This window comes from Gopherus flavomarginatus, chromosome 11, assembly GCF_025201925.1.
Source record: "Gopherus flavomarginatus isolate rGopFla2 chromosome 11, rGopFla2.mat.asm, whole genome shotgun sequence".
NCBI lineage: Eukaryota > Metazoa > Chordata > Testudines > Testudinidae > Gopherus > Gopherus flavomarginatus.
Window position 1 is genome coordinate 37,500,790 of NC_066627.1, and position 144,179 is coordinate 37,644,968.

General features: G+C 42.0%; 1 protein-coding gene across 7 annotated transcripts; it reads right to left on the reverse strand.

Moving 5' to 3' along the window:
* Nucleotides 1–2,143: 2,143 nt before the first annotated feature.
* On the reverse strand, nt 2,144–119,804 carry NFATC2 (nuclear factor of activated T cells 2). 7 transcript variants are annotated; one of them, XM_050918110.1, is made up of 11 exons: nt 119,306–119,716; nt 108,228–109,260; nt 105,475–105,643; nt 87,059–87,261; nt 85,064–85,236; nt 71,018–71,158; nt 50,956–51,011; nt 50,113–50,239; nt 47,350–48,045; nt 17,309–17,396; nt 2,144–8,817 (listed from the first exon to the last, which is right to left on the reverse strand). In XM_050918110.1, exons 1-10 carry the CDS (start codon nt 119,442–119,444, stop codon nt 17,353–17,355), a joined length of 2,781 nt encoding a protein of 926 aa, XP_050774067.1. In that variant the 5' UTR covers nt 119,445–119,716; the 3' UTR covers nt 2,144–8,817; nt 17,309–17,352. The 7 variants fall into 7 exon arrangements, with proteins under 7 accessions (XP_050774067.1, XP_050774069.1, XP_050774066.1 ...); XM_050918112.1 differs by lacking the exon at nt 17,309–17,396 and having other exon boundaries at nt 119,636–119,804; XM_050918109.1 differs by lacking the exon at nt 17,309–17,396 and having other exon boundaries at nt 108,228–109,257.
* Nucleotides 119,805–144,179: the final 24,375 nt, after the last annotated feature.

Below are 144,179 nucleotides of genomic sequence, written 5' to 3' on the forward strand. Positions count from 1 at the left end.
GGCAGTGGTAGAGAAAGGGCCTTAACATAAGAAAAAGTTAACAAGTTTAGTAGGAGAAGGGATAGGAGATTACAGAAGTGATTTCGCTTCTTTCTTTTGTACCCAAGATACTTTTGTGGTGTTAAGACAGGAAAGTATCAGTGATGAATAATCAGTGCCATTAGGTGGACTTGGAGTTCCAGTCTGAGAAAGAGCCAGCCTAATCTCTCCCTCCAGTTTGCCAGGCACAGTGATAGCAGATAATCCACTTTGTTCCTCAGCAGGTCAACAAGGACTAGTCTGTTTGGGATTCCTAGTACCCTAATCAATAGTTGTCCTGAGCTACTGAATAATAGTTGAATAATAGTTTTTATTTTATGCCATCTGCCTTCACTCCTTTGCCTGACAATTTTATTTTTGTGATCTTCAGCTCCTTTTCAGCTGTAATTTCTGTCCTACCCTTTGCTGGATAAGGAGTTGCTTTTTGTAGTGCTGTCACCCTTACAGATGTGTCTGTGCAATTTGAGTGTAGTTCAGCACCTGCTCGCTTTTCCTAGGGCTTCCAAGCTGCCCCCCTGCCCAATGTCCCATTGGCCCCTCCACCCAAAAAACCAAAACAAACCCTCAGCAGTTTTCTGTGCCAGTAGTCTTAACAGTTATGGTGGAGGCCATAGGCTTTCCCTTCTTTAAAAAGTTCCTTGGTTGCTAATAAAAGTATCGCCATTCTCTTCTCATCCATGCATTGGGGCCTAGAAGATAGCCTCTCTTGCTAATTGGATTTAAGGTGTAGTTTGGGGCACATTTACCAGGGGCCTTAATGGCAAACAGTTTAAACTTAGTACAGGGAATGCAATGGTGCTGAAAGGGCATTTATCACAGAACAAGGCATTCATCATGATGTATTTATAAAAACAGCCTGGTATGAGACTGAAAAAGGGCTTCTTAAATGCAGTAAATTATATTTGTTGTCAAAATCTTGTAGATCACTTATTTATACAGTGAAGCCTGAGAGCTTGCAAGTTACCATACTATGCTAGACCCAGATGTTCATTAGAAACATGAATCTGTCTTCCTTACTACCTTGCTACTTCCTCATTTGCTACCAAAAGAAATGTAGTTAAAAATATAATGTTGCAGGGCCATAAATGATCTGATTTAAACCTACAAAATTCAGGACATTCACAGTTAAGAATGAAAATTTGGGGCATTGTTGTAGGTTTCTGTTTTGGGTCCAAGAAATGAATTAAAGCCAGAGCATCAGCTCAGGTGCTCAAGTTTTCAGCCTTAACTGTGGAATTTCGAGGTTAAGTTACTTGCATTGTCCTGTTGCTGAATACAGCTAAAATTCTCTGTTCCATGTATTTGCTCGTCATAAAATGTTCTCCCTAGCCAGTTACAGCTTCTTTGTTGGCTAAGCTTGTCTGGTTTATGGGCTTCCCAGCCTTTGTGCAGTGTAGTGGGAGTTAAGAACTTCCACATGGTTCTTGCTCCGAGGCTTTTGTGAATAAGCAAAGCATTTGCTTCTATGTCCAACAAATGCATCAAATATGGTATGAATTTTCTGTTTTAAAATGCAAAGGATAATATTGATTTTGTTAAGGTAAATGTCTTTAATCGTATGCTACATAAACGTAACTGTTACCAAGAAATAATGGGCTTTCTGGGCACTTTTTCAGCACAGCAGTCTGAAAATGTACCTTTTAGTGTGTCCAGAAAAGAATTGCAGATTTGGGATTTAGATGAACACATATTAAACGGATCACATCTCCGATAACTGTAAACTGTGTATATGAATACTTTGCTCAAATGGAAATTAAATGTGTACCATTTGGTAACTCTCTACAGAGCATCTGTTAATTTGGCCTGTTTGGTTCTCTTACTAGGAAAACAGAAAACGACTGTTAAGAGCTAAGGATGGACTTTATTGTTTCTTTTCACTATGTAATTCAATCTGACCTACAGAAACCGGAGAAGACCTTGATTCAGAGGGATACTGAGTATCTAGTTTGCGAACAGTGGTGCCGGTTCGGAAATCTTTACTCATACTAGCATCACTGAAGAGTCCCACTAAAGCAGTCTCATTGGGATTACTCAGGAGAGTGATCAAGACTAATTACTGTAAATAAGGTGATACAGGTATTTAAGAACACACAAACACACATGCTGCAGATGTTGTTCTTTGATTTATTGCTAAACTATCATAGTACAAGCTATATAAAAATATTTTACAGATAGGAAAAATCATTGAATTGGAGGTTAACAATGTTTTGCATAGGAATGTGTGCGATATAAACTCCTCTTCACTTTTTAAACATAGACTTTTGCGTAAGCAAGTTAGTAGTAAAACGTCTGTTTGAAAGTCATTTGCTCACTTGAGTATCTGCATTTGATGCAGAGTGTTATCTGAACAGGGAGACTCTGACTTGAGCAGCAAGCCTGGGAATACAGGGATCATCAGAAATACTTATTTTTTAATTGATTTACTTACTTATTGCCCAATTATGCCACCCTTACTGACACTGAATAGCACCTGACTACACCCATAGTCTACAACCTGCCGACACCCATGGGACTACTCATGTAGTAAGGTACTGCTCAGCATGAGTATGAGCATTGCAGTCTAGTCCTTTGTACTATTTGAAAATAACCCATCTACTCTACAACAGATACATAGATTGTTTGGAAACTCAGTACATCCATGTAGCATCTGCATAGGTCATTATTGCTGGAATCTTCCAGCTTTTTTGTAGCAGTTTCAGGGGAGTTAGCGAAGGAAACTCAAAATATAAACTTTTCCCCTGATTGCCTCTCATTGGCAGCCTATATGATCATATACAGCTACCAGCACCTGCATTTGAAACTTTATTGCAACATTAGTCAGGTACCAGTTTATTTCTTTGGATTACACACAAGGAACAATTTTAAAAATAGATAAATCTTACATAGACTATAATAAGGTGATTGATGCTGGTTAAGCAAATTGTTAGTGACTGTCATTCACTGGGGTTACACAGTAGCACAGATGTAAGAGAAAGCTATGCTAACTTCATGTGAAATGTTCAAAGGGGTGGATAGTTCATATTGTATTAAGAGCTAATTGGTACATTGGTGTCTATCCCTTTTCATATCAAGCTAAATGCTTTAGAATTACATGTGTGAAATCATGGACAGTACAAAAAAATCACAAATTCCATAGAAAACGGTAAGTTTTGGGGAATCTGTGGTTCACTTTGTCTAAATCCAATGTAGGCACCTCTCCCAATTCCATAAGCACAAACAGTATAAATAACAAACATTCAATGTAGATACTAAATTGGGCCATCAGATAATTTAAACTGGGTCAAACACCACCAGGTTTGACCCAGTTTTATATCTTAAATTTAGACAGACATTTTCTTGAATCCATGTAAGAAACAATTCTTCTGTGATAAGCAGCAATTTGGAAACTGATTCATTGGAAAACAAGTCACATTGAAGTATTTTGAAAAATAGTGTGTTCAAAAACATGTTTGGAGTCTTTGGAACACTTATCAAATACCAGCTAGAAATCATTTATCTTATGGGGGAAACATTCAATAATAAATGCATAGAGAAATTAATCCACTTGGAAAAAATACAAAACAATCCTTTATAAATACCATTTCTAATGCAAAAGATGTTGCATATTTGGGGCAGATAAAAAGCATAGACACTTTTATTTTTTAAGATATGGATTACAAAATATATTAAAAAACATGCTAGCTAATTTTGAGAACTGTTTTAGATATATTATCAAGCAGCAGCATTTTTATACAATAGAGAATAACATAGTGCTGTCTTCGGAAATATACTACATTCAGAAAATGGTGTATTCCTACAAGAAGAATGAAGTAATACATATTTACATGGATACAAATAAAGCAAGTGCAAAAAATGTGGCTCTTCTACATTCTTTCTACCAATAAAAACACATACAATAGACACTTTCAATCCACTGCTGCTGTTCAGATCTTACATTTTGCTTATTCTCATGGAGAAAAACAAAACTGGGCTGCATACTTCATTGCAAATCTCTTCACAAGCAATTACTCTCCTGGCAAACTTTACTTACAACATTTGTAACTGACATAAAATCTTCCTTATAGCTGTCAACTCCCATTATGCTCTCAGACTGTTTATGTATCAAGAATGATTATTTTATTTTATGTATTTATATAATTGATGCAACAGTTTATAGAAGCGCATCCTGTAATCTGCAGCCAAAGCTATGACGGAAAAGTGTGGGGGGAAAAAGAGACAGCTAGACGTACTTTGAGTTACAATGAGCCCCATGTACTGAGCATGGTATAACATCGATGGAAAATGCATTAGAGTTGTTCACCCTGTGGACAGTATATTTGGAGGCCTTTGGTACAATAGCAGGAAGGCACTGTGGTGAAACATTCAGATAACTGAGGAAAGACAGAATTTCCTCATGTGCAAATATGGCTATTTTCCAGATAAAGTGAGAACAAATTACTCACAAATGCTATTAACTCTTCCAAGGTGAACTTAATGTTTCTACAGAGAGAGCAAGAGAGCAATTTTTATTTATGTAACAATATTAATACTGGAAAAACACTGCTTAGCAAAAAAAACCAAAGGAAATAATTTAGTACTATATATTTTGAAGCTATTCAGCATAGCTATAACATTTTTAAGAGACAAAACTGCATAACGCCGTGTCTTAGGATCCTCCTCCCTCTCTCCAGAAATAAATATGAAGTTAGTTAAGACTATATTATTTATCGAATGTTTGGCATGTAAAATGATGAAAAGCAGATACAGTAGTATAGGCAGACTTCATGTAGCTGTAAATAAAACCACTAAAATGTAGTCTATATTATATACATGTATGAAGAGCCTCGATCCTTTAGCTGACATCATGCGGGTGCAGCAATCTGTCCCTTTGGTGCCAGTTGCAGGATTGCAACCCAAGTATATAACGTGTGTGTATATGCTCATACACAAATACATCTAATTAGCTATGTGTTAAACTTTAGGAAGAAAAGCATCCAGCTGAATGCAAGAAGCACTAGAACCCTTGAAGCACATAAAAATTACTATCCCACCCTACGCAGCCTAGCTCTTGAAGGAAAAATGTAAGATCAATGGATTTAAAAACAAAAACAAGTCTTCCACCAAAATAGGAGAGAGAGCATGTTTAACAGGCAGATCCTGCAATATGACTTCAGTGGAACTCCACGTGGGTGTCACATTGTAAGGATCAAAGCCTTAGTTCCTGTGTGGTTTATACATTTATGTATCATGGTAAGAAAAGCCTAATATGTAAAATGGGGAAGTGATGCAGGATGCTCAACTGATAATTTAGTGGCAGTGCCAGAACAGGTAGGCACACTTAATGGGAACACGTGTACCATGATGTCACATTTCATTTGGGTAATTGCATGTTGAGATGACCAAGGTTTCTAGTGGATTTGTGTGTGCAGTTACCCCATATACTTGTCCAAGTCAGGCATGCATTTGTGTGTATAATGCTGTTGAAAACCTGTCCCTTCTTGGGGTTTTATTTTTAAACTATCATCTAATGAGTTGCGGTTTTTTTAGATCATGCCATCTAGCCAATTTATTGTGTAAACAAAATAATTAGTTCACATATTTCTTTGTGCTGCTTATTAAAATTCAACAAGAAGAGAGTCCATACTGGAAAACCAATCTGCCAAGTAATTTTTATAGTAGCTTTTAATTCCTTTATGCCAAAATTGTGTAAAACTGGAAAACTCCTTTGGACTACACATTTGCTCAAGTAAAGTCAGCTGAAATAAACAACTTGTGCAAGATGACTTTGCTCCTTGAGAACCAAGACAATTCAAAACAATAGGATGTTTTGCCTGGAACTTTATCTGCCTTAAAAAGAACCAGAGATCTTGAATATCTCATGGTACACTGCATTTTTAAAGCAAGGCTCTGAGGAAATTAAACATATTAAAACATAGCACCTAGAGTTGTTGAATAATATACAATAATTCCACTACATCTAGGTCATTTTTAATTCATCAGATTCAAAGCCCCAGGCTTGCTCCCATGGAAGCCAATGACAAAAAGTCTATTGACTTCAATAGGTATAGGACCAGGACTTGAAACTTTTGTTGTATTATTTACAGATGGAGCATGTGTAGCTGGCTATATGAGTGGCAGACTGAAACATCCACTGCTGGCAGTATTGTGTGATAGTCACATTTCATATTGCTGAAATGGCATAAGATTCTAATCGTACAAAGCAGAATACCTTCCAACTGGAAGAAATGCTCCTGCTTGGTCTGTGTATTACACTAGCGTGTGATATTTAAGATCCCGAAGAAAAGAAAACACTGAATTAACAGCTGCATCAGCATTTCAACTCAAAAAAACAATGTTCAATGTTCTCATTTTTGAAAATATATTAATTCTGATGGGGGCTTAGGAAAAGGGCTCCCAGAGAGTATTTTAATATCAAATATATACCACATGATATCACTATCACTAGCACTGACTACATGTATGAGCAGTATATGTTTGACCTACCTGAAAAAAAAAAAGCAAACCGTGCGCAGGCCACATATCTAATCAACTTTTTGATTAAGAATAGAAAGGGGCTCCAGTAAGCCAGAAAATTCTGTTCAGGATATAAACTCAGACTTTAAATGACCTAAGAAGGTTTGAATCCAGGCTTTTGGTTTTTCCCATTTGCAAAACTTTGATTTCAGATACTCCAAAGATCCTGGGCTGTTTAAGATCCAAGATTTTGGTTGAGGTCAATTTCTCAATCAGGCATTCTGAAGCTATGCAAAGGCTTATATCCTGGAGAGAGTTCGTGAAATGCTATCCACTAACTCTCTCCAGGATATAAGCCTTTCCATAGCTTAAGGGGTAGAATTTAGTGGCAGAAAATATATATTTTCACAAAACTCATAAAGAATGGCTATGCCAAACCCAGTACTTATTCCATGGGGTCTATGCACTTATCTTTCTTGCAGAGTTGGGCAAACATTCTACAGAAGTTCTGCTAATCTAATATTTTCATACAACCTAATTCATGCTGTCACCATGTAAACACATGGGTACTGGCAATCTTTGCTTTGAAACCCTTGAGTCTTTAGTTAGTGTGCCTTCTGGAGCAATCTTTAGCACTGCAAATTTCCTACAAGCACTTTTAAGGATATTGATTTCATTAATTTAACAAAAGATTATTACATTTTTACATTATTACATTTGCTGCAATATTATGGTTAGCCCTTACTGTATTTCTTTATCCAAGTATATCTTTTTATCATGGCAGGGAAGCAGTAACACACTAAAAATGGAAAGCGTGAAACTTGACAAGCTTACTAGCTCTGCAACTACAAATGGCAAATATTATCCATATTCTGTTTCTTATTCTGATTAACTTTCATGAGCACAGTATATTCAAACTATGTGTTAGCAGTAGAAGTTGTACATAGCTAACTTATTAGACTAACAAGGAAGTTCAGCCTTTCTGTAAATTGCTACTGGCTTTTCAAAGCAAAAGGAAAAAAGACAAATAAATGTGTGGCTTCTTTTAGATGTAATTACTTTCCCCTGCAGCTTGTATGGTTAAATGTTGTGGCTTCTAAATGAGAGCAGTTACGAATTGAAGGCAGGTTCTACATGAAAATAAACAGCAGCACTTTATTAGAATAAAAAAATTAAAAGCTGCCAATGTATTGGCTAACCACTAATTTGTGTCAATCACAGTCTTTTGACAGGCATAATTCTGCTTGAATTTTGTAACTCTGATAGGTGCATCCGCTTCATTTTATCAGGGGTTATTTTAACTTGTGCTGTACATTAGAAACATTTAATTGCTCTTTTAACTTAATTCTCTTTAAAGATCCCTCTCCTTCAAAGGTACATCAGCTCTGATTTAAAAACAACAAAGAAAGTCCTGGATTCACATGGCAACTACAGTTTGGTGTACCAAGCACAGGAGTAGGAGTCAGGAAACCTGGGTTCTGTTCCCAGATCAGACTGAGACCTGGTCTACTCTTAAATATTAGTGCAACATGGCTACTCCCCATGTACTGTAGCTTTGCTGACCTAACCCCCAGGATAGATACAGCTAGGTTGATGGAAGAATTCATCCATTGACCTAGTGGCTGCGCCTGAGAGAGGTGGATTACCTACAGGGATGGAAAAATACCTTCCATCAATGTAGAACCCATAGTATAGATGTGGCCTGACTCATGCAAGTCATTTAACTGATGGGTGCCTCAGTTACCCCCATTGATAACATTGGGAATAATAATGTATGACCTATGTTTGTAAAGGGCTTTGAGATCTGGATGGAAAGGTGTTGCTATTTAAATGCAAAGTGTTGTTAATCTTATATAACACTCCCTCTACCCTTATTTCTCATCTCCATCTAATTAAGTGCTAATATAGAACCACATTTGCTGTAGAACAGAGCTCTGGAGTGATGCCTTTCTTCTCCCTTATTATGATATATATATATATATATATATATATATATTTTTTTTTTGCAGCTGGCAAGACACATACCGTGTTATATGAGAACAATACAATCTTTGGACTAAAGGAAGGGTGTCCTTTTGATGTTTACAGAGAGAGGTGGCGAGTTGCTTAGTCAAGGCTGTCAGCTTGATGCCAATACATTGTTCCTTGCATTGAATCGGTGCCTTGAGATGAACGATTAAGGAAGCAGGAGGTTGAAGGGGCAGTGGAAGGATCTAAACAGGTCAGTTATGGAAGGATTCAGTAGAAGTTGTCTCACAAATCTCTTCTTCTATGTCTGATTTCTGGCAGGGAGTCCAGAAAACTCCTTCCTGATAATTTCATTAACTGTGAAATGAAAAAGAGGAAAGAGATTTAGCATGTTCTGAAAGTGTTGGGAATCCAAAGCAATCTAAGCAGGTTTTGCTATTAAGTCTCAAATATCCCCTTGACATTTTATAATGATAACATATCTATTATTAACAAAAAACCCAAACACTCAGATAACTCAGTTCCCAACTGGATCACCAAAATGTGCACCTGCCTAAACTGAGTAACCACAAGCTCTTATTTGCTCTAAACTCTGTCGCCCAATACTGGCCATACTGCTTAAAGTGTCATGTGTTTTTGTGTCATGTTTAAAGTAGGGCTTGATCCTGTAAACACTTACTAATGGGTGTAGTTCTAGATATTGACATACTGTTTTGCTCTTCCAGACTATGCTTAGTTGAAAGTGGTCACAGGATTGGGCCTTTGGATGGTAAACATTTTGGGACAACACCCATCTATTGCTGTTTTTCTATATAGTGTTCAGCACATTTCAAGCACTATACAATCAGAATGACATTTTGTGTCCTGTGATCATGCATCTGATATCCCTTGCATAAAATAATTCTTTTCTTTCTTCATAGACAAAAAGTCCCAAAGAGTCAGTGGATATTGACATTCTTACCAAGACAAAGTAAGAACAATTAGAAAAGTGAAGCACCAGATTTTGAGAAGTGCATTTTTACACATGCCAAACTTGTGTGCTTGCATTGAAAATTCTGAGCATGTAAGTCATGTGCAAAACTATTTTTCTGAAAATCTGGCCCTAAATATATTTGTCGCATGGTGTGTTTTTCTTTGCAGCACAGAAATAAAACTTCCATGTTCCATGCCTCTTTATGCAATTATTATTCTAACCTCCTGACATTGTGTGCTGGTGATTAATAATAAAGACCAACAGAATGCATTAGTGTACTCCCTTCCTTGCTTTTCTATGCAAAACCCCAAAACAATATCATTATGTGTTACAATATACAGTAAAACCTCAGAGTAATGAACATCTTGGGAATGGAGGTTGTTCATAACTCTGAAACATTTGTAACTGTGAACAAAATGTTATGGTGGTTCTTTCAAAAGTTTACAACTGAACATTGACTTAGGACAGCTTTGAAACTTTACTACGCAGAAGAAAAATTAACCCCCATCCTTTTTTTAGTAGTTTACATTTAACACAGAACTGTGTTTGCCTTTTATTTTTTTGTCGCTGCTGTTTTTTTTCCGGTTCCAAATGAGTGCGTGGTTGACCAGTCAGTTCATAACTACAGTGTTCATAAACCTGAGGTTCTACTGTAGTATGCAGTGTTGTAGCTGTGTCAGTCCCAGGATATTAGGTAATATCTTTTATTGGACCAACTTCTGCTGGTGAGAGAGAGAGACATGCTTTCGAGCTTACACAGAGCTTTTCTTCAGGTCTGGGAAGTGTACTCCCACATATTTGTTGTTGGGGCATTTAGTGCACTGGATGAGGTACACCACATGTAGTGATAGGCATGTGTAGGATCCACGGATCTGAAAGGTGAGTTGTGGGGTGGGGGAAGGATTTTCTGATCCCCTCTTCTGGCCTTCAGATAGCCCCCCGCCCCCTCCAAGCTCAGCAGAAGAAGAAAATTCCCCACACACCAGGACATACCAACTCAAAGCAGCATTAGACCCTGCCGGAACAACTGATGCAAAACCTACAGCCATATCTCCACTGCTAAATGGAGATAATGGGTAGCTATCTCCTTTGGAGGTGACATTACCTGATTTGTATCTGGCACAGCAATTATGTGTGCATATTTTTGCCAGAATTTGCTATTTGTGGGTTCAGTTTAACCTCTCAGAATCATGGCAATTGCATTTGCAAATAAGGTGCATAATTATGAATATATGGGCCTCTCAATCGATCTTGGTAAATTCTTGTTAAAATCATAATAACCAAATATTCAAAATTTTAGAAGCCCAGATCTATGATCAAAATTACTTCAACTGCTTGTGCAAATTGATTATATGCTCACAATAGTAAGTACCTTACTAATTTTTGCATGCAATTACTAGGGGTGCATTACAGATGGATTAGTTCAGAACACCAGATCCAAACTCTCTTCTTGCCCCAAATCTTTGGTGAAAATTCAGATTTGGATCCATTTCCAGATCTGAATGGGCCCATCTCTAATTGCTCTTGCAATCACAGGCACACTTTCTTGCATGGGAACTTAGAACTGCCATTTGAATTTTTGTTGGAACTAGTTCTCTTAAAACAGTATATATACTCTGCCCAAGCCACTGTACAGAGAGAGAGAAACGCCAGTTTAGGAAAGAACTTATGCGCATGCTTCAGTACCCTATCTGAATAAGGAGATGCTTTTCAGAAGTGGGGTTAGAAAGAGATAGGAATACATTGAACCGTTTTTAATTAATCAGAGAATGAACCTAACAACAGAATAAAAATGCAGTGCCAGATGTTAAGAGGCCATAGAAAATGAACCTGTTAAGGGCAAGGACTGCTTAAAAGATGCAGTGCCAGTGTAACAAACCAGCTGGTGTTTCATACTATAATAGTGTCCCTTTTGAAAAAAACTGTAGGGTGCAGTGATCTGTGCTTTATTCTGCAGATGGGATTTGGACTCCTCACACCGATGCAACAGAGCAGTATTAAGTTCAATGCATTCAAGGCTTTTACACACCTATTGAGAGGGAAAGTAGGCTCTACCTCTCCATGCACAGAAATCCCACTAGCAGTATACCTCAGAATTTAGCATGTCTTCCTAATTCCAGTCAGGATATGCTTTCATGTGCCTGACCTCGATTTGATTGTTGGAGGTGCCTACTGAAAAGCAGAGATATGCTAGAAAAAATTATTATACAGCGAAGGGGATTTTTACTATCTTCTCGTGCCTAAACTTCCACCTGCCATATCTTACATCAGCCTCTGCCCATAACCGCTTGTGCAAGTTCACTGAAACAACTGTATAGCTGAAGGTTATTAGCTCTGTTGTGGTTCTGAGGCTTTGCAGTGTAATCAAACTGCCAGTGGGAGGTGAGATTGCTCTAGTTTCATGCAAAACCGACTTAGGCTCAGCTTAAAGGACTTCCTGTTTTCTCTACCCAGGAAATGAGAGGAGCAGCTCTTCAATGGAAATTTTCATAGCCTCTGACTGCTAAAAATAGCAGTGAGGTGAAAGAAGTGGGCACCAACTCTACGGGGTCATTTCCTTTATAAAAAGGAGTGGGCTGAAACGGCAGGCTGATTTATTTATCAACACGTTTGTTCATTCACTCAGTGTATCAAAAACATATTGTATGTGCATTTCCTGCCAATTTAATACAGCCACCTCATATGGAAACACGACATTCTTCCTGATGAAAAGAGGTCATTTTAGTGTAGCGAGGGCTAATATTTTAACTGGAAACAAGAAAGTGAAAAAGACTTACCCTATTTGGAAAATAGACCTAAACTAATCTTCCTAACTTACTGCGGGAAATTTGTCTGGGATGCTGAATTTTGTTTCTTTTGTTTCTACTGCTAAAAATAAAACTTGAGTAAAGCAAAATCTGCAGGGCAGGGCTGCCAGGCTAACAGCACAGCCACAAGAGAACAGCTACTATCTGGTCTCCAGTGCAAATATGGATGACTCTGTAGCTGGTCGGTGCAAAACGGTGTGGACAATGTAGTGAAGCAGTTGAAATCTAGTGGTTATAGGGTTTATTTGACAATCAGCTTCACTTTCTCCCCTGCATGTTGCATTCATTTGCATTGCAGGGTTTTATTGGCAGAGGTGACAAGGTGGACAGCAGTGACTGTACAACAACAGAAACAGCAGAGCAACACAGTGAACCAGACAGCTTTGTAACCTGACTGAATACTGTTTCTTGGACTGCGGTGGGGCTTCATGGGTGTACGCAAGGGCAGAGGTTTGTCTGTGCTATGGCGGGTGAGGCTTTTGGTTCCTGAGGGCTGCAGAGCAAACTCTCATTCTTGTATACATTTACTACTAATGAAAGTCAGAATGAGTCGATAAGGCTGTAAATTAAGCTAGCCAGAGGCTACTGTCGTCTTGCTATAAATGGGCGTGAGCCACGACACTGCAGCTTTAAGAGAAGGATCAGCAATCCTGTTTGTACTGTACCTAACACAACTGGGTCCTGGCCCAAAATGGGGACTCCTCAGCACTACTGCGCTACAACTAACTAAAATAACAGCAACTGGAGCCAATCTTCCCAGCTCAGGGTTATCTCAACACTGGGCTGAATGAAACCATTCATGTTGAACCTGTCTTCCCCAGTATTTTGAGAGAATCTGAATCCCTATCCAGATCCGATTTTAGTGACCTGAGTTTCTATAGTGGGCTGACTGGAAGCTACAAATCCAGATACACCCAAACTTTGGAGGAAGTTTGCATTCTGATCTGACTTTCATCTCTAAATGTCTCTCTTTTTGTGGTAGGATAGGCCTGGTCTTCCCCTCACAGTTAGGTCGACCTAATTATGTCAGTGTACACTCTACAGCTTTGTCCCAGCGATGTAAGTGCCCTGCTACATCCTGACATCATAACTCCACCCCCATAAGAGGCGTAGTGCTTACGTCAGTGTAGCTAGGGTGAAGCAGTGTCTGTGTAGACGCTGTGTTACTTATATCAGCTATTGGCTGTCTTGTCAAGAAAGCTGGGCATTTAGAGCCTGGCAGCCCCCAGCTCCCCACTCCCAGCTGGGCTGCTGCCCAGAGGCTCCCTGCTCAGGGAGCCAAGACATTCAGGTGGCTGCCCTCTGCTCCCGCCTGAGAGCTGGGAGACAAGAGCTGAGGGCATAGCGGACTCCCAGTGGAGAGCTGTGCAGAGCTGAGAGCCCTGGCTCTCAGCTCCCCCTCCCACTGCCCCTCTTCAGTCACTGGAAGTACTGAGGGTGAGGATACACACCACCGACAAAAGGAGAGTAGTTATTGCACTGGCTGTAAGTCAACCTATCTTAGGTCGACTTACACCTGTAGTGTAGAAATGCCCATAATTAAAATATCCAGTATACGGTGGACACTTCCGCATCCTCAGAATACTGGACATTCCAATATTTCCAGGAATGGTGTGACCCTATCCCTGCTGACATGACTTCACATGCACTGTGCAAAGGAAATCACGCCGCATGGAGGAAGCCATTTTGAAGACCACCTCCCCCCTACTCCCGCTGACATGATCTCATATGCATGGTGCATGCTGGGAAGGCGGAGGCAGCGTGCCATTCAAAATGGTTTTCTCCGTCTATAATACCAGACACAATCACATCCAATTTTGTCTAAGTACCGGGCAGGGGAAAACCTTAGCAAAAAAGGACTGTCCAACACTAGAGCAGACAAATGGCCTAGTCCAGCATCGCTACTCATTAGTTGGGAGTAAACAGAAATGATCTGACTAATAAATAAAATGTTATCATCTTAAGGTGCCTGTTGTGTGCCTGCCTTGTACTGTGCTGTCACCTATGTTGAAACCAGAAGAGCTGATAAAACAGGACAAGCCACATTAGGAGGACATAAAAAACATTATGGAAAGTAAATAATAAAGAATGCACATTTAAATAATATCTGATGTCAGCTGAACAGAACAGGGAAATTCTCAGGCCAGAATTCCTACTGCAGCTTATCCCTGTGTGTGACCCCATTTAATATGGAATGCGTAAGCCCTAATACTTGGAGCTACAAGCAACAGTATGGCTCAAACACCATGCATTACTGCAGTCTGCCTTTCTTTGGATTATTTAGTACTTTACTGTCCAGTTTTCTAAGGGCCTTCAAAACTATGACTGCAACAATGCCCTCCCCCCCATATTTGCACATGCAAATAAGCACCTGAGCAACGTGAGACAGTCGCTTTTTTATTAGATACCTGTTTGGCATATGCAAATGTTGGCTGTGTCATGCACAATATTGAGCCACATTTTCAGTAGGATGGCTGCCATATTGTGAGTGCAATTTGAACTGGTAATTTTGTACTTGACTTGGATTATGGGCATGAATTGAAGTACTGGCCTCTTCAGTGACCTGCTTGAGCATGTAACTTGGATTGTTACAGGCACAAGAACTCTGATTTGCATGTGTATGAGTCACTATAGACAGAAACTGCACATGCAAAAAAAAAAGCCATTACAGAATTTGGCCTTTGATTTTTTTTTAATCATATTTTTTATTTTTAACTTCCTATGTTTAAGGTAATATACACAGAAATCACAATAAACCATTGAAAAGACTGTAACTCTGAATGTACTGCAGCCTTGATATACAACCCTTGGACTCTGTGAAGACGCAGCAAAGTTTGGTATGTTATGCATAATCTGCCTGAACAATGGGAGGTATTAGTGTACAATGGGTGAAATGCATTTACTACCCCAGTGAAACAGGTAGTCCTGTTGTGTGGGGGGTGAGCGGATTGGCACACACAGGGATGTCAAATCATCTGCCCCACCCACGTACATCAGCATGGAGAGGTGTTGGCGACTATAGTGGCAACTGCACCTATTCAGTGGTCACAAACACCTACATTAAGGGACTGTGCTATGGCCACAGTGGTGGCTGGTGCCTTTCTTGAGGAACAGATTCTGCCCCTTCATGTGCTACATAGTTTCCCTGCACAAGCTTATTCGGTCTCTGTGCAAGGGGGTGGATTCCATCTGCTATGATTTTGACATTATGGAGCCATAGGAAGGGTTTGTAGCTGGAGGTTCTAGACTGGGTCTCACAAGACCTGGGTGCAGTTTGCAGCTCACCACAGACTTTCTGCCTGACCTTGGGCAAGTCACTTAAACTCTCAGTGCCTCAGCTCCCAGTCTGCTCAATAAGGATAATAACGTTCACCTGCCTCATGGGAGTCTGCGTGAGGATAAATGCATTAATGTTTGTGACGAGCTATTTTACTGTGGCCTTTATGAGCCTAGAGAGATAAAACCCTAAGAGTCAAAATCCATATGAAAGATCTGAATTCTTTCAACCCTCAGCTCAGGTGTGTATGTTGCTTTACAAAGGGCCGTGTCCACATTACACAAGGAGGTAGGTCCTCAGCTGGTGCAATCTGGCATAGCTCCACTGGAGTCACCATGGAGGGGTTTAAATTACAGATGGCTATGCTACTAGAAAAAGGGTCCAGAATTGAATGTCCCCTTGACTTTTCAGTTTAAATCTGCATTATTGCAAAAACCCTGCATGTAAATTTGTAGTAAAGCAGCACTCTGCAAGACAAAGAAAACAGGGTCAAAACTCTGATTTGCAAAACTCTTTTGTGCCAGGCTTCTGCTCAGAGCAACTTTTTACAGATGAATAATAAATCCCTAAAAAAAAAAAAGGGGGGGGAGAATTTTAGAAAACAACCCACCAAACCCATTGCAACAGGGAAGTTAGTGGGAACTGTAGTACCCATATATACATTCAAGTCCAGCCACTTAAAAAGAGTAGAAGCCTTAAAGGATTCTTGCTAGCACTTTTACTCTGAGGATGTTATCCAGCAGCAGCACAAGGACTGCTTTTGTATTTTTGCTGGTTAACATCCTCACAGTAAAAGGACTGTTATTACTAACGTCATGGGCTGACGATACAAGATCTCAAGTTTACATGCACATGATAAAGTCACAGTTTTTAAAAATAAATGCATTTAAAAAAATCAAACCCCATCTTGATAAATAAATTTAAAAGCTTGAGCCAAATGAAATATCCAAGAAAAGATTAAAAATTTAAAAAAAAAGGGGGAGATCATGGAGTTCTCAGTCAAGCAATGCTCCGTTCTAATCAGTGGGCCACAGTGGATGTCATGCCACTTAAAGTGAGTTTGATTCTCTTCTCACATAGGACCCTACCCAATGATCATTGAAATCAAAGAAAATACTCTCACTGGCCGTGGTGGGCATTGAGTCATGTAGCTGCATAAATCAGAAGTAATTCTTAGTCACATCATTGCAGCCGTGCCACCATAAAACCAGGGCAAGTGACAGTGAGAGGACTCTTTTGCCCAGGTGGAGTCCTGTGACAGTGAGATCTGCAGGATATGGCCCAAAATTCTCACTAAAGGAGATGAATTCCCCTCTCTTCTCTGTGCTGCAGTTAAGAAATCCTGCTTATTCATGGACATTGTCAGGAGTTCTGCATGTGAAACAAGTGCAGACTATGCATTAAGGAACTGACTGCATATAAGAGACCCACAGTGAGGAGTGGGGAGGACAATCTTTCCTCACAGTTGTAGAGTGACGTGTTTGTTAGGAACACAGTTTGATACACCCAGGCGAACTGCGTGTTCTAATGACATAGAGTAGGTACCACATGTAAATGTCAATATTCTTATACACAGAGCATGCACAATCCAATGCCTTTTCCCTGCCCACCAAGCCCCAGATATTTCAGGAAATCTACAAGGTATATAAAATGGAAGCAAGAGGAATTAAAAAAAAGATTTAAAAGCTTTTAAGCCAAATTAAAAGTGGCAGGATTTTTAATTTTGTTTTCAAATAAGTATAAGGTTAAGAAAACACACAGCTGGAGAAAAGGTGGAAAAATATTAATTACCTTTTACTTTGATTGCTTGGATCAAAGATCACAGTCATTCTGTTTCATATAATGTTTTGTATCCAGCTAAGGTGTGTATCTATCAGCTCTGAAAAAGATTTGCAAAATCATTTTTGAGAAAAAAATTGTAACCTTCAGCCTATTTCATAAGGCCAAATGTTACAGTTATCGGCTACTCTTTCATTGTGTGTCTTAGTTTATGAAACGGACATTTCGGCATACACAATACACAAGGCAGAACTTAACCGCTGACCTTTTATTGGCTCAGATCCAGCACTCTATTTTACTGGGGGGGGTTGCATTTCCTAATTGATATTATTATCTAAAAATGAATATTAGAAATTATACTGATAAATTACCTTGATTCAAACTGTACGAGACGTGCCAATAATTTGATCTGAGATTTCTGAGGCACAGGAGGTTCATGTGTCTTATAAGCCAGGTCAAAGACTAGTCACTGCCTTTTACAGTAATTCCATATAATTATCATCTTAGTGGCCCAAATGAAACATGACACAAATATGCCAGATCTAATCTCAGCCTTTTTTAGATTACCTGATGGCCACGTAAATACATTAGATTTTTGCATTTTCTGTGAAGAACAGGAAAGTTATCTGCAAAGAAATTCTGAAAGTTACAGCTTTGCTTCAACCACAAAGGAGATGAAACTTTTTTCTCATAAAATGGCCATACTTTATAGTCAGTTCCTTTTTATCTGTCAGATATCTTTAGATTTCCTTTAAAGTCATTGTGAAAGCCTTGGCTCCTATTTAAACACAGTGCAGAGATTTTAAAAAATCATCATAGTATTAAAGGAATAAAAATGCTCTTTCAAGAAATCTAATTTTGAGATTCAGAAATGTCTTTGCAGTTAGATTTAGTTGGCTGTATACAGAACAGAAATGTATTACTTGGCTCCCTAAGATGGTGCAGCCTGGTATTATGTGCTTGATCCTGCCATTCAGTACCTGAAATACGTTATACCCTCTATCTTGGAAAACTATCCTTTGAACATGTGAGGACATCTACTTCCTATGGTACAGACTCAGATATATCAGGAGGAAGAAGCCAAGCTGCAGCAAGCTACACTGGTAAAAAATACAGAGGGACTTCTTAGTTATATAAACAACAGAATGAAAGATACATTCTGGGATCTAGAAAGAGGTACTCAGCTCCTACTGATTGAATTACTCCTAATGTATTCATCTGTTACAAAATTCCACTCCCTGATTTAAAGAATAGACTTAAACCCCTCCTGGACCCATTCCTACTTCTCCTCTCCATTAGCTGTGTGTTTCCTCTCTCTCTCTCTCACCATCCTTCACATAACCGGCTAGGTTGTTAATGTCATTTAATTGAGCAAACTCTTGAAACACATTAGATATTTAAAAGTAAAGGATAATTCTGCCCCCAAACCCAATCTTGATCCCAGTTTAAATGGACTCAAAACCCATCCAACCTACAAGATCTTTCCAGGAATCTCACATATCATCTAGAAAGCTGATGCAAAACAGAATCTAAATACATTGCGCTGCAATGAAGTAATATTTGCACTTGTGGCTATCGCCTGGCTCCACCTAGATTAATATCAAAACTCCCATTGAGTTCAGGGGGCCTGGATTTGGTCCAGGATGTTCTGAATACCCTGTAGCTGTCATACTTCAATTGAGCTGCTTGCAAAGTAAGGAACAAAGAAGAGAAAATGGCTATTGTGCTAATGTACCCAGAATTCTTAATGGGAAGCTGGGCAGGTCTGTGAGAGTAGAGTGAAAAAAATACAATATGTGTCTGTTCCTTTCAATCCCCAAATCTCCTGTGTGCAGAATGCATCACAACTATTGAGGGAAAATTCTAGACAGCTCAGTAATTTGCTCACATCACTGATTATTATGACCCTAGAAATCCAGAGTGGATTTTGCATATTTCTATTATTGTCAGTGTCCCTCCTGACAGGGAAGTTGGGCCTCAACTCTTTTACAATAATTCACCTTTAAATGTGTCGCTAAAAAGTGTTACCTCGTGGTTAGAGCACAAGACTAGCTGCTAGCATGCCTACGCGTGGTTCTCAGCTTTGCCACTAACTTGTCATGTAGCTTTGGCCCAGTCACAGAGGCCAACATGCTCCAAAGTGTCCACTAAGGGTCTGATTTTCTAAGGTACTGAAGTGCCTAAAGATGCAGACCAGTACCTAATTGGGTTTTCAGAATTGCCTAAGCAGGTTAGATGCCTAACTCCTGGAGCCACCTCTCTGCATTTTTAAGCACCTAAATACATTTGAGAATTTGGCCCTAAGTGTCTAAGTCTTTAGATGTCCACCTTGAAGTACTCAGGGCAGTTTGCATAAACTTCAATCAAGTTACACCTCTACCCCGATATAACGCGACCCGATATAACACGAATTCGGATATAACGCGGTAAAGCCGTGCTCCGGGGGGTGGGGCTGCACACTCTGGCGGATCAAAGCATGTTCGATATAACATGGTTTCACCTATAACGCAGTAAGATTTTTTTGGCTCCCGAGGACAGCGTTATATCGGGGTAGAAGTGTATTAGTGCTCGGTACCTCTGAGAATCAGGCCTTAGATGTTTCAGTCTGGACATCCAAAAATTGAGGCAACTCAGATTAGATAACATGTCTGAAAACTTGACCCTTAACAGCGCTGTCTCTGCATTTACTCATCTTTGAGATCCTCAAACAAAAGTTACTACCCAGAAATGCAGAATACTACCATAAACAGCGAACAGTCTGGGCCAGGAAAGTGGTCCTTAAAGGCATTTTCTTCCCAATGAAGTAAGGAAAAAATAAATGTATAAAGAGAGAAAAAATGGAGCTGTTTGCCAGAGCGTAGCTAATTTGAAACTTGCATTGGTCCCAGCCTCCATTCCTAAAACTGTGTGCATAGTTGTTGGGTTCCTTTACTGTTTTGCCATACTTCAGGTCAGGCAAATAGTTACAGCCTTGTAAATCAGTAATAAGTCACACCTGAGTTTGTAAGTGACCGGTTAAGTCATTATACCTTTGTGGCCAGAGGGCTTTCACACAGTTAAACTGGTTATTTAATTTTGTGGAAACCAGTTTATTAAGATCCCACAATAAGAGGACTGAAATCTCAAGTACAAATGGGGGAGAGGTGTTATTTATAAAGCCCAAAGATAGCTAATATGATAGCACATTATAGATAGCACACAAAGATAGCACATTATGGAGAGTGAGGTGTCAAGAGTTTTAAATGATAATAAAGGGTTATCTGTGGTGGTTTCAGTTATTGAAATGTTTTCCCTTTTTAAGACCACTGGATGTCAGTGAATTAAGAATTCTAGATTGCTTCTCCATGAACTGGGAATAACTGGTGCTGCAGTGTTTGTAGGACGCACACACTAACTTGTCACTTAACTTTTCTCAGCAAGGGAAGGTTTGTTGATTTGCAATTGCAAAGCAATTTTTGCTTCAGAAGTGTGATTTCCTGTTTGCTTGATGGATTACAGTATTTTATCATTGGTTTCTCATCAGAAGATTCTAAGATAGGCGCAAACTCTGCCTACACATTGAGCTGGAGGAAGAATTTGCGTCAGCTGGAAATCAAGAAAATGCACTTTCATGCAAAACTTTCATGTACTTTCCCTCCTTTCCTACAAGCCAGATCAGGTATCTTGAGCTGATCTGGAGGCTCTACCCCTCTAATGTCCAGAAAACTATCATATGGGGGCTGAATTTATGACTCCCAATCATCAGGGGATGGGGTGGATCAGCATGCCATGCCAGTCACAGGGAATATGCAACTCAACAGGTCTTTCCTAACACCCTTCTTCTGAGTGGTCTACAGCACAGCATGTACTCAAGCCTGTACACAGAAGTTCAGTATGGTACCAAATACCATCACTGGTGTTCCAATCCATGAGTCAGTGGAGTGAGATACTAATCAGTGTGAGTAAGACTCTATACCACAATCAGGCCCTATATAATTAAGGAGCAAGACTCCTTAATCACAACAAACCTCTAGACGTCATGCAAAGAATGAGGAGCATAAATATTCCATTTACAGTGCTTGATTGTTTGTCTGTTCAATCGTTATATAAGTTAGGAAGACCTACATGATGGACCGAAAAGGGATTTGAAATCTTCATGTGGGAGTTCTGGAAGTGTAAATTGTCACTTCAAAAAATATATATTGCCAGTGGAAACCTGAATTGGATTTGGTGTGATGTGGAAGTCCAGCACCTCCTTACGGATTTGATTTGTATTAGCTAATAGCAAAGTTTAAAAAAAACTTTATTTCTATTTGCATATATTTAGATATGACTTTCATTGTGCAATTGTTTGATGCCAGGGTGTTTTAGCTGAAATTGTAAGAGAAGGACATGTGTTTGAGTCATGCAAATGGAGTTTAGTTTTAGTTAACATGTGATGAGATCAAGTGAAATATTCCAAGTAGTACACTTGCTCGCTTAATAAATATGTACAAACGTATACAAGAAGTGGGGGAAGGAGCTGATTTCCTTAAACCAGAATGGATGGTTAAAGCAATACAGAAGTGTTTCAGCAAATGGACTGAAGCCAAAGAAAGACCATAAAACACAGGCCAGCAATCTCCATTTGGTCACTCCTATTTTAGGCTGATGTAACCCCATTGCACTGGTGTAAACTGGAGTAATGCAGTGGTGAATCATGCTTACACTTGTGGATACTCTGAGCCCTATCAGCTTGTTAAATAAATGTTGAGATAAGCTGTGCTGTTCACTATTAACAAATCTTACTTTTAAATTCAAAACAGCAAAACCAAAATGGATTCAGTGATAAATTTTTGCTACTGTAATGTACACCTCTTGTCTAAAGTGCTAAGGCAAGTCCAGTAGTTACCACAATGCCTCTAAAATAGCAAGAACTGGAAGGAAAAGCACACATACTAAACCACTATAGTTTACTTGTCATTCTGCAGATTCATACAGTCCTAGACTTAACCTATCTGGTAGGAGGTAATAGTAGCCATTTAATTAAGCATTTTAAAAACGAGAAGGAAAAATGGACTGGGAAAAGAGCACTTTTGACTGAAAATAATTATGGCATAGGAATAAAAAAAAAGTAGCAACTGCATGTTCATGACTAACAGTAAGAAATTAGAATCCACTGCTTATTTCTTCTAAGTGCTGTTACTTATTAACTTTTCTGCTACAAACAAATTATTAGAACATATATTTTATTGGCTGGGAAACAAAACAATTATTTTTAGACAGTTTTTTTTAAATAGATGTACAGGCAATAACCTAATCTGTCCTGGCCCCTGCGGTCCCAAAGCATTTCTGGTGATTTCCACTTAGTCACATAACTACTTACTGGGCCACATTCTGCCACCCTTACTCGTTCTGAGTTATGCTTTATTCTGTAAGAAGCCCTACTGAAATCAGTGGTCCTGTGATGACAAACCAACATTCTCCAAAAGCATATCTGCAGTAAAGCTTGATGTCGATTCTTTGGTGTCACAGTTCAATGAACTGCCCCGTTGCACATAAGGAGCATGTAAACATTATGGGCTAAATTTTCATACAAACTAGGCATACAATTAGCTTTCTGCATGTCGTTTTTCAGTTTTCACAAGCAATCTTAGTGATAGCTTGTGCAAATGAGGTATGCATTTTGCTTGTACAATTGCACACCATGAGCTAGGGTTTTCAAAGGGTTTAAGGGAATTAGGCATTCGGCTGTCCGTGAAAATCAGTGGAAGTTAGGCACTTAACTTCCTTAGCCATCCCTTGAAAATCTCAGCCTTAAATTGTATGAAATCTGTTCTTGTGTATATATCCCACTCCCATTACAACCCTACCCCCTCCAAAAGATGAACATTTTGAGCTTTAGGCTACTAATATTAGGAAGAGAGTTGTGATCCATAATAGAACCTTGTTGTGAAGATACCATGTATAGTGCACATGCAAGTATTATAATATATGACATATCCAGAGGATCTATTTATTGTAGAAGCTTGCTAAAACCCACCCAACTACACTGTAATTACAAGAAAAAAACCTAAAGACTACAGGAAACCAGCACTACATCTGTATTTGCATCTCATCTAAATAAGGTCTGAAACCTTTTACCAGCAAATAGTCTGAGATGATAAGAAAAATTTACATCCATCATCCAAAGAGTCAAAACTTTCAGTATGAGTAAATTGTGCTAGTGAGAAAACTTTTGTTTTAAGTAAGAAAAAAAGGTGCCAATTACCAGAAACTACATTGAACTCTTCATTGTACAGTAGCAGACAAATCATTTTGTTTTTGGTAAGGGGAAGGCGGGCTCATGAGTATAAGGATGGGTAATTCCCAACCTCTTAATAGTAGTAATAATTTAAACCAATGGGGCCCTGAGACTATTTTTAAAATCTGGACTCAATGCTTTGGGGACATCCCATCCAGATTCTAGGTCAAAACTTTGGAACAACTAAAGAAGAGACTGCTCCAGAGAATCTGTCTCAGGTTTTAATGGGCCATTCCAAATTATACAACTATACAAGACTTTGTGCTATGTGTATATGCATGTAGTACAGGCAAGACCAATAAAGCTGTATTCATCATAGAATCTCAGAGGCATGACTTAAGAAACGTCCAGTAATTGTCAACTGTATGACAATCTACAGCTCTATGCACTTGCATACATGGCCAGCCTATGACCCTGCATTTGTAACTTGTATTGAATATATTCAAATTTATGTTTGTTTTTACAAGAAGCATATTGCCCATCCACAGCTATGATTCTGGGTGAGTTCCAACCCAATCAGTACAGGTTTTGGAACTCTATAGTAATTAAACACGCTCCTCTCTAAAACCAAAGCACTTGGTAATGTCTGACATGACCTCATTGGAGAATGGAGTACAAAGACAATTGTCTATATATGTATAGTCATAGAATCAGAAAGGTGTAGGACTGGAGGGGACGCAAAACATCATCTAGTCCATCCTCCCATGCTGATGCAGGACCAAGTATGCCTAGACTGATGTTTGTCCAACATGTTCTTAAAAACCTCCAATGATGGGGAATTCACGGTCTATCGGGTTCCCCCCTCATGCTTCTTTTCTCAAGACTAAACATATTCAGTTTTTTAACCTGTCCTCATAGGCTGGATTTTCTAAACCTCTTATCCTTTTTTTCCCTGTCCTCTGGACTCTCAACAATTTGTCCACATCTTTCTTAAAGTAAAGGTGCCCAAAACAGGATACAGTACTCCAGCTCAGGCTTCAGCAGTGCTGAGTAGAATGGAACAATTACCTGCCATGCCGTACATAGAACACTACTGTTAATACACGCTAGAAAAATATTATCTTTTTTTTCCCAACTGCACACATTGTTGGCTCATATTCAATTTGTGATCCACTATAACCCCAGATCCTTTTATGCAGTACTCCGACCTAGCAGTTATTCCCCTTTTTGTATTGGTGCAGTTAATTTTTCCTTTCTAAGGTCTGGTCTACACTATGCATTTAATCTGATTTTTAGCAGCGTTAAACCGATTTAACGGCGCACCTGTCCACACTACGAGGCCCTTTATATCGATATAAAGGGCTCTTTAAATTGGTTTCTGTACTCCTCCCCAACGAGAGGAGTAGTGCTAAAATTGGTATTACCATATCGGATTAGGGTTAGTGTGGCCGCAAATCGACGGTATTGGCCTCCAGGCGGTATCCCACAGTGCACCACTGTGACCACTCTGGACAGCAATCTGAACACGGATGCAATGGCCAGGTAGACAGGAAAAGCCCAGCGAACTTTTGAATTACATTTCCTGTTTGCCCAGCGTGGAGCTCTGATCAGCACAGGTGGCGATGCAGTCCCAAATCCAAAAAGAGCTCCAGCATGGCCCGTATGTCATTCCCAGTTTTGCCTTTACACCCCTGGCCGACCTCAGCCAGGGGCACCCATGATAGCAGCAGACAGTACAGAACAACAGATAACCATCATCTTATTACCAATTTACAATGGCAGCAGACGGTACAGAACAACTGATAACCATCTCTGCTATCATGCAAAAGCAAACGAATGTGGCTGTGTAGCGCTGCAGTAACGCCTCTGTTAGTGACATCCAGTACACATATGGTGACAATAAAAAAAAAGCTGAACGGGCTCCATGGTTGCCGTGCTAAGGCGTCTGCCAGGGCAATCCAGGGAAAAAGGGTGCGAAATGATTGTCTGCCGTTTTTTTCCCGGAGAAAGGAATGACTGACGACATTTACCCAGAACCATCCACGACAATGATTTTTGCCCCATCAGCCACTGGAATCTCAACCCAGAATTCCAAGGGGCGGAGGAGACTGCGGGAACTATGGGATAGCTACAGAATAGCTACCCACAGTGCAACGCTCCAGAAATCGATGCTAGCCTCGGACCATGGACGCACACCGCCGAATTAATGTGCTTAGTGTGGCCGCGTGCACTCAACTTTATACAATCTGTTTTACAAAACCATTTTATGTAAAATAGGAATAATCCTGTAGTGTAGACGTACCCATAGTGAAGCACTGTGCACATGTCTTTAATGAATGTCATCTTGCTGATTTCAGACCAATTCTCTAATTTGTCTAGGTCATTTTTTAATTCTAATCCTGTCCTTCAAAGCACTTGCAACCTCTCCCATCTTGCTGTCATCCTGTGATGTTATAAGCAGGATCATCATTTACTATTGGCAAGGAGGTGGAGGGCAGTTCCTCCCAACCTTGGTTTGTCCCGTCCCCACTTTTCATAGGTCTATAGGCTCCACTTTTTGTCCTCTTCTCCCATGTCCAGAATTTGCAAGATAAAATATAATCACATGTAATATTCTAAATGCTCACAACTTGGCCTTCCCTCAGAATTTTTCTAAAATGATGTCCCTATTTATAAGCATTTTCTCCATTCCATTATTCAAGGCACTGAGGAAAGTACTGAATTGTACCAAACCCAGGACAAACTCCTATGGTACTCAACCAGATGTGATCTCTCTCTTTGATGGGGAACCTTTTATAACTATTCTTTGAGTATGGTTTTTCAACCAGTTGTGCACCCACTTTATAGTAATTCCATATAGACATCATTTCCCTAGTTTGCTTATGAGAATGTCATGTGGGCCAGTGACAAAAGCTTTACTAAAATCAAGATAAGTCACGTCTACTGCTTCCCCTCTATCCACTAGGCCAGTAACCCTGTCAAAGAAGGAAATTAGGTTGGTTTGGCATGATTTGTTCTTGACAAATCCATGCTGGGTATTACTTATCACCCTATTATCCTGTAGGTGCTTACAAATTGATTGTTTAATAATTTGTTCCAGTCGACTGTGCTTCTGCAGGGAAGGCAAGGTTAGATGGGAATAATGTTTGTTTTGTAGAGTGGGGAATTAACTGAAGACAGAACTATAAAAAATATTCATAGTGAATCCTGAGACCGTACCAAAGTTACCATTGCCCTTTCAAAGTGCCCTTATGGGGACAGCAAGATTCCTTTCCAAACCAACAAGTCTAAAGTTCTTCCTGGTGTAAATACCCAAAAGACAAATACATCCACTTCAACAACACATTAGTAACATTTTGGATCTTCATCTTTTTCGCAATGACTAAATAAATAAATGAACCAATTTAACAAATGTTTTGTGTTTGTAAAGGAATCTTGTTTCTGTTCATATAAATTGATACTCCGAGGCTCAGAAGCATGTGGCTTTCCCCCCACTGACCATAACCAATATTAGTCACCAATTAGGATTTCCCAACTTCTGAGTTCTTTTGTAAACAAATATCTACTGGGCACATTGGGACAGATTTTGCAAAAATTATAGCTATGCAATTTCATGCTTATTATGTGCACCCAGTCCACAGCTGTATGAGAAACTCAAGCGACTGCATATGCAAATATAGTTATTTCCAATCACCTAGTTTGCACATGCTGTTGTAGTAATTGTGAACACAAATGAGAAGCACAAATTAGCACCTATGGGGTATGATACTGCAAGTTGCTGAGTGCCGTCTGCCAGGTACTAAGGACTAGATCCTCAAAAGTATTTAGGCACCTAACTCCATTTGATTTCTGGGCATGTCATTGATTTCAATGGGAGTTAGGTGCCTAAGTCATTTCAACTCCTAATGTGTGATGGGCACTTATCTGGATCAGGCCCTCAAAGTTTTTCAGAGTCTGGCTCATACCATATCTCTTGCTCTGTATAATCAGACAAACACATCACTCAATACACAACAACAATGAAAGTGCTACTCTAACAGTTTGTAAGAGTCATTACAAACAGTGGATAAACAGAGGTGTGAAGGGTTGGCAATAATGAGTGCAGGTACACAGACCTGGCTAATTAATCATGAGATAATGTTGCCTCCTCATGGTTTCAATGCAACAGCATCTTGATGAAGGCTATTGATGTAACTTGCTGCGTTGTGTCATGATAATGCAGTCCTCACAACGAGGCAGTGCTGCTTTGTGATGTGGCAAGGCATGGCCTGAACATGTCAGTTTGTTCTTGAGGATTTGGACCTGTGCTATGAAAACTGATCTGATAGGTGACTACTACCGGTATGCATAGCTCAGGGCTAGTGCAGAGGGGAAGGATGCCAAAATCAATCAGAAGACCAGCTGTAAATTCTAATTACCAAGCTCCCATAATTTTTGTGATTGCAGCTGACTTGGCTGTGTAATGCACCACAAACGTAGGCATTTGTCAGCAGCTGGATGCAGGCTCAAATGGTATTCTACAGGATAGCATGCTTCCCTGGCATCTATTTGCAGCCAGTAGTAACAATCCTCTGGGATGGAATTACCTGCCTGGTCATGTGATCGCTTATTTGGGCCAGCAGCAAGAAAACAGGAAGGTGTCCAGTCATGGAGAGAAAAGATTCAGGAAGGACAAAAATGCTAATTTACAAGGAATAAAAATGAAGGGGATTCTTTGCTGGGGAAAGGTGCCAGACTGATGCCACTAGAGACTGTCTCCACTGAGGCCCTGATTCAGCACTTTATCCCTATTCAGTAAAGCCCTTAAGTGTGTGCTTAAGTCCTGCTGTCGTCAAGATAAGCACATGCTTAAGTGTTTTGATGAAAGAGAACAGCTTTCAGTATGTGCATAAATGCTGTGCTGAACTGGAGCTTTAGCGTGCAAAGAGTGGGCACCAGCAATGAAGGCTTTCCCCCATTGCATTGCAAGTCTCCTGGCTTCAGGAGTGAGAGAGTAGGTCAGTCAGAGTAGGTCAGTCTCCATGGCCAATTCAGTGATCAGCCGCTCTGCAAGGGAGCTGATGGCTGCCAGTTAGCTTTAGTTAGATTCCTTGGGACAAGGGCTGTCTCCTATTCTGTGTTTGTACAGCACAACGAGGGCCCATTCTTGGTTGGTCCATAGGCACTACTGTAATAATAATAGTACAGTATTTATTTTGGATGTACATCACCACTTTTTAAAGGATATAAGGTCATCAGCTGGTAATGACTGCTGGTCACTGCTGCCCCTGGTCTGCCTCTGAATTGCTGACCTGCCTATGAAAGACTCCACATGCTGTCAGCAGCAGGTTTTGGAGACATCAACTCCCATCCCTTCCTGCCTTCGAATATCTATTTTCATGTCAACAGTTACAGTGCAAACTTTTTTAGGTGGATACATTTCCACACCCATAAATGTTAGCTACAACAATCTCCAGGTTGTTTATCTAGTACACCCAGTGCACAAAGCGATCTGGGGGTGTCACTGTGTGGGGGCAGCATCAGCAGCAGGTCAAGGAGAAACATGAGAGAGTGTTTTTTTTTTGAAATGTCATTTGCATCCAGCTGTTGATATTTTGGAAAACTGCTGGGCTTTGTTTTCCTCTTCCAGCTGCAAAATCCTAGGCAGCCAATGGCCCTACTTAAAGCAATAGCCTGTGAAATCTTGTGTCCTGCCTTGCTACATTCTTCTGTTAAGACTCTCTTAGTCTGCATTGCTTCTTTCCCTTCGAAAACTGACTTCAAAACAAGACTGGACAAAACACTAGACAATGTATTGAAGGAAAAAAATAATACATTAGAGTCTAGAGGATGAACTGGATGATACAGAAAAGGGGTAGGCAACCTATGGCACGTGTGCCGGAAGTGGCACATGAGCTGATTTTCAGTGGCACTCACACTGCCTGGGTCCTGGCCACTGGTCCAGGGGGCTCTGCATTTTAATTTAATTTTAAATGAAGCTTCTTAAACATTTTAAAAACTTTATTTACTTCACATACAGCAATAGTTTAGTTATGTATTATAGACTTATAGAAAGAGACCTTCTAAAAACGTTAAAATGTATTACTGGGACACAAAACCTTAAATTAGAGTGAATAAATGAAGACTCGGCACACCACTCCTGAAAGGTTGCCAACCCCTGATGTCTTTTCTGTCTCCAGATTCTATGAGAAAGGGGACCCTGACCAGCACAGGAGATGCCACCTTGTTTATAATCATCATTTTCAGAGTGAAATAAAAACATTGATAGGTGAAGCAGTTCTAGGTAGGATGTGCTCACTGCCAAGTTTGTAAAATCTTGTGGAGGACACACTTCCAACCACAACCACCATCAACTCCAGCCCAAACTTTTGTTAAAGGGCAAGGACTGTTATAAAGGGCAGCATAATATGGGTACTGTCATAATACAACTATGAAGAATTAATGAAATTGCAAAGTACCATGGCATAGCTTTATGCTTTCAGAGGTAAAGGAGTAATGATGTCACAGGCCATAGAAAATATGGTGAGATTTTCCACATTGTCCAGTAAGTAGGTATAGGAACCTAAAACTAGACAAAGACTTCATTTCTTGATTCTCCCATCAAGTAGCTGGACTCATATACCCTGATTTTTACACATACAACTGTAAGTGCATTTGCACACCTGCTTTGTACACTTAAGTACCACGATTGTACACATGATCTTTTATATGGAATTGCAGTGTTAATACAAAGAATGACTTTGTAAGAGATTTGATTGCCTCATTGGCACTTAGAGATTTCTACATACACTCAATGCTGAGCAGCAGTGGAACAGCCCTTGGAGATATACATATATTGAGAAAGTTATGTTAATTGATCAGAATATTGGCTGTGGCAGGGCAGAGGATGATTTATGTGGGGTGTCAGGGAAGTATTCACAGAAGGGCTTTGGCAATTGGAAGCGGGGAATTCATTCGGTGGTGGGCTCACTAGCTTTGCGGGGAAGACAGGATGAGAACATATGACAAGTCTGGTTGGAGATCTTTAAGGTGCATAGCTGTTTAGCCAGTCTGTTGTCAGTTGCACTGGGTCAGATCGCTAGTTTACAAACACCAGCACCTATTTTGTAAAACCAACACCAAGTACCTGGAAACAGGGATATTTCATTTTGGGGGACTCGTTTTCACCCTGTGCTCTTGGGTTGCCGCAATGTATAACCATGTGTTGGTAGTGAGTAAAAGAGACAATAGAGATCTAGCTACCCCACATATAGAAAAATACAAGGTAAAGTGGGTACAGAAAACCCTCTTGAGGTGATATCTAGCTATTTCTATATGTTATACAAAGCAGAAAAGAAGAATATCCTGGCTGAACATAAATCCTGTTAGCCCTGATTTTAGCTTATGATGCTTTACAGGAGATTTGTGAGGGAAAAAAGGTAATTGTAGATGTATATGGTGCAGGATGCTTATAAGGTCCCTAAACCAGTGATAAAAGGAGGTATTTTATTTCCCTTTTACCTGGAATAAAAAATAACTAAAAAGCCCCATCCTCTATTTACCAGAGTGAAAAACTCCAACCCTTTGAGAACAGGGATGGTTAAAAATGCCTAATTGATTTCATGTTTTCCATCCCCCAGAATTAGAACCTTGCAGTGTGCCTTTTACCACAGCTGAACTCTGGGCAGGCATATAGGGGGAGGAGGAAGAAGGGGATGTGAAGTTTGCTGTGCAGTCCAGAAGATGAAAACACTACTGTTGTTTATAGAGGGAAACCCAGGTTGTCAGCCCAAATGAATTCCTTTGCTAATCCGTGCAGGCTTCATGTTTTCCACCAGCCCCGGCCACTGTAAAGACTATCTTTAGGAGGCACAGTGTGTTTGGAAAGGAGCAGCTGGAAAGAGGAGGACATTAATGCCAGCTTGGCAGGCTTTTTGGTATGGAAAAAAAGGAATGCTCTCTTGGGTCCCCCGACAAAATTAAAGCATATTCGTCCAGAGCAAAGTGATGCCAAGCACAACAAACAAAAACGGCTTTCCCCAAGCCTCCTGGGCAGCGTCCCTCCAAGGTTTCACAATGGTTTCCATAGAACTTGTTTTGCTATCATAACAAATTCAATCTATCCAGGCACTATGGCGCGCACTGTGTTCTGAAGACAAGAAAAGTAATTTCCAGGCTGGTTGGCCTGCCAAGGCATTTTTGTCTAGGTGCCACAGACAGGGACTCCCCAGATAACTGGTGCATCTGCCTTTCAGCAAACTGTAGAATTCAGCTTTTTAAAATCCTCTCGCAATCTTTTAGTCTAAATACAGAGGAAAGACGAGTTAACTCTGCTGCAAGGGCTGAGGGGAGATGCTTTCCTTGGTTGAGAACTCCAACTCCTTGGCCTCAGATCATCCCAATTAAATCAAGCCAGCCTGTGAGCAGTGTGTCTGTGTGCAGCAACATACGCTTCCTGCAATAAACCAGCCTTCTACTGCATGTATCTCTCATTGCGTACATAAAGGAAATGAATGTCTCGCTCTACTCACCACAATATTGTTGAAATGCTAGTAAATATTATGGCCTAGTTGCGATTAAAGACTTGATTATTTGCACTGCTGAGCTGGGGTACTTTCTCTGAGTGCACGTGAGTATAAGCAGTTTAGTGGAATGTAACACGCAGGGAAACCCTCTTTGAGCATTTTAGCTGAAAGAGTCACGGTACTCAAAGGTTTTAAATAGCCAAGACATTTTCCTAAGTGTCAGACAAAATGCGGAAGCTGAAAGAACTGATTCAAACCAAGCCATTTGATTGGAACCACCAGGCCCAGACCCTCAAAGTTATTTAGGCTCCTAACTTCTGCTGAAATCCATGTAAGTTAGGAGGCTAAATAACATGGAGGGTTTGCGCCCCAGAGTTTTGGGAAACTCTAGGTCTTGATCTCAACTATATGGGTAGCACCTAACTCTAGTTCAGAAATTCAGTTCAGAGAAGTCTGAATACGTATTTGAACTATCCAGACCTTATTGAAAAGTGCTGTAGAATTTAATAGGGATAAAAGAAATAGAGCATAGCTTACTCTAAAAATAACAGAATTTAATGGAGAATGAGAGCCTTTGATAGGTTCTTATTTTAACACCACCCTCTCTAACTGTATGGCCAGAGTATAAATATTAAATCTGATAGGAAGATTAAAAAAAAACCAGACAAACAAAATAACACCCCAAACACTATAGGAAGTTTCCTTTAACAAAATAAGTAATTAAGCTTTTGAGTTTTCCCATGGGGGTAGACCTCTAGCATATCCAGCACCGAGCTGGGCATTTCATAAGACCAGGCAGTCCTGTGTGACAGCTGGTCAGGATGGTAATATCATGAGACAGGTTCTCCGGTGATAACATGGCACATCTACCCTCAGAAAGTGTAGATGCGCTGGGGTGTGTGTGTGTTTGTGGAACTGAACAAACAAACAAACAAAAACATGTTCTTTTCTGATTTGGCCTGCATCTGAGTGAGGAATCAGGTCACTTCTTATTTTAGCCACACAAATTTTCTCACCCCCTACATTGCAGTCTCACCTATACTTGGAATGGATAGGGCTAATGCAAAACATTATTTCTATAACTATTTCATTGCAAAAGACCCGCCTGGAGATATTTTCCAATGTCACAAGGGAACATGTTCTAGTCTGATAATTATTTACTTGCACAAATACTGGACCAAATTTTCAACTATGGGTGCCTTGTAGTATCACTTGCTTTTTTGTGTGGCAGCCCTTATTGTTATAAATGACAGCTGTGTGCCTCTGAAGGCTATCTGGAAATGAAGGTGTTCATACAACATCTATGGGCAGATTGGGTGCAAAGGCAAATGTTGAGCATGTTACTTATGTCATCCACATTTGAAAATTTGGCTCCTTTTGGAGCTCTTTAATGTATCCAAATAAAGAGACTTGTCAATCTCGTGTCTTCCTATAGGACTTCCCTTTCAATTAGCGCCAAACAGAGGGATCCAAATGGCTACAAATGCTCAGAACTAGCCCTAGGCATTATTTGGTGCTATTTAAAATGAGACATTTGGGGCACCAGACAGCTTCCTTTCCAGTGGGCCTGTACTGCTGTGGCTAGTGAGTCTGGTAAAGGCTGCCCAGGAAAGTGGAGTTCTTGTGAAATAACCAGTGCTATTATTGCTCATAATGACCAGATATTTAACCCAGGGAAGTTTTGAATGCCATAACTCTTCTACCACTGGCTCCTGGCTCCTCCTTCTGGAGTGTCTCCCCTTCAGTTAGTCATGCTCACGCTTTCAAAAGAAGCTTAGAAACCACCTAAATAAACCAGCACAGATCGAGACATTGAAAATGTCATAAGAGTTATTCATATGTCTCACTATTTGTCCTACATTCGATTCAATTCATTCATGGATGATGAAGTCATTTTATCATTTAAAAAAACAAAAACAACCCAAACCTAACCACGCTTTGGGAATCTTTGATAGATTACTCTGGTAGCAATGATCAAAGGGTGTGATTACAAGATTATACTCCTCCCCTCTCCCCATTTCATTGCTTTTCTTTCTCTGGTCCAAATTAATTTGTGCATATTAAATGCAATGTTCATGGGTCTTCATGCTAATTCAGGACTAGTCCAAGATAAACATTATAAATAGGTTTAGTTTGTCACAGATATACAATTAACTTTCAAGTAATTTGGACTTTTCAGTAGGGCTTCAACCCAGTGCTTCCCTGGTGCACGCACGATTTTCCATTCATGCAAACTGTGTGCACTTTGATCTGCTAATAGCTACTAATGTGCTCTAGTAGAATTGGCATGTGAAAATCACGTGTGTATACAGTTGTCTGTGCTTCAAAGTGCATATGCAAGTGTGCACAAAGGCAAATGTGCACATGGGTTGGTGGAGACTGCAAACTACAAATCTTTGCATTTTGCTTTGAGGCAGTCTGCTAGTATATTACATATAAGGGCAAATTCTACCCTCAACAGCAAACATAAAGCACCCTTTAACATGCATGGGTGAAATCCTGGATCTGTTGAAGTCAATGACAAAATGTTCATCAACTTCAATTTGGCCAGGATTTTGCCCCATAGGAATTGTGTGTATGTAGCTGAAGACAGAATTTGGCCCATGCTTTCAAACTGGCATAGAGTTTCAAAATTAAAAGTCTGTACTGGGCCATAGCTTAGGGGACTGGTTGGTTTAGAGGACTTTTCCTGTGAGATGGAGACTATTTGGTCAGATACTTGGTGTACATTAGCATAGCACTGTATTGCTAGTGGAATTCCTAGGACAGACTTCAGTGGAGCTATGCTGATCTATACCAGCTGAGGATATGTCCCTTGTATGACTAAAGTAAACCACTGGTTAAAACCCAGCCCAAGACCGGGATAACAAAGTTATTTCTATCTGACCTCTGGAAGACACAGCACAGAGACCACAGACTTAATATGGCTAAGACTATAACAGGGATCAGAAATGAACCATTAGCTAGAATGGGCAGGGATGGTGACCCTAGTCTCTGTTTGCCAGATGGTGGGAATAGGTGACAGGGAATGGATCACTTGATGATTATCTGCTCTGTTCATTCCCTCTGGGGCACCTGGCATTGGCCACTGTCAGAAGACAGGATACTGGGCTAGATGGACCTTTGGTCTGACCCAGTATAGTCATTCTTATGTACCAGAGAGACTGTAGTATGTGTATTAGAGGCGGGCACACATACTAGAATTTGTTTTTGATTTTGAATGCCCCCAAAGATGTATTGGGGAAGGGGATTGGTTGCGAACCCTTCTAGAGATGGGATCCATCTGTGAAATTTGCATCAACACTTGCAAAATTGGGGTTTGGACTGTTGATTCTGACACATCACCATGATTTATATATTTTAGGTTACCTGTTACCTTCCCCTTATTTCTTTTTTGTTAACCTTCAAAATAATATATTATAAAATGAGAAAAAAGGAGTATGAAAGTCAGCAGCCTGCTACATATTATTGCGATGTAAATCAGCAGGGTAAGGATGTTCAGTCATTTTCAGTCATTTTCTCCCCAATCTCTGACTGCTGCTGGGTTGGCTGAAGATGTGCTGCTTGCTTTTTCAAATCACTGAAGCCAGGGATGTAAAAGACCTTTCAGGTCATCAATGCAAAATTTTCCCTACAGTGTTTCTTCTAGTATACTTGTCCAGTCTGGTTTTAAAGTTTCTCTAGTAAACTTACAGCATCAAAATTAGAGCATAAAAATGTCTCGGAACTGGTGAGTAAGCGGTCCTATAAAACAATCTGTGAGAGTAAGCTCATAGCAGCTTCTGCTATGGGCAGAAAAAGGGCTCTCACCCTGGAGAGCTTGCTTAAGAAAACCGACTTACAAATGGATGGAAAATTCAGATGATTCATCACCAGTTTTTTTTTGTTTTTTTTTTCAAGCAGAGTGGTCAGTAAAAAAAAAGTTTTTATGTGAAACAAATTATGATGATCAGGTGGAAGAAAACTATATTTTAAATGTCTCATCCATAAGGCTTCATTTGTATTAGAGAAAAGGCCCATCTTGCCAACGCTTTAAGAATTAACAATCATGCCCCAAATAATCATGAGATTGGCTACAAATCAGGCAATTTAAAAAGTAATAGTCAGGGTTGTTTTTATTTGCCTCTTGGTTTCTGAACCTTTGCAGTTTATGTTTCCAAGTATGAAACTTACTTAAAACAAACAAACAAACAAAAAAACCAAATAAAAGCTGATCATCTGACTCTAGGCACTGGGGCCTGGAAAAACATGAAATATTGCAAAACTCATGATAAAATGGCAAGAGCTGGCAATACAGTTGAGCTATGAATAAGGCCTTGGATACTAACTGATTATTTGGTTAAATTAACACTAAAATGCAAGGTACTGATTTCAAGAGAGTGAGAGCTGGATGTACTAGCAGAACAATTACATATATGAAAGCCTCGTGTGCTGGGGGTCATAAGGAAGAGGACAAATTTTCCACACAATTACAGCCAGTGGCTTGCATTAGCCATGTCAGAAGTATATGGCCATTAGGATCAATTTTTTCAAAAGGCAGAGATTTTGGTCCATAGGTAAGAAACATGCACAAAGCTCGTGATTATTGCCAACATGACAATCAGAGGGGCTGTATGCCCAAATAGCTAGTGAGGCATCTAGGGAAAAATTACCCTTGTGCATCACTTAGGCTTCATTTACACTTAAAGGTGTTGGCAGTTTAGCTATGGTATAGTTAAATCAGCAGAGACTTCCTAGTGTAGATGCAGTGATATCGGTATAAAAGTGCTTATACTAACATAGCTTATCTGGGTTCCCAGAACGGACACAAGCTATGCAGATACAAGCACTTTTATACCAATATAACTGCATCTAGGGTTTAATAGCAATGTTAGGGAGGAAAAAAAAATCACCCTCCTCCCATTAACTATGTGGAAAACCTTTAAAAGTGTAGACCAAGCCTCACACCCCTTGTTAAGGGCTTACATGGTGAAAGGGGCACTATGTAGGCCAAGTGCAGAGGGCACTTTCTGGGTGCAGTGCAAAGTGATTATTTCACCCAAGCAGCAATTTGTTCATACAGTTACCTGCTTTGAATATGCACTTATAGTAACTGCAGGCATGGTCATGCATGCAGTATTTTTATCATGCATTTAATACATTTGGCCTTTGGGGAAATATTTCAGTTAAAAATAGTAACAATTTTGATTTAATTAAAAGAATCTTTGCACAACCAACCTAGCAGCTCCTCTGCATATAATGAGCTATTAGGGAGGAGGAAAACGTAAGATTTATTTTAACATTATGTTTACACGCTTTACATGCTGACATGTGGTACAGTCTAGTGGATAGCACAGAGAACTGGGAATTAGCACTCTTTTTGTATTTTCACTTTTGCCAGTGACTTCCTGTATGAGCTCGGGCAAGTCACTTAACTGCGGTGTGTCTCAATTTACCAATCTGTGTCACGCAGACAATAACACTCTCCTGCCTCCCTAGCTAGTCCTGTTAGGTATAATTCATTAGTGTCTCTCTCCCTAGAGTGAAAGGTGTCCCAGAAGTGAAAAGTACTGTGGTTATTGTTGTTATCCCTTTAATTTGAAAGTGGAGGTTCTATGGGAATTGAGCAAGCAAAAGTCAATATATGGCCTTTTTTGGCAAGTGTCTTCCAGCAGATGGACATCTAATGACGTTCCTATGGTCTTCTTTATAGGAGTTGGCCGCTGCCTGTGATTCAGACTGTCTATGGAATGCAATGAGTGTGAAGTAAGTGGACAACAAGTCTGGGAATGGACTTTATTGTGGTTTAGAAGCTTTCAGTTCCCAACTGCATGAACACATTCCTTTTTCAAATTATTGTTTCCCAGGATTTCAAAATTACAATCGAAAGTTGTTTGATGCCATCTGGAAACTGACTCCTTAGTGCTGATAGTCCTCATCTGGTTTAGTCTCCAAACAAACTTGTCCTCCACCAGCAAGTAGATGGGAATTTTTCTTGTCTTGGTGCACCAGTTGTCTGAGAGGCCCCACCCACAAACACAGGGAGTGTATATATACTTGTACGTGACTATCAGTTCTCCGCAGTCCGCTTGCTCTCTTAATGGACTTTGCATGTTCTTCTGAACAGGAAATGCTTTGTCAGAAACTTGCCTGTGGGCATTGTGCTGCACCAATTAAAGATTCCTGAACTCAAGAACAAAGAGATGCCAGTGGAATTATGCTTTTAATCACTCGGTTCATTTTTTTCCTTCCTCCACAGCTGATTTTGGATGTATGGCGTGTTTTTTGTTGGTTGTTTTGGTTTGGTTTGGTTTGGTTTTTTGAATAGATACCCGAGAATGCTGCTAGGGAAACATCTTCATTTTTACATATGCAGAGAGAATGTTAAGCTGCTTATGCAAAGATTCTTTGAATTCAATCAAAATATTTACTATTTTTAATTGAAATACTGCCTTAAGGGCCAAAAAATTTTAGAACTGGGGTTCATACACATGTGAAAAAATGCTTGGGCTTTTTTGGTCTTGTTTTGTTTCAAGCGGCCTGTGAAAAATCAGATGTGAGCCAACCACGACAATAGTAATACCTGGCACTTAGCCAAGGATTCTTGTGCATTTTATTAACATGCATCAACTTAGCCTCACAACACCTCCTGTGAGGTAGGATAACTATTAGGATATGTTTTTACATAAGGGTACACCAGAGCCCAGAGTGGTTAGGTGACTTGTTCATGTCCCTGGCAGAGCTGAGAATAGAATGCAGGAGTCCTGCCTCCCGTGGTTATGTTCTTTCCACTTCTTCATAATACACATTAAGCTCTTGGAGGCAGGGACCATCTTTCTGCTCTGCATTTGTACAGCCACTAGCACAATGAGGCCCAGGTCTGTAGCTGAGGCTCTTAGGCACCGCCACAATACAAATAAGTAATAATAATAATTAATAATAATTAATAATTAATAAAATATATGGATGCACTGGAACCAAAACATAGACTAGTGACCTCAACTGAGACCAAGTGGATAATGCTGAGTAATAAGAGCGATAGGGCCAGCGTCAGATTGGCTAAGGCATAGATTTGCTTTAATCCAGGCGAAATTGCTTGGAGAAGGTACAGGCTCTACTCGGAGTCTACTGAATCTCTGAACACACCATCTATGGAAAGTAGTTCTAATTATAAACAGAAAGTGGCTTTTTTGATGCAAATGTTTTCTCTAATCAAACCGCAGCCCTGCAACACACAAATTCACTACCTTCTATAATGCATGAAAATAGAAAGAGAAAAAGCCATTTTTCTCCCTCATCTATAGGCTCCTTCATGATTTTCTCCAACACTCATAGGTGGGAAAAGAGAGAGCTAAAACCAAACTGTAACTTAAGCATAGGAGACCATGTTCTGTGCAGCCTGAAGTTGAAAGAAACAGCATGAACTCAGAGAGACAGCTACACTGAATCCAGTCAAAGGGCTAGATCCTTGGCCCTGGGTAAGTTTTCTGTGCTACTCTGGTAGCGTGAAGGGGACTTTAAGCTGCCTTAATCATGCAGCTAAGGCTCCCCTTGTGTGGGGGAATCCCCAGCTATCATAAAGCTGACATCGTTGGCTTAGGCCACCTGCTCCTTTACCTGAAGCAGATGGGGCTGGAGAGGGCAGAACTGGAGCTCAATGTGCTGTGATAATCCTGGCCCACAAAAAAGGTCCAATGAAGACTGCTTCAGATGGAATAAATTAGAGCAGCCCTACGCCCTGCAAATAACTGCACGTCCTTCCTCTTCTTTCCTCCCATATATATGTATAATCCTCTCCCTCCCTAAATACGCAGATGGCCTGCTTCTTCCCCTGAAACACACCCAGGGCCTTGCACAGGAGTACAGCAGGCCCAAGTACAAGAAGCCTCCCCATTTGCCCCTCCGTACAGGCGCCGGCCACCAGTGATTCCCTGTGCTCTGAATGTACAAAATGTCTGGGGTCGAATGCAGCCACAGTATGGGCTGGCACCACGGTTGCAGTCTCATCCAGTGGGTGGCACAGCACCTGCATCCCACCTAATGGATAATACAGCAGCTGCACTATTTGGGTGCTCCAGGAAGCACTGTGTTTTTGTGAGATACACTCCCTCCCATAGCATCTCCGTAGGCAGAGCTGCTTTGCATTGGGCACCCAGTGGAGGTCTGTGGCTAATGGTACAACCTGGTTCATTATTAGTAAGAGAGAAAACAAGAGATGAACACTTCAACTCCTGGGCTAGTCCTGGGGACCCTGTAAGGCCTGGTAACTTTCTCAGAGTGGCCGGAAGCATGCAACAAAATCATTTGCTAAGTATCTGGTGACACTTTTGAGTCATGCTGTACAAAGATAAGTAAAATCATCCTGAAGTGTCAATAATCAGAATAAAAATCTCATTTGGGCAACAGTTACTGTGGTGTGTGTGGCAGAACCCACAGAGAGTAATATCCTGGTCTTAGTGAAGGTGAGTGAAAGTCCTGGGTCATTTATATGCATCTCAAAGTGCAGGTTGGAATTTCAGTTCTACTGAAACATCCGCTTCAAGTGCTGTTTTTCTGTGAAATAATTTTGCTATAAAAGGGCTCCACTGAACTGCAAGCCTGATGAACTGCGGCAGTTGTGCCTACCGCCTTCCTTCCCTCTGCTCTTCTGATTACTGACACTCTGAAAATAATTCAGATATATTGCAGCAGAGAGGCTATTTTGGGGTTTTGAGATGTGGTTAGATAGTTGCCATCTGAATGACAAACACATTTTCTTTGTGAAGTAAAAAAACATGTAACTTACATATTCTCAGGCTGGAAAATCAATACCACTTTGGAGAGCAGCTATGTATTTATTTACTTATTTAGGGCCAGATTCTACCGCCTTTATTTACTCCCGCTGAGTCTGGCTAAGGGAGTTTTGTGGCCGCTATTTCTGTAGTGTCTCACAATCACTAATGTATTGATGTCAGTACCCCCTCACCAGGGTATTGTAATTATTACATTTTACAAATGGGGAATTGAAGCACACAGAGGCTAAATCAGTGATGCATTAACAAATTTGGCACCCCTAGGCCCTCAAAAAATGCTTTCCTCCCCCAGCTCACCTCCGCTCCCCCACAGTAAGCCTGGGAGGGAGGCGGGGAGAAGGGGAGTTGTGGCCCGCTCAGGATGGCAGCGGTGGAGCGGAGGTGAGCTGGGGCAGGGAACGGTTCCCTACCCCACCCCCTCCAAGAGTCAGACCCCGTGCCCGCTGGCCCCAGCTCACCTTTGCTCCTCCTCCTCCGATCGCGCAGCTACTCGCTTCTCCCTCCCAGCGCTTTTGCGCAGCGAGCCTGGGAGGGAGTGAGGAGAAGGGGAGTTGCGGCACACTCGGGAAACGGCAGCAGTGAAGCGGAGGTGAACTGGGGCGGGGAGCAGTTCTCATCCCCCCTGGGTTACTCCCCACTCTCCTCTGCTCTGCCTCCTCCAAGCGTGCCGCTACTCGCTTCTGCCTCCCTCCCAGAGCTTACGCGCGGCAAGCCTGGGAGGGAGGTGGAAGGTGGCAAGCAGAGTGCGCCTGGGGGAGGAAGCGGGCCGGGGATTTGGGGAAGGAGAGGAGTTGGGGAGGGGGTGTGAGCAAATTTGCTGCCCCTGCAAATTTGCTGCCCGAGGCCTAGGCCTTGTTGGCCTAGGCGATAATACGCCGCTGGGCTAAATAACTTGCCCAAGGTCACACAGGAGCTCTGTGACATTGCAGGCCTTGAACCTTTGTAGGCTAGTTCCCTAGAAATTGTGCCTTCCTTTTTGTACCCTAGACTTAGAGACTTCTGTGCCTAGTGCCACATGGGGCAATCCACTTCGCCCACTGCTGTCTATCCAGAGCAAGATGTTTGATTCCACTGTAAGTTGTGTCCATGATGGCAGTATCCTTTTCAACTGTTCTGCAGTAGGTCATTCTTTGTCCTCCCCACCTTCTCATTCCTCCAGGTGGAATCCAATCTAAGACGTATCTTGTGCTTCTAACACAGGGTAGCATGGAGGAAATGGCTGAAACAGGTCCAAATCAGAACCCTGGATAAAATCTCCCTGAAGAGCTGGACAGACTTAATTCAGACAACATCCAAATCAAGTTAATCTGCATCTGTTTTACTTTTCCAAACACAACGTAAACTGCAGGATAGCTTGGTTCTATGCTCCCTTTAAATAAAGTTATGGAAGGACAATGGTTCTGCCAGCCCTTACTGTGAGACTAAGGAAGCTGGAAGTGAGCAGCAGTGGTTTGGGAAAGTAGTTAGTGCAAGTGTAATGCCGACATACCCCGGTCGCCAGCAGGCGGGATTGAACCTGGGACCTCTGCAGCTTAGTGCATGAGCCTCTACTCCATGAGCTAAAAACTGACTGGCTGCTGGCTAAGGCTTAGAGCAGACTCATTTAACTCTCTCTTTAAGTGGTCTCAGTGCCACTAGCTGGGACAAAACACCCCACCCAGAAGGTGTGTGGGTTACACAAGCCAGCTGACCTCTTGTTGTAAGGTGGCACACACACCCGTGGAACTATCATAGGAAGGCATCACTGATGAGTATGTGTAGCTTTTCGTCACAGCAAGTGGCAATATTGTTTGTAGGTAGAACAAGAATCATATTTTAAAAGTAGGAGGAAAATGAGGGGCTAAGTGGATTACTCTAATAGTGTGTGCCAGCATCAGGGGTCCTTGCAGCCAAGAATGTATTGGGTAAAGAAAGAGTCATGATCTCAAAAAGAAGAAAAGCTGCTTTTTAGCTGCAGAGATGGGAGGAGAATTACTACATGGAGACAACATAGCAGACTTAGCAGCAGAAACACAAGAGGCCCAGAAGAAATAAAGAGAAATAATAATAATAGTTGTACCCTGTTTTTCTCTGGTGGCTTCCAAGATTGTTCAAACATTAACGAACGCTAGCCCTGTGTGGCAGTAGTGGTTATCTCCCATTGAACAGATGAGGAACTGATGGGGTAAGTTTGTCCAGGGTCACACAGGAACTTCATGTCAGAGCTGAGAATAGATTCTTAGTTCCCTGAATTGCAAGACTTTGCAATAACCACAAGATCAACGGACTTGGAGACAGAGAGGAGAGGGAAGGATGCAACTGTAATACAAAAAAACCCAAACCAAACCAAAAACCCCACCAATCCTGGCCTGTCAGCGGAAATCTAGAGAGAGAAATCTGTGCCAGGGAAGATAATGGAGCAAGTAATTAAAGAAATCATCTGCAAACACTTGGAAGGTGGTAAGGTGATAGGGAATAGCCAGCATGGATTTGTAAAGAACAAATCATGTCAAACTAATCTGATAGCATTCTTTGATAGGATAACGAGCCTTGTGGATAAGGGAGAAGTGGTGGATGTGATATACCTAGACTTTAGTAAGGCATTTGATACGGTCTCGCATGATATTCTTATAGAAAACTAGGAAAGTACAATTTAGATGGGGCTACTATAAGGTGGGTGCATAACTGGCTGGATAACCGTACTCAGAGAGTAGTTATTAATGGCTCCCAATCCTGCTGGAAAGGTATAACAAGTGGCGTTCCACAGGGGTCTGTTTTGGGACTGGCTCTGTTCAATATCTTCATCAACGATTTAGATGTTGGCATAGAAAGTACGCTTATTAAGTTTGCAGACGATACCAAACTGGGAGGGATTGCAACTGCTTTGGAGGACAGGCTCAAAATTCAAAATGATCTGGACAAATTGGAGAAATGGTCTGAGGTAAACAGGATGAAGCTCAATAAAGATAAATGCAAAGTGCTCCACTTAGGAAGGAACAATCAGTTTCACACATATAGAATGGGAAGAGACTGTCTAGGAAAGAGTATGGCAGAAAGAGATCATAGTAGACCACAAGCTTAATATGAGTCAACAGTGTGATACTTTTGCAAAAAAAGCAAACGTGATTCTGGGATGCATTAACAGGTGTGTTGTAAACAAGACACGACAAGTCATTCTTCCGCTTTACTCTGCGCTGGTCAGGCCTCAACTGGAGTATTGAGTCCAGTTCTGGGCACCGCATTTCAAGAAAGATGTGGAGAAATTGGAGAGGGTCCAGAGAAGAGCAACGAGAATGATTAAAGGTCTTGAGAACATGACCTATGAAGGAAGGCTGAAGGAATTGGGTTTGTTAGTTTGGAAAAGAGAAGACTGAGAGGGGACATGATAGCAGTTTTCAGGTATCTAAAAGGGTGTTATCAGAAGGAGGGAGAAAACTTGTTCACTTTGGCCTCCAATGATAGAACAAGAAGCAATGGGCTTAAACTGCAGCAAGGGAGATTTAGGTTGGACATTAGGAAAAAATTCCTAACTGTCAGGGTAGTTAAACGCTGGAATAGATTGCCTAGGGAAGTTGTGGAATCTCCATCTCTGGAGATGTTTAAGAGCAGGTTAGATAAATGTCTATTAGGGATGGTCTAGACAGTATTTGGTCCTGCCATGAGGGCAGAGGACTGGACTCGATGACCTCTCGAGGTCCCTTCCAGTCCTAGAGTCTATGAGTCTATGAGAGAAGAACAGGATGAAGGACTAGAGGAGAAAGATAGGAGAAGGGGAAGAAGAGAGAAGGGAAGCAAGAGACACCAAAACAACCATTGTCTTAGTAGTAGCTATGCAGAAGTAGAGAGCTACAGCACAATAAAACCATCCAGCCGGTTAAACCTAACCATGGGAATGGGAGAGACAAGGTGGATGAGGTAATATCTCTTATTGGACCAACTTCTCTCAGTGAAAGAGACAAGCTTTGGTGCTACACAGAGCTCTTCTTCAGGCCTGAGAAAGGCACTCAGAGTGTCACAGCTAAATACAACGAGGAACTAGCCATGGGTACAGTCATCTAAGCATCTACCCAATAAGTGTCACAGCAAGATTAATCACCATTTATAATCTCAGGAGATTGATTCAGCCAAAGGGACTTGTAAAATTGCCATAATCATATTGATCCGGGTTTCTTTTAATACTATGAAGTGCAAAAATACATTTTCTAGTTAGTAAAATGTGGTTTTTCTTATATTCTGAATCACTTTTCCCTATGGAAAAGCAAAGTGGTTTTCAAAACCTGAACATTTTGGAATCATAATGACCCCAAGGGCTCCTTCTTAATAAAGTAAACATGTAGGGAAGGGAAATATTAGTGTGAATAGTTCCCCATAGTCCAGCTTGGGCATAATACCTTATAATTAATATGAGGTTTCTGAAAATTCAGATGACTGAGAGCTGACCTCTGGTTTTGACATATAATGTGCAATATCATGATAATTTGTGCCTATTTAATATTTCCATTCCATGAATGGATATGGCCTCTAGCCTAAAAAATAGCTGAAAGAAGCCTCTGAATAAGAATACAAGTTATGATAAGGACTTTAAGGGTTCCAGTGAGCTATTATGATTTAAACAGGTAAATAAAATGTGTCCAAATGTCAGACCAAAGCATCTCTTTTACCCTGTTGTGTTACTTGCAAAACTTCTCCATAGAAAAGGGTTCTGTTCTGTAGACCTTCCTCAGACACAGCTCCCACAAACAACTAACTTTATATGCACAGGTGGCAAGCAATTTTTGCATGTGTTCCCAAGAGGAAGGCACCTACTGTGAATGTAGGTGCTGATATCCCATAGAGTTCAGTGGAACATTAGTATACAGACCAGCAGCCAACCTGATGACGAAGATATTTAAGCAGAAGCCTGGAATTTCATTCCTAACTCACTGCCAGTCTTTCACTAGCCCCCCTATTTTGTAACACATGCTTTGAGGTACAGTATATACCATTCTGATGCACTCATAATATAGCTAGGCATTACAGACATGACCCAAAGCCCACTGAAGTCTTTCTTTTAACTTCAGTGGGCTCTGAAACAGGCCCAAAGTTCATCAGCCTTAACTTTGAATCTCCTTATTTTCTCATTTGTATTGCAACCATGAGATTTTTGTGTGTGTCCCCAATATTTATAGAAAGGAGGAAGAATCTCTGATGCCCTAATATTAGAAGAATGTTAAGACACAGTGGCCACTTTTATTACAGAAAAAATTACCTCGCGCTGCTCTAACGCTCCTTTCCCTGAGCAGTCCCTGGCTTTTGTTTATTTTATTTTATTTCATGGCCAAAAAATACTAGCAAAATTCTCTCTGCAGACAAGGACCATTTTATAGTTGTAAGAACTGCCCCAGAATGATTGCTGTGATGGTGCCAAGATGACATCAACTGCCATGGCTGAATGAAGAAGCTCAAACATTTCAAATACGGGCTACATTAAGAAGGAAAAAAAGTGTGTCTGTGAGGGGTCGGGAGGAGGAACCTGTTCTGCCTGCAGCAAGCAGCCATGATGATCATATCAGGTAAAAGCGTCTTCAAATACTCCGTACTTCTGGGTTCACAAAGAAAGACTGACAGGGCTAGACTTTCAAAATCTATAACAGTGCCGGCAAAATCACTAAGTATTGTTTGCCTAATTTATATATCGGGTGTCAGAATTGCACATGCACACACATGGGACCAAAATTAGCATTTTGCACAATACTTGTGAGTGCAGTCGCAGTAACAGTCTATGAAAATTAGGTGCACATTTTATATACACAATTGCACAATCTAGCCCACTCCATTTCTATGCAACATTCTAATCAAGGGCTTCTGTTCTCACGGAAGTAAACATGGGTTTTGCTACTAACTTTAATGGGAACAGGATCTAGCCCCCAAGCCTTAGCTTTGTATTTTTTGCCTGCTATGAAATAGTACTAATGTTTAACAAAACAACCAATCAACCAGTTTGCCAATAACTCTTATCTACCTAAGCAGGATATATTCAAACAAAGCTTTAGTCTTGCTTTTATTCAGTCCTGACAGCTAAATCTACTGGGCTCACAACAAAGAAATGACATTGTTTTACCAATCAATGTACTACTGTTCATCTAGAACATCTGCAATAGTTTTGCCTGCAGCACTACCCTATTCATTATGTGTCTTCATGGACTGTTCAATTAGGCTTTTTTAAAAATGTATTTATTAAATGTACAAAAGGGTTTTTACATTGTGGAATTTGCATTGATATAAATAATTCTGAAAAAAACCACTTTTGTGTCAGTTTCTCCATTTTCAACTAATGTTTGACAAGTGGAAAAAAAATTAGAAGCAGTTTAAAACCTGACAGCTCACCCTGTGACATGAAGACAGAGGTTTTCTATAGACTGTAGAAATGCTTCATTTTTCTGAGTTGCCAAAGTGTGTTGCTATCTACCAAAAATGCAGCTGATGAAAGGCTCTTACATTAAGAAAATATAAAACTTTACAAGGGATGGGTTCTTACCCTGTCAAGAAGGAGACCACATTATTTTTGTGCAGAGGACCAGATGGAATTATATGTAATAAAAAAAGAGTGCTGCTTACCATCATCCAGATATGCTTGGTCCAGGTTCTGTTCCTGTTTAATAGTGACTCCGGCTGGTAACACTTCTTTCTGATCACTAACGGGTGGTCCATTTTTTGCTGCTCTCTGGCTGGTGGCTGTCTGCTGCTGAATCACGGTAGGATATGAACTTGGACTTATCCTTTGTGCTTGACTGACCTGAGGCTGGCTGGGTCTTGCTACATTAGAGGTAAAATTTTCACAGCACATGATATGCTGGAATTCTTGATGGCTTCCACACCTCAGCTGCTGATTGGTTGGAGAATAGTGAATCACGGGAGAAGATTGTTGACTGGCTGGAGAGTGGTGGAGCACAGCTGAGGTTTGGCCTGGGGAACCAGCATGCACCAGCACTGACCTGTGTGCATCTGAAATGGAAACCTGTGTGGCCATCAAACTAGACTGCTGGTAGCCTAGTTGGCTAGGACTGAGACTTTTGCTTCTTTGGTATATTACAGCTGCTGGGTTCTGCTGATGATATCGAGAATCAGTAGAAGACAGGCCTGAATGCAACTGCTGGCAGGAAGCCATAGTGGCCACAAGACAGGAAGGGGATTCGGTGACCATTGTGTGCTGTGAATAGTATGGCTGTGTTACTGTTCCCAGACCACTGTGTACTGTATTGCAGATTAAAGCTGGATCATAGTCATCAATGGGCTCTGTTTTGATTGATGGTACTAGAATAAAGCATGCAAAGGACGTTATTTTTAATGTGCAACTGAGAAACAAAGATTGTTTTTCCCTGGCACTAAGAAGAGACCTAAGTTATTGTGAGAGTGTGTGTGGGTGAGTGCACTCTCTACAAGGGCACTACAGGTACTAAATTGCTTGAGTGCAATCATGGGAGAATCTCTTGTGAAAGCACTTAGCATTAGGATGGACAAAAGCTTTACCCAAAACTTCAGCTTCACGTTTCTCAAGGTTCAAAAATTCAGATTAGCTTATTATTTTTATTGCTGTCATTTTAATTCATTTTTGGCTTGGTTCTGCAATTTCTAGCTCTAGGTGGAACCCAAAGCAAAACTACGAAGAAACCAGGAAAGAGACATTCCTCATAGTACTTCTGGCCCCAGTGGAAAAAGGAATTAATAGACAGTTTATGAGACGTGTTGATATTGCAAGATTTGCAGCCCTGTTTTTCAGTCCAAGAGATTAAATAGAGACCCAGAGGAGCAGCCTAGGCTTGACCATTTTTAGAGCTGTCTTCGAGACCCAGTCTGCCAGCATCAATAAAAGGAGAATAAACTCCCATTGTAAAAGTTGACTGAATCTTGATGTGCTGGGAAAATGATGCAATTTTCACTTCTTGTAACCCCCCCGACATTTTAATGCCCTGAATCTTAGTTCAGGGATACATACCAGGCAGACTGGACAATAGTTATGTAGACAGATAAAAACGAGGAGTCCTTGTGGCACCTTAGACACTAACACATTTATTTGGGCATAAGCTTTCGTGGGCAAAAACCCACTTCATCAGATGCATGGAGTGGAAAATACAGCAAGTGGAAAGTACAGTATAAATATACAGCACACGAAAAGATGGGAGTTGCCTTACCAAGTGGGGGGTCAGTGCTAACAAGGCCAATTCAATTAGGGTGGATGCAGCCCATTCCCAACAGTTGACAAGAAGGTGTGAGTATCAACAGAGGGAAAATGATTTTACATTTTATTACATATATTATATTTCTACCTGCTTACTGGATTTTTCACTCCATGCATCTGATGAAGTGGATTATAGCCCACGAAAGCTTATGCCCAAATAAATTTGCTCGTCTCTAAGGTGCCACAAGGACTCCTCATTGTTTTTACTGATACAGAGTAACACGGCTACCACTCTGAAACCTTTAGACATATAAACTTCTAATGGAATCTTATAGCTTTTTTAAAAGTTTACATTTTGAGGCTCTTTTTGAAATAACAGCATATTTACAAATGTAATTTCACAGTGCAACAATTTAGTGGCCATCAAAAGCCTTAATGATATCCTCTCTCTAACTATGAATCATATAGAGCAGTGAAGCATTTTCTACTAGGGACGGGTGAAATGCTTTGTACCAAGTAAGAACTGATCTGGGATGTTTCCCCATCCTTAGAAATTAGCAGCACTGAGATATCATTTCAGAGCTTGAAAAATCCAGTCAGGTTAGTTTTTGCTTTCTGGTTTCCACTGAGAAAATCAGCTAAAACTAGGAAGTGCTGGGAATCTCATGAGTAACTCTGTTTCACTTCTTGCTCACGAATTCCCAAGGGAAAGAGTTTGAGAAGCATCCAAACTTTTCTTTCATATCTAAACTGGCCCTATGTTAAAGAATATGTCCTACTCTTCTCCTTCCATACTCTAGTACTCCTTTCCCCAGATCTGATGTTAACTTACTGTGGTACATGTCAACTAGGTAAGGCAATATTCATTGTTTTCACAGGGTCAGAGCACATAAGCATCTGATCCTGTTCTCACTGAAATCATTTGCAAACTACTATTGTCTTAAGTGGGGCAAGATCAGCCCATTTCCTGGACATCTGATGTAAAGCCCCCTGACATACACATATGTATATATATAAAAAAATTCCTCCCCCAAAATTACATGCAACCTTTAAACCAATAGTAACTGGTGATCTGGCAATAAATCTGCATTAAATTAGAAAAATTCAGATGCTTTGTTAATGACAAGAGAATGAGGTATCAGACTACAAAGCCTGCCTTGACAGAAACTGTAGCCCAATCTGCCCTCTGCATAAAGAATTACCTGGGTGATAGGTAAAATGCTGTGGCTGACTTCTTTTTCTTTTCCCATTGATGACATAGAAATTCACCTTCACAGGTGTACGGATGTGCTTGTTCCGATACTCTGGTATCTCTACAAAAAGCATGCTCTGAAACAATGAAAGGTGACAATATGGTATTAGAAACCAAAGTCCAATGATCAACAGGCTCTCAGGCAACTACCCCATGGAGTATATATCCTTGGAGGAAGGAAAAGGAATTTTCTTGTTCCCCTCTGAAAAGGAGGATGTGGGGAAAGAAGGGACAGGTGGGTTAGGACTGGAAGATTTCTGATATAGGAAACTGGTATTTAAATGTCACATCCTCTATGGCTTCTGTTGCTAGTGTCCTGATGTTGAAGAGAGAAGTCTCAGCTAAAGAGAACACATACAATACTGATTAATGTTTCAGTGCTTTAACTACTCTCATGCACTTGATAAACATGAAATGTAATTATTCTATATATGTATTTATTACTTTTTTACAATCTGATCCCACTGATCCAACTTCCATAGCAACAGTGCCATTCACTTCCTTAGGAGCAGATAAGGCCCATTGCACAATAAGGGCTGGAACCTAGAAGGCGCTGATGGTATCCTCTAAGTTTTCCACTGACCTCAGCAGGAGTCAAGGCTGCTTAGCATCTTGCAGAATCAGGCCCAGAATGTAAATGCAAACAAAGGCTCTCAGCCTGCAAAGCTCTGAGCAGCCTGGACTACCACTGAAGTCAATGGAAGTTGGAGGTGCTCAGCACCTTGCAGAAGATGTTCTCAGCATATAGCTGAAAATCAGAGAGTAAAGGACATACATTATGTTGCATACTTACAGGTTGGCTCTTATCTTTATCCACTGTCGCCTCCATCTCCCAGATCTGCTGACCATCTAAAAGTAATATTACACTATTAACTTGTTGGAAAATGTTATCAGAAATCTGACTTCAATAATGTCAAATTAGTCATTAAGGCTCTAATTTAGCAGAGCACTTAAGCACATGCTTAGTTCCAACTGAAGTCAATGGGATTTAAATGTAAGCATGTACTTGAGTACTTTCCTGAACAGAAAAAGATTTATGCACAGGCTTAAAGTTAAGCACATGCTTACGTGCTTTTCTGAATTGAGGCTCAGCTGATGCTTTACATGTAAATATTAGAAATGTTCAATACAAATGAAACATCTTGCTTTTCAGCAAGGCTCTGACTTCAGCCAGCAGAATGGACTGAGGGTACAAGGAGGTCAAATGATTTGACCAGAGTCATACTGTGAGTTAGCGGCTCAGCAGAACCCGGATGAATTTTCATTGTTTGTTTTAACCACAAAACCATGCAAGTCTTCATCTTCCTTAGTAACACGCATGTTACTGACTGGAGGATTAGTTTCTAGTAAAAAGCTATTATTTATTGAAATATAAATCCTAATTTTTCACCTAAATTTGTGTGTCACTGGTTTTAAGTGCCCAAACTGAGAGAGCTGGGGCTTTGATTTTCAGAGATACTGAGCACCCAGAGCTCTCACTGAAATCACCTAGTGGTGTGAGTGCTTAGCACCTCTGAAAATCAAAGCCCCAGCTGTCTCTAGTAGTAGTTTATAGGGACAGATTGTTACTGCTTTTTTTTAAACAGGAAAAAAGATATTACCCAAGGTGAAGGGAAAGAGGGAACATTGTTATTATTATTAGAAGACGACTCATCCATTTGTTTTATTTTATTCTACCCAAACTTTTTAAGAACCATAGTTGGAAAGACAGTTACAAGGTGTCTGATTTCTTTGTGCTATTTGTGTCCTCTTCCTGTTCTGATATGTACAACATGAAGCCTAAATGTACATGATAGCTATCTATCAACCCATCTACTTTAGCCAGTAATAAAAATAACCTGTAGCTAGATATGCACCTTCAGTATGTCTTTACTCCAAACTTCTAACAACTGCCATATACATTCACTGTCTGGGTTATCCAACTACAATGGATTGACGATTTACTGTATATGCTCTAATTAGCAATAAATCCATCACATCCATAATGATGGCCACTGAAACACAGAACCTCGTTCTGCTGCCTATTACAATCGTGCACTTCCAGTGAGTTCATGGAATTACACGAATATAACTGAGAGCAGAATTTGGCCTACAGTAATTCAATCTGCTTTCTCTCTTTCTGTTGCTCTCTAGCATTATCAGTAGCATAGTCCAAAGTCTCTTAGCAACCCAAGGCTAACAATATTAGGTAAGTCATATACCCTGAATAATTTTTCATTTAAGGGCTGTTCAAAGAAATATAGTACAAAATATGTCCTGTGAAGTGCCTGGCAGTTACTTTGGAGACTGCTGAGGGCTTTGGAGTCATTGCATATTTAGTCTCTATGAGGTGCAATGTCACTTTGATTGTGTTACACATATTTTTTACATATCCATCTAAAATAGATTATATGTACACTGCTCTGCCATTGCATTCTTTGTGCTGAACCTGCATCAGCCTGGGACATTTCTCACAACAGTACATGGGTGTCCATTAACACCAATTTAGCTCACTGTCTGCTACTGTAAAACACTGCGTACTACTGCACATTGATAAAATGGCATCCCAGGTTTTGTGTGTGAAATGTAAACTGTTGGACTGAAATTAAATTTTGCCGAAACAGAAATAAATGTCTCCTTGGAACCGTCATGATTGGCCCATACGTTGTGTACGATACCTACATAAATCGACCAGCCTTAATAGCTTTATTAGTTGTACTGCTTGCATGCTTCTGAGCCACCTCTTAATGGGCCATGCAGGAAATAAAACCCACCTACTAAGAGCAATTTATCTTAGAGATCCGTTTACTGTAATATATACTCTACACGTGCTGTAGGGCATTTATTTGAATGCACTGAAGCATATTTAGAGCATGTGACAACAATAAAAAATTTTTTCTATTAGTAGAATTAAATTAGTAGGGTTCAAAAACTATAGGCATCCGATTGTGCGCCCGATCACCATGTGCACGCATGCCAGGCAAGCTATTGCGTGTCCAACTGGTCAATGCACATGCATTTTTAGTACTAGTGCACAAATTAGGGGCTCAATCTAGCCAGGAATATTTTTTCATTGACCCAAAAAATAATTTGGAAGCTGCTTTTCTTTTTTTAAAAGACTTTGAGCCCTGCCGCTAAAATTTTCAGTACATTGCATTGGGGTTTTAGTCAGGTGATTTGCTTTAAAAATGCTGATGGAGTGCAAAAACTCCTAATAGCTCTCTGAAAATTTGATTAATATGAATTATGGGAACTGTCATCCAAATCACTGAGCCAGCACCCAAAACTGTTTCAACAGTTCAGCCACTAGCTGAGTGTTTGTGCAGCGGGTGGGGAGAGAGGGGGGTGGAATCTTCAAAGGTGAGGTTCTGTTGGAAGGTTTCCCTGACGCTTATACATATGCTTTGGATCTACAGAACTGGGGTGGAAATCTAATGAAATCTGCTTCTTATAAGACGACTTATGTTTCCTGATGCCTGGAAATTCTGCAAGAGCAACCTCTCTTGTGTTATATTGGGACTTCTGCTTCTAGTCCAAATGGTAGCAAAGAATGCAGGAAAATGAAAGAGGATTGTGAGGATTTTTGTGTTTTTATTTAATGTACTTTGCACCATTTATGCTCTTTGTTTTCTCTTTGTATTCCACTCCATGTGGCTAATGAGAACTGGCATGACAGTTGCACTTGGCTGTCTAATCTGTTTCCTCCCTGCAGCCCATAAGCAGAGGCTAATTCCAACTCCAGGAGAGATACTTGTGCTTGAGCGTAGCTAGGGTGGTGAGGGGCTAGCTGCCTTGAGTATGTACCCATCCAAGATGCTAGGGGTGTACTCAGGACAGCTAGCCCCTCCCACTATTTGCATTGCTGCTGGTATCCTTCTATTTTTGGTGCACAAGATGAATAAGATCTAAAGTAGGTATATCTCCTTCTGCTGGACTTCACACCTTCCAGCTTGAAATGCAGACCTACCCTAAGTAATAATAACAACATGTCATATTCATCCCAGTGTAACTCCACCGGCAGCCATCAGGGATGAATTTGGTCCAGTATGTGGTTCTTCTATAATGCCTTTCATCCAATGATCTCAAAGCACTTATCCAACAATAAGTAATTGAGTCAGCACCCCTACGAGGTAGATCAGGGGCACCCACTGCTGAAATGCAGCCACCTCTGGGTTGGAATATAGCTGTTGTTTAACAGTGTGTAGCAGCATCACTACATGCTGGAGAGCAGAAAGTGAAGAATACTCAATCCAGTTGAAAGTGCAAGGGGATTTGTAGCCCAGATGGAATTACTGGAGTTGGCGTAATCTAACTGCTAGTACTACTACTACTGAATTACTACCCAGCCAAGGCTCTGACTCAAACAGCCTCTAAAAGAGAGAGAGGAAGAATCCCCCTTATATCCATTCTAAGGACTAGCTGGATCTGGGTGCACAGGCATAAGTGGGACCAGTCACCCACTTACTCCCTCCCTGCAGTGGAGAGAGTGTACAAATGGCTGGAGACTTGGCTCCATCCACCCCTCTCACTGAACAGAGTAGTTGAGCCAATGCAAGAACTATGGAGCAGTACTACTGTTACAAGTGAGCAGTAAATCACTCTCCATCCTCTCTCCCCCAACAAGGCGGCGTCAGGGGAGGAATTATGACTCAACATGTCTCTGAGTCACAGTCCCTCCCTTGAGACTACTCCTGAAGTTGTATAGTTTATGCACTGTCCAGAGCTGTGCCTAAAGGCACAATCTAGCCCTTTGTCTAAAATCTGGAGGCACAGATTTTTCAGAACTGCACACTCCGTCACCAGGATACTCTGGACAATCACAGCACTGGCATGCAAAATGCCCAGTTAGATACTCAGTTACCTGCATGTGCAATCAAACACAAATGCCTACACAATGCCCAGAGCAAACTGGGACTGCAGATATGCATAGTTTATCACAATCTGGGGCTAGGTGCCAGCATCATCTTCTTTATTGTCATCTTTAGCACCCTCTTGGATACTTTTTTTGTTGTTACTCTACAGGAAGAAAATGCAGAATAATTTCCTTTTACTACTGAACAGTTCAGTTCCTCCAAAGTGAGCCCGTTGTCTCTTCTATATATTCTTACATGCAGTAATGGAGTTCCAGAGTGCAGACAGCATAAGCAAACTGTAATTAGAGTCTGCAAGCCTCTCACCTGATTTGCTGCTTAGCCCTAACATCCCAGAGGACCACTGTGTAAATTAATGGAGAGGATTCCAGAATTTTAATAATGAGCATTTATTTTGGCCACTGCTGTGGACTGTCACAGGTAACAGCTATGCTCCTGTTAACACATTTACTGCTGAAACCTATCGAGTCAGCTGAAATGAAAACACCTTTTTTTTGTGTGTGGCAGCTCTGGGTTTACTCCAGCAAAAACAAGGGCACCTCATGGCTGAAAAGCAGCACTTACTGAAGAATTCCCTTTGTAGCTGGTCGTTATGGTGAAAGGCCATCACACTAGCTCTTAAAGATTTCTCGTAAATCAAAAATACCAAAGAGATTGATATTGCGATTCCTCTGACTGTAAGAGGAGGAGGAGATCAACAGCAAAATGTGTCTTACAGTAAAATAGTTTATAAATCAATCAATTAGGAGTTGACTGGGGATTTTTTTCTGCTTGAGGATCTGAAGGATAGGGCTAAAGCAGTTGAAAAGCACAGCTGGAGGCAGACCCTTTGCAATGGTGTTTACACTGATCTGGGGATGAATGTCACTTTTCACTTGCTGTAGTGCATTGTCCCATACACCACTCTGACAAAGCACCTCCTGCTGCCTAGTCCTGGGTCTCCACCCAGCTCTGCCAAAGCACCTCAACTCTCGACATGCAAAACCTCCTTTTATTACAGTCCTGGTTCTCCATATTACTGTCAGTGCCTCAAAGGCAGATACTTGCTATTTCTGCCCTTGGCATCTTTAAACTACCACGTGAGATGTGGAAATTCACTACAGATTCTGTTCAATTAATTTTCATTTTTGACCTTTTCTTGCCTTTGCATTTGAAGCCAGGACTTCATGAGTGACAAGCTGGGCACTCATTGTTCCAGCCAGTACTTAAAACAACACCTTTGGACAAGGTGAAGGTTAGAGGCTTGCTTGACACATAGTGGAGTTTATGAACTGTTATGAGATTTTGCTGTTGTAGGTTAAGTACTATAAATTCTTGAATTGGAGAGGAGTTAAGAATTAGGATACAGTTGAACACCAAATTAGCCAAGAAAATCCTATTTGTAAAACCAAAAGCTGACTGGTATATTTCTAGCTACAGGTCTGGGGGCTAGTCTTACTCTTGTAACTGCATGAGTTAAACAGTTCCTTAACTAACCCTCAAAGCCAGCAGGCACATGCATATAACATTGAGTCATCTAAACAATGCAATATGACTGATCCCTAATAACAACTAAGGCAACTAAATGGGACTTTTGCCACTGTTCTTCCTCATTACAGAATATGATCATCTTAGATTGTGTGCCGTACCCCAGTGTTTATATAACAGTTACCTTGGTCATAGACGTACCATAAGCAGAGAGTTTTAGCCATCAGTAATGCATAAAACAAAGGCAACACAGGCCTCAGAGTCATATTCAATACTCAAGAGGCCTGTGAACGCAAACCACAACAACATTTGATTTGATTTAGTGACTGAGCCACTGAAACTGCCTTGAAACCTAATGAATCCAGGCATAAAAGTCAGATGATGTTTAGACGGAGTTCAAAGTCCATGGGGATTAAGAGTGGGAATGAGGCTAATGCCAAGTAAACAAGGAATGTATTTATTTTGGGGTTATCATTCTAATGATGACGGATGCTTCTACATGGATCTATTTATGCCCGCAGCCGTTAAACATTTTCCTACCAAATCTGTCACCAGTGACAATTCCTGTTCTTTAAGCACTGAAACGCTGTTGAATATAAACATTTTGCAGCTCATGCACTGACCTTTATGCGTAAATATCATGTGGCATGCTCCATCTGTCTTGCTGCTTTTCTTTTATAATCATGCACATACAAACCCTAATTTTAGATGGTCAATATTTGCTTTTCCCTTAACCCCCAGGACTATGATCAATGGAGCAAGCCTCGGGCAGAGGCTATGAGGCCACGCATTAATGGCTGCATTAATTAAAAAGAACCCCACTTTAACCTATTTTTTTTCATAACAATAATAATAAAAAAAAGAAACCTCTGAATTGTGCACACCCAGAAAGATAACTGAAAATCTGAATAAAATGTGACATGGAGATGGCATCTCTTGGGTTCACTGATGGGGCAATCTGGGAAAGCCCTGAACACAGAATACTTTCCACACAGCTGCCAACACAACACATTTCACCAGCATGAAATATGCATAAATGTGTGTGGAAGGAAGGGGAGAGAGAGATTGAAGCAAAATTCTAAAATGAGCTATTAAAAAGACGTATGCAGTGTAGCTGTAGCCATGTCTCTCTCTCTCGCTCACCAACAGAAGCTGCGCCAATAAAAGATATTACCTCACCCACCTTGTCCTTCTTCTGAAAAAGTGGAATTTTTACCAGAATGGTGGATGCACTGAGAGATGCACGGGTTACTAATACCTATATTATAATAAAATCTATAGGTCTCAGCTGAGATTGAGACGCGATAGCCTTTCTATAGGCTTGGAAGGATTCTCTTTTTATTGGTAAATATCAATAAATGTTGATTTCACCATGCGCGCGCACACACACCAACCAACAAATAAAATATTTCCACTGAGAATGCTCAAAATTTACAGATAGGCAAAGTCAGAAAAAAGCTGCTTGAGAACGTATTAGACATGGATCAAAGGCTATGTATTGTGACAGGACATGTTGACAATTTGTGTTTTAATGGTTGTAAATGTAACATTGACCCCCTTGGTTGGTGTCAGCAGGGATCAACCTGGGACCCTTAGAACTAAATTCTTGAGCCTGTAGTGCCTGAGCTAAAAGACTTGCGTCACTTAGCCAACCTGTAGCAGGCTCATCAATCTCTAGCTGGCCTAGCCACCACTAGAGGGAGACAGAGTAATTATTTTCAGACCCCTCTCTTGTCTAAGCCATCAACTGTGAAAATTTAAATTAATAATTGAAAAAAGGCTTTAAAATAACATCAATATTATCCACTGAAATTAGAAAAAAATAAAAATCTAATTCTCTCAAGCCTGTTTTTATAGCTTGATGTAAATAGGTTTCTTCCCCACTGAGAAACATGCCCAATGTCAGTACTGGAGGAACTGCATAGTGTTTAGATATCATAATCATGCTCTCTCCATGCATTAGATAGAAACACATTTTCAGTCACCTCTGTGCTTGCTAACAGAGAAAACTGGGCATCAGCCTGGCTGATAATTTATCCCCAAGCGTGTGTGTATAACACTGCCTTCTGCTGGCTAGAATCAAAACTTCTTCACCAGTGTACTGAAGTAAGGAGGCCACAAAAGCAAAGCAACAAGCCTTCAGAAGGGGTTCCTGCACTTCATGGAACAGCCTAACTGCCCCAGAAGAGGACTGGCATGTTTTCAAACGTCGTCTCTTCTTATTGTGCACATAGGCAACCGGAATGGTTTACCGGAATGGACCTAAAATTTGGACCCAGAAAGGAAACTTAAAGTGGAGGGTGATGGTGGAAAATGCATTTCAAAACCATTGGAATATATTCAGTTCTGCATTCTGTTGAAGGCTTGGTAGGAATTTATTTCTGACCCTGAACACCTATTTCTAAAAAAGGGGACATAATGCACTGTAGCTAAACCTACTTTCATGATTTTTTTTACCCCTTTATCATCATGTTTACTAAGTCGTCATAAGGACATGAGAGTGGCAATGAAGCCCCTGTGTGCCCTGTTACCTAAAAATCAGTGGCTGCGCTATCCCTGAAAGGACATCCACTTGAAAACGCATTGCCATTACTACCCAAAGTAGTAGATGAGCCCAGCTCCTAACCAGCTCATTGCCAGAGTCCACATGAGCAAAGACGCTCTTGAATTCTGTGTGAGGATTTTATGTATAGAATTCAGACAGCATCGCTGAAGGGTCAGCAGATCAACTCAAGAAGGTAAATGTAGCTGGTGGATTTAGACCTCTCAGCCACAGTGGCCTTGATAGCCGACTTCTCAGTTTTTACCGGTGTGGTTCCCTGTATTTGTTCACTTAATGGTTTGTCTTAGTTGGCAAGTCTCTAACATACAGTGCAGTGAAATGTTCAGGAAATAGCTGATTTTTGTACTGCTTCAGGGCAGTGAGCTTTAGCGCTAAGCCCTGATGAGAGATCTGATTGTGTCAGAGAAATGAATGAGTTGTTAGAAGAATGTAATTCTACCTTTCTAGCCCAAACCATGATCGGACCAAAAGCCTTGCTTCAAACTTTGGGGGGAAATGAAAGTGTCAATCTGCATTAGGAAAACTTTGCATGATCCTCTGCAGGTCCCTTGTAGTTGTTTTTCTTAATTAGTCAAATAAGTTTTCTCGAACCAGTTACAGCCTTTGCACATTATTCATGATCCCTTATTCGTTACGATGGATTGTTAACTAGCAGGAAAATGAGCTTTCTGCCTTAGCTGAGCTGGCATGACTGATGGACTGAAATGGTCAGGAAATTCTTTTCACAGTTCTCACAAACTGAAGACTAACCATATTATTCTGTGGATTCTATAGCAGCTGGTAAGTGATTTTCAATTGAAAATGTACATTGCCTTTTAAGGATCACAACAAATATTTAATGGACACTGTGTTAACTTTTCATCACACAGTTAGCCCATGTCAACTTCTAAAGGAATTTAGCATGGCTGGTAGGACAGTTGTTTCATCACTAAATGCCTATATAGCATTGCCTCTGGGCTTGGCTATTCACAGTGCTTCTTGGAAGCGCTCTCAAAATGCATGAGGATTAATATGTCTCTGACTTTTTATGAGCAGGTGATAGGCTACTCCCCAGCCCCCACCGAGAAGACCCTAAAAAAATTTTCAAGATGCCCCAAGAACAAAAACGATTACAACTTTGCCAACTCCACTGATGGAACGGAATCCACTTATGGAATGTTCAGAAACGTCCTAGGAGACACTGTAAAGGGATGGCATTTGATCTCAGCCAGTGGCATTACTCTGAGTCACACCGCTGAAAGTGAGGTCAGAATGTGGCCCAAGGCAGTGCTCCCAGGGAACCTCCACTTTGAGATAACTCTCAAAGTTAAGAGTTACTGCAGCTGGAACACATTTACAGCTCACCCAAAATGGGCCACTTAGTTCTTCATAAGGGTTGAATGCTGTGGATTTTTGTGTTTTGTTTTTGTTCTTGGATCAAAACTCCCATTGCGGTTAATAAAGATGTGCTTGTGGTGAGCTGAAGCCAGTGCTTTCATTTCACTGAGGCCTTGAATTTGAGTCATCAAGGCCAAAGATACATGTCAGGGTCTGGGAGGTAAAAGGCCAGCAAATTAGTCATCCACCATTCAACCCCACCCCAAGTCTGACATTTGGTACAGTGAGAACAAGTCTTAGAGGAGCTGTCCCCGAGTCTATTGTTTAAGGAATTCGACCTGAGTTGCAATGAAACAAATACAGTAGTTGAGTAGTGAAACAGCAGGGTCAGATTGTAGTTCCAGAGCTGTTCCAAATAATTCCTTAGGCCAATTCATGGAAATATACTTCATTTTTTTAAATAAGAAATATATATCATACACATATTTCTATATTTTTTTAAACAAAAGCTCCACTCAAAATAAAACCACTGCGAACCTCCATATAAGAAAATGAGTCACACCAGGATGCGATGACTAAGTGGGAGAATGGGGAGTTCCACTATCCACGCCAGCTTTTTATACGATCAATTTACTTTCAACAGGTGATGGGAGCTTCTCTCGCTGCCTTTTGTTTATTCCAAGAAATGTCATTGTTGTTTTTTTTTAAACAAGTTTCAAAGCTGAATAATCAGGAACAGGCGTGCTTCCACTCAGAGCCCCCATAGTAAACACTGAGCCAGGGAATCCAAGCCAGTAGTGGCTGCCTGTGTTAATAAGGATTTACCAGCTGTAAAATTCCAAAACCTTGTGTCATATGAGGAAACCTTCCAAAACACTGGATTCCACTGTGTCTCAGTGAGTCTCTCACAGCTATGGCAACTCAGCTTCTGCAGCCACATTTTTTAAATATAAATATATACTTGGTGAATGTATCCTTAGATTTCCCTCCTGCCCCGTTTTGCAGTGGGGTTTTGGGATCCCTGGTTTAACATCTGACAACTTCCCCCTGGAGTGTGAGAATGCTTGGGGCACTACACATCACACCCAAGCTAAAGCATGCAACTAGAACGATTGGCAGTGCTTTTTCAGCAACTGTTAGATTGAGAAAAGCAGAACATTCCATTTACCAATGAAACTTCCCGTCTGCTCAACAGAAAAAAGACAAACTTTAAGCTGCCATGAAGGCCGACATAATAAGCATGTGGGATGTTGATGGCTGATGCTCCTCTTCAGCCAAATGCTCAGGCACTGGCATTTATCAAGACATCTTTGTCTTTCTTCACCCAAAGCATTGCCCTCTACAGTTCATCCTGAAACCTGACCTCTTTTGGCAGCAAAACCTCCCAGCTGGGCTCTGGGCTCCACTCTCAATTCTGCAGATATCTTTCTTTGGTGGCATGCAAGCCATAAGGAGAGGAGATTAACTTGTAAGGCAGTCGGTCACCTTTAACTAATATAAAAAGCAGGGGGGACTCCCCACACAGAGAAGTATAATATATTCCCTGACCCATCCTGCTGCTCTGCAGGGGTCTATTGGGAGAGGCTGTGCATCCAGAAGCATCCAGCATTAAAAGATGGATTGCAGCCACAAAATGAAAGGACCAGAGAAAATCCAGTGCAGCAAGAAAGGAGCAATACTAGCACTGTATCACATTTATTTAATATAGTACCCTGGGAAAAATCTTGTCAATCCATAATCAGTTGAGTAATCCCATGTTCAAAGGTGACAGTCTCAGATCTATTGAGCCTGTTGCTTTTCCCTACAACTCCTTTTCTGACCTCTTCTACTGAAAAACTCAGTCAAATTCCTGTTGTTCCTGATGCTGAGTTCTGGGTTCAGTGAGTTAAAAAGTGGTGTGCGTGCATGTACATAGTGAGATTCTTATAAAATCAGAGAGTGGTAGGTTAAACTATAATCTCTTCAAGGCATGTTCTCTTGCTCTGGCCACTCTCAAAATTTAGATTTTCTCATTTCAGTTCCTTTAAGTTTGAAATTTGCTCTCAGAATTTACTGGGGCTTCCTTGGAATCCTGCAGGTTGTTCTCTAGTCTAGGGTCAGAAAGCAAACCTTTCTGCGGGGAGAAATGGGACTGCTTTATTGTGGATCCTGAATTTTCCAGGGTGTTGAAAATGGCCTGAAGTTTTTGTATTTCCCTTGGATGTTTTTGAGGTGAATGGAATGTTCATTAATAAACTGGGAGGATTATTAGAAGGTAGCTGTTCCCCTATTTCTCACCTACTTTAGACTTAGCTCTATGAAAAAGAGAAGAGGAACATTGCTCTAGGGCCAAGAGAGTCTTCTTTATACTTGGGCACAATAGGGCCCTCCCTTGACTGGGGCTCCTGGGCATTACTTTAATATAAATAAATAACTGCATATTTGAATTATGGCCTGGAAATGCATGCAATTTTGCCATTAAGTTGGAACTGTACAGTAAAACTTTAGCATTGGAAGGGCATGTGCTTCTAGTGGTTTGTGCCTGAATCTATGCACATATATGACAATCAATGCAAGTGAGAGTGCATGTGTTTAAATTAAAGGATGCTGGCAGGTATGGACTGCAGAATGCCTATGTGCACATTCTGGCAGGGCTCTGCACACCAGCAAAACTGTATGTCACCAAACAGCATGCCAGTCACAGCAAAGCACAGAAGGGCACTTCCAGAAGTGGCCTTAATTAGGGCCAGATTTTAAGAGCAACATCTGAAGCATTCATTTGTATTCAATGGGAGCTGGAGGTGCTCAACAGGATTTAGCCCTTGATGTGCCCATGTCCAACTGAAGCCCCACCAAAAAAATTGTCCTCTAGGTGCCACTGTGTTTAGTTTCTGTCCTCGCATGGCTTCCATACTCCCTCCACTGCCCTTGCCCCCTTTGCAACCTGGCATCATAGAGCTAAAAGACCTGATTCTCTGAGATGCTGAGGATCCTGAACTCCCATTTAAAAATGAGGCTTTCCCCACTCCTCTGTATGCATTCAGTGCCTTTTAGGCCTGTTTTTCAGATGTATCAAGCACTTGCTGCTCCCACTGACTTCAACTGGAACTGGGGTCCTCAGGACCACTAGATGTCAGGCTCTAAGTAAAGAGATTGAGCTTTTCTTATTTGATCAACAGGTGTTCATTTTAACTACATTTATAGTGGCAATCCACACATTTCCTCAACTAGAGGCAGAGATTATAAAAGCCCCAGTTTCCTTTAAACTATGGTAGACAGCTGGGTATAATGCATTTCAGTAGGATTGCCAACATGCATCATTATGTCCAGTTTAATCTTCCTCTTTAGAGGAGAAATGCCAAACAATAGAAAGTGCCCCTACGCTCACCTGCTTTGAATGATACGCTCCTGGAACATTTAAAGAGTGCAACTTTTGACAGAAAATTTCCTGCAAAATGTGTTATTTTTACAATCGCTGTGATATGTTTCTGAGAACCGGACGTACTTGCCCAGTGTCAGCGTACTGATGTGCGTGGTGAAAGCTGTGCCAGTGTTACTAGAAATCAGCAACACAAGTAGTGCAAACAAACTCAGTTGTTTATTATTAGAAGGCAGTGAGGGATGGGTATTCCAAAAACTTTGGCTTGTGTATTTGCATGTCTAACTATGTGCGCAGGCATAATTACTTTGTGCAAAGCAGGCAAATGGAGCACAGATGGTTGATTAGGCACATTTGAACATGTAATCACTCATTTTGTGTATGCAGTCAGGAACTTGCTCACACAGATTAGAAGCACATGTATAACTGCACAAGAGCCAGGGCCAGCGCTTCCATTGAGGCGAACTAGGCAATCGCCTAGGGCGCCAGGATTTTCAGGGGGCGGCATTTTGCCCAGGGAGGGCGGCAGGTGGCTCCGGTGGACCTGCCGCAGTTGTGCCTGCGGAGGGTCCATTGGTCCGCGGCTCTGGTGGAGCTGCCGCAGGCATGGCTGCGGACGGTCTGCTGGTCCCGCATGGCTCCGGTGGACCTCCTGCAGGCACGGCTGCGGCAGCTCCACCGGAGCCGCGGACCAACGGACGCGGGAGTGACGCGCGGGGCGGCAAAATGGCCGTGCGCCTAGGGCACGAAAAACTCTAGCGCCGGTCCTGACAAGAGCAGTTACAGTAGTTTCTGTGACAGCTATACCCAAACAATCTCTCTGACATATTGTGGCTGTCCAGTCACCAGCTCAAGTTAAGTGTGGCTAAAACACAGCTCCGAACTCCCACCGCGAAACATTCCCTACTGCTTCCATTCTCAGTTACTAGGGACAACACCATCATCCTGCCCGACAAACAGGCCTGTAACCTGAGCATCTTTTTCAACTCAGACCTCTCTCTAGATCCTCACATCCGTGCTATGGCTAAATCTTGCCAATTCTTTCTGCATAACATCTCTAAGACACTGCCATTCTTATCCCTCCATGCAGCTCAAACGCTCATTCAGGCTCTTTATCATAGTGCATCTCCATTACAGAACCAGTCTTCTCTCTGGCCTTGACAAGTGCAAACCTGCCCTGCTCTTATCCAGTCAGAATGCTGCTGCAAAGAGCATTTTCCTAGCCTATCACTTTGGTCAAGGCACCCCTCTCTTTGAGTAACTCCACTGGCTCCCACCTCTCCAGCGCATCAAACAAAAGTTGCTTATGTTCACTTTCAAGGACCATCATAGCCAATACCCACCCTACCTGTCATCTGTCACTCATGACTGAGCCGTTGACACCAGCCTCCATTGCCCACTTGTTAAATTGTCAAACAAGCCCCTTTGTGTTTTCTCCTGTGCTGCACCCTACACTTGGGAGCGGCTCCCTATGAACATCTGCACAGCCTCATTATCAACCTTCAAATCCTTCCTCAACACTCTTTTTTGCTTTGAGCCCTACAAAAAACTTGACAACCATTAGGCTGCTGGTGTGCAGGAGCACAGCCTGTCATGCTGACCAATATTGTCTCACTGGTTCCCTGTGCTCCCCTGACAGCCTGTCTCCATCTTTCGTACCTTGTTTTATATTTAGCTTGTAAGCCCCTTGGGGCAGGAACCGTCTTTTTGTTCTGTGTTTGCACAGTGCCTGCTGCTACAGCTGGGTCATGGTCCATGACTTGGGGCTATGGTGCTATAATGAATAAGAACAGAGCAATTAAGAGACATGCTTCTTAACAGAGCAGGGACTTTCCTTTTGGATTCACTGTGGTGGGGTCACTGAGACTGGATGTAAATCAGGATGAAAAATCTATCCACTTTTGTAGCTGCCAGGGAAGTGCAAACTGTTTTTGCCTAATTTGAAGCCTGCTCAGCTATCCTGGGTTGAAAAGTTCATCTAAAAACTTTAACATTATTAGGTTCCGATTCTGTGTAGGGCAAACTGTGGGAAAGAGAGCAGAGAGCAGCCAAGAAAATTTCTAGTGGAATAATTAATACACTGGGCCAAATTCTGCTATTTCTTACACTGGTGCAAGCAATCCTGTTGAAGACCAATTTTTTATTCCCACTGGTAGAGCAGGATTATCGCCTGCAATATATTTTGTAATTAAGCAGTCTCTTACATGACACCTTCAAAAAGGAAGCAGCAGACTCTGTATAACTTCCTGCAGGTGGAATGAGAAGAGGGTTGGCACTCAGGGAGTCCTGAGCTTTCATCTTGGCTCTGCCACTTATTTTCTGTGTTGCCTCTGACAAGTGCCTCAAGTTCCCCCATGTGTACAAAGAGATAATATCGACCTTGCAGTCATAGACGATTTGTGCCTCCCTATATGGGGTAGTGGGGTTACAATCTAAAGAGGAGGACATGTGACCGCCCCATGTGTCTACTCTGCCCAGTAACCCCCTTTTCCCCCCCGCCCTGCGCCACCATGCTCTCCCCGCCCCATGTTACCTGCAGGGGGAGGCTCTGACCTTCTCTTCCTGCACTTCCCCCCCCCCACCCCACACATTTAGCTACTCTCCCTGGCAGCCCTGGCAGGGACAGAGGCCAAGTGAGCCAGAAACATGCTGGGGGGAGAGGGTGCTCCTGTTCGCTTGGCCCCTGTCCCGGGCAGCTAGGGTAGAAGTGGGCCGTAGTCCCTCCCCCACAGCATGCTAGGCCCTGCCCTGTCCCCGACAGCCAAGACTGGGCAGCCACATGCAGCTCATTTGAAGTCAGTCAGCCTCCATATTGAGTCAAGGGTCCATGTATATACATTGCTACCGGATTGGAGCCTTAGATACCACAGAGATGGGAACCTCAGAAATGTAAGATAGACAGACTCCAGGGGGAGAAAAAAATCAGGACTCTGCTGTTTGAATATGGAGGGTTGGGGAGATTTTTCTTAAGTCGACTTTAAGCATCAGAGACCTCAACAGCTGCACCAAGTTCAAAGGGCACAGAGGCAGCCACTTCCTCTCTCTATACTGTATAGCTGAGTTAATGAAAGATTTATGGTGGATCTACTCCAAAGACATACAATTTCCATTTGGGTTGTTCTTCCACCTCCTGCATTGTCCTACAGATGATTCATGATGTCCACGTAGCCACCATAAGAGTTTGGCAAAGGAAAACACCATGCATTCTCCCAGAGGAACAGGACGCTTTTCTACCACTTGCAGAAAGCAGCAATAACCAGCACACAAAATGGGAGTAAATACAATGCAACAGAAGGCATGTAACTTGCAAATTACTACATGGTAATTAAAGCAAATCTAAAAGGGAAATTCCAGAACTTTTTTTTTACATAGAATTTACTAGTAAGATTAAGGCTCAACCAAAACATGGACAGCCTTGAATTTCTGGACATTTGAAACCCTTCTCCAACATTGGAGCCCGCCTCTACCAACGTCAACATAAAAAGACTAATTTGGCCTCAGAAAATGAATGCTTGTTTGCAGATTCACTTGCTCCCTTATCAAGTTTTATAGACTCAAGTATGATATTTACTTGAGTTAGAACCAAGTAAGTGCAAATCTTAACCCACTTTCTGCCAGATTCTTAACTGATGTAAATCAGTGTAGCTCCATTAACTTCACTCAGCTATATTGACTTACGGCCGCTGAGGATCTGGCCCTTAGTTCTGAGATGCCTGCTTAATAAAAGCATGCAATGCAGTACGTGGTTGGAGCTCAAGACTACAGTGCTTAACTGTAGCACCCAGCCACTGAAGTTCACTTCCTGCTACCATTTCCTGTACCAGTCTTAAAACAACAAAGTTTTATGCAGTGCTGGTTAGTGAGTTCATCAATTTGTGTTGTGGTCAGTACAACAGAGCAAGCACCAGTTATTTTAACATTGCCAAGCAAAAATATTTCAGCCTATCACCTAATGAGTTGCCCAGGGAAAAATCTATAATGCCCTCTTTGATGTAGTGAAATCCAGCAACATTTACCATTGTTCCTTATGGCATATTGTATGTTAGTATCAAATATGGGTAGAGTGTCGTTTCTCTAATGATGAATGTTGAGTTTTCTATAAAATCCAAAGAAGAAACTGAAAGGTCATCTCAGGAATGGCAAATTTAGGGGTTCAGTTTAGAGAGTCAAGTTTAGTTTATTATTAAACACTTTAATAGCCCTTTAGCTCTGGTTCTTATTGCACACCATGTCATACATCCTCAGTTCCCAGTTCACTGGAGAGACTGACCTTTTGACCCCACATCCAAACACACCCAGATTCTGGAGCGTTTGCAATTCAGAGCAAAATTGTCAGATTGAACAAATGGCAGATTCACAGCAGAAAGGGTATATTAAAATTTCTCGCTGCATGGAGATGTGTGTGCTAGTCTCTTTGCCAAAAAAAAAAATAAAAAATTCTGATCCTCTGGTTCTGTCAGCTGGATTGCTAGGGCGGCCTGAAACTTCACCTTTTAAGGATCACGTCATCTAAGCATGTTCAGAGCAGTTGTACACACTGTACAGTGTTTAAACGCCCATACTTGCAAGTGCCCTGTTTACGCTAGTGCTCCCACTCTTGTTAGCACCGATGGAACCGAAATGGGGAAAGTCAATGTGGGAAATTTTTGAGACAATGTCCCCATGCGGACAAGGCCCATGAGTTCACAAAGTGAAACTCGGAGATAATCATACTTTCCCTGTGTGCTGGTGCAGCTTCCTTCCTTCACAAAGATGTAATCCTTGCATAGGCTCACTAGGGCTGCTTAGCTATCTGAAAGCAGAAGCAACAATGATGGAGACACCAGAAAGATGCACAACCCACCTACTGTGGGTTTATTTTGGCTTTGTTTGCTTCTGAACAGCTTATCAGTGTTTCTTATAAGAGAGCATGATGATCAGAGTTGCAGCACTCAAGCTACTCCTTTAAAAAAAATTCTTAGTGTTTCTTCAGCAGCTTGCACCCAAGGGTCTCAATTACTGTTATAAACATGATTCCGACATGCCATTATGCACACACAGTAAGCAGAGGTTAGCAAAGATGGTAAGGATGACTCTAGCAAAAATTACAACCCCTGAGCAACTATCATTCTTTTCGTTCTAGCAACACTTCAAGATTCCGGTGCTAGGCACTGTAAAAACGTATAACAGGCTGTACACTTGTAGAGGCAGGGACTACCTACGGGCTTGATTACACAGTGGGGTAATGCACATTTCAGGGGTGTGATTTCTAAAGCGCATTCGTGTGCAGCACGTTAATTGGTCCATGTAGACCCTGCTGGAACACACTAAACCGTTTCAAACAGTGCTATGTTAAAGTGCACTAGGGAGCCTCTCAGGCTGGATCTATACAGACCAATTAATGTGCAATTCATTAGTGCACTTTAGAAATCACACCCCTGTAGAGCCTACCCTCCCACCTTGTAGACAAGCCTTAAACAGACAAAATAAAGGCGGTAGCATGTGGGGGAGGGAGAGGAGGAGAAAGGACGTATCAAACATATACAATTGTAAATTGCAACCTTAACTGTGTGTTCTGCCAAGAGCCACTAAGGCTGCTTGGAAAACTTGGAAAATATATATGGTTTTAACGAACCAATACTATTTGCATGTGATGTTATTGAAGGAAGGTGGGGGGATTCTTCCCTAGAGAGCTGGATTAAATATTTTTATTTTATTTTATTGCTACTGACATTTAAGAGTTCATCTGTTCCTTCTGCTAATTCCTCACTTGGGGCCAGCTTCTGAAATACTTTAGCGGTTCAGTAACAAGTTTGATTTTCACCTGCAGGTATCATAGTTAGGCACACAAATCAGGTAACTGAACATGCAAATATCTGAATGTGTTTATATAGACAATTACCTGACTTGCATATAAGGGACACATTACTTCTGATGGGAGATCATCAATTTTGATCATGCATATGTAAATCTGTATTTGTGTATGCAATTCATATTTTGTGCAAGCAAATGTGGGTTTTGTAAATACAAAATGCAATTTTTGCTGACATTTTTTAGGGTGACATGCTGAATTTAGGGTCAAATCCTGCAACGTGCTGAGCACTGTTGACAGGCAAAATTAAGGGTGCTCAGAACCTCTTGAGACACCAAGGGTATGTCTACACTGCCAAAATACCTGTGGCACTGAGTGTCAGAACCCAGGCCAGCTGACTTGGGCTCACAGGGCTTGGGCTGTGGGGCTAACAATTGCAGGGCAGACATTCAGGATGGGGCAGGAGCCCAGGCTTGGAGATCCTCTATCCTTGTGAGGTCTCAGAGTCTGGGCTCCAGTCTGAGCCCAAACATCTACACTGCAATTTTATAGCAGTGCAGCATGAGCCCTGCAAGCTCGAATCAGCTGACCCAGGCCAGCTGCAGCCATGCCGGGGGTCTTTTATCTATATAGACGTACCCTCAGTGCCTTACAGAATCAGTTTCTTAGTCGATAAAATGTATATCAGTATGATACAAGTTTTAGATCAAGAACAATATCAAGTTAGTTGGCTTATAAAAAGGATTGTGCAAATGTGAGAAATAATTTTTTGTGAAATTTCTCATTAAACTATTTTCCAATTCATTTCAGGACTTTTCACATGCCTGAAATGTCACTATTCTATGGAGGAGCTATTTCCACATTGAAAACGTGGAAAATTATGATTTTGTTGTTGTTTTGTATTTAAAATTGTTCTCTCTAAGGAAAAAGTTGAAATGATAGGTATGAAATATATATGCAACAATAGATTAAAAGTAACTTTCTTTGCATTTCAATAGGAATACAAAAATCATCCTATTTTTACAAAAAAAATACACAGGATTCATGTGTTTTTTTAAAGAAGATGGACTCATTTTTTACTGGATTTGCAATAGAAAAAATTCAATTTCAAATATATCTATGATAGTATTTAGCTTTTAAAAAATGAAATATAAATAGCATTAGAAAATTGCAACAATATACCTAAATGTCATCATATTTCTTTGATAAAGTTTCATATTTCTGCTGATCCATGGTTTCTTTGTACTCCTCTAGGCCTCACATAACAAGGTGCCCTTGATTTACAATTTATTTACTGGAGCCTGAAAATTAAGGGCCTATCGCAGATATTTACTCCCATGAGTAACTTTACTTATATGATTAGCTCCAGTGACTGCAATGGCTTTACTCATGTGAACTTTAGTGAGATTACTCATATGAGTACAGTTACTCAGAATGTGTGACATATTTTTAGGATCAGTTCCTAAGACTGTACATTTCATCAGAGAAACATTGCAAAATCTGCCTTACCTGATGTCTTCTCAGTGAATACAACTTTAGACTCTGCTGTGAAATTCTGACCAGACAGGATCATCTGCTGTCCACCGTAAACTAGGCAGCTCTCAATATCTTGTCTTTCAACCATTGGAAGCTCATGAGCAGATCTTTGGGCTGTAGACAAAATGCAGACATGAATGAAATCAAATATGTTTTACCAGGACTTTCCAGATCTTCACAGAACTATCCACGGATTGATCTTGTCATCGTTACCATTCTCTTGCTGCCAAAGGAGCTTCTCTAAGATGCTAAATTTAGGTTAAAAAAGGAAACATAAACTTACTCAAGACCTTTTATTTGGAAACATTTAGGATCTGGCTCCAAAGTTGTAGCTGTGCTGGCCTTACTTCTTGCCCTTGACAAAGGACAGCTTGGATGAATAAGCTGGAGCGTGCCCATGTCTGTTTCCAAATAAATGGCCAAATTTTAAATGCTCATACACTACAATCCTGGAGCCTTAACATTCCACCTGCCAGAAGGATTCCACTGAACAACACTGAATTCCTTTTTTAGAAAACCAGTACAAAACTCCACTCCTTTCCAGGACAGACAACATAAAAAGGCTTCAGAACAATCCATTCACTAACAACAATGCACAACTGCTGTGTACACAAAGCCCTGTGTTTGTACCAGGGCCGGCGCTTCCATTTCAGCGACCTAGGCAGTCGCCTAGGGTGCCAGGATTTGGGAGAGCGGCAGACTTCTCCGGTGGACCTCCCGCAGGCATGCCTGTGGATGGTCCACTGGTCCCATGGGTCCAGTGGACCTCCCACAGGCGTTCCTGTGGATGGTCTGCTGGTCCCACGGCTCCGGTGGAGCATCCGCAGGCACACCTGTGGCAGGTCCACCGGAGCCGCGGGACCAGTGAGCCGGCCCTGCGCCTAGGGTGCCAAAAACCCTGGCGCCGCTTCTGTTTGTGCCGTCAAACAGCTACTTGGAAACACAAGATGGGCCACTGCATGCACACAGCACCATTGGCACACAGAAGGCCCTGCATTCATGAAGCTGCAGCAGTGGCTGCAGCACAGCTCTGCTGCATTCTATGACCTTGTGGGGTTACTTGCCTCTGCAGGGATAACTGAGTAACTGGTCTATGCACTACAGAAAGAGAAATTTTTAACGTAACAGGATAAACAACAAGGAAAAGACCAGCTGAAGGAGGATCAGTGTGGAGATATGTTATTGATTGATGCCCATCTATAACAGAGGGTGGTTTCTACAGGATGGGGCAAGTCAGGACTAGGATGGGGCCATAGACCAGGAATATTTCTCCATCTCTCTGGATTTAGTTATCCCAGTCAGGCAACTGGGGAGAATAATACTTTGCTGCCTTGCAGGAGGGGGAGAGAGAGAGTTATGAAGCACATGAGGCTCCTCTACAGAAATGTAATATAGCATCTTCCAGATCATAATAATCTATTAACATGAGTTAGAACAATTCATACGGGCAGGAAAAAAGCTTCTAGGAATCACGTCTCCATCCACATTAACCTGTTTCCTCAAGCAAGCCTGCTTGTTCACAAGCAGCAGTATCTGAAAAAAGCCATGATCCAGGAGTCTTTCCCCAGAACAGACACCTGGAAAGGATCAAACACCATCCTGGGACCAGGCCTCGTCTTTAGCCCAAATGTATCTGTGTGCACATTTTTTTTGCAAGTGATGCTATGGAGGCTGGGTACAGGCTCAGCTGACAAACTCCACCTCCAATCCCTGAATACACTTTATGCTTATTTTAAAAATATAGTTTCATATTTATCACAGTAACTGTGTCATTGTAGATTTTTTTGTTTTGCTTTGAATTTAGGACAATCTTACGCCTTATTGTACCCATCAAATGTATTATGACAGCTGGACTAAGAAGATGCCAGTGAAGAGTATCTATGCAGACAACTTTCACAGAAGCTGTTAATTTCTTCCACATGGCTGTAGGATTAACCCCTCTTTTTAAATACTCAAGGTTTTGATGAGTTCATAATTGGATTTATCACAAAGACAGATTTATAGCCCTGAAAGCTTAAGAGTAAATAATATTCATAAAAAAAACCCCCATCTACTGCATTTAAAGGAGGACACACTGAAACTCCACCTGGAGCAGTAGTATGTCCTCTCATTCAGTCCAATGTTGTGTCACAATGAAGGTGTGATGTTTCTTTACAGGGTCACTACAGGCCTAATTTTCAAAGGAGCCCAGCACTCACTGCAGCTTCCATTGATTTCAGTGTCTGAGGCAGGAAGCCTTAAAACCAGTTTCCTTTAAGGGCACACACTGTAGCCCTGCAGCTACAGCTTTTTCTTTTAAAGGGGCCCACAGAGGGTAACAGATGCACTGGGATGTGTGCATGCATTCCAAGCCCAAGTTTTCCCTTACGGGCACCTTTAATTCTAAAAGTACTTTTCACACTGGCCCATGCAACTATGTATTCAAAATCCACACTTGATTTGCCCGTGCAGGTTCAGCAACTGTGTGGCCAAATCTGGCAACTGCATACACAAATCGGCAATTACAGTCATTTGCACACAGTCACCAATGTGCACACGCAGCAATCATAACTACATGTATAAATTAGGCCCCCAGTTGCAAGTGAATTTTGTGCTTGCAACTGCACCTGTTGTTCCTCTGAAAATTGTGCTTATATATTGGGATCATTTTGCCTGTAATTGAAAGACTGCCATTTCTGGGGGTGGAATAGTGACTATGCCCCCCCCCTCGAACCGCAAAATACTAGATGACAGTTTAGGACAGTGAAACATTCCATAGCTAATTAAAATGTCAGGATCGGAGGATTAAAAATATCAGTACTAAGAGTTTCAATCACAGGGTCTAGTTTTTCTCCTTGAGGCAGGCATAAGGTTAATGGGAGCAGTAGGGGAAGAGGTGAGGTCATGGTGCATAACATGGTTTATTCAGATGACATTTACCTGTATGCATCCAGCTGCCATTAAGTTGTTTGCAAATTGAATATTTTATTATTAATTATTATTATTTACTATTTTTTGATGTATTATTTTCTCCCTGAGCCACAACTGTAATGGAACTGGCAAAGAAATTAGGCTCTTAGCATATGCCATGTTTTCACTTGTAAGAGGACAGAAGATTCACTGGTGTGTTGCTTCCATAGGATTATTGTGTTCCATTGCAAAGAATATTAATCACCAGTAAATCCCCTTCCACTAAGGCTCATGATGGATGACCTGTATGCGATAATTTCACATTATTTCTTCTTCTCCCCCAGGGGTCGACACTTCATAAAGTGACCTCCAGCTACTGTAGTTTATAAGCTTGAATAAATAAAACGCTGTTGATTTAACCAGTTGGGATGTTTACTTTCAATAGCAACTGTTACTGACATAAGGCAGCAAAGCAAATGTTAAAGAAATACTCGCACTTGGCCTGCAGCAGCGTGTCAACCTATTAAACTGTGCATTATTTTTCTATTTTATTTGACTGTCTGCAAATCAAGATGTCATGGATCCTCAGTGCCAAGAAATTCAATATGCCTAGTGACATGAGAGAAAAAGAGAACTGCTCTCGGGGATGGGGGGGGGACCTGTGCTGTGCCTCTGCAAGCCCCAGGCTCACAAAAAGGGAGGAGGATAGGAAAGGGGGAAGCAAATTGCTCCATGTGCCACGCTTCAGACGTGCAGAGCACACGCCAGGCAGACTGTGTTCTGACAGGAAGGGAGGTGGCTCCTACATCTTTCTGGTGGTGCAGAATGCTTTTCTCATTTATATTCATACAGCCCAAAGCCAGAAGGGGCCACTGGGATCATGTAGTCTGACCTCCTGCATAACACAGGCCAGAGAACTGCCCCCAAACAATTCCTAGAGCAGATTTTTTTTTAAAAGCATCCAACCTTGATGCCAGCTAATGAGGAAGAGGGTGAGTCCACACCTTCCCTAGCACTTTGGGATGGCTAGCAATGCCATAAGGATTTATGCTGCACTTAGGGTGCCTGTGGATTGGGATTGTGGCTGACCTCTGTGCAGGTGTGCATGGGTGTGGGAAAGCTCCTTGCACCTGCTCACTTTCCCCTTCCTCCTCTGTCCAGCTGCAGAGAGACAACTATCATCTGCTCCTCACAAGTTCCCTGCAGAAAAGCTGATGGTTCTTTGTATGAAGAAGTTGGAAGACAGCAAGTGGCTCAGAGACCTCATTAGAGACAATCAGTCCTTGAGATAAGTACACTCTGGGCCCAATCCTGCCCCAAGGGAGTGTTGTTAATGGCTGCATAGCAGCCTGCGTTGGGTTCCAAGTGACAAACTCTAGTAATGCCCTTACAAGCATTATTTTAAATAATCACCGATCCTTCCAGCTTCACCTGACACCCCCCCCCCATCACTCCAAGAGATGCCGCTCTTCTCTTCCACTTTCACCCTGCAACGCCTCACTTTGGATAAGCAGATCTATTTCTGCTTCAGGGTCATGCATCCTCCATTGGCTGGGAGGGCTGCCAAGCACTACCTGTTTTCCCCGCATGCCGACGGGAGGATGACAATGACAGAGTGATTTTTGAGGTTCCAAAGTTTGTTTTAGTCCAATGCACAACAGAAACACTCCGATGTTTTCACAAAAACGTAATTGTGTCAATTTGGGGAAAGCAAGATGTGCGGGGGAGGGTGGTTTGGGGGCTAGGGCACTGGCCTGGGAGACCCAGAGAGTGTGAGGGTCTCGCTCTCTCTCTCTAACCTTCCCAAGGAAAACTTCATTTAAACCAATATGTCTTGGGGAGACATTTCCACTTTGGTGAAACAACATAATTTTGTGAACTTTCATTTAGCCAAAGATGTTCTGACCAGCTCTCGTACTGACTCATTCTGTGACTAAACTTGATTGAGTCTAACACTCGCCTGAGTCTCCAGAGAGGAACTTCCTAGGCATTCCTTATGTGTGTGTGCACAGTGCGTGTGAAAGGAGCAGTGGAGTAGAATGGGAGATGTGAAGGAAATCACTAAATTGAGCTGCCTCTTGGGAGACGTAGACTTATGGGCTTGCCATGGGCAGCACCAATCCAGCCATCACATAAGGGATAGACACTCTGCTATGTACACAGACATGGCTGGATCCTGTCCCCTTTTCTCCCTGGGCGAGAGCATTTTCAAAAATTAAATAAGCAGGATTAACATATATATGCTACCTTCACTGCGCTCGCCAAATGCTTATACATCATCAGGAATTACTCACATTGATAGGAATGTTAAAAGGTAGGATTTGATCCAAAGTCCATTGAAATCAAGAAAGGGCTCCCATTGGCTTTGTTTGTCTCTGGATGAGGGGCTTACTTCTATTCTACACTGGCTCTTATGTTGCCCTCATCACTGTATTATCTCGGCATCTTAATCTCTGGGGCCTGTTCCAGTCTAGCTGCAATAATTCCTCCAAGAGCTTATCCTGACCTCCAAGAACACATATGGAGAAAGAGTCCAAAGAACAGCTACCAGGACTCAGTTACATACCCGGACTTCAAACTTCTGCAGGTTGTTTGGTCCCAGAGTTTTGGTTTGACCTATTATCATGAGGTCAGCTGCAAGATTCTGATCTGGTGCTGGGTTTGTATTTTGATCCCTCTCAAACTCAAAGGTCAGTGGTTTTTCAAATCAAGGTTGTCGGCTTGTGGCCATCCCTACCTGAAAGTTGAAAGGAATAGAGGCAGGCTGTCTAATGAGGAAAGTCTGAAATCATGATCTATGCATGACTCAGATGAAAGACAATAGATATGTGCTAGGATAGTACTGGAAAGGAATGGCTGAACCTTACAAGATTTAGAATAGAGGCTTAGTATGTAAAACCAAAACCACCTGGAAGCTAAACGTGCAAAAGCTTTAGATAAACAGTTCAGAAGCGCAAACGAAGTTTGGCTTGGAACTGAGTTTTGGATGAAGGTTCAGGTGTTCACTCCTACTTTACCTGACCTGGTTTGCCCAATCCATAGGCCTTTGCAGGGAACCAAAGAAGAGAGATTATTCGGACTGGTCAAAAGGGACAAGGAGGCAGCGATGAATGGAAGTAATGAGGAAATTGAAAACTGAAAGCGAGATGGTTATGGGGGAAAATTCCTGCCACAACTACAGCAAAGCGCTGGCACTGGCTCCAGAAGGAGCTTCACCAAAGCTCCATCACAAGTAGAGCTCACAAGAAAAATTGGACACTTGAGGAATTACAACCTGGATCCACATTGCAATTATCCCCCCATGCAAACTTCAGGCATCCCCTGGACATACCCACCCTTCCAAGTGTCTCAGCCAGCCCGAGATCACCTTAGCAGGCAGGCTTTCAATTAACTGATCCAAACAGGTTCCCCCGATTCCCAAGCCTCTTGACTCAGTCCAATGCCATATGGGGGAAAGGGAAGACAGGAACAGATGACTCAATTGATGCCTTCTGGTGCTAAAAATATCTGATCCTATAAAATTCAAACTAAAACCTGAGAGCAATAGGAAATGCTCAACAGAGGCATAATTTGCTATGAAGCAGCAGAACAATTCTTCCTTCTCTTCTTAAAGTGAAACGTAATGAGCCAAAGTAAATATCTCTTTCCTCCTGTCACACTGTGTTTGTTAACCACAAGCTGCTCGCCTGAGGCAGTGTAGAAGTTAGCAGAGCTCCTGAGCCCCATGCCTAGTTGAAGCACATATGTTCCTGAGGAGACTTCAATCCAACAATCAATCACAGAAGCACTCCAAGCCTTCTGGGATATATGCATGGGAAGACTGTAGGAGAAAAGGGACAAAGGCTGGAGGCAGTGCTTAATTTGTGCCAGGGCTTGCCAGTACTGAGCCCCAGCACCTCTAGGCTTGGCATTTCATAGCCCCGGGACCTGTGCCACATCAGTTCTGAAAATAAAAAATTTGTTTGGGCCCCAGCTCCTAATTGCTGGAGCCCCAGCATCTCTTTCATTACAAATTAAGCCCTGGCAGGAGGGAGATCTGGATTCTGGAATTTCCATGAAGAGACTAGGGGTGGGAGGTAATTTCAATAGAAGGGGTGGGATATTCTGTTTCCAGATAAGAGTGAAGGGTAGTGAATGGCCTATGTGAAAACTGCACCTTTCGTTAAATCAAATCAATCAATCAATAAAATGACTGTTTCTGGACCTCAGGGTTGCAGAGAAAAGCTTGAAAATATGACCTAAGTACACCAAAAACGCGAAAAAGAAGAAGTCAAAGAAAGAGAATCTAACACTGATCTAAAAACAAATCAAACTTTGGGGCCTCGCTGTGTTCAGTGCTTGGGGTTGGCAATGCTGCCCTGTGTCCCACACTATTAGCCTGCGCAAGGCTAAATGGTGCCATGCTAGAACTACCTTGGAAAATGCTAGGGAAGTGGGAGAGCAATGTGGGATGAGAAGTTTAGAAAGCACTTGTTGCCAGCACAATTGAAGCAGCAGTTTGCACAGGGCCTTTCGAACAGAAACAATGCACAATAAATAGAGGGCTTGTTCATGCCCTCCCCTTGCACAGTACTGTTTAAATGAGACCCTTGGGGAGAAGGAGTAAACAGCATTTTGGCAACAAAGTGAGTTAAGAATGGTACTTTCTATACTGCAACCCCAACACGTGATTAATGACAGGAAAACCATGGCCTCGCTTCACTTCACTGCAGAGTAACTCTCTGGGTATGCACAGCATTTCCTTTTAATCCCTCATGGAGGGGAGCTGCTGAGATTAACCTTTGCTCAAAAGTTTATGGTCTGCATAATGCATTGGGTTGTTTGCTTACACTTGCCGTAGCATGGTGATGGCAGGCAGCAAACGGGAGTTTACTCTCACACCAGGACTTTCAGCCTGAAACTGCGGGTATGCCTTGTCCCACTGTCTGCAGCTCCCAGCTACCAGGCCGAATTCTGCCAGCACCCACCGGGGTAAATATGGAATTGCAATTGCCTAGATTTACACAAAATGATGTTGAAAGAGGCAAGCATTATCTCTGTCGCAATGAAATTTCCAATTCTAAATTTTGAAAAGGGAATTTTTTTAAAACAAATCCTATTATTTTTTAGCAAAAACCCTATAAAATTTCAAAGTATGTTTTTCTGATGCTAAATTGGACAATTTTCATGAAATAAAAAAAAAGTTAAGTTTTTCAAATTTAATTGGGAAAATTTGCAATCAACTTAGCACTCATGCTCCATTAAAGAGGCAAATTAAACAATCTACCAATTGTCATCAGATCATTTATTACTGCTTTTAAACTCTATTAACTGTCTCTATAAACTAAAGCCACTCTAGCCTGTCACTGTAGTCTGATCAGCTGGGATTCATAGCTGGGGAAAAGCAATAAATGATTTGCCAAGAAGAAGACCACATTTTTTCAAAAGACTAGCTCTTTCCATCACAGTTAATGTGCCATATATTATAAACTGAGAACATCTAAATTTATGGGAAAATCTACTAGAAGAAAAGAAAAATAAAGGAACCTTCCAGAGAAATTGATTAAAAGGAAACAAAATCTTTGATCAAATTTAGTGGAACAAAATTAGAAAATCGGAACCATCTAAATTCCTCAGATGGACACAGTATTAAAGGAAGAAGTTTTTTTTAAACAAGCAACCAACCAACCACCTTATAAGAACAGGTTTTCAGAAGTCTCTGTTATGTCAACTGCAACCATTGTAAAGAATTTATGAAGCTGGCATAACATCCGCAAACTTGGACTGCATAATAAAAGAGCTTCAAGATACTTCAGAAAAGACTAACAAGCATCTACTAGAACAGAAGCTGTGACATAGCTTGAATGGTATTCATGATTCTTGCATTCACTTCCCAAGAGGGATTTTGTGTTTGTTTGCAAGAACCTTTGAGAAAGCAAAATGCCAATATGTCTCAATGCCAGAAGCACTCATGGGGCTACCTGGAAATCCCTCCTTCTCTTCATAGAAGTTTGAGTCAAGGAGCAGAAACAAAACCATCTGACTCAGGTAGCCAATCACACACCAAGAGTAAACTTCAGCCAATAGTAAAAGATGCAGTGCAAGCAATGGGCTGAAGTAATTTCACAGAAAGGGTTTGAACAATTCTGTAACATTGGACAAGCTTCTAAAGATTCAAAACTGTTCATGGATGAGTCACAAAGAGGGAAAAAAAGAGGGAGGATAGATATATTTGCTGAATAAGCTTTTCATGATGGAGAGTTTGCCCAACTCTAATAGCAGCTATGTATCCAGAAACGCCATGCTGAACCTAATATAGAACCATATTTTGGCACTAAAGAAATTAGGGGTCCGATTTTCAGAACCAGAGACCGGATGGTTTCTTACGGATGAGCAGGCCTAGGTGAGTGAAAGCAGCCTTCCACCTTTGTACCCCTGCACAGCAACAGGACACAGTCACCGTCCAGGGCAACACTAAGACTGCATTTTCTGAGAGCCCCTGGGTTTAGGGTTGCCAGGCATCTAGTTTTCGACTGGAACACTGGGTCAAAAAGGGACCCTGGTGGCTCTAGTCAGCACTGCTGACCAGGCTGTTAAAAGTCCGGTTAGTGGCGCAGCAGGGGGCTGGGGCTAAGGCAAGCTCCCTGACTGCTCTGGCTCCGCATGGCTCCTGGAAGCAGTCACCTGGTTCCTGTGGCCCCGAGGCAGCCAGGGAGGCTCTGTGCGCTGCCCCCGCCTGAGTGCCATCTCTGCAGCTCCCATTGGCCAGGAACCACGACCAATGGGAGCTGCTGGGTGGCGCCTGCGGGCATGAGGGTAGCGTGCGGAGCCTCCCTAGCCATCCATGTGACTAGGGGAGACAGGGACCTGGGTGCCACTTCCTGGGAGCTGTGGTAATTGCTGCTGGAATCCCGCACATCTGCCTGCATCCCAAACCTCTGCCCCAGCACGGAGTCCCCTCCCACACCCAAACACCACACACCCCCCACATCAATCCCCCTGTCCCAGCCTTGAACCCCTTCCTGCACCCCAAACTCCTCAACTCTGGACCCACCACAGACCCCACACCCCCAGCCGGAGCCCTCACTCCCCCCCCCGCACCTGAACCCGTGCCCTAGACCAGTGACAGTGAATGAGGGTGGGGGAGAGTGAGCGATGGAGGGAGGGGGATGGAGTGAGTGGGGGGAGGGGCCTCAGAGAAGTGGCAGGGTAGGTGTGGGAAAGGGCTGCTCGGTTTTGTGCGGTTAGAAAGTTGGCAACCCTATGTGGGGTACAAGACACCCCTGTGCACCAGGAAGAGTATGTTGCACCTCCTGAAATGTTGTGGTTGCTGGCACACTCCCACTGTGTGTTCCACAGCCCACTGTGGTTGTTGGCTCTGCACTGCATGTATTACTCAGCTAGGCCCTAATTCAGCAAGATACTTAAGCATGAGCCTAACTTTAAGGACATTGTTTTATGTGCTTAAGTAACTTGTTAAATAACGTTAAATAAATCTGTGCATTACCATAATCATATATGCAATGCACAGGTGACTGACCAGTGTGTGCAGGCACTGGGATTGTGCACACACAATCACAATAACTGCATGGGCATATTGCCTGTGCAAATACGCTCACATGCAGAGAGGTTTGAGGGCTGGGGGAACAGGCCAGGTGAACACACTGCTATGTGAATACACTGGCTATAGATCTCTGCGGACATCTGATACAGACGTGGGGGCTAGTACAGCATCAGGGCTCCACAGCCTGTAGGGGAGGATTTCTACCAGCCCATGTAGTACCCCCACCAGTGCCAAGCCCACGAGGGAGTGGATTTAGCCACAAGCAAACATAAACGGTTGCTACAATTAACGGTGCAGTTTAAAATTCCTTTGCTTCATCGATTGCTTCAGAGTAAAAGCCACAGCCACAAAAGTCACTAGCTGCTCAATAATCTAGATGTCTAGATACAAGGTCCCTTCTGAGACATAATGGATCATTTAAACACTGCACAAGAAGATATCACTTCTTCATGTCCTTCCACACATCTGCCTTGGGAGAAACTTATCCTAATGATATTTTTGAAATCACTCCTGAATCTGAGGGCTGAATCTGACATAGGTGAGGTGGAATAAGACCTCTCCATGAAAGGAAGATACTTCTACAATTCACTGATTCACAATTCTTGCTTCATTGCGGTCGATGATCTGCTGACATCAATGGGAGTTCTTAAGCAGGCTCAGCCTCTGTTGAGGTGGACAGTCCAGCGTTCTGTCACAACTAGCAGAGCAAATGACCAGTTCACTTGAAGCTGCTACATAATCATGTTCCCCTTGGAGACATTTTAAACTGCTGCTGGATATGGTGGGTCTTATGGGAGGGTTTACCATGGACAAGGACTCCCAAGTGGCAAAAGGGAAAAAATAGCAGAATAGTGAAACCACATAAATACTAGATGTGGGGGTGGGGTAGGGATGAGGATCTGAACCAATAAGTATCCTGGATTGCGGCATCCATGGTGACGCTACACTTTGTGATTCTGACCATGTGATCTGAGCTAATCTGAGTCGAAGCTAGAAGGCGTGAGTCTGCCGGAACACAGCTTTCTCCTTTATTGTGTGCTTTTACCTGCTTTGCTAATGCTGCTGGTTTTCCCAGAACTAGGCTGAGGTTAGTAACTGGTGTTGCCATTTGTAAACATTGATAATTAAATATCGGACATTAGAAATAGAAAAGACGTATTACTCCTAATTATCTAGTCCATCCCATCAGGCCAATGCAAGATGGCTCCCTAAAATACATTACAGTGCTTTGTCCCAGCCAGCGTTAAGTTTCCCAAGTGAAGGGGCTTTCTCTTTTTTCCTTGGGGAAACAAATCCATTTTTCCCAACAGGTACTTTAGTTATTTATAATAGGAACCTAAATTTTCTTTGGCTCAATTTAATTCCAATAATCCGAGTAATAAGCCAACTGGGCCAACCTCTGTCTTCTTGAAGTTTACATCCTTCAAATATTTGTAAAAAATTATCATGTCACCAGAGTAAATGTGTAGCCAAGTTGAGCAGGCCAACATTTTCAAAATAGCACAGGTGCTATTGCAGCAATTCCACAGGCAAATTAAACATGCACATGCAAAATGGTGTATGCAAATAACCAGCTACCTGATTAACACCTACAGTCCTGTTGACTGTGTGCACAAATTCAATGACAGTTGTGGATGGTTTTAAAAAACTTCAGCCTGCATTCTTTTCTAAAGAAAGCATTGTTCTTTGGGCGGGAGCTGAGACACCCGAGTTCTTTTCTATGCTTAGACACTGACTCACTGTGTGACCTTGGGGCAAGTCACTTAACCACTTCGTGCTCATTTAAACCTCTCAATAAAGTGAGTATAAGACTTACCCTACCTAGCTCACAATGGTCCATTGAAGTTTAAATCATTTTGAAAATTTCTTTGATACCTGTGATCACTTTAATCTCTGATCTCTTCATATGAAAGTAACTAGGGAGATGTAAAGTTCCACTAACCTACCCTCTTCAACCAATCTTCCTTCCCCTTGCCCACTCTAGTCACTTTTGCTGCTTTTCTCCAAACCAGCTAACACTATGATTAAATTAATATTTGTAACACTTGATTTCTTATCACAAAACTGCTTCTCCTCCCCCACAACACTTACACTAATTGCTCTAAACAGAGCCTGCCTCTGAATTATAAAACACATGGTGGCCTCTTCAGTAACCTCCTTCACATGGCTTGTTACAAAACGGTCTTTGTTCCCGGGCATGAGTCATGCAGCGCAAGGAGTGAAAACTGTTCATAGTGTATTTGTGAAATCCCCAAACAATCGAGAAAGATCCCATTACCAACAAAAAGTATCACAGGATGCACACAGGCCAGATAAGTAGGTGGAGCCCTTCCAGAAATGACTCTGAGGATTACGTTTCAGAGTAGCAGCCGTGTTAGTCTGTATCCGCAAAAAGAACAGGAGTACTTGTGGCACCTTAGAGACTAACAAATTTATTTGAGCATAAGCTTTCATGGGCTACAGCCCACTTCAGGTGCACTTTATGAGAGACATTTTCATGGCCCACTGCCTATGGTTTCTTAAAGTCCAGGCCTGTCAGGTGCTGAGTGTCCTTAACTCCCATTAAAACCAGTGGGAGGTGTGGGCTTTTCAGCATCTTACAGGATCTAGTCCTTAAAGAATCAAATTCATACATTTTCCTCCATCTCTGTTACATTCTCCATCATGGGAATACCAGAAAACCAGGGGCTTCTCCTGTTTTGTTCTCGTGCACCTCTGCTGTGCCTCCAAGCTTTTAGATAAATTAAATAGCTATCGAAGATGAACCCAAGCTTCAAAATCCAGATCTCCATTGCACATACTCTCCTTCAACACCCCCCACCCCTCAAAAAAAACAAAAAACAAAACAAAACCCCCAAACCAACAGCTCAGGGATTTTCAGCTCTGCAGATTATAGTAATCCATAACCGAAATAGAGATTAACCACAAAGTTAGGATCCGATCTGGATTCTGATTCCAACCATCCCAATGTCTGTGAACATTTTGATGTAGAGTTTTCCTTCTGGCATCTTTGTACTAGATGCAAAAAATGTCTCTGGCGTACATTAGGTAGGTATGTTAAACACACACACACACATATAGCCACTACATGAGCACAGATGCAGAAAAGAGGATGACCTATCAGTCAGAAGGATCCAGCAACAAGGAGCTAACATTAGGCTGGATTTTCAAAAATGCCTGATGGGAATTAGGCACCTAAGCACTTTTGAAAATCCTACTATAAAGCCTTTCCTACTCCCAAAGTTAAGTGCTTCTGCCTGGGACACAAACCCTATAGCCAAATTCTGCCATACGCTGACATTTGGGGCCTGTGTACATCTCTAGATCCTGAAGCTGTAACTCTGCATGCCTGAACAATCCTTGCTCACTGATAAATCCTCGAACTTCAATGGAACTACATACATCAGTAAGGATAGCTTACATGGATGAGAACTGCGAGAACTCCTGATCTGGAGTCAACCAGTGAGAAAGGCAGAGCATCTGCACTTTGCCAAATGATGTGTACACTACGTGGGATGTGCTAATTTCCCTTTACTGCATTCTGGTTTATAAGGACAATGAAATGTGATGGGTAGTGGGCAACTTACAGCATTCGATGGGATTAGATGCCGTTTGCAAAGAGACTATTTTGCCACTGGATTCAAGGATGTGCACACGGAAGACAAGCCGCACCCTGGTGTTCTTCCTACCAATGTCCGTCTCCCCCTTCCGCAGTTCGATGTCCGCGTTCCTCAGCTTCAAAATCCCCGCACAGTCAATGCTGACAAACAAACAGAAGCCATGTTGGGTATGTGTATGTCAGTGTTTCTGCTCTCAAACATTTGAAAGACAAAAGAGGGCTAAACCATTTTGCCTCAATGATTTTGAAGAAGCAAAGATAAGAGAAGCCCTGAATTCTCTTTCCTTTTGTAATGTAGGTATTACAGTTAAAACGTCCGAGGGTTTTCAGCAACATGACTAGGCAGCTGTGCTTCTAATTTGGGACTGCTACGTGTGTGCGGATAGCTAGTTGCACACCTAAACTGTGCAGCAAGTGCAATGCTCAGATACTATGATGATTAAAAGGGTATCAGTACATAGATAAGAGTAGATAGGATGTGTATGTAATCATGGTAACTGCACAGTCAAATGAGACACACAATGCACGCACATTCTCCTGAAAATGTGTATGAACAAACTTAAAACTAAAATAAAATACATCATGTACTATAGGGGTTACAACATAGGACTGCGTGTCAGAATTCTAATTCCAGCTGCAATACTGGGCAACTTTGGCAAGTAATGTTCCTTCTGGGCACCATCTGTAAGATAGTGATCACTCTTCCCTGCACTACAGAATTGTTACCAGGCATTTGAGATCCTCAGACTGTACTACAAAGTGGTGCAGGAAGCATGGCTATTAAAAGGTATTTTAACCTCAGCTTTAAATACAGGTTTTATTCGTATAAAGTTAACATCAACAGTTTGGAGACTTGAACCAGAAATCTGTTTCCTACAAAAAATATTTGGCCATTACAGTAGTTTATGATTTTTTGCCATGCCTATTAGTTTATTATTGTAGGGTTGCTCATGAAGGAGTGGCAGTTTACCCTCATTTTGGTTGTAGGTTTGTTTAAAGCTTGGGGTGCTGGCTTTTATTTATTTATGTTGAGGTGGGAGGAGAGAAAGGGATGATGGAGCGTTTGTTTCGGAAAAAAACAGAAGAAGCATGTGGGTTTTTTTAAACGGTAAGATTTGAGCCTCTAGCAATTTTGCCCATATCCATTTAAAATGGTGGGCTAGTCCCTTTCTCTAAACCATCCTATAGCTGTTTGGAACATATTCAAGCTGAAAGTTAAGACTGGCTTTTCTATTTATATATTACAAATATAAGGGGAGGGAGCATGGCCTAGTAAATATAGCACTGGACTGAGGATTCAGGAGATCTGAGTTCTACTTTGGGCTCTGCTGCTGGGTGACCTTGAACAAGAGGCTTCACTCAGTTTTTCTACCTGAAAAGTGGGAATAATGAGACTGATCTCCTTTGTAAAGCACTTTGAGATTGACTGATGAAAAGTTCTATGTAACAGCTGGGTATTATTATTAGCACTGAACCTTTGAGATACATCAGCAAGGCTCTCTAGATTCTAAATCTACTCTTGCTACTCTCTTCAAAAAAGGGAGACATTGTGGATTGTAACATGGCTTGCCAAATTCTGAGTTCTCACCAGATGATGCACAGCTGATAAGATCTACCTGTGACCCCTAAACTACCCCACATATCATATGTCCCTCACTACGCTGCACAATATTTACACATTTCCTCTAGTTCATACAACTATTCATTGCTGCAGGGTTTCTCCCGTCCCTGAAACACCATCATAAATTCTCCAAGCCCAAGTCATTCACACTGAGAACATTTATGCCACTCTGGCATCATAAAAGGGGCCTTAAGTGGTATATGTTATATTCACACCTAAAAATCTAGAATCTATCCCAGCACAGGAAGTTGATTCATTTAAGTGATTTCTCTCCAAACAACACATACAAATTCTGCCTTATCTCACATAGTAATAAGAGATTTGCTGCAATAGCATCCTTACGTTGCTCTCATGTTGTTTTTGGGCTCCAGGGGGATCTCTAGAACTTTGGTGTTGCCTATGATTTTCTCATAGCTGGTGGTGGTAACAGTTTTGCCCGTAATGCGATGGACTTGATAGAAAGCATGAGGTTTAAGTATCCGTTCATCGGCTGTCCCAATGAAGATCTGAAGACCCAGGGGTTTGTTCTCCATGTAACCATGAAGCTGTCAAGAAATCAAATCTATTAGCACATGTTGTACTCCCAGTGCCGTCAGTCATGTAGACATTAAGACATATGCACAACACTAAAACCAGTTCATCTCAACTCGTGTAAATGGGATTTTTTTTTCCCCAGAAGCATCTTCTGGAGACCTTGTTATACATGGAATACATCTAAGAAAAGATTCATGAGTAATTATTCTTTGATTTTCAGTGGAGATAAGATACCATATTGCTTCAGTATTGGCTTTGATTGCAATCTTTAAAAAAATCTGGGAAGTAACAGTGGAAGCTCTTGGCTGCTTGATCCCATCAGCCATTTCTGAAGCAGCCAGACAGAAGGAGGGATACTGCTATTTTGCTCAGACTGGGTTTTGGAGCAAAGACCATCTTTTTGTTCTGTGTTTGTACAGCACCTAGCATGCTGGGGTCCTGGGTCATGACTTGGGCTCCTGGGTGCAACAGCAAGACAGATAATAAAATAATAACAATAATAATAAACGAATACAAGTTTTTTAAGTACATTTGTTAAGAGATAAGCAAATCAGAGCTAGAATTTCTCTCTCAGCCAGAGACCAGGGAATATATATCTTTGTTTATTAACTTCAAAAATTATTAATCAAACCATTTGAAATTTCTCACATCACTGAAAATTAAAAACAGACATATCTACCACATAGCAAGAGATTTAGCTGAAAGGGAACTTTATGGCCTGAGGCATGCTAAATTTGTTTTCAATTACTTTGTCCGCATACAAAACCTTGATGAAGCCATACAAAGCAAACAGCACTGGAAGATCAGAGAACAAAACCATTAAGCTAATAGAATTCATGGCCAAAATCTTTTTTCTTCTTTTCACCAGTCAGCAGGAGGTATCTTTGCACAGAGTGATTAATTCACCCCCCTTGGAAAGAGACCACATGCGGCATCAGTGCATTGCTGGCAACCTTCCCCCGGTATGGTAAATGTAAAGTAACACTCACAGTCCTCTGATACATTATGATTCACATAGCACATATTTGCCATGCATATGAGGACAGGATCCTTGTTCCAGAGATCTTACAACCTAAGGTCACAATCTTGCAACTTTTACTCACATGAATGGTCCCACTGAAGTCAATGAAACTTATGTTCCAGAGAGTAAGGATCACTTGTGTGAGTAAAAGAGTTACTGGATCAAGCCAAGACACAGTTCGGTGCAATACATTGACAACAGATGTAAGAAGGTCTATCAAGAAGATGTGAATAACAGTAGGGAGAAAAATTAGCATCGGGAAATAATTTTTACTTTGAGTAATGACCCATCCACTCCCAGTCTTTATTCAAGCCTAATTGAATGGTGTCCAGTTTGCAATTTTTCCCCTACTGTTATTCACACCTTCTTGTCAACTGTTGGAAATGGGCCATCCTGATTATCACTACAAAAGTTTTTTTCTCCTGCTGATAAATGGTTACTCTTGTTATAGTTGGTATGGCAACACCCATTTTTTCATGTTCTCTGTGTATATATATCTTCCTACTGTATTTTCCACTGCATGCATCCGATGAAGTGGGTTTTAGCCCACGAAAGCTTATGGTCAAATAAATGTGTTAGTCTCTAAGGTGCCACAAGTACTCCCGCTCTTTTTGCTGATACAGACTAACACAACTACCACTCTGAATCATCTCCCAAGGAAAAGGCATTGACCTAGCTTAATTTTTACTCTGGATTTCAGGATAGAGACTGAAAGCTGAGAATGATTTATGACTAGAAAACCCTGACAGGGGATATTTTGGAGGGTATTATAAGGTGAGCTATTCACAATAAAACTCCCCCAAACTATATACAGATTGGGCTGGACAAAAACCAACTCCTTTGAGTCACATTTGCCACAAGGGGAAAGAGAAGCCAGACATGATGTGTACCTTTCCATATGCTATTTTGGGATTTTAAGATCCTATTTCTTTTAGTTTAAAAGTTTTTTTTAAAAAACAACTTTGCTTTTGCATAAAACTCTTATAATATTAACATAGTCAGACATGGGCTGGTCTGTGACCTGAGGAAATGCAAGGCACTTTGGCAGATAAACAAATAACATCATTCAGAAAACAAGGAGACTTTTCTTGTTTGGTATGCTGCAGCAATTGGGTTTTATAAACCAAATGGAAATTTGTGGCATGATTTGACTCAATGCTTCATAAACAAAGTTCATTCATGTATTCTACATTGCATCTCTGTATCAATATCAGTAAAAATGATGTCTATGTTTAAGTGCATTATGATTTTTAGAATTGCACACCCATAATTTTAAATGCAAAAACTCGGTGCATTTGCACATACATTACCACTGTTGTGTGTACGGGTAGTAGAAGTCCAACAAGACATTTGGGAAACACAATTACCACACAAAATTGCAGCAACTGTGACCACAAATTAGGCAAGCAAATGAACATGAAATTTTGCTCGTGCTGTTCTAAACAAATGGACCAGTACATCCTATAAATGGATATAAACACAGATCCAAAATTCCCCAAACCTTTAAGAGGGAATTTGAAATTCAAATCGAGATCCAGATCTGCATTGGCCCTTGTCCCAATATTTGGCTGGACCAAAATCCCAGTTCTGAATACCCTTCAACTTTGGAGGGTCTGAAAACCCAACCTCATCTCTAAAGTGTAATGCAGTGCACTCCGAATAAAGCCCATCACTTGAGACTCAAGGGGTGAATCCTTTAACATTGCTCAGTTACTGCAACTGAAAACTACATGATAAATTTTTAGTGTACATCAGTGATAGAGTGGTAAGTTCCCTAGAGTGTTCCAAAGTGTGCTCACATATACATATTACATGTATTTGTGTCTATAGGGAATTTAGTTGGACTGTCTTTGAAATATATTTACTGATTTAAGTTTACATTGACCACCATACAGTTTATAAACAGCAGAGATTTACCCCCTCAAAGACCCCACTTGTATTATATTTGTATATTTTATATTTGTTGTGAGACATGAATTGTAGCCCCTTTGTACAAATGGGAAACCTGATGATTTAAGTGATTTGCTTAAGGTCACACAGTGAATTAGTAACAGAGGTGGGATAAGAAAATCAGGGGCTCCTAGCTCCCATGGCTATGCACAGTACAGTAGATCACACTAAAATAATTCTAAATGAATCTGGTATTCCAAGAATAAAGTTGTAACCATTTCTGACACCGTTCTGCTCTGCTGGCCTTGCACTATTTATATGTCAGTATTTGTTACTTGATGTTTTTGTCGTCTTTAATTTGTAGACTTTTGGGGCCAAATTTGTAGTGGGCTTCTGTTTGGGCACCTGCACATTAGAAAATTACACACCTGGCTGACTGCTGAGTGCAGGCAAATTGTGATGAGTTTTGCACTAAGAAAAATGGAGACACCTGCAAATCTTGTGGGCACCTTTTGGGAGGCCCAAAGAAAATCTGGCCCCATGTGATAGAAGCACAAGTTGCATGACAGAGTGAATGTTGTGGGGAATGTTTGTTTCCCCTTCATCCCAGCAGAGATTCTCCTAGTCCAAATTTGCAGGTCTTTCTCCCCTGTGGGGGGATAAAGCTGCATCTTTAAAGTTGATTACCTACATCTTCCTGTCTAGACAATGCAAGCCTCTGCCAGAAGGAAAGTATAAAATAAGTGAATGAATTCACTGAACCTAGTTATCAAAGATCTGCAACCTATCCTGAAAGATGATCCCTCTCACTCTCAGAGATCTTGGGAGACAGACTAGTCCTTGCTTACAGACAGCCTCCCAACCTGAAGGAAATACTCACCAGCAACCACACAACAAAAACAAAAAGAACAGGAATACTTGTGGCTCCTTAGAGACTAACAAATTTATTTGAGCATAAGCTTTCGTGGGCTACAGCCCACTTCATCAGATGCATAGAATGCAACATATAGTAAGAATATATATACACATACAGAACGTGAAAAGGTAGACATAGCCACATCAGTTCTAAGGGGCTAATTAATTAAGATGAGGAATTATCAGCAGGAGAAAAAATACTTTTGTAGTGATAATCAAGATGGCCCATCTATTTCCCCATGTTAAGTATCCTCACACCTCTTGTCAACTGTCTGAAATGGGCCATCTTGATTATCACTACAAAAGACTAACACCGCTGCTACTCTGAAACCTGCCAATTTTGTTTGCTTGAAACTAATCAGCTGTCTTGCTCATTTCAGTTCACCACAACCTGAGGACTGGTCCGTTAACTGTTGCATATTACTTGGCATCTCCCTATGGAAGTCATTTCAGCTTCCCTCTGAATGAGGATGCATGTGTGTGTGTGTGTGTGTGTGTGTGTGTGCGCTGGTGGTTCAGAGAGACATTCATCAGCCTCTGGTGAAAAATTGGGAAAACAGACCTGTGCTGGTTACATTCAATTAGAAGTAAATACAAAGCAGCGTGAGAAATCGCTTCCGCCTACTGCTTCCCTTTTCCTGCTGTACACGAAAAGATAAGAAAACACTTAGCAGCTCTCTCCTAAGTTTACAAGGAGTAGCATAGGATTTCAGCTTGCAGCTCCCGCTAGCTCAAATTGGATCTGCATGCCTGCTAAATTCCATACTCCCCTTTAGACATGGAGAGGGGTTTCCACGTGAAACCAATGGCTCTCAAAGTCTTTAACAATGAACTGTTTCCCCATCCAAATTCTTCATCTTCCCTGTGTCTATTAAAATGCTCAGCTACATGAAAAATAACATTAGGACACTACTGAGGAGACAGGGCGAAGATATACTTGTTTAGGTACCTCCTGCTTGCTTCACATTTTCCGTTTTGGCTGTTGAATTTATCTCCTGGGAGGAAGAATTTTACATTTGGTGTCTAATCACCTACTAATCATTCATTCTCTCAGACTGCAATGTTTCCAAGGAAGTCTGCAGCCCTTTATTCACAAATGTTCCAACCTGAACTGAAAGCCTCATTTTCTTGTCTCATGGAGACCAGGGTATCAGTAGCTGTCACTAAGCACGAAGGCCTCAGCCAGCCACTGGATCGTATAGCAGTCAGCATGCTTGTTTTAGTTAAAGCAATAAAGGGGAGACTTGTCACATGCTTTTGTTCAATGTAATGTAGTCAAGACATTCCGAGAGAACACAAGCCAGAGGAACTCTCTTCCCTAGTTCTTTTTACTACTTAACGAAGCAGCCTAAAAAGGCCTCAAATGATTATCATTTGAACATCTGATTCTGCTAAATGGTGACATTTTATTATGCTTATTTTTATGTGTTTTATTTTGAGGCAATTTTATTAACATTCCAGGGACCTAAATCTCATTTATGCTAATGTCTCTCTAATGAGATTCAGACCCCAAGTGTTTGGGCTTTCTGGTCCCTATAGAGACAGTACTGGGTTAAGCTAGAGCTTTGGCGAAGAGGAGGCAATAGAGAGTCGTGGTTAGAGCAAGTGATAGAGCGTGAGACCTATAGCTTCTATTCTTGACTCTTTTGGCGCTGACTTGCTCTAAGACCTTGGGCAAGGCCCTACGTCTTTCTGTGCCTCCCTTTCCTCTCCACTGTACAGATAAACTGTCTTGAGATAATGGTTCCAAGGTACTTCGACCACTTCTAAAGAAAGATGCTAGAGAAGCACAGTGTACGTTATTATTAACTACAGACCGAAATGTGGAGCCAGTGCACTTCTGTGTAGTTATATTTCACACCTACATGGGATCATTGGTACTGTTTAGGAGGGGAAAAAATGCTTTTTGCTGTTGCTAACAGGGCCGGCTCCAGGTGCCAGCGTTCCAAGCATGTGCTTGGGGCGGCAATTTTCAAGGGGCGGCATTCTGGCCCTTTTCAAGGGGTGGCATTTTGGCACACTGGTTTTTTTTTTTGCTTGGGGCAGCAAAAAGCCTGGAGCCAGCCCTGGTTGCTAGCATGTGATTCGCTCCTTTTTCAAGCACTGGTGAAGTGAAAACATAATATTCTCAAGCAGATTGTACAGTGTTTGGTTATCATTTCCGGAGTTTGACCAAACCAACCAAACAAATAACTGTAGGAGGTCGATCAACACGAATGAGTTTCTAAAGGGAAAGTTACTGAGGAATACACTCAAATGGAACAGGGCAATTGATTCCTATATAAAGCACCATATGTAGCAGCTGGTTATGGGTTTGCAGGTGTATTAGTAGGTGAGATATATGGGTATTGTTTTACTGGATAAGATTTATTATACTTGTGTGGAAATGTGAATCTACTTAATGTTAAGAAGGATAAACGGTATAATTTAAGGGATTCCATTTTCTGTTCATGTACATTAATGACAAAAATAAAAAGTTTAAACAACAACAAACACATCCTCTGTGTCTCAAGTAAAACACAAAGGATCTAATTCACCCTGGGTGCAACTCTAACTGGTTAAGCACAGGGTAAGCAATCGTGGGGAAAATTAACCCATGCTAGCCTAGTCTGCGATAGCATGACCACATCCCTGTGCCTGCTTCCACGCTTGTGCTGTATCTGGATATTTCAATCAGTAGAAAGAACAGGAGTACTTGTGGCACCTGAGAGACTAACAAATTTATTTGGGCATAAGCTTTTGTGGGTTACAGCTCAATAAATTTTCTACAAAATAAATTTGTTAGTCTCTCCGGTGCCACAAGTACTCCTGTTCTTTTTGCAGATACAGACTAATACGGCTACTACTCTGAAACCTGTCAATCAGTAGAGCATCCCAAGATTCATAGCCTGCAATTCAGCATGATGCCCTATGCTTTCATTCACAGGGTGGGGTGGGAAAACTTATCTGCGCAGTCTAGGGATTGTGGGAAGAAATGGACTACAGCCACAGAGTTCATTTATTGGCATGCCCTCTCCAAGGGTCTCCAGGGGGCTGTCTCAACTCTGGGCTGTCTCTCCTCTTTGTGATAACCCTAGGTGCCATCTTCAGGGATGGGATTACTCTCTCTGGTCTGTCTCTGTGTAAGCTGCAAATCAGACTCCCTTGCCTTAAGCAGGGGCGGCTCTAGACATTTTGCCGCCCCAAGCACGGAGGGTCCTCTGGTCCCACGGCTTCAGCAGACCTCCCGCAGGCACGCCTGCGGGAGGTTCGCCGAAGCCATGGGACCAGCGGACCCTCCGCAGGTAGGGAAGGTCCACTGAAGCCACGGGACCAGCGGACCCTCCGCAGGAAAGCCTCCGAAGGTACCCTGCCTGCCGCCCTAGCAGCGACCAGCAGAGCGCCCCCCACGGCTTGCGCTGCTGCCTGGAGCCGCCCCTGGCCTTAAGTATCCCCCAATAGCCTATGAAAAGAGTCTGCTATTATAGGGAATGGCTTCAGAACTGCCACACACATACCTTGGGCATTTCCCACCCTTGGATGGGAATCACGTTATGCAGGACTCTGTAGCTGCCTCAGTTTCCCCACTTTCAGCTGGGCTCAGCCACAGCAATACTGAGCTCTGCCTCAGTTTCCCCACTTTCAGCCGAGCTCTTGGCTGCAGCAACACTGAGCTGTGTGTGACGCTGGAGAAACTGCAAACAGGAAGCTGAGCAGAGGGGAGGAGGAAGCTGAGCAGAGGCAGAATGATAGCCCACTTCTGGTTGAGCAGGGGGCTATGGAAAGGAAGGGTAGGACTTTCACATCTCAATTGTTGTGTCCACCTGCAGTTTCATGTCTTCACTGCAATCACCTCAAGATAGTAATAAGCATAATAAGCATTATTAACAGCTACCACAGGGTCAGCCTTATAGCTCCAGAAATGGCGTTTGTCTTGCTGTGTAACACTGATGAAAGAGTGTGAATGCAAAGCCGGTTCAGGGGAAAACCCAGAGTTGAGCCTAAGTTAAGCCTTCAGTAAAGATAAGAAGGCACAGCGTGGGAACAGCCTCTTTGAGTGGCGGGGAAGTGAAGGAGAGTGAAGTGTTACCTGGTTAAATGTTTCTTTAGCACCTCACTACCACAGTCCACTGCAACACGCCTCTCAGACTTCCAGGTAGTCAGAAGTGACAATGATGTTTCAGGTTTCAAAGTGGCAGCCATGTTAGTCTGTATCAGAACAACAACGAGGAATCCTTGTGGCCCCTTAGAAACTAACAAATTTATTTGGGCATAAGCTTTCATGGACTCTAACCCACTTCATCAGATGCATGGACTGAAAAATACAGTAGACAGGTATAAATATACAGCACATGAAAAGGTAGCAGTGAGGGGTCAGTGCTAACGAGGCCAATTCAATTAGAGTGGATATGGCCCATTCCCAAGAGTTGACGAGAAGGGGTGAATATCAACAGATTCCTCTTTGTTAGGCTCTAAGGTGCCACAAGGACTCCTTGTTTTTTTTAAATGATGCTTCAGATTCCAAATCCAATATACATTCTCCAGAATAGTTACTTGGTTTATAGCCCTCAGAGACTCTGCTGTGTAATTTAGACATAGCACAGTGCGCGAGAGTAACAAACAGAGTGGAAATGGGGTGAGGAAGGATGTAAGCTGCAGTGATAAAATCTCAGTTACTCAGCTTTGCTACATACACATCACAGTAATTCAGTTACATTTTATCAACAACCAAAAAAACCCAAATTAACACATGCACTGCAGGTGATGGAAGCAGCAGGGGGCTTCACGAAATGGGGACCGAGATTTCTTGGAAAAGTGTGATGAAACGCTTATGCCACTAAGTTGACTAATAACATGAGAAACTCAGCTAAAACTCCACTGTGAAGCCCTCCATTCCTCACTTCCCTGTGGTTTCTCTCAGTACCTGCTAGAAAAACATAATAGCATTGCTGACCTCTCAAGCCATCCATTCATTAGTCATTTGTGTGAGCACTGTCTGATTTTCAAAGGTGCCTAGACAACTAACACCTATTCATTTCAATAGCATTTAGGCACCAAACACATTTAATCGCTCTGTTTCCCATCTGCTAAATGGAATATTAGTATTTGCCAACTAATGATATGATATGATATGATAACTATATTTAAGGTTGTGAGATGCTCAGATACTACAGTAATAAATACACACAATTACCTAACACAGATCGATTTTAAGACTAGAAGAAGGGGTCATTATGATCATCTAATTTAACATTCTGCATAACCTGGAGCAAAGAACCTAACCCAATAATTTCTGTAACAAACCCATAATTTTTGTTTGAGCTAGAGCTTATCAATTAGAATGTTATCCAGTCTCAACTTAAAGCCTTCAAGTGATGAAGCATCCACATGTGTCTAGGGGAATTGTTCCAGTGCTTAATTACCCTCACAGTTATTAAAGGAAGCATAGATTGCTGGCTAAGCCTGCACTTCTCCTCTTCCTTCAATTTTGCTTTACTATCAGGGGTTATATCTGACATTCCCTGTTAACCAGTCTGGTTTCAGATGTCCATATAAACCAGCTGCAGGTTCCTCTAGGTTTACAGGAACTACATTCAATATATCTAGTCATTTCATTTTTCTCTTTAGCTCCAGTGAACCTTTAGACTGTTACTTCCTCAAAGTAGGGAAATGTTAAGTGTCTGGCAAACTTCTAATGATACAGCACCATGTAACTGTAAGGACAGTTGACTGATCTGCCCTAATATTTGGCAAGATTCTTTTAAAGAGAATTTTTCAAATTAGCCCAAAATATAGGCCCAATTTTTCAGAACTGCATACCTATCACTGCAATTTACACACATAATTGAGGTAGATCTACCCGCAAAACGATCAGTTTAGTGTCTAATTGGCCATTTACATGCACAATTATCATAGTTGCACAAACTACCCTAGTAATTTTGCACTTAAATGAGACATGAAATGTATGTTCAGTTTGACATGTGCTCTTCTGAATATCTGGTCCATAGTCTTTACAAGAAAGTCAGAGAAGAGGACTGGAGTGTGAACAAGGTTATTTCTTGCTAAGAAGGGGAAGTAGGTGGGTTGGACACAGCAAGAGTCTGCTTCATTGAGTTCAACACAGTCTGTGCAGACAAAATGCTAAGCAAGGAGCAAACACACAGAACTTGATTCTGGAACCCGTGCTCACACTGAGGGTATGGTGACATTTCCAAAGCTACAGATGCACTGCTGGAACGCTTCAATGTAGACACTACCTATGCTGAGAGAGAAGAGGCAGTAGGTAGGTCAATGGAAGAATTCTTCTGTTGACCTAGCATTGTCTACACTGGGGATTAAGGTCGTATAACTGCATTGCTCAGGGATGTGGCTTTTTCACACCCATGATAAATGTAACCATACAGATGTAAGTTCTTAGTATAGAAGAGGCCTTCGTGGCAGTTACCCAAATAGTCTCATTTAAATCAATATAAAAGAAGTGAGAGACAACAAAATAAAACCCACCCCTAATGAGGGGCAGTAGCTTCGTCACTGGGAGAGCACCCCCCACCAACGAAGCACTGTCATTAAAACAAAAAAGCTTTTTGTTCTTAAAACTTTTGTCATTCAAGGGGGTGTTTTTTTCAAACCCTCAGCAGCAAAAGTTTTAACCACGAAAGTGCAGTTTAGACATAGCCTTAGGCCCACTCAGCGTGTGTTTGGGTTGCAGTATCAAGCCCATAATCTTGTGTTATGTTTGCATCTGATGGTCTGGTTTTACTAATAACCCTAAAAGTACTAGCTGAACATTAAATGTTACATATATGTAAAAGTCAGAGCCCTACAGGGAAGTCTGAGCTAGAAAACAATGTCCTCTTTGACTTGAAACCACAAGAGAACACTCACAGCAGAATGCTTGATTCAAAGAGGAAAGTAAAAAGTAAGTCTGTTGTTATAAAACAAACTCTTCTGTATTTCATTAACAGCTGGACAGTTGTAGCTTCTTTGAATTCATTTAAAAAGCAAGAGTCACAATGATCACTAAAGAGTTAAAAACGGGTAGGAGAGAGGAAAATTTGGTGAGCTCAGTTGATTGAATGAGTCTCTTTTAAATGTTACTTCTCTCTCCTTGAATACAGGAAAAGAGCTCCACATCAGCATGCAGCACACTACAGACTAGCCTAGGTAATACCAACCATTGCATTTCTCTAATGCCTTTCGTCTCAGGATCTGATACTTTGCAGACATCAAGGCCTGGTCTACCCCTGAAAGTTGTACCAGTATGTTGTACCAGTATGACTTACGAGGAGAGGCTGAGGGAACTGGGCTTATTTAGTCTGCAGAAGAGAAGGGTGAGGGGGGATTTGACAGTAGCCTTCAACTACCTGAAGTGGGGTTCTAGAGAGGATGGAGCTAGGCGGTTCTCAGTGGTGGCAGATGTCAGAACAAGGAGCAATGGTCTCAAGTTGCAGTGAGGAAGGTCTAGGTTGGATATTAGGAAACACAATTTCACTAGGAGGGTGGTGAAGCACTGGAATGGGTTACCTAGGGAGGTGGTGGAATCTCCATCCTTAGAGGTTTTTAAGGTCAGGCTTGACAAAGTCCTGGCTGGGATGATTTAGTTGGGGATTGGTCCTGCTTTGAGCAGGGGACTGGACTAGACTCCTCTCTTCCAAGGTCTCTTCCAAGCCTAATATTCTATGATTCTATAATGGTTAAGGGGTGTGATTTTTACCACTATCATTATACTGGTACAAGCCTAGTGTGGAAGCAATTATGTTAGTATAAAGATGCCTGATACCTTATACCTTTCCTGTATGGCAATAGTTACACCTTAAAGAAGCACCTTTACACTGATATAACTGCATCCATACTGGGGTGGGTGGGGATAGGTAACTGATTTAGATATACTGGTGAAATTAGAGTAGTACAAATTTCTAGTACAGAAAAGGCCTCATCTTCATGGCACCCAAGCAAAGTAGGTCATATTATTATATCCATTGTATGAATGGGTATAAACTGAGGCACAGAGTGGTGAAGTCATTTGCCTGAGGATCCACAGTGATTCAGTGGCAGATCCAGGAAGAGAGCTCAGGACTTCTGCCTGTCTGCCTGTAATTTGCTGTAGACCCTGGGATTTTCAAAGGTGCCTAAATCATTTGTGATCTTAAATCACTTAGGTGTTTTGGAAAATCCCACTCTAATACCACACTCAGTTGACAAGATCAACTTAGACTAGAGAGGGGGGAAAACTAGTCTTTGATGAAAAGTCAAGGCAGAATAACCGAGAATAATCACCTTCTGTTTAACAATGAGAGAGAGATGCAAAATAACATAGTGCTTTTCATCCCAATCCTTTACAAAGGTACGTAAGCAACAGGGTGGGGGAGGAGTTTGTTGAAATAGGACCAAAGAGCAACAAGATGCCAAGGTAGTAAAATGTTCTTTTAAAATAGTTATTGCTCACAAATCCTTTGAGTTGAAGGGCTCTATATAAATGTGAGATTTACAGCTGGACTCCACCATATCTAGGTAATACCAATAGCTCACTGCATGAATTCAGCTTACAGTTCTTCTGCAAGGAAATAATGCCAATGGGTGAGGAACATTATTTTGTTAAAAATACAATTCTGAGAAGTAACTCAAGTTTTTGTGTTAAAAACCAAATGTAGATTCCTTACTATAACTTTTCTTTAAAAATTTCCCCAAGTTTGAGCTTAAATTGTACGTGTGTTGTCCTGTTCCTGTGGTGCTATTCACATGCATAATCCCCAATGAAAGAGTTATGGTTTATGTATTACTCCCCACGCTTCAAAGCTATTTCCGACATGCTTTAGAGCATGGGCCAGATTGTCATACAAGTCAGATGCAAAATGTGCTTGTCTAATTTGCACACATGTAAACTGTACATCACTAATTAACCACATGCAAGCACAATTATCCAAATTATATGTGCAATCTTTGCACAAATTTACTGCAACATAACATGCCTAACTTGATTAAAAAGCCGCCCTTTTGCCCATTACTAAAAGGCAGTCACCTCTGGGGAAGAGCACGGTGTCTGTTTAACAGCTCACAAAAACTGCTTAGGACATCATATTGAATCAAAAAGTAAAACTGTTTTAACTTTCCAAATAAATTCAGCCTTCTGCAAAGCCAATTTGGCACAAAGCCAAGGGGCTACTTAAACTATCTAAGTCCTGAAAATAGGGACTGAGGTTGTCCATAGGTTCTTGGACTGGTCCAAGGTGAATTTCACCTTAATTTAGCTTCTAATTTTTGAACTGAAGAGATCTTTCCTGTACATAATGCTCTTAATCAAACAGTTACGGTCTCTTTACTGCATACAAAGGAAATCCCTTGGTCTGGGTTCACCTCCTTTTCTTTTCCTGACTCAGTTTTCATACATACAAATATAGGATTTCAACAGTTTCCTGTGGGCACTAGGAAAAAAAGAGAAGCCCGGCTAGCAGTACTCACACTCCAGTGCTACTGCACACCCAGTTCCCTCAGGCAACTCTGAAGGAAGCAATGTCAGTACTTCAGCATCATTAGCCACTCGGGGCAGGGAATTTTCAGACGAGCTTGGGCAGATCAAGGTTCAATTCTTGATCCTCATGTGATGCTTGGGCAAGTCAGTTATGTCTGTCTTAACCTCATTTCCCAATCTGTAAAATAGGGATACTAATATTTCCTCTCTCTGCCACCTTTTGTTTGTCTTGTCTATTTATATTATAAGCTCTTCATGGCAGGGACTGTCTCTTAGTGTCCGGATGGCATCTAGCATATCCAGAGGCCTAATCTTGGGTGGGGTCTCTAGACTGGGGCTATGTAATGTAAAATAATATCCTCCCCCACCCCATTTCTCGGCCTTCCAATGCCAATAAGCCTCATGGGAGCTTGCAAGGAGGAAACTGAAGGTGTCTGCAACTTCCTCCTTGCATTATCGGTGACCATGCCAAACTGGTAAGAATACAGCATCATGCTAGCACCATCTTTTGTTCCTGACACACAGGCTTCTGTTGCTGTTCTCAGAGATCTAACACAATGTAAAATACAAAAGCAAATGTCCCAGATCAGTGGTTTTGAACCTGTGGTCCGCACACCTCTAGGGGTCTGCAGACTATGTCTAAGATTTCAAAAGGGGTCCACGCCTCCACTGGAAATTTTGTAGGGGGCCGCAAATGAAAAAAAGGTTGAAAACCACTGTCCTAATTCAATATAGCTTGGCCTGTCAGTGGCTCCAGCTTTAACAAGCAGATCATTGTTCTGCGACTCTTGGAAGCATGGCAGTGGTGCAGGCTCCCTGGTGCACCGCTCCAAACGTTCTGTGCCGAACACATGAAGAAGAGGAAGCAACCTCAGAATGATCAACCACAAGATAAAACTGAAAGGATATGAGATCTGCCGGCTCATCGCTTCTGAGCACCCAAAACCAGCAGCTTGCATGCAAAACACAGATTTAAGAAAAAAACATGCAGGCCAATACCAGGCAGTAAAAATTAATCAATATAATAGAGGGAAAATGTTCTCCTTAGAAAGAATTTGTGGGATAATGCAGGCACACACACAATCTCTCTCAACCTATGTTAGAAGGATTTATAAAAGAGGGATTATTTCAGAGAGAGGGTAGTTGAAATGGTGGAATCAGACATTAACAGTGGATTCAAATAGGATGAATGGGACAAATTCATCCCTCATGTAACCCTGCTGAAGACAATGGAGTTCCTACAAGTGGGGTGAGTTTGGCACATCGTATATAAGCACCATTTGGACAGTAATAAAGAGAATTATGCAGGATCAGACTGAGAAAAGCCAGTATAGGGAGGTGTTAGCGAAAACCTTCCAAAGAAACCCAATAACATGTTTTATGATCTGTCAAACATAGGTGGTTGTGAGTCTGTAGTTTCAAGTTATCTGACTGATGGACAACTGCAGCCCCATCAACACTGTGCAGGCAGCATCAGCTTTCTATTCTGAGTCTTAAAAGGAAGAGAACTTACTGAACATTAATTTTAATTAGTTAATAGACCATTCCCAGCCAGTTGCTAAAAGACTCCTCTATATTTTCAGCAACACAGTCTCTACTAGTTATAATCATAACAACCACCATCACCACTCGTCTGCTTTATTTCTTTCACTTCTGTACAATTTAAACTAAAAAGGAGTGAATACAAAAGTTGAAATGTTCTGAGAGGAAAAAATAAAAATCAGCGCCAAGCAAATTTTATTACCTAAAAGCTTTGGATTTTACTAGCCTGCTCTGGTTTCAGATGTCATAAACCATACAGGTGTAACTCTGTCATATTGCTTTGCACCCATATGAACCTTATTATGTTAGACTGAACTGAAATCCAGTGACTATTTCCAAGTTTATAATAAATCCTCATAAAGAAACTGTCCATATTTTCCCCATATACATCTGTTCGGAAGCACATCTGTTTGAGAGAGTATAACATTAATCTTTTGAATCTGCAGTTTAATATCCTTAAGTCTGACTGTAAAATTATGATAAAACTAGGAATATCTGTTCCTATCTCCACCAGGAAATGTAAATCCCTCCTTGACTGCTATCAGTTAGAGGAAAGAAGTGAAGAACTGTTATTTCCCCCCACCTCTATCCCTTCATGTCATGAGAATCCCCTTCACTGTGATAAACATCCCACTGGTGGGCATTATCTTGGAAAGGTAAATGATATCAACTTGTAAGCAACATAAGGAATGAGTAAGTGCGGATTGCTCATTTATGTCATAGAGCCATACGATTTAATACATACTCTCCTGGGTCATGAATTTGTCAGCTCCATAAACTGAGCGATTGCAAATGTTTAAATCAACAGGCTGAGGTACACCAAATACAGGATTGCTGTTTATTGCCCTAAACGCCTTGCTCACGTTCCTTACACATAAGCACAATCCAGATGAAATAAATAAGGACCACTCCTGTAAGGGCCAAGGTCTCAATCCTGCAAGATGCTGAGCACTATGGCCTGATCCAGGAAAACACTTATGCATGTGCTTAAATTCAAGCATATGCTTAGACCCACTAAAGTCAGTGGGATTGTTCATGTGCTTAACGTGTTTTGCTGGATGAGGCTAGAAGATTTAGTGCCTTACAGTTCAGGCCCTGAATGCAAGAGGAAAGTTTGAAGGATCTGGCCCTGACTTTAGCTAATCAAAGTTAATTTTTGTATCTGTGACTGATGTACTTGTATCATTTCCACATACTACTGTAACTTCTGGGAACACCAATCAAAAATTGTCCTTACTTCCTGAACAATATCAGCTGAAACCAGGGGGGGCCTAAGAAAGGTGATAACTTAAAAGATTGCCATATCCCACAGGAATACTGCTCAGTTACTCGGCCATCCTTTTATCCAAGACTGTTAATGGTGAAAGTGAGAACGGTCCACCTTACAAGGACATTAAATTCCATAAAATGATGTCTTAACTCATCCATCTTTGTGCTAGACAAGGGGCCGAACTCTGCTCTCATTTAGGCCAGTATAAATGTGAAGTTCTTCCACTGATTTCAATGCATTTACACCAGTGTAACTCAGAGCAGAATTTGTGTCGGATCATTGATGTTTGGGTCAGACTCCAATGCACATGAACCATAGGTTGTATAAAAAAACTCCCACTGTTTCTGTGATTACATCATCCCAATTCACAAGTGAGGTCCTGCCCTAAACTCACTTACCCTTTCCCTACAGACTAATGCACCCAATAAACATATCTTCTCTCTATTTACAACTTTAGAGCAGGCTATCAAACTTCTCCTCGAAATCAGTCCCAGCACTGTGTACTTAAATTGTCCTTCTGTCCCAGTATTACACCCCAACTGTTGCTGGGGTATGCATTTCCTATTGCGACCATAGATCCAGAAAAAGGAATTATTACAACAGATGACAACTGAAACTGCAAGCAAAGTATTAAACAAATACATGATTCAGCATCTGCTCAGTGAATTAAAAATATCCCAGGCGAAACATTAAAATGCATATGCTGAGGGATTAAACTAGGGAGGAGTGAACTTGTCTGGGCTAATTTCAAACCCACTTAAAACCCTACTATTAATCTGCTCAATTGATAGGTTGGTTTGCTATCCACTTAGGAGAGACTTTGTAGAAAGGAGGCGGAGACAGAAGGAAATTCAATAGAAAAAAATAGGGTGAAGTAGCTGAGAAAAGAGAGGAGCAAAGGGAAAAGCAAACAGAGAGATTTGAGCAAGCAATGAGGAGAGAGAAATTCTAAATAGTAATGGAAAACGGAAGCCTAGTTTGTAGAGTGCCACATACAGGACACCCGCCTGTGTTAGTCAAGCTTTGTGGGGTGGGTGATCTTGCAACCTCTATATACAGCACAGGCTTCTCTTTAGTTGGAAAAATATGGGGCCAGCTGCTCCTCTCATTTGCATGGATGAGACTCAAGGAGTTATACTGATGTAAGTGAGAGGACAATAAGGTTTTACAAGTCTTTTAATCACAGATCAGGGCAGGGAAGAGTTTACATTATAGGGCAAAAAAGATTTGGGAACTCAAACTAGTTTGGAAATTTAATTTAAAAAATAGTTTTAAGAGGTTTGCAAAACCTCACCCCTCACCCCCAGAGGATCATCCAGTTCTGTCTTAAATTAACTCACATCAGTTATGGGGAGCGTATTATTAACTCTGTGGAAACTGTAGCTGAATGTACACACTGCCCCAATCCAACTCTCATTAAAGTCAAAGAGAGTGGTCATTGTCTGTTCTTTCACTGTACTGGAAGCTGGATAAGCCCTTAGCATTTATTATCTGGAATAAAAAGACTCTATGGGTTAGATGCATTCAGAAGTATGCATGGCACCCTCTAGTTGGCAGAAATGTAATCTGCATAGCCCATGTAACCCAGTGAGAGAGAACAGCAAAGTGGTTCAGAGACAGTGAGATCTGCTGTGAGCATTCACTGGAAACTCCAGCATGAACCCAACATTGAACTGATTTCTGAGGTTGAAAAATGGGGTAGGTAGTTATTTCACAAAATAATAACAATCACAAAAGGCCTGAGATGAAACAAAAAGAGGCTGTTTTGAGAGTTAAACTGGCTTAGTTGAAAGTAGGAATTGTTGGACATCTCATGACAGAGAGAAAGGAGAGTCTGTTAGTCTATAAGGTGCCACATGACTCTTTGAGAGTTTTAATGTGATTTCTAATCTAGAAAAGTTGGAGTAAACTTTGGCCTCTGAGGTTTTCACAAATGAATCTTCAAACTTTTTGAAGTTCACCATCGCTCCACTTCAGAGACTTCACACGTTGGTGAGTGTGAACATGTTGCTGCTTTGTATTTATGTTTGCACATGTCCCCCCATAGGGTTATCTCCATTACAAAATGAATTAACACGCTTCCTTACCCCCACACTCCCCAACCATCTGCACATTTCATTAATTCTAAAATCTCTTACCTGGACCACAGGATGGCTCCCCGTTGGTGCTTTGACTGCCCCTCGACTCCCCTCTGTTTCATAGTGTGCCCGATGGTGAGGTTTTGGCTGCACTTCAATGCACAATTCATAAGAGCCAGACTGACTGGAGAGTGGCCACTCAAGAGGTGGGAGGGACGCAACAGGTACGCTGGACAGGAAAAGATCAGGCAGTTTGAAAAACTCTGTGAGATGTAGGTGTGATGGTGGCAAACCAGCTAACCAACAAACCCATAACAACTTAACAAGAGGCATTGCAATTGTAATCAGGACAATTCATTTCTGTGTGAATATCAGAGAGACATAAGTAGACCAGCAATCACTAACCCATTCATCTTTAGTAACAGCAATCAAGAGAGATGCTAAATGTATTTGACTGTATACCTATATCCTGTAGAAGTTTCCAGTGTAACCAAATTAGCTTCTAGATGCTAAGTCCCTTTCATGTCTTAATTGCCTTTACATCATGTATGAAGTGTGTTCAGTCAACATTAAGATCAAAGATATGAGACACTGCATTAAACTAACAGTACATGTATTGTCTTCAGCTTATCTATCCTTGTAATAATGAATGACAGGCAATTGCCTTATGTAAATCAGGGTACCTGGCTTACCTGTGGATGCATAGGAAATAGAATGTTAATTTCCAAGTGATGGGTCAGTGTGCACTCAACAAAGAAGAATCTGCAGTCACATGCTGCGCTCACCACACTTGACAGCTTGTTTCAGTTATAAAAGAAAGCTCAGACCTGATCCTGCTATCTCTGGGCTGCTGAACTTTTAACAGGGAAAGTTTAAGCCATGGCACCGAGATCTCCAAGTAGTTACTTGGAATACCCTGGAAAACGCATGGAAAGGCTCTCACAGACTATATCTAAGCTGCTTTTTGGGTTCTAACCTTTTGGAATGATTCCTGAGAGACTTGTGTGCACGCCAGCAGATCCACTACTGCGGCTACAGCTCTGATCTAAGAACTGTGCAATCACTTGTAATGTATATGATCCTTTTCACCATTTAATAACTCTCTTCTTTTTTATTATTAACAAATCTTTAGTTAGTTTATTGAGGATTGGCTAACAGCATGATATTTGGGTTAGATCTGAAATATCTATTGACCTAGGGTAAGTGTCTGATCCTCTGGAAATGGTAGAACCTCATGTATGGTGAACTGGGTTTTCAGTAACCTCTCATCATAAAGGCAGTTGTCTGGATGGGGAACTGGGGGCTCAAATGCCTAATGGGGACAGTGTTTTGGCTTCTTGTTAATGGAAGCTCATTTGTTATTGGTCTGGTAAATCTAATCATAGAATAAACCACCCATTTTGGGGGGGTGTCTCCCCTGTTTCTTGCAGTCTGCCCTGAGTGTTGCACTTTCAGCTGTGATCCATTTTAGGCACCGGTCACAGTAGGTACTCATAAAAGTACTTGTAATCACTTCTTCTCCCTAGGTCTAACATGCTGTGGGCTCCTGGCCCAGCTGAAGTCACTGGGAATTTTGACATTAATTTCAATGATGACTTTACCTTGTACCCTTAATTACAAATGCTACCAAAATCTAGGATTAGCAAATCTTTCTGTAAATCACACTCCAAGCAGAGCCACAGTAGCTTCTTAATAAAACTCTTTAATGGAAAGTGTGCACTTATATCTGATCTTTGCCATGCACCTTAGATTTTAATAATTTATTGTGAATTAATAAATCTCCATTTACTTGGCCTGGTCTACACTGGGGGGGAGGATCGATCTAAGATATGCAATTTCAGCTATGAGAATAGTGTAGCTGAAGTCGACATATCTCAGACTGAATTAAAATTACTTACTTCACATCCTTGTGGCGCTGGATCGATGGCCGTGGCTCCTCTGTTGACTTTGCTTCTGCCTCTCGCACTGCTGGAGTTCAGCAGTTGACGGGAGAGCAATTGGGGATCTATTTATTGCATCTACACTACATGCGATAAATTGATCCCCAATAGATCGATCGCTACCCACCGATCTGGCGGGTAGTGTAGATGTACCCTTAGTTTTGTAAACTGTGTTTTGGTTTTGATTATATAAAAAGAACAAAGTGATGTATAATATACATGAAAACAAAGATAATAATGCACAAAAAACACTAATAAAATGCTAATGTTTCTTACTTACATTACAGTAAGAGAAAATATGTTCAGTGCTGGGAATGGATCTTAACCAACTATTACCTCATTGAGATAAACTTCAGCAAAGACTCCTCTGATCAGACAACCCAAAGAATTTAATGTCCTATATATTTTTGCATTAGATTTGTGGTTACTAGAGGACAATATGTTAAATCACATAAGGTCCAAATCTGTGGGCTGCTGAGTAGTTCAGTTCCCACTGGAATCACATCAGTGAGACTTGAGAGCATTCGGTACCACAAAGGATTGAATCCATAATTTCCAAATACATCACTGTATATTGAGACACCAATCCTACAACATGAGCTGAGGCAAAGGAACTTCACACAAGGACCAACATTGGTGAATTGTACTGCAGGATTGGGGGCCTTATACTTTAAGCTTCTTGGGAGGGAAACAGTATTCGTCTCTGAAGCGTGCCAGTGGCGCTAAATAAATTACATACAGTGCTTCCACTGGTAAAACTGATCTGTTTATATGACTCTTTGCAGCAATGCAGCGTATCTGTGAAGAATTTGATAAGAGTCAAGGAATAAACCTAGCAAGTGAAAATACAAAAAAGTGAAAAGTATAACATACCTGCAGATAGGGATTGCAGGCACCAGCTGCTTTGGCCAAGACGGAGGTACTAACAAAATGGATTCAGGTGCTGAGTTTCTCCTGTCTTCCTGATCACAAGGCCCAAGGTAATCAACAGTCTGAAAGACGTGACATGGAATGCTGTTTTTGTGGGAAGGCACTGATGGGGGATCAGGGCTGGTTTTCCAAATTTTCATGGGAACACCACAGGGAGGATCTGTGCTAAGGTTGTTCATAGCATCCATGAGACTAGAAGAGCTGGGCAACTGGGTGTAAGTGAGCAAAGAGCTGTCTTCTCTCAACGGGATGTGAGGAGAGGCTTGTGGAGAAGGGGTCCTTGACTGTCGTGGAGAAGTGGAAGGCGGCTGAGTGTTGCAGAGCTCAGTGCAAGAGTACCTCCGTTTTGCACCTGGCGATGACGACCTTGAGTTGGGACGGGGTGATGGAGAATGTGGTCCCAAGCAGGTATCCTCTGTGATGCTTGTTCGTGGTGACATTATTGGCGAGGTTCTAGGGGAATAATGAGTATGGATGTTTTGAAACTGTGGACAAAGGTCATCACTAGGACCATTATTTGGTGAAACACATGGTGATGTGTAAGGAGAGAAATTTGTCTCTGAAATGAAACTTGCAGATGAGCCGCTACTAGCTGGGCTCAAACACAGCGGTTCTCTGTAGCCCTCATGGCCAGGGACAGGCAGTGTAAACCTTGGGCTAGCGGTGGCTGAGTTGGACTGATGTTCTACCAAAAGATCTGTGTCTCTGCTGTGCAAGGGAACCCTTGAATTAGTCAGTTCATTGGATGGAGTGATCTCAATCCTAGGGCTCAAAGCAGAGGCCCCAGGCTTTACAGGGTCCAAGTTGCATTTTGACCCTATGCTATCTGGCTGTCCATATCTGCCCATGTGATCTGCAGAAAGACTAGGAAAAGCCAGGGGGCTGTATGGCTTGAGGCCATAGTCCAAGACATCATCATGAGGGTATGTAACTCCAGTGGGTGGGCTGTTGGTTTTATGTGAAGGAGTCGATTCTTCTGGAAAAAGAAGGGTCTCTTTAAGACTATAGATATTACTACAGAAGCTGAGCAATCATGGATTAAAAAATGCATATTGATAAAATGGATGTGATCTGGTATTAGGTGAATAGTAGGTTGTTGTTTTTTACTATTTTGTACTGCAGTTAGTGCATGTGAAAGGTACTGGATTAACAGCTCAGGAAGCTTAAATCCTCAGAACAGGCACAGGATGGACAGTGACACTGCAAACTTCTTCACACTGTCCTGCCAATCTACTGTTACCTGAACCCTGACATGGGGTCACCTGTGGGGGTGAGACGGTAGTTCAGTTTCCATGCCTGTTTAATCTTTGGCCTCTCTGCTGACACTGCCAACAGGGTACAAATGCCAATTGTGGTGATGTGATTTTTGTACATTTTTATCTGTCAGGAGCTGGACTGAGACCTAACATGTCACAAAACCAGATCCCAAAGGGATTGAATAAAACTAAAAGACAAAAAAGTGTTTTTCCATTTTCTCATATAGCAAAGTCCAGGTCAAATATGATTCATGAAAACAAAGTTCAACACAAATATATAAATTACCAATTAATTCTGTTTTCACAGTGTTGTTGTAGCCTTGTTGGTCCCAGGACATAAGAGAGACAAAGTGGGTGAGCTGATATCTTACTGGTGGAAGATGCAAGTTTCGGGCCCCCCAGAGCCCTTCTTCAGGCCCGGAAAATGTAACCAAAGTGTTACAGTGTCAACACCTGTACCTTAGAGAACGAGGACTGATCTATCAATCCATAGCTAACCAGACACTAAAAATCATGGTCTCAACAGAGACACTGGCTTTATGGCTCATTACAACAATTTGTAACCTACTAAGCCTCTTCTGTCCTGTGACTGCAGAAGTATTAATGACCCACTTCATTTTCAGTGGTTTATTGCAACCATATGCTTAACAATCTGTCCCACCTTGTATTTAGCTGCGACACTCTGGTTACCTTTTCCAGGCCAAAAGAAGAGCTCTGTGGAGCTCAAAAGCTTGTCCCTTCTACCAGTGGAAGGTCCAATAAAAGCTATTGCCTCACATAGCCTTGTGTCTCTCAATAACTCTGTGCGACAGCTTATTTGGCTTCATATTTCCTCAACAAAGCATGCAATAAGTCTCAAACAAGTAAGCACGAGTAATCAGAAAACATACTGTACAGTTGATATTTAAAAATTAAATACGTACAAGGAAGCCACCCTATTTCTTATTCAGGCAAACTATTTCTTGATTTCAAGTCAAGGAGCATTTGGTCTAAATAAGGAGTACACGGTTAAGCAGAAGAAGTCAAGGCTCAATCCTAGAATCTTTGCTTATGCAAGCAGGTTTGCAGGCAAAAGCCTATAATTATCTAAGAATCTAGATTTTTTTCAAATAGAGTGGGATGCCCAGGGGCTGCAAGCCACAGTCCCCCCTCTACTGCCTTTGAAGTCAATAGCAAAACTCCCATTGATGTCAATGGGCCTGATTCTGATTTCACACAGGGGTTCACCAGTCCACTGCCATCAGCTTCAGTGGAATTACTCCTGAATAGCATCTGTTAGTAAGAGCAGAGTCATGCCCAATGAGAGCAGCACTCGACCCCCGGACTTAATGAACACACATATGTTAGCTGCAATGCTGATATAGTTTCACCAAAGTGACACCTGAAAGATATTTATCCACTGAACAAAATGATAGAGAATACAATAATAATTTCCACATTTGTCTCTAAATGATAAGAGGCATGGAATATTTTTGAAGATTTTGATTAATTTGGCATTCAGTAGTCAGAATTACACTGTAATTATGGATTAATTTGCTCTCTGAATTCACCCTGGGGCATATAGCTGAACGTGTTGCAGGCAAACAGCCTATCATTAAAATATCTAACTAACTGTTCCACCTTATTCTCCTAGCTATTCCCAAACAGCACTCCACGCAAGAGACCAGTATTACATATGTAATGCAGGAGGTGCCAATTGTGCATCTTACAAAAGTAGTGTATGTTTTTCCATGAAAAGTTTGCTCACGCTCTCACACACACAGTTACATTTTATTTCAAGGGAATTTTTCACATCCTTTAGTATTTCTTTTTTCCTGATACAATGCCAATTTTGCATTGAAAGCATGCAGGAATCCAAAAGTTGGCTTCCCTGATTCAAATCCATCTTTACTTATAAAGGTAAACTCATTATTCCCCTGCTTTCTCAGATCACTTTCCAAGTGAAAAAAAATATATAAAATGCTCTGAGTTCTTGGTAAAATGACTCTTTCTAGTTTGCTACAAAACATGACCCCCAACTCAACCCCCCTCCCCCCAAATACCAAAAACCACTAATTTTGACTAGGTCTGCTTTTTTGTCCTGCACATTTTGCACAGCCTCTGGGAAGCTGCATTTAAACAGAAATTCTGTGGTTTTTTTCCCCCTTATCTTTTATGCCTCAAAAATGCCTGCCAAATGTTTATTTGACAGAGCCACAGAAGGCTCTGAGAGTCTCACTTGCAGATTTCTTCAGGCTCCTGTTAGCAGTTGCCTTATTTCATCACAGTAAATGGCTGCTTATAGGGATAACAAATTAGAAGTAACTAAATCTTGAGCCAGATACATTTTGGCACTGTTGATCTCAAATTTCAAATCTTTGGTATCCATGAAAACTGACTGTCATCCAGATCACACAAGTTCTGTGGCACCCCAACACCAGAGACTGATCCTATGCAACATTTCATACAAGAGGAACTCATCCCACACCACTACTGTACAAGGCAACATGCCCCTTCTTATTCATACAAAATGTCCCTTCCTTTGATTTCAGTGGAATTACTCCTGATTTATATTGTGCAAGTGAGAGCAAAATCAGCCCCACAACTAGAGCAGGACCTGATCTCAACACTATAGGAACTTAAACTTCTACATTGACTGAGTAATCATGGAACAGTTCTCTAGGCTGACCAATTTTACACCAAGGAACAGTAAAATGATTGCATGTTTCAGTTCCCAGATCAACTATGGCCCGTACCATACATAGCAATGTGATATGGGCACATAGACAGACAGATGATGAGACAGCACAACATAGAAGTGTTACAATTCCTGGCCTCAGATCCTTAGCTACATTTGTTAAGTGGCGCAGTTTTTCAGAAGTGTGTGTATGTGCCTGGAGGGCATGACGGAAGTAAAAAAATTGTCCTATATATGGAATTTTCAAAGATGCTGCTGCTAACAGACCTCACCCCTTCACGTTTTTAAACTGAGCTGCAGAGTTCTAATAAAGACAAATTTTAATTCACACATGAATATATGTTGAAGAAATATTAATACAATAAAATTATTGTGGTCAGCATCATTCTAACATCACTTTGCTTATTATTAAAATACTTCAATAGTCACTTTCACCCTTACCAGCCACTTTCACTACAGGGTCAAGCAGGGGAATTCACATTCCTGCTATTATTCACAGCAACAACATGAACCTAGATTCATATAGCACTTTTCATCCTCGGACATTCCGAAGATCTTTACAGACTTTATATACTGAGATCGCTCACCCACCACAAAAACATGGCAGGAATTCTGTGCCAGCAACACTACACACAATGAAAATTAAAACCATCTGTAATTTAACCTCCATCAGGTATCGATATAGCAGGCAGCATCACTGGAATGTGATCAAGGCACTAAGCAGAACATCTCTGAACATCACCTTGAAAAAAAAAATGCCCGAGGATCTTCACTGACCAATAAAAATGGCTAAGGCCTCAGTATTACCTCTCATGCAAAAGAGATCATCTTCAGCAGCACAGCAAATTCCCTAGAATCACCCTGGTATATTGGCTCAGTTCTGCCTCAGGGAGAAGGCTGCCACTCACTGAATCAACATCACTTCCTGCAGTACCTACGTAGTTTTCCCATCCAAATCCCAACTCTGCTGAGTTTAGGAGATGCAATGAAATCACTGTCTGAGGTGGTATGGCTATAACCCCTGTGTTTGTGACATCACAGTCTGTCGCCAGAGAAATGATTGTGATGTTACAAATACAGGAAGGAATAAGCCCAGCCAACATCCCAGCTCCCCTGCTTGAGCACCACAGGAGTTTATTTTTGTAAACAATGTCAGCCTCCTGCCTTTGAGAGGGGAAGTAAGGTTGTTTCTCCACATGCAAGGCAGGCCACTTGAGTGCTCTGCTGGCTGCTTTCCCTTTGCATTCACAGGCACCAGCAAAAGTGCAGAGCAGCCCAAACACTGAGAGTGCCTGGGGGGGATTCAGCCAGATGGCCCCAAACAGTGGCTGCACTACCCTGGCCCCCTCCCCTCCAGGTGATGACAGAACCATAGCAAATGCACAGCTCAGCTAGCAAGTCTAGGAGGTGAAGGGCAGAAATTCTCCCTGTTTACAGCTTCACTATAGAGGCTTGTGTGGTGGAGAGGGGGGGCGTAAGTAGTTGTGCTGTGGGGACAAAGATGCATCAGTGGTGCTGAGTGGACAAGAAAAAAAACTGAAATGGAGCAGGGGGGACAAAATGGCAGGACCTCAGGTCAGAGAAAAGCAGGAGCTCCTTGAGATGAGAGAAAGAGGCAGGGAGAAGCCTCATACTACTGCTCCCCACATTGAACATGTTAGGGGGAATGGCCCTACCGCTTTCTTCCTGAAAGCAGCAAAGGAGGTCAGAGTCTCCATCCTTGCAAGCAGATAATGACACATACGATAAGCCTGTTGGGAAAGGTTTGGGGGGATTTTTTGGGTGACAGGGTTTTGAGTCTTCTTGTGGGGCCCTCCCTAGGTTCAGATAGGTAGCCACACTTCTGTCTGTCTAGCCAAACCCCACAGCTTTAAGGTTTTGTCTGTTTCACCGATGTATGGCATCCTAAAACCTGGACTGTAATCTCTCTGCGTAAGGGCTGTCCTCTCTGGTGCTTGGCTCTACAGTGCCTGTCATAATGGAGTCCTGATTGGAGCTCCTAGGTGCTACCATAATATAAATAATAAGATATAGATATATTCAACGTACTTCCAAATGCATCAGAAAGCTCATACAACCACCGAGTGGTTGGAGACTCCTTGCCCCCTACACACACACCCTATCTTGCATGAAGAAGAATTGTCAGTCAAGTTTATTTTTAAGAAGACATAAAGTTAAGCCACACAGAAATATGGTAAGTGGACTAAGTTTAAGGACAAAACTCTGTATTCAAACTCTCCTGACTTTGACAGGCAGTTGAAGTGCATAAGGAAGGAAAGCTGCCTCAGGGTCCTATATATTCAAGATTTCCCCAGCATGAAAGTTTCTCATATTTTGTATTACTTGCAACTACAAAGCTGCTTAGACTGCCAAATGTGATCTGGCCAATTAGTATGAATGTAGAGTAATGGATCATCAGCACAACAGCATAACCATGCTGGATTTGTGTAAAATCATCTAAGAAAAGCTAAAGATAGCACCATCCAGGATGCAAAAATCAAGAGAATTCAAAGTAATGGGCCTGATTTGGATCTCACACCAGTTTTCCAACAGTGCAACTCCCTTGATTTTAACGGAGTTATTTCTTATTTGCACCTGGGTGAAAGGAGAATCCAGCCCACAGAATGTTAAAATACATAAACTACGTAATTGAAAGGGCACAGTAAAGATATTTTTCATGTATTTGAAAAAGCCCTTTCTTCTGTTATTTACACTGACTACTTGGAAGTGTAGAGCGAAAGTTGGTTTCATAAGTGAAATATGCTTCTCTCTAACGTGCATATTAGATTCTTTATTGCAGGGCTGCTGATAAACACTGGGCTGTGCTTATTGGTTTGTTTATTGCATGGCTATTTACCAAGACTGGGGTGCTGATATTTTTTCTTTTAATAAAAGCAGTATAAAAGACTTTGTTTTGTGGCAAGGGGAGTGTGTGTGTGTGTGGGGGGGGGGGAGATGAGGAAATTACATGGAGATTGAAAACAAAAGAAGCCAGGTCCCAAATTTGACATATCAACATTGTCATTGTCCCTTTAAATCTGTGTAAAAGATTACAACTACATTGGGTTGAAGATGTTAGCAAAAGGTTGTGCCCAGAGACAACTGCTGCCTTCAGGTATGAACACAACCTTTCATTGTTGTTAGTGGCACTTGCTTGTATCTTAGGGCAAAACTAGTCCTCAATCATTTTATATAGACATTTTTATGGGCCTCAAATGACTCTACAAAGAATGGTGCCCCATTCTGAATCCTCAGTATTAATGGATCTTAACTAGTCACCAGCTGATTGATAGCAACCAGAGAACACGTCTCATTCCAAAACACAGAAGTATAGGAATTGCCATCCTGGATCAGATCAATGGTCTATCTTGTCCAGCATTTTATATCCCACAGTGGCCAGTACTCTGAAACATCTATTAAGATGTGTGAAACCGTACAGAATGGTTGGTGTAACCTGCTCATACACAAAGTTCTTTTCTCAGCCAAAAATGGAGAAGGTGGATCTTCAGCTGGAAGAAATTCAGCAGATGGCTTTTCAAGAAGACATTCTCTGAGCAACAGGAAACGATGTCTCTTTCAGGTTTCAAATTTAGATAAAATCAAGACAGCAGCACTAAGAAGTTTTCAAAGCCTTGGTCAGGTGAATCTTCAAGAGAATTAAAAAAATTGCACACACCTTTGGTTACCATGGGAAAACTTAATGCTCATCCCTACAGTACAACACATCCTCTTTTCAGAATTCCAGAAGTCTGTTTATCTAAGCAAACCTCTCAGTTCAGCCTGCTACTAGCTGGCATTTCTAGTTTTAATACCCTCAGAAGAAGATAGCTAATGAAAACCGTGAGATCAAAGTTAAAAGTGAAAGGCAAAGTGGAAAGTGGCACCTTTTGACTACACCCCTGCCTATGTAAATGCTTGGCTTAGAGATGAAAATCCAATATTAATAATATTGACTGTTGGATTTTTATTTGCTCTTTTTTTCTCTCTGTTGTTTTTATAGCAGCCCATGTTCCTGTTGTCTCAGGCATACATAAGCACTGGAGATGGCCAGCTGCTTTCAGTAAGGATATTGCTGTCTTTTCCATGGCAACAGATTGTAATATAGATACTAGTTTTAAGACATAAGCTTAAAAGGACACTGTCAAGTTACAATATTTTTTTTTCATTTGTCTAAAACAAATTTCCCCCAGGCTCCACTCCTGAAGGCTGAAATTGATATTTGTTTCCTTGCCAAAAAATGGATCCGCTTTACTATGTTTACAGTGACTTCTTATTATAGGGTTGGCCAGGAGAGGTGGGCTAAGCATCTTAGTCCATAAGGCAAAACCAGAGTCACATAGCCAAATGTCTCTGAATATATGAACTGGATTCAAAACCTAGAATCCAAAGACACTCCTATGGCTTAGGTTGTGTTTTGAATCTAAAACTGAAAAGGACCTGTTTACCTTGTTCCTGCTGAGATGTGGCCAAAATCTCTCAAAACCAATCATCAACTACAACCAGCTTGACACACGGATTAAAGCTTTTTCTTTAAAGTTTAAATCTTCTGTTTTCTGTTGTAAACGTTAGTACATTGAAGGTTACTGATGTACACAAATTGCTTACAGATTCTGAATAATGTCTTTTCAAAAACAGGGAATGTTGTCCAGATTATAATGCTAGTATTTTGTTGTGTGCTTTCTTATGCTAATTATTTCCATCTTGGGAACAAACAAAATTAATGGTAATTATGGTTTCTAGTGATTCAAATACGGGGAAAGCAGGCTTTAGAAGGAAGTTACATCTCTCAACAAGTGTACACTGCTCACCATTAGCGTGGTTGAGAAGCTGAACCTTTCTGCACCCTTCTACGCACTACGATATCCTGTGGAGTTTCCTACTATAGACTACTCAACACTAGCCTCTACACTAAAGAGATGAATGAAAAAAGAATCTGAAGACTTCACTGAATATGTTTTTCATTCAAATAATTGCCCTTATCAGTCACTGGTTTACTTTAGCAACTTTGAAATTGTATTAAACTTAAGAGATAATGTGGATTTACGATAAACTTTAGATTATATTAACCATCCTGCTTCTATTACATTGCTTGTGCCTAGGAATGCAGCAATAAGAAGAATCTACTGTGCTAATCGTGCCATACTTGATACCTACTTTATTTCCTTCTGCCACACTGCCCCCTATGCACTGAACAATCTTCCAGTTCCAGCATGGCAAGCCATTACATTCTCTTCATTCAGATCCTTCCCAGAAAACTAACTTCTTTTGCAGTGTCTACAAAAAGTGATTCCATCTCAGAAACTAAATCCTAGTCAGTCCCTTCTCCGTGTCCTATCAACTGTTGCTATATAGTTTAGACTGGAAATTTTAGGGGACAGGAATGCTGTGCATTTTGTATCACTTAGCTAACAAATAGTAAGAAATCAAGCATGCTTAATTTCGTTAGGCCTGGACAGCTTAACACAGTGGCTCTTAACCTTTCCAAACTACTGTCCCCGTTTCAGGAGTCTGATTTGCCCTGCGTACACCCAAGTTTCACCCCACTTGAAAACTACTTGCTTACAAAATCAGACATAAAAACACAGAAGTGTCACAGCACACTATGACTGAAAATTTGCTGACTTTCTCATTGCTACCATATTATAAAATAAATCAGTGGAAACATAAATATTATACTATACACTGAAATGTAAGTTCATAGAGCAGTAGAAACAAGTCATTGTCTGTATGAAATTGTGGTTTGTGCTGACTTTGCTAGCGCTTTTTATGTAACCTGTTGTAAAACTAGCAAATATCTAGATGAATTGATGTACCCCCCTGGAAGACCTTTGTATACCCCCAGGGGTATGTGTACCCCTGGTTGAGAACCACTGGCTTAACATGTAACTTTGGGTGGTGGGGAATGGGAAGGCATATATTCACATATCAACCTTTACAGCAATTCAGGCTTATGTGGGCTTAGCAGGATAAAAAATGCCCCTCCCCTTTTTCTGGAAGGACTCAAATTGTAAAGTTGGGAACTAGAAAATCCATATAGTCCTTTAACCCAATCATTTATGATGTTAGGTAGCACACGGGACTCCCATTTTAAATTCAACTTTCAAGATATCCTCTGCCAAGATGATGCTAGTCATAGGGAGCACAGTAAGGCATCCTCAACTACAGTCAATTCCATTGCACAAATGTGCACTATTGACACTGATGTGCAAAGTATTTTAGAAAGGGCAGGTGAGCGCCTCCAGTCATTCAAGTCACTAGATGTAGCCAATCTACCTTGCCTTAGTGATTGGTTGCTACCGTCTTATAAAGAATCTGAACACTAAAATAATGTTAAAGCAACCACACATTTCACCTAAAACTAACTTGTAAAATAATCATTTCCATCACTATTAGTTGCTCCAGTAAAGTATACAATTAGGCCTCGCTCCTGCAAAGATCTATGCACACGTCTAACATTACAACTGTGAACAACTTATGCAAGTAAAGTTCAGCAGGTGGGTAAGTCTTTGCAGGATGGGAGCCACAGTGAGGAAGTGTGACGGTTTAAAAACAACAAATTCAAATGATCTAACATAGTTTAAATCGTTTCTCTCTCTTCTGCATTCCCCAGTTTTTTGAAACCAAAATGTAAACGTTATGCAACTTTGAGCAAGAGGCAAACACAAGGCAGTCTATTGCATGTGTTCACTGGCTGTGTTTTGCCATTGTGATTAAATTCATCTGCCTGCTCTCTAGTCATTCATCCCATTACAACCAAAGCAAATAGTTCTAAGCGGATAGATACACTGTGGCTACTGCACGATGATTGTCCACAACGGATATTGTAACCTCACCAGAAACTGTAGCATTTCCCTACCGCCCTCTTAGGGTTAACTGGAGAAAACAACTTGATCGCTCCCGAGAGAGCAGCCAACCCCTCCCCTCAACTACGGTTCCTTCTGCCCAAGTTCTAGAAGGACCAGCCTCATCCCTGGCACAAAGCCCTACATATTCCAGACACTCTCGGTACTTTGAAGCCATTTATCACATATCCAGGGGCACGGGGGGTTAAGCTGGTTTTTTTTTTTTAATTGATCGTCGTCACAAACCTTCTGTACACTTCAAGTAATCATAATCATAATCGAATAATATCGAAAAGTCGAATTCCTCCTGCGAGCTGACGTTTCGATCTGGGTCATGGTCCCCCTGCTGTAAGTCAAACTCCGGATCCTTATGGGTGGAAGTCATCTGTGTCGCCTGGCCAAGTCCTGCTTTTATTAACAGGGAGAGGAGATGGGGGCAAAAATGGACACCTCCCTGGCTGGAAAGCTGTAAATTTCACGCCCACCAAAAAAAACCCCAAGATCCTTCGAAGTATAAGAGGAAACGGGAGTTTAAAAAGAAAAAAGAAAAAAAATCTCCCGAGCTCCTGTTATCACCTCTCAGCTCAGGCAGCTGCACTTTTAAAGCAAGGTCCGCTCTGGTCTGTATGAATAATCCGGAATGGGATGGTGAGGTGAGGAGTCTGTGTGATGGGTGAGTGATCCCAGGCTGAGATTCCCCGCTCCTAGCCCCGTCACACAGCAGCTCAGTGACAAGAGTGTGAAATTAACTAGATGAACAGTGGCAACTTCCTGTTCTCAGCAGCCACCTGCAGCTCGGAGGCGGGTCCTGCCTGAGGGAGGAGGAGCCCCCTCCTGCAACCAGCCAAAGGGGGACGGGGGGAGCTGCCCTGTAATTCGCAGGACGATCAACCCGGGGGATGGGGGGAGTTTGTGGCAGAGAAGGATGAGGGGACAGAGAGGGAACTCGGTCAGGAGCAAGAGATGAGAGAACCCTGGGCACTGGGGAGCTGGAGAGAGGGGAGGCCCCATCTGAAAGCGGGGTGGGGGCTACATATTTTGGGGAGTGCAGAGAGGAGCCTACATGTATGTGCATGCGAGCGGGGGTGGGGGGAGGATGCATGTGTTGTGGGGAGAGCTTTTAGCTGCGATGGTGGGTTTTTAGTTCAGGGTGGGAACCTTTGATAAGGAATTTTGCATGTGCCTGGGTGGGAAGCGTGTAGGAAGGAGAGATGATTTGGAGGGGGGGAGGTGAATCAAGCAGGCATGTGCATGGGCAAAAGTGGTTTGGGGAAGGGCAGTAGGAGAGTATGTGAGAGAGGCTGGAAGGAGATGAATTCATCCAGAGAGACTGGGGATGGGGAATCCACAGAGCGAAGAAAGGAAGAACAGAGAAGGGAAAGGGAGAAAGCGGGGGAGACACACCGGAAAAGAAGAGAAGGAAGGAAAGGGACCGAGTATTTGCACAGGACAGCAAACTAGACTTTACAAATATGGTGGAAGAGATAAGGAGAGATGTAGCATAAGGGGAAAATAGAGAGGAGGAAATGAAAAGTGAAAGTAAAAAAAACACACACGGATACAAAATAATGTTTTTAAGTGGCCTTATACTTACTACAGAGCTTATATGGCAAACAGGGGGTGGTTCTTTTTAAAGGAGTGGATAGTATGGACCGTAGGGGTATGACCAGAAATCTGCTGAAAGCAGCAAACAGCCTAGGGGAGCCTTGTTCAGCCAGCCTCTTTCCCCTGTCTAGCATTTTTTTTCTATGCTGAATAAAATTCTTCCTCTTGGATCCTCCGGCCCCACTCCTGGGATTGTTCATGTGGTTGCACTTGTTTTATGTGCTCTGGAGGGTCTGCTGCATCCCAGCCACCCTCTGTTCTGTCCCCAGCCACTGTTTCATGCAGTTCTCACTCCTTCCATTTCAATCTGCTGATTTTCACTAAGTGCAGTGTAGGACAGTGGGCAGGTTTTGGATTGGACCTATCCAGCAAACAACGACTGGCCTCTCTGGACTAGGATGTCTTTAGGAAAGAGAAATTTTGTGTCCATCTTCAGAAAGCCTCTATTCTGCTCATCCCTTGCTCATGGGGAAAAATAATCTTACAAAGCCAACCATCCAGCTCCCTTTATGCACTTCCCATAGACCACACTACCAATGCAACCAGCCTCCAGACCCCCTTCATCAGCTTGTCCACCAACCAGCTCCATATTTGCCTCAATTCACAGGACATCCTTCCCAAGCTAGTCTACAAAGCTGCTACCCACTCCTGCCTCAAAACTCACCTCTGTCGTGATGCCTGGGACATGGCTGTCATTGGGGGTTCTGTATACCTGTACTATATGTTTTATTTCTTAAGCATGTGTTGTATTATCTAGGTATCTACAGGACTCTCATTACTATAGCATTTGAGCAACTCACAGTCCTTTAATGTGTCCAATGAGGTAGGGGAAAGTGCTGTTATTCCCACTATACAGGTGAAGAAGGGGCACAAAGAGGCCTTTATAACCTTCAGCATATCACTTAGGCACAGGTTTTTAAAGATATTTAGGTGTTGCTGCACTCAGAGTTGCAGTCTCAGTGATTTAGGAACCTAACCCTCATTTTTCAAAAGGGATTTAGGCACTTGAGAGCCTATATCCCACTATCTTTAAAGATCTGAGCCTAACTGACTTACAGAAGGTTACACAAGAAATCAGTGGTGAATTGGTCTCCCAAGTGCTAGGTTAGTGCCTTAAACACTGGCCCCTCCTTCTGCTCACTATTATCATAATGTAGCCAACACTGGCTGGCACTTTACTTGTTTGATGCTCTCCCTTCCTCTAATTTTCATGTCTCTTAGTTCTGAAAGACAAGATGGGTGACATAATATCTTTGGGCCAACGTCTCTTGTTTTGTCATTTCTGCTGTTTGGGGCAGATAAGGTGCCTTTGTCTGTGTTTGGAAAGCATCTCATACATTGCGGCCTCCACCAGATACAAATAATAATAGTTTGAAAGCTGCTATTGAATATATTACATTATATAGCATCTTCATCCACCATTGGAGTGAAGCTACTAATGGGATGGAACGGTGGAGGGGTATATTGGTCAAACTTCCTGCCATGAAATGAAGAAGACAGTAAATGCAATAACGTTCCCCTTGTAGTTTCAGGTAGGCAAAGAGAATTACCCTCACTGGACTATGACCTGAATAACGTGCTAACACTCCCACTATCACAAAAAGTGTCATGAAACATTTAAAGCTAGATTTTCAAAAAGGCAGGTGCAATTGTGTACCTAGTTTGCATGTGCTATTACTGTAGTTCAGGGGTGGTCAACCTGAGAAGAAGCCAGAATTTTCCAATGTACATTGCCAAAGAGCCACAGTAATAAGTCAGCAGCCACCCCCCCATCAACTCCCCCTGCTCCCAGTGCCTCCCACTCACCAGCAGCCCCTCCCTCCCTGCACCTCCTGATCAGCTGTTTCATGATGTGCAGGAGAATCTGGGGTACAGGGAGGAGCGAGGGCACAGCAGGCTTGAGAGGGCGTGGGAAGGGGTGCAATCGGGGCAGGGCCTGTGGCAGAGCCAGAGGTTGAGCAGTGAGCACCGCCCAAGCACATTGGAAAGTTGGCACCTGTAGCTCCAGCCCCAGAGTCAGTGCCTTTACAAGGAGCCGCATATTAACTTCTGAAGAGCCACATGTGGCTCCAAAGCCACAGGTTAGCCACTCCTGCTGTAGTTGTACACACAACTCTGATATTGACAAAAGCAGATGGTTAGGGATGCCATGAAGTCTAGTGGTATTTTCTCCACAAGTACACACTGCATGATACAATTTAAACGAACGAAGAAGAATCATAGGCTAGTCCTTAACTGACTATACATTATGCTGACATTGATACTATATTTTAACCCAACAGAGATTAAGAGGGCAATATAACACTTAATTCATGCAAAACGTACATAGTAACACAATAGCTTCCTTGGAGTGAGCAACTTGAGCTTTCTTCTGCACATATTGCCAAAAGAGCCAGGAAAGACAATTGACTGGGTTTCCGCTTTGTCAGCACATATGTGCATATGTGTAAGGAAAACAGAGAGGGGCTCACAGGCCATTTATTTGCTTCCTTTCATGGAATATGATGCTTCCTCCTTGCTTGTCTCTTATGTTGCTGCGGGGGCCCCTGAGTCACCTTGAAAAAGATCCAGTGCTGCTTCTGTAGTCAAGCTTGAGACAACTCTTTAAAATCTCTATGGTCCCTCTCGCTCTCTCTTGGTCTCTGGGTGTGATTTCATAGAATCTATGTTACTACTGGAATCAGGGCCCTGCTGCTGCTGCTGAGAATAGATACTACAGTTTTAGGGTCTATCCTGTTTCTGAGGTTAGTGGTATTGACTAGTGGGATTAGGAAAAGAGTCCACCTCAGAAAGCAATGTTGCCAATGGGTTTGGGTCCTGAAGGCATCCTGAAGCACTTATATCTGTATTGCTGCCATCTCAAAAGATAGCTGCTGCTGCTGCCTTGGAAAGCCTGAGCTATTCTGAAAAGTTTCCATTTGAAGAAATTTTTTTTAAATGTACGCAATGGCTGTCAAGTGAGTGTTTGAGGAAGCATCAGCTTCCATCATTGGGACCATTATTTGAATATACACCTCTACCCCTATATAACGCTGTCCTTGGGAGCTAAAAAATCTTACCGTGTTATAGGTGAAACTGCGTTATATCAAACTTGTTTTGATCCACCAGAGTGCGCAGCCCTGCCCCCCGGAGCGCTGCTTTACCGCTTTACATCCGAATTCATGTTATATTGGGTCACATTATATTGGGGTAGAGGTGTAGTTAGAACCTCAAACTGCAATACTTGTGGTCTTAGGTTAGTACTCTGGGGTACTCAAGAAACAGATGTCAATGGTGGTGGTTGACGCCATCATCATTATTAGCCCTCCTGCCCCCCAAAAAGGAAAGAGCATGGATTGAACCACCGCAAACAGTGAATTTTACTAATTCTAAATCCCCGCCCCTTTCTAGCTGGCCTATGAATACATTAAAGATTTAAGTGTCAAACTTAGCCTTAACGTTTCTGTGAACAAATCATTTGTCGAGAAATAGAAAAGGAAGCTTTTTTCTTCCAAGAAAACCATGTTGTTTTAAACCTTGGCCTTAAACAAAGACACCTGGGTGGGGTCTAGAGGGAGTAATGAGACAAAATCTAACCTGCTGGCCACCTTGGGCAGTAGCCAGTGCTCCACACACCAGCCCAGGCCCCCCATCCATTGAGATGAAGAACTGGTATAGTGCACTGGCAACAGGAGGTAAGAAGCAGAACCCAATGGCTCTGGAAGAGGAGTCACCTTCTCCCAAGATGGGAAGGCTTATAGCTGCAACATCCAAGAGGCAGCGTCGGGTGCTGGTGGTCGGGGATTCCCTGCTGAGGGGGACGGAGATACCTGACAGGATGTCCCAGGAGATGTATTGCCTGTCTGGCACCAGCATCTGATGGCATGCTGTTCTAGAGAGGGGGGCTAGTGGGAGGAGATGGGGTCTACTTGGCCAAGAAGGGGAAGAGCATCTTCATGCACCAATTTGCCAACCTAGTGAAGAGGGCTTTAAACTAGGTTCTAAGTGGGCAGGTGATGAAAGCCCACAGGTAAGCATTAAAAAAATGTGATCTTAACAGAGGGCTAGATGGTGGTGATGGTGGGGAGACGGGATGGGACATGGAAAACTACAGTAGGGCCATAGAATCATCAAGACGAAAATCAGTGGGGGAATCTGTTCAATATTCTAGATGTCTGTGCACAAATGCATGAGTATGGGGAAGAAAGAGGAAGAACTGGAGGTATTAATACATAAGCTAAATCATGGCTTAACTGGCATCACAGACTCTTGGTGGGATAAATCTCATAACTGGAGTATTGGAGTAGAGGGGTACAGCTTATTCATGAAGGGCACGCAGGGAAAAAAGGGAGGAAGTGTTGCATTATACATCAAGAATATATACATTTGTTCTGAGGCAGAGCCTGGTGAAATTCATACTAGGATACTTAAAGATCTAACTGCAGCAATCTTAGAATGGTTGGCAATTATCTTAGAGAACTCGCGGAGGAATGGTGAGGTCCCAGAGGACAGGAGAAGGGCAACCATAGTACCTATCTTTAAAAGAGGGAAACAAAGAGGACCCAGCCTAACCTCAATACCTGGAAAGATACCCAACAAATTATTAAACAACCAATTTGTAAGCACCTAGAAGATAATAGGGTTATAAGGAATGGACAGCATGGATTTGTCTAAGGCAAGCCATACCAAACCAAACTTATTTGACAGGGTCATTGACCTAGTGGATAGAGGAATCAGTATATGTGATATATCTTGATTTTAGTAAGGTCAGTTGGACTGTGTCAAAAACATTGTCATAAACAAACTAGGAAGATATAGTCTAAATTAAATTACTATAAAGTGGGCGCACAACTGGTTGAAAGACCATACTCAAAAAGCAGTCAGTAGTCAAACTGGGATGGTTTGTTATCTGAATCTAGTGGTTTCTGCAGGGGTCAGTCCTGGCTCCAATACTATTCAATGTTTTTAGTAATGACTTGGATAAAGGATTGGAGAGTATGCAGATAAATTTTCAGGTGACACCAAGATTAGAGTGGTTGCAAGCACTTTGGAAGACAGGACTAGAACTCAAGACAGCCTTGACAAATTAGAGAATTGGTTTGAAATCAATAAAGACAAAGTTGCAAATATTACACTTAGGAAGGAAAAACCAAATGTGCAACTACAAAATGAGGAATATCTGGCTAGATAGCTGCAATGCTGAAAAGGATCTGTGGGCTATAGTGGATTACAAATTGAATAAGAATCAACAATGTGATGCAGTTGCAAAAAAAGCAAATATCATGTTGGGGTGTTTAACAGGAGTATCACATGTAAGACATAGGACGTAAGTGTCCTGCTCCTCTTGGCACTGTTGAGGCCTCAGCTGGAGTATGGTGTCCAAGTCTGGGCATCATACTTTAGGAAAGATGTGGACAAATTGGAGAGACTCCAGAGGAGAGAGACAAAAATGATAAAAGGCAATGGAGTGCTGTCTCTGTATGCAAAGCATGAATTGCATGCCCCAGCACTGGCTGTGCACGGTGGATGATTCCATCTGGTCCCTGAACGCACATGGAGGATGCCATTTTGTATCCTTCAAACAGCATGACTTCACACACATCATACATGCGAGGTCACACCACATGGAGGATGCTGTTTTGCATTCAAGTATAGAATTGCATGTCTGACTAAAAATGCAACAGCACACCATTGATATAAGGTTTATAAAACCTGACCTGCTAGGAAAGGTTAAAGAACTGGGTATGTTCTTGAGAAAAGAAGACTGACTGGGGACCTTATAACAGTGTTCAAATATGTTAAGGGCTGTTATAAAGAGGACGGGGGTCAATTGTTCTCCATATCCACTCAAAGTAGAACAAGACGTAATGGGCTTAATCTGCTGCCAGGGAGATTTAAGTTAGATATTAGGAAAACGTTCTAACTATAAGAGTAAAGTGCAGGAACAGGGTTCCAAAGGAGATTGTGGAATCCCCATCATTGGAGGTTTTTAAGAACAGGTTGGACAAACATCTGTCAGGGATGGTCTAAGAGTTTTACATGATCCTGCCTCAGCACAGGGGGCTGGATTTGATGACCTCTCAAGGGCCCTTCCAGTCCTTCATTTCTAAGATGCTATGAGAAAGTGTTGGATACATGCATGGATTAGCTCTGATCAGAGGTGTCCAAACTTCGTCCACCTGGAGACTATATTGGCAACTTGCCAGGAACCTGACAGCTATGCCTAATGTATAAAAATGAGTTAGACTCCAGCTGCTCACAGAGATGCAGCACACAGAATGATTATAGATCTCACAGAACAAAGATGGAGTATCACCTTCTAGGACTAGTAGTCTTCACAGGCTGCAATGCCACATTAAAGAAAACAGTGAGAGCATTCTGTAACTGTGTGGGCTGCATTCCACCCAACAATGTATTGATTTTGCTAGAAATGGTCCCAAGCCACAAAATATGGATCTGAGCGCTTACCCAACTATCAGGAATGTTTGGATCCACTAACTTACCTCAGATCATGATAGAAATAATTGCTAGCTGCTAAATTCAGGTCAGAATATTGCTTTGGCTTCTGAGCACCTCCAAAGGATGAGGGATTTTGATTCAGACCCATTTCTAACTTTCACCAAAGGTAGTCTCAAGCCATCAGAGGAAATAAAATGTCAGAAATAGTTTGTTTCTGCTGTTGTAGCTATATATCTTACAAAATACTGCCTACAGCCTGTTGTTAATAATTATCAGTGTAGACATATGCAGGATAAAACTACCATACTTGAGTAGCCTGTGGAATCTTCAGCTGAATATACATACTCCAAGACAGCATCTAGCAGCCCCTGAATAACTTTAAACCAGCCTCTTCTTCTAGTACAATGTGACAAATACGTCCCAATATTCATTTTCTATCTAGAGTTGCAGTTATGAAGGCAAAGACCAAACTGTAGAACACAATGTCCAAACACCATAAATGGATTAGCCTGCTGCGGTGGATCTCAACCTTTTCCATACCAGGACCACCTCGTCGCTATGAGGATATTTCACTAACTTAGTCGGGACTCAATCTCATTTACCAACACTGGAAGAGCAGGGTGATCATGATCCCTGACACCTAGTCATGATCCCACTGGGGTTCATAACTCTCAGACTGAGAACCCGTGACCTAGAGTTACCTCATGTTTTTTATGAAAGCCATTTTCATGAGCCAGAGAGGTGCATCAAGATCTCAAAGCAAGATCCATCCTTTCAGTGTTAATAGAAATTGCAGCCATTTATGCCTATAGAAACCTCTACAAGGAGGAAATACTGGAAATACACTGTGATGCATACTGCCATTTTGGGGAACTGGTAAATTTTCCACATAGCTCAATCAGTGCTTGGCTTTGGAAGAACTTTACTCTAATAAACTTGAAACAGTATTTGGTACTCAACTACCTGTGTACAACAGGACCAGGAGTCCAGAAATAAAGAGATTAAAACAGCAGTAAAAGCAGATTTTTTAATGTCATATAAACTGATATTAAAATGATAATGAAAATATTTTTCAATTTTAAATCCTTATGCAGATCTAAGTTTATTATTCACTGTGGCATCATGTTCAATTTTCATCTCCTATCTAGGCTTGGAAGGATTAGGGTTTTTTAAAATCAGTAAATGTCAGCAAACATCAATTTCACCATACACACAAATTGACAAAAAATATTCCCATTGATAATAATCAAAATGTTCCGGTACGCAAAATAAGAAAAATGCTACTTGAGAACGTACAAGAGTTTAAGAATGTTTATGTTGTATATTTTGACATGTGATATTGACAAATTGTATCTTAACAGTTCTAAAGCTATAACTTTCTGAATCTCAGCATCTACTATCTGTGATGCTAGACCAGGTGCCAGCTTGTGCCAACATCCCCATGTCTCAACAGAACACTGACAAATACCCAGCAGGCATCAGTTTGGCTCATCTCTGTGTTAGCATTGTTAAAATAAAGTATTAGAATTATAAGAATGTGTTTAGGGTTTAGACATTGGACTTTATTGACTGCTTGTGAGTTGCTGCATGCATTCATCTCACTCATAAGATCTGTGTCCCCTACTATAAGGTAATATTTGAGCAGTTGTATTGGGAGTCTCTCTAACTGTGTAAATCACCAGACACAAGAGAGAGATTAACTAGTGTAGGGGTTGGCAACCTTTGAGAAGTGGTGTGCCGAGTCTTCATTTATTCACTCTAATTTAAGGTTTTGCGTGCCCGTAATACATTTTAATGTTTTTAGAAGGTCTCTTTCTATAAGTCTATAATATAGAAGTAAACTATTGTTGTATGTAAAGTAAATAAGGTTTTAAAAATGTTTAAGAAGCTTCATTTAAAATTAAATTAAAATGCAGAGCCTCCCAGACCGGTGGCCAGGACCTAGGCAGTTTGAGTGCCACTGAAAATCAGCTCGCGTGCCACCTTTGGCACGCGTGCCATAGGTTGCCTACCCTTGAACTAGTGTGAAGTCAAGGCTGCCCAGAGAGGGGGGCAAGTGGGGCAATTTGCCCCAGGCCCAGGCCCCGCAGGGGCCCCCATGAGAATATAATGTTCTATAGTATTGCAACTTTTTTTTATGGAAGGGGCCCCCAAAATTGCTTTGCCCCAGGCCCCCTGAATCCTCTGGGTGGCCCTGTGTGAAGTGCTGATCTCCAATAGGAGGTGTTACTCCCTTCCCAAAAAGAAAGGTCCATTGATACCAGATGGACAATAGTGGAACATTGTAACTGGAATTTTCCTATGTGCCATCGATAAATGGACAAAATACTTTTGGTGTTATTCTGCTTCCTCCCCATGAAGATGAGTCATGCAAGGGACTTGTCCCATCAGCTGAGATTTGCAACTGAAAGCTTGTGGGATGAAGAGAATAAAACCCCCTAACAAGAAGGAATTATCTCTGGGGAGCAAGGTATATCTAGGCATAAGCAAGAGATCTCCAGCTGCTCAGCCTAGATTAGCCCTCAAGGACATATAGTGGCTGCTGATTACAGAAGCTTCTATTATCTTTTGAAACTTAAGATTGTAACACATTTGTGAATCTATGTTTACCTGCTTCAACCTTGTAAATAACTCTCATTTCCTTTTCTTAGTTAAATTATATGAGAGCTTATTATAGGATTGGCTACAAGTGTTGTCTTTGGAGTGAGATCTAACATGCAATTGACATGTGGTGACTGGTCCTTTGGGACTGGGAGTAACCTGACTATTGCTGTGATTCTTGGTGTAAGAGACCAGCTGTCACAAAGGCATGCTTATCTGGATGGTGACATAAATCAGAGTACCCAAGGGGACTGTCTATGACCCTGTGTTCAGATTGTTATAGTGCTTGAGGAGTTTACACTTGACAATTGGTTGGTGAAATCTAAGTATAGACCTCACAACCAATTTTGGGTTTGTGCCCTTGCTCCTAACAGTGTGTCCTGAGGTTGGTTCTCACACTCTTGAGTCACTGCAGGCAGCGTTATGTGGTCATTAAATAATTATTGTCTGTGAGAGACTATACCTCAGGGGAGCACCCCATAACCTCCATATTCATTGTTTGTATATAATTGTGATATTTCATATAAAGCATGCCATGTGTGGTATCGTTGGAAAGGTTATGATCCACTGAAACCCACTGTTGCATCTAAATATGTATATTGTTAATGCATATGAAGTTATGAGAATTGTTGTGGGTTTGGGAAGTATACAGATATTAACTCCTCAAGGACAATAACCAGGGGGATAACCAATGCCTGGGCGGTTGTCAAACAACCATCAACAGCCACTGTCCAGCGAAGAAGTTACAATTCAATGACTCAGTTCCACAAGGCTACACCAGGAGAATCACTCAACCTCGCCTGGTGACTCAGCAATGCCCACCAGACTTGCCTGGACTTGCATTCTCCAGCACATGGACTAAGGGTATAAAACAGAATATAGTGGCCACATGCTTGGCCTTTTCTCCTCCACCTACCTAGGCTGCAAGCAACAAGGATGCTGAGAAGACTGATTATTTCAACAGAGGAGACTGGCCTGGTTTTAAGAGACAAACCTGTATATTAAGGACTGTAAGATCCAATGGGGTGAGAACATTGCTTAATCTAAATCTGTCTAGTGTGATAAGGGTTAAGGTTTAGACTGAGTGCTTATATTTTCTTTTCTTTTGGTAATCACTCTGACTTTTTGCTTATCACTTACAATCTATCTTTTGTAATCAATAAACTTGTTTTACTATTTAGCTTTACCAGTGACTTTGCCTGAAGTGCTTGGTAAATCTGCTCGGGTTCACAAAGACTGGCGTCAGACATGCCAAACCCGTGGAAAAAATGCATAAATGGGACTTGGTTTTGCCTTAATTGGCTTGTGAGTTGCTTGTTAGCTAGTTTTTGGCTTGTAGCTTTTTTTTTTTTTGATCAGCTCCGGGCAAGCAGGGGAAGGGGGGGGGGGAAAGAATCAGGGGTGCACAGCAGGCCCATCACAGTCCCAGACTGCACACCGGGAGGATCTAGTCACATAGAGTGCTGGGGTTCTTAGGGATTGGCTTGTTTTGGTCATGTTTTGAAATAGGATTAGCTTGATTTTTGGCTTACTGTGAAAGTTGGGGTGCTTATTTACTGCGTAAACGTTGGCAACTGTGGCTAGCGTATGTCCATGTTCCACTGATGAAACTTGCATTGCTCAAGAAGGGGTTTTTGCTTTTTGCAAAACCATTGCTTAAACAGTGCAAGATGGTATATTCCTGAGGTACAAGGCTGGGAGCTGGGGGAATATGGCTGGGGCCTTTCTCTGTGTGATTCATGAGTGGCTCTGCCAGCATTCATGCAATCTAGCTGGGCGTGGGGCTCCACGTGCTGTTGCGCTGAGTGATAACAGCGCCTGGAGGGGTTTGCTACTTGTCACTAGCAGCAAAGCATTATGAGACAGCCCAGGCCGGAGAGTTAAGGGGGCCCAGCGGTCCCAGAGTCCCAGGCTGTACCCAAGGGATCCCAATCCAGTCTGATCCCCCTAGTGTTTGACCTGCACCATAATTTCCCCAAACCATGAAAATTTAAATTGATAAAAATAAAAGAACTTAAAAATAAACACTAACATTAACCATCAAAATTATTTAAAAAATAAAAATTGAATTCTGCCAGGCCTACTCAGTGTTAGGCCAAAACTTTACACACTATCATGGGTTATATCAAAGCATGTGTCTTCTCAAAAAATGCAACTGATCAAAATATATACCAAGCTTGAGCAAATTTTAGACAATTTTCTGAAATTAATTTTTATGTAGGACAGGTTAGCTTTAGTTTATATTTATTGGAGGGGGAAAAAATACTGGACCAGCAATATACATATGAACCTTTTTCTTTAAAAAAAACCAAACAAAATTAAAGGTAGAGAAGGACCATGTAAAAGATACGGCACTTATATATCATAGTTAAAAACGGAGGAAATATTATTCATCTTAAAACAAAAACAAAACAAAACTGGTTGTTCCAGTGGTGTCTGTGGCATGCATTAGGAGCCGAAACGTTACAAGTGGGTTTTATCCAAGCTCTTAAAAGTGAGCTCACTGGGTCCTGACTCCAAATGACTAGTTTGGGGTTTGTTTGTTTTTCAGAAAAGGGGGGAACAAATGTTATTATGTTCTTTTAAAACAAGCACAAGCATTCATTTCTGGGGTCAGCTTGAGTCAGATACTACCCCCCAATTTCAGACTCAAAGTGGTTTGGCAAGAAAAGCCAATGGAAAAATTGCTCATAATGTCCGTGTTCCCATTAAATTCTACAGTCTGCTCTGCAAACCAATGGAATGTACATATAGTAAAAAAAAAAAAGAAAAAGAAAAAGAAAAAGAAACCCAATAGTGAAAAAGAAGCTCTGAGACATTATCATCTCTGACCTGTCCCAAGAGTGAAGCTTAGAAAAAGAATCTTCTGGTTATGGCAGCTTCACGTCCACATCTGTGAATGGGATTTCTTTGCTCTAGGAAAGACTTTGAAAACAAATTACTATTTGAGGACATTCAGCTCCAGGTCAGTCTCCTGTCTCCTCAGGGCATAACCACAAAAAGAAGGGTGAATCCCATTTCAAACTACCAACCCATGCTTTGTAAGGATGGTTGTTTTGGGAGGTTTGGAATGATCACTGGCTTGAATTCTGCCCAGTTACTGAAAGTCCTTAACATTTTATGGTTGTTTGGCCCTGTCTGTGAAATAGGCTTGGTGATCTCTGACCAACCCCTACTGGACTGATGGCTAATCATGAAAAACCACTACCATGATTGGCATCTTTGTTGCCATTCACAATACCGACCAAGCACAGATCAAAAGAGCAAGGACACTGAAGTATCTTCTCACCCATAGAGCTGGTTCAAGAGGTACAAGGCTGGGAGCTGGGGAAATATGGCTGGGGCCTTTCTCTGTGTGATTCATGAGTGGCTCTGGCAGCATTCATGCAATCTAGCTGGGCGTGGGGCTCCACGTGCTGTTGTGCTGAGTGATAACAGTGCCTGGAGGGGTTTGCTACTTGTCACTAGCAGCAAAGCATTATGAGACAATGTACCTGCTTTGTGAACAAACAGGGGGCTGCACCCAGACCTAACTTTTACAAACCCTTTTGTGGCATTATGGTAACAAGATAGAAAGACTCATACACCACAAATTCCTTATACTTTGCACAATGTTATTACCAACAGCTTTGTTTGGGCATAAGTTTTCATGGGCTAAAACTTGCATCTGATGAAGTGGGTTTTAGTCCACAAAAGGTTATGCTCAAATAAATGTGTTAATCTGTAAGGTGCCACAAGGACTCCTCGTTGTTTTTGCTGATACCTGCTAACACGGCTACCCCTCTGAAACATGTTATTACTGTGGCTTAGTGCTGCTCTTCTCCCTTTGGGCTACTACTCTATGGAGTAGATAGACAGCAGGATTATGACATCAGGGATGAATCAACCAAACATCAGCCTCCCCTCTTCTCTCCTCCCACCTACTCCTGCCCCAGGAGTGGCTTCAGTGAGTGTTTTATCTGCATGAGGAGTGCAGGGGTTGGACCCAAGATTTAATCCCTCCTTGAGCAGCTGAGGGTAAGAAGTGTAAATACACTATATTGCTGCTTTGTTTTACTGAGTTTCCCATGTTTAATCTGAAAACCCCAAGTTTTTATTTCCCCTCAGTGGGTTGCTGGCTTTCCATATACAACATCGAGCTCAAAACTGAGGGGAAGGGAGAAGAGAATTTCCTCTGGGATTTTGGACAGCCTTGAGAAATCACAAGAGATGCATACTAATATCGGGCAAGTTCCTAGCAGCCATCCAAGTGCTTCATATGGCTGTTAGATATGTGGGCACAGGAGCTGATTTCCCAAAGCAGGTGACAATGTGACCTGCCAACAGACAAAGGAGCAAGAAGAAACCTTCCATTTGTCCTCTTGTTTTATATTTGCAGCATATTAGCATGTTGGGAGTGAAAAGGCTAGGAAAGCAGATGGAGAAAAGGAGAGGAGGGGATACATTTGTGGGTGAAGTAAGGGCAACAGGACTGCACAGGAGAAGGGGAAGGGGCCTCTACCTACTTATGGCTGGAGAAAGTGTGGATTATGGGTACAGTCAGAAAAGGGGCGGTGAGAGCCTGCTCCAAAGTCCAGTGAAATCAATAGGAGTCTTTGCACTGACTCCAGTGAATTTTGGCTCAGAGCCCTAGGGTGTGTGTGTTAATGAGTGTGTTTTAGCACGTGTCTGCTGGGCCATCACATCTGCTGAAGGCAAACAAAACAAAACGGGCACCACCAACAAGCCTCCAAAGAAGCCCTTTGATGCCGTGCCCCCAGCTGGCACCGCTTTGCTGGCATTCCCATACCAGTCCTTCGGGTTGGCCGCACTTACTGCTCTCTGGCTGGGAAAGACGAAAGCACAATACTAGTGATCATGTAAAAAAAAAAAATACATCGGTATCAGAGGATCTAAGCGGCCCCACGTTTGCATTTGAGCAGGGGGACCGACCGGAGCGGTTTGCAGGCCTCCAGCTAGCAGGTCTAACTTCTCGCACTCCCTCCCAGCCTTTGAAAGGCAGCGGGGGAGGGGCTCGCCCTCTGCTGTGACTGCTGAGCTCAGGCTCGCCGGCTGCGGGGGGCAGGCACACCCCTCGCCTCCCCGGGAGGAGGAGGAGCGGGGCGGATCCGAATTTAAGGCCCGATCCGCACCGTCCCAGACGGGATGGGGGCGGGACTCGCGAGTGGATCTAGTCAATGGCAAAGAGCTCCCCCCATCCCCCAGTAGCTGGTTTCGTCACCAGCACACGGGGCCATCTAAATCCGCGCTCGAGGCCGATTTCCTTCCCCTGCGCGCAGGTTTCAGCGGCGCGCGCCCACGCTCGGCCTTCCCCGGGAGACTCGCCCTCGGCCCGCGTGCGCTTTGCAAAGCCGAGCGCAGAAAGGCGCCACCCAAACACAACCGTCCCCGCTGTTCGGCCTCTGCCGAGCGCCAGAGGTTCCGCAGCGAGCGGGCCGCGGCGTGAGACGGGTTTGGAGGCACTTGCACAGCAGGGAACTGGGTGAACGTCGTGACGTTCAGACTAAATAAACCAGCGGGCGCTAGTTTCTGTTGAGCAGCTAGTTCCTTGGCCCGCACGACTTCGGTTATCGCGACAAGTCACGATCGGGCCCAGAGTCTCTGTGAAACTAACACGTTTCATGTCCAGATCTGGGTCCTTCCTTTTGCGAGGCAGCAGATAACTGTCCTAGACCGACGCCATCACAGAGGGGCTGCTCCTCTCCGCTGGGTGTCTGCCAACACTCTACAGCTCCGCATGCAAGGGTTTCTATTCTAATCCGGATTACTCACACCGATGCCACACCCACCTTCGCTCTCCCATACACACGTACACAGGAGAATCACCAGGGAGACTAGCCCAGAGCGCAGTGTGTGCAGCCTCTGCCCGAGCTTTGCACTGAACCAGGCAAAAAGAAGGGGTGAGCTTTTCGAGAGAGCGCTGTGTCTTCTAAACAGCTGCTGAAGCCACGCCAGCCTCTGTGCCTATCGACCCGTCCCCGCCCCCTCTACTATATCCCGCACTGATAATTACAGCCTAGTCCTGCGGTTCCCCTCGGGACGCAGATTCACCCCTTCTGCAACCTACACAGCCACGGCCAGGCTGCCACACGCCCCCGAGCCCCGGCAGAGCTTGGCACGTTCAAAGCCTCCGGGCTATTTGGTGAAGGGAGGGAATAATCTCAGCTGGGCTCAGTGAAATTGCAATGTCTGCTCCCACAGCCCGGCCACGCCGAGCGCAAACCCCCTCTTCAGCCCAGATTTGTGACACCAAGCAGACTCCTCCCCCACGCGGCTCACTTAACCCTTCCTGCGCTCCCCCAGGAACCCTCCCCTGCTCCGAGGTGGGCTTGCGGATTTTAAAGCCACCTCCGGGAGCACGCGTGGCTCGTTAGCAAAAAGGTCCCAGGGACTGGACAGTTCAGAGGCGATCACAATTCCCAGTTTCCTAGAGTCTGCTCCTGCACCAACGGGACATAAGCGGAGCCAAGTGCGTTCAATCAGCTTTAAGGTACATTCTAGGTTGGGCGTGCACGATGCTTAAACCAAATGGTAACGCGGCGCGCATCACCCTGGAGACCGAGAGGAGGAATATAGAAAAACGAAGGGGAAAGGCAATCCAAATGAAGGGTAACCTGCCCGCTTGGTTATCGGCTATTAAAGCAACATCAAACAGGAGCCAGCCCAAGTACTATTTTGGTTCTTTCAAAAATTGCACGTAAAACCATGGAACCCCCAGCCAGTCAGAGGTAAATTAAGGGTTAATCACGCTAGGGTTAGTAAGCAAGACTCCTCTGATGATGAAAGTCCCTCTGGCTGAGTTTTAAAGGAGATTTGTGGAGACAAATTTTGATCGCCCGTCCGGACCGCTTCAAACCAAGCCTGAAAGTTTCTGTACCTTCCCCAGGCGAGGTTCTAGCAGTGGAAAACTTCCCACCTAGCTATCCTTTAGCTGTGCTTCTTAAAGCAGAAACACACAAACGCTGAACAGTGCAGCTGGCCCGTAGGAAAGAGCTACAAAGAAATAGTTGAAGGAATGTAGAGAGCGCGCGCGAGAGAGCATAAAATTGTGAGGACTGTACCTTGATCCATAGACCTCATGATGTGGTGGTAATGTACCAGCCTGCAGGCAGCTTCTCTCTGCATTAGGATTTTTTTTTAATTACTCAGTGGCAGTGGGGAAAAAAATCTTCTTTAACCATATTCAACCCAGGCTGCCCGAAGAGAGGTACCCCCCGTTGCTCGCCTCCCCTTGGTGGCTTTGGGGGTGCAAAGAGGGATCCGAACCGGGCTGAGTGTGTTCCTGAAGTGAAGTCAGTTCTCTGCTCTGAGATGTGGGTTACTAGAGAGGGAAAGGCCACTTCCTTCCCTGCTCCGAGTGTTTATAGTCTTTGAATGCTGTAAAATAACGGGATTCCCTCACTGTTTCCTCCTGTTTATCCCAATGCCATGGAAACCCCTGGATCGCCTCCATCTCCCAAACTGAGGGCTTTCCTGCAAACTTCACACTCAGGAATCCATGACGTCTCCCAGCTCCGGGCCAAGGCAGCTCTGTGGCTTTTCTCAGTCTGCAGCACAAGCACTTAATTGTTGAGCCGAAAGTTACCGAGCGCGAGAGAAATATGGATGATGTTACAAATCCCAGTGTGTGTGTTTTTAAATAAAACTTGCAGGCACTGCAAAAGCTTTCAAAGCAACGGGGCTTCTGTGCAGCTTTCTCTCGTCCCAGCAGAGAAGCTCAAGCTGCTGCTTTTTAACCTTTGCATAAAAAACATTCAGAAAACTCAAATCCCAGTCTCTTATTTAAAGTCCTTGAAATTTGCCAGCGCCCTAATAATATCCATCTTGTTATTGGCACAGGCTTTAGCGCCTCATTGGCACTGGCTCGATCCTTCAGTCAATAAATATGGCTAGTGTCATGTCACAAATCTCTCTCTGTCTCTATTTTTAGATCTCTGTGTGGGTGGGTGGATGGGTGGGTGGGCCGGCGGGGGGAGCAGCCTTATGGATTTCCATTGATACACGTGGATCTTAGCAAGAATGAAATAGCCAAGGAAGCCTCTGAAACCAAGACAACCCCTGTGTGTTTACACGGACTATGTATAAACAGGAAAATAAAGTAAAGGAAAACAGGAAAATAAAGCCCAAGATGTCATGACCTTGGTGGTGGCTTACAATGTATAGTTTTCACTGTTATGTTAACAGGCTTCCCTTGGTTCTTTAGTGGAAATTAGAGCCTACACTCGGATGACAATTTTTTTTTTTTTTTTGCATAAGAGATCAAGAGTTCAGAAATCAAAAGTGCTTAATTTGTACTGGTGTTTGTCTCTAATCCAATCAAGCAGTGAAATGTACATTAAATACAAGTTGCTGCCCAGGTCAGATAGAATCGTGGGTAGCAATAGAGAGTGAGTCACTGTCTTTGCAGATGGACTTGGACTCCACTTGCCTGGAGGGCTGGCTGGCACTGGCGGGACATTTCCATTTTTCACTCTCTCAGTCCCACATGGACTCGAAGGAGGTGTCACAATCAAACTTTCTGCTGCTCTGGTTTGTTGTCTTGCAGGCTAGCAACTGCCGGCAGGCCAGGGAAACAAGCGCACCTCACTTTCCTAGCCTGTGTCATTTTTGGACCCTCTCAGGCGGAAATACATTGTACCTTCCTCAGCCCCATTAGTATCTGTTATGTAACCGTAGGACTTCCACTGAACTCTCAAAGCACCTAGCAGTGAGCATGAGAGTCAGTGAGTCTGGTCCACCATCGGGGAATCCATCTTAACTTCATTCAGTGAAGGTGCACCAATTTTTTACAATCAGAGATTCAGAAGGTTGGTACTGGATGTTCTGCAGCTGCTTGAGGATTAAGGCTGTGTCCCCACACCGAACACCTGGGGACTTCCCGTTGATTCCTTTAGTTCTCCACACATTCATTTCACTTTTTCAACTTGTCATTTGCTCAGTTTCAAGTCACTTACTCAGTGCCCTGAATGCAACTATGAACCGAGCCACTGACACTGTCAGTGTTTTAATAAAGGACTGAAAGAGAAAGAGGGAAACACTGTTCCCAGGGAAGCCAGGAAGAAATGAAACACCATCCCGGCAACAAACGGCATTTGTTGTGAGTCCCTTAACCCACACCAGCTCGATAATTCTAGACAGAATGAAGTAAAACTGTTTTATGAGCGCAAATCCTTCTCAAAGTTGTTAGTATCTACTTCATCATTTGGGTAGGGCCTATGCGGCCATTGAAGTACCCTAATCACAAACACTTGACTCAGAATCACATTATACATCCCTGTTGACCCCATTTTCCCTAAGATAATTTTCTGCTCCTTTTAATGGATTTTTTTTTTAGTTGTGTTTTTCTTAGAATGCTTAACATGAAACTTCAAGACAATCTCTTGTTTTCCAAGTGAGATCAGTGCTTGATCCACTAATCACATTCATTGCCCCTTGAATTAAATGCTGGTGTGTTGGCCCTTTTTGTTTGTGTGCGTTGATTTTATTTCTTTGTATGCGAGCGGATAATAACTGTGCTCTGTCTTCCAAGAACGGCAATGTTATTGGTGCAAGGAGTTCTGTGGCACCTTATAGACTAACAAACATATTGGAGCGTGAGCTTTCGTGGGTGAATACCCACTTCGTCGGATACATGCATCCAATGAAGTGGGCATTCACCCATGAAAGCTCATGCTCCAATATGTTTGTTAGTCTACAAGATGCCACAGAACTCTTTGCTGCTTTTACAGATCCAGACTAACATGGCTACCCCTCTAATCTTTAATGTTATTGCCTTAAACCCAGACCCAAGCTCTCTTCATAGCACTTTGGGCTGGATCCTACCATTACTAGCAATGAGACATCTCAGCAGAGAGGAGGTGAGTGTCTGTAATTAGTATTGAGGTGAGGGTAAGAGATTGATGGAAGTGTCCATCTGGAGGAGGGGGTGACAAGGGGATCAGAGGGGAGCAGTGGAGTACATGTGACCAGAGAGAGAGGAATAGCTGGGGTGTATGAGGGCAGGAGTGAATGGCCTGCCAGAGGGTATCCCAGAGTGAATGGAGAATGGGCTGCTGCCCCGGTGGAAAGCTTCGCCTCATCCTTGACCACACACTGCATAATAACCCGGGGAGCAGTCACAGCTCAGTGGTTATGGCACACAGGTTGGCTTCCCCAGGCTGGACAGTCTAAAAATACAAATGTCTTTCTTTTAATAGCTCAGTTTGATGGGCTCCAGCTTGTTCAGAAGACAGAGTTTTCCTAAAATATCTCCTTGTACCAGTTTTTTCCAACTTAAAAATGCTGAATCTTGCTACCAAAATTAAACTCAGTGAAAAAAAAAAAAAGGCAGAAGAGTGGGCCTGGCGGGCTGTCTCTGTAATGCTAGCATTCCCCACACCAGCATCTGACACAACTGTAAGATTTCCAAGGCTTTTGGAGAGTTCAGCGAGAGAATTGTGTCCTCCATTGGCTCCAACTCCACAGCTGAGTTAAACTTTCCTGATGGAACCTTTTCTCCATCTGGCTTCTGCTACTAGAGATTTGTGAGTGACTGTGGAGAAGGGGAGGATAGTTCAGATGTTATATAACTGTACAAACTCAAAGTGGGGGTAGAGACTTTCCCTAGAAACGAGAGATTTTTATATATATAGTTACTTTCAACTTCCTTTTCAAAGGAAGGCCAAATACCTCCCTCTTTCCTTTGCTTTCTAATTTTGGGATCACTAAGGGATTCTATTTTTGTAGGAAAGGAGACAATAACTATTTATTCCTCTTCATTAGAATATTCCCTCTTCTTTTGAGCAGCAACTCCAAGACCGAATTCTTTCCCCTCCACAAAAATACTACTTTTCCCATCTTAACATGGCTCATCCCCAGAGATCTGAAAACCTAGGGCAGAATTTTGAAAAGTGACTCGTGATTGCAGAGGACACCTTAGAGTGGCCTGATTTGTAGAGTGCTTTAAAAACAAGACCCTTGAAGCATCTGAATTTGGGCTTCCCTAAACTGAAGCACTAAATCACCAATGTTTGTGAAAACCTTGGCTGGAGCTGCTCAGCTGTGCCTGTGTTACTACATTATTTATCACTAATTATCCTGAGCAGAATTTATTCCTTAAATTCAATTGGGATTAATATTTTCAGCTAATGAAACATAACTAGAAGGCACGCTTGGAAGAGCAGGGCAACTCTCCTCTCATAACTACATTGAAATCAATCTGAGCTATGAAGGGATGAACTGCTGTGTAAAATCAGCCTGCCTTACATGTAATAGCCCATATCACAACCAACACAACATTATACATCTTCCGTACAAGCTGTATCTTAAAACTCCTGTTGGAAAATTAAGCCGAGAAGGAGAACAATGAAAAAAGTACAGCATAGGCAAGGGAGAAAGAAGCTTTCAGGTAAAGTCTGAAATAAGCCAGAAAAGAGGCAGAAGGGTCCAAGAAGGATATTTGAGAGATCAGCAGCTGCAGAGGAGAAGGCTCTCACAGCAACAGTCTCACCTCATCTCTGCCACCACACCAGTTAGAACAGAGCATGTTCCAGACACAGTGAAACAACACGTAAAGTAGAATGAAAGGCACTCAGATACCAGGGGATAAGGACCTACATAAAACAGAAGAGACTAATAATTTTAATGTGCAGTGATGTACAGCTTGCAACTGTGGTTACAGGGCAAAATTCAGCCCTCTGAGCAGCAACTAAGGAAGTTGTCAATGAAGTGGATAGATGACCATGGAGCAGGTACATAAGGGGACAATGCGTCCTACAGAGCTTGGCTTCTGTCATAAACAGATAGTTAAAGGTTAATGTCTCTTTTATCTGTAAAGGGTTAAGAAGGTCAGTGAACCTGGCTGACACCTGACCAGAGGGCCAATGGGGGGACAAGATTCTTTCAAATCTTGGTGGAGGAAAGTCTTTGTCTGTGCTGTTTGTTTTGTTCTTTGTTCTCGCTTGGGGCTAAGAGGGACCAGACGTGCACCCCAGGTTTCTCCAATCTTTCTGAATCAGTGTCTCATGTTTCAAAATAGTAAGTACTAGCTAGAAAAGGCTGATTAGTCTTATGTTTGTTTTCTTAACTTGCAAATGTGTATTTTGCTGGAAGGAGTTTTACCTCTGTTTGCTGTAACTTTGAATCTCAGGCTGGGGGGAGGGAGTCCCTCTAGGCTATATAAATCTGACTACCCTGTGAACATTTTCCATCCTGATTTTACAGAGATAATTCTTACTTTTTTCTTTCTTTAATTAAAGCTTTCTTTTTTAAGAACCTGATTGATTTTTCCCCCTTGTTTAAGACCCAAGGGGATTGGGTCTGAACTCACCAGGGATTGGTGGGGGGAAAGGAGGGAGGGGGAAGCTTAATTCCTCTCTGTTTTTAGATCCAAGGAGTTTGGATCAGTGTAGCCTCTCAGGGTAACTCAGACAGGGGAAAGTCTGGGAGGGGGAAAGGAGCAGGGATGGTTTATTTCTCCTGGTTTTAAGACCCAAGGTGTTTGGGTCTTGGGTTCCCCAGGGAAGGTTTTGGGGGAACAGAAAGTGTGCCAAACACTATATTTTGGCTAGTGGCGGCACTATCAGATCTAAGCTAGGAATTAAGCTTAGAAGGGTACATGCAGGTCCCCACTTTTTGGACGCTAAAGTTCAAACTGGGGGAAAAATACCTTGACAGCTTCACACAAGTTCTGTACAGCTCAGCACATAGAAAGACTGTGGGAAGGATGGGTCTGACCTTTAGGACTGTATTTAGGTAGATCCAGTGTCACAAATGTTGCACTTGTTGTCCAAAGGAGTCTTCGCCTGAGCGACTCCAGCGGCAGGAATAACAGCTACAAAGAGGCTGTGGGGCTGCCTTGCTCACTGCCTGGAGAGTGGGTGAAGATTCCAGCCTACAAGGCTGACATTGGTTCCCCACACAAAGTCCATTCCCTTGAGCTATGTGCCAGGAGTGCATGAGTGTGTGTAGATGTACCCCTAGAGTGTGAAATGTATGTCCCTGTAAAAGGGTTCCACTGTACATGCTATTCTGCCTGATCTATGTATGTTTTGATCTTATTCTCTAGAGGCTTTGTGTGTATAAATCATTGTTGCTTGCAGTTATTTTCTGGGCAAGGAATTTTCTTTTCTGTTTTCTATAGGTTCTTATACCACACACATCTCCTGTGTCTGAGGGCCTTCCAATAGTGCATTCGGCAATCTGACTAATGTCCATCAGCTGCTATTTGTTCTCTCGTCCTCCCCCCAGTGGAGAAGCCTGAAGGGGAGTGTCTGTTCTGGTAAAGGTGTAGGGGTTTTTGTTTGTTTTCAATATACATGTTACTGTGTATTTGTGCTAGAAAGGGCAAAGTGAAAGGAACATTCCTGGCTCTTGCAATGAGAACAGTGAGATTTGTGACTAAGGTGTGTTATACCCTGTCTTATTCTTCCCTCCTAACCCCCCCCTGCAAAAAAAATGAATGTGCTGAGTAAACAGGGTTGAATTTACAAAACTACTCAATGGGAAAGACTCCATGGTAAAACCAGCAAGATCTGCATCATTACATTTCCAATACAGACAAAAGGCCATTTTTTTCTCATACTCTCTAAGACATCATGGCTTCCTGAGGATGTGCTCGTAAGCTACTGCAGCAACTGCTCTGGGTTTATCATAATAGTCTTCATGGTGACGTCTCTATTTTCCATTTGTAAAAGTATTTCAGGCTCACAGTAACAATAGGTATTTCTGACCAAAGATCATCATCCTTCTAAAGTAAATACTCACTGAACCTGCCATAACATGCAATGCAGCACAGATAGTAAATTGAAATTGGTTAAGGCATTTCTAAAGTACCTAGTAGTGTCTAAGCACTGATTTGTACATGAAGGCAAGGTTTACACTAGGAGCACTTATAGGAATACTGATATATCACACTGGCAAGGCACTCTTCATGTGGAAGCAGCTATACTGGCAAAGCTGATTTGTACCTGTATAGTAAAAACCACCCACCATGAATGAAACAAGCTACTGTATATCGGTACAAAAGTAGTTTTGCCAGTATAGCTGCTTTCACACTAGGAACTTCTGCTATCATGGCTATGTCAGAACAGCCTCATGACTGTGCATACAGTCTGCACACACAGTTACCCTTATTGTTTAATGTCTTCTCATTTGTGCATGCAATTACCAGATTTGCAGAAACAGCTGCAGTAACTGCTCATGAAAATTAGGCACATAATTGTATCTCAACTTTTTGAAAATCTGTCCCATATTTAGAAGCAAAAGCCAAAATAAATAGGTTGCAAAACCTGCAACCCACAATGGTTAAGGCTACTGGATGTCAGAAAGTGCAAATGCACTTCATTGATTAGATCAATGACTAACAGTGTTTGTGTGAGAGAATCAGATGTTTCAGAAGCACCCACAAGTACCTGAATTGTTTTATTATGAGAGATACAGAGCACATATTTTGGCAGCAATCCCTGTCACTGTATTGAATGCTTGTTACTGTTGATTA

What these genes read in the sequence shown, in the direction of transcription:
- NFATC2 (XM_050918115.1), bottom strand. Translation starts at nt 119,444, where the DNA reads ATGACTTCCACCCATAAGGATCCGGAGTTTGACTTACAGCAGGGGGAC. An exon ending in ATTCACTGAGAAGACATCAG is followed by an intron (nt 51,012 to 71,017) that starts GTAAGGCAGATT and finishes TATTACTTTTAG; the next exon opens with ATGGTCAGCAGATCTGGGAG. An exon ending in CCAAGCATATCTGGATGATG is followed by an intron (nt 38,165 to 47,349) that starts GTAAGCAGCACT and finishes TCTTGAGTTCAG; the next exon opens with GAATCTTTAATTGGTGCAGC.